This window comes from Aulonocara stuartgranti, assembly GCF_965226115.1.
Source record: "Aulonocara stuartgranti genome assembly, chromosome: 15".
NCBI classification, from domain to species: domain Eukaryota; kingdom Metazoa; phylum Chordata; class Actinopteri; order Cichliformes; family Cichlidae; genus Aulonocara; species Aulonocara stuartgranti.
The window spans coordinates 25,278,181-25,399,613 of NC_138951.1; the positions used below are offsets into that span (position 1 = coordinate 25,278,181).

General features: G+C 42.4%; 5 protein-coding genes and 1 long non-coding RNA gene across 18 annotated transcripts in view; 2 read left to right on the forward strand and 4 right to left on the reverse strand.

Moving 5' to 3' along the window:
• Positions 1-4,209, forward strand: part of nt5e (5'-nucleotidase, ecto (CD73)) — a 10,489-nt gene extending 6,280 nt beyond the window's left edge. For both annotated transcript variants that reach the window (XM_082505553.1, XM_082505554.1), the window contains 5 exons: positions 894-1,048; positions 1,342-1,450; positions 1,603-1,752; positions 3,176-3,376; positions 3,455-4,209. In XM_082505553.1, the coding sequence (XP_082361679.1) occupies positions 894-1,048; positions 1,342-1,450; positions 1,603-1,752; positions 3,176-3,376; positions 3,455-3,630 (791 nt within the window). In that variant the 3' untranslated portion in view covers positions 3,631-4,209. The remainder of the gene's footprint in view (positions 1-893; positions 1,049-1,341; positions 1,451-1,602; positions 1,753-3,175; positions 3,377-3,454) is intronic.
• A 6,828-nt stretch (positions 4,210-11,037) lies between these two features.
• On the reverse strand, positions 11,038-36,388 carry LOC309688919 (sorting nexin-14-like). Of its 4 annotated transcripts, none has more exons than XM_082505000.1 (29): positions 35,861-36,388; positions 34,068-34,188; positions 33,876-33,949; positions 31,602-31,680; positions 31,463-31,506; positions 31,279-31,366; positions 30,553-30,637; positions 30,256-30,412; positions 29,787-29,862; positions 29,444-29,488; positions 27,002-27,091; positions 26,399-26,513; positions 26,007-26,162; positions 24,364-24,488; positions 23,621-23,679; positions 23,280-23,303; positions 22,146-22,278; positions 21,868-22,054; positions 21,580-21,663; positions 21,189-21,289; positions 20,821-20,929; positions 19,501-19,541; positions 18,072-18,188; positions 17,282-17,396; positions 16,562-16,726; positions 15,568-15,663; positions 14,469-14,560; positions 13,245-13,301; positions 11,038-11,191 (listed from the first exon to the last, which is right to left on the reverse strand). In XM_082505000.1, exons 1-29 carry the CDS (start codon positions 35,995-35,997, stop codon positions 11,162-11,164), a joined length of 2,802 nt encoding a protein of 933 aa, XP_082361126.1. In that variant the 5' UTR covers positions 35,998-36,388; the 3' UTR covers positions 11,038-11,161. The 4 variants fall into 4 exon arrangements, with proteins under 4 accessions (XP_082361126.1, XP_082361125.1, XP_082361124.1 ...); XM_082504999.1 differs by having other exon boundaries at positions 11,038-11,188; positions 23,280-23,321; XM_082504998.1 differs by having other exon boundaries at positions 23,280-23,321.
• A 3,561-nt stretch (positions 36,389-39,949) lies between these two features.
• On the reverse strand, positions 39,950-51,392 carry LOC309690124 (heterogeneous nuclear ribonucleoprotein Q-like). Of its 7 annotated transcripts, none has more exons than XR_014271609.1 (12): positions 51,257-51,392; positions 50,495-50,654; positions 49,352-49,470; positions 49,018-49,239; positions 47,383-47,559; positions 46,860-46,995; positions 46,530-46,735; positions 45,206-45,355; positions 45,008-45,129; positions 44,377-44,915; positions 42,759-42,843; positions 39,950-42,620 (listed from the first exon to the last, which is right to left on the reverse strand). XR_014271609.1 is itself a non-coding variant. In XM_082507023.1 (12 exons), exons 1-11 carry the CDS (start codon positions 51,257-51,259, stop codon positions 42,802-42,804), a joined length of 1,719 nt encoding a protein of 572 aa, XP_082363149.1. In that variant the 5' UTR covers positions 51,260-51,392; the 3' UTR covers positions 39,950-42,620; positions 42,759-42,801. The 7 variants fall into 7 exon arrangements, 6 of the variants coding, with proteins under 6 accessions (XP_082363149.1, XP_082363150.1, XP_082363148.1 ...); XM_082507023.1 differs by having other exon boundaries at positions 44,534-44,915; XM_082507024.1 differs by having other exon boundaries at positions 39,950-42,840; positions 44,534-44,915.
• Positions 51,393-51,472: 80 nt separating this feature from the next.
• On the forward strand, positions 51,473-64,897 carry bub1 (BUB1 mitotic checkpoint serine/threonine kinase). 3 transcript variants are annotated; one of them, XM_082507002.1, is made up of 24 exons: positions 51,473-52,202; positions 52,356-52,415; positions 52,904-53,045; positions 53,156-53,352; positions 54,874-54,914; positions 55,027-55,103; positions 55,190-55,239; positions 55,803-55,987; positions 56,080-56,171; positions 56,398-56,762; positions 57,219-57,259; positions 57,336-57,455; positions 57,652-57,762; positions 57,937-58,021; positions 58,720-58,804; positions 58,908-59,085; positions 59,204-59,267; positions 59,351-60,138; positions 60,251-60,351; positions 60,516-60,677; positions 61,281-61,438; positions 61,588-61,765; positions 62,604-62,710; positions 62,806-64,897. In XM_082507002.1, the coding sequence occupies exons 1-24, from the start codon at positions 52,180-52,182 to the stop codon at positions 63,002-63,004; spliced, it is 3,609 nt and encodes a 1,202-aa protein (XP_082363128.1). In that variant the 5' UTR covers positions 51,473-52,179; the 3' UTR covers positions 63,005-64,897. The 3 variants fall into 3 exon arrangements, with proteins under 3 accessions (XP_082363128.1, XP_082363129.1, XP_082363130.1); XM_082507003.1 differs by having other exon boundaries at positions 57,940-58,021; XM_082507004.1 differs by lacking the exons at positions 51,473-52,202; positions 52,356-52,415; positions 52,904-53,045; positions 53,156-53,352 and adding an exon at positions 54,401-54,653.
• A 1,821-nt stretch (positions 64,898-66,718) lies between these two features.
• Positions 66,719-69,297, reverse strand: LOC309689639. Its single transcript, XR_014271477.1, has 3 exons — positions 68,478-69,297; positions 68,186-68,257; positions 66,719-67,647 (listed from the first exon to the last, which is right to left on the reverse strand). It is a non-coding gene; the product is annotated as an uncharacterized lncRNA (long non-coding RNA).
• A 505-nt stretch (positions 69,298-69,802) lies between these two features.
• hey2 (hes-related family bHLH transcription factor with YRPW motif 2) lies at positions 69,803-79,403 on the reverse strand. Its single transcript, XM_082507069.1, has 5 exons — positions 78,845-79,403; positions 76,432-76,510; positions 76,264-76,347; positions 74,777-74,858; positions 69,803-71,743 (listed from the first exon to the last, which is right to left on the reverse strand). The coding sequence occupies exons 1-5, from the start codon at positions 78,928-78,930 to the stop codon at positions 71,106-71,108; spliced, it is 969 nt and encodes a 322-aa protein (XP_082363195.1). The 5' UTR covers positions 78,931-79,403; the 3' UTR covers positions 69,803-71,105.
• Between the last annotated feature and the right edge of the window lie 42,030 nt (positions 79,404-121,433).

The following is a 121,433-nucleotide window of genomic DNA, read 5'->3' on the forward strand; positions in this document are numbered from 1 at the left end:
TGTAATGTTGGCCGTAATTTACATAGCAATCAAATATCAAACCTTCTTTAGTATTCAGTATAATTTGAAGCTACAATATGATACCATCAGTTCATCAGGAAAGTCTTTAAGGTCCCAGATAAGGGAGATATTTGTCTTTTGCAACCCCTGCTGATCATTAGCAAGAATCCAGGTTAAAGGCACTTCCATACTGACTTCATTGTTTAGATCCAGTCTCTATGTCCATCTTTTATACTTGCTATGCTGAAAATTGTGGATTATGGGGAGAGTAAGGACTTATTAAATGTGCTGGTTTCTATGTAGCATCTTTTTCTATGTCTTTCTATCCAACACTCACGGTCTAATGAATGCAGGCAGTATCTTGCCCAAAGATACTTTTTGGCCACCACCAACCTTCACATTAGTGGGTGGTCTGATCCGCCTCCTGAGCTACAACCACCTCTGAGGATCCACACTTAAAGTCCTCATCTTGTCATTAACCCGAGGATTCTGTCTGGAAGTATTTTTATCAGAATCAGAATCAGAATACTTTATTGATCCCTGGGGGAAATTATTTTTTGTTACAGTGCTCCATTTTAAACCAACATTAAGACATTATGACCTTGTGTATGCTTGCAAATAAAATTAGCTGCTGTCATGTGCATATACCAAAGCTCTGCTTTTTGCAAACAGACATCTTTTTTTTTATCAGATTGTTTATTTTTTTTTGATATCAGAAGATTGTAAAACAGAAGCAGGGAGCTTGGATGGAGTGGAGTGGATTTTAGTCGGTCAGACAGAGTGGGTTATGTAAATGATGTGTAGATTAGGAGCTTGGTGTCAAAGCAGTAACGCAGGCATTTAAAACTGTTAACTGCTTGACTGTTTTTAAAACTGAATAATGTCTTGCACAGATTCGGAGGTGCTGGCTGATGTGGAGGAATGGAAGAAGAATCTGGCCAACTACTCGGCTCAGGTGGTGGGAAAGACTCTGGTCTTCCTGAACGGCTCGACTCAGGATTGCCGCTTTAAGGAATGCAACCTGGGAAATCTCATCTGCGACGCCATGGTGAGCCTTTAGAGAAATACTATTACTATTATGTTCCTCCTCCTAGCTCTCAGAGGCTTGTAGCTGAGGGTTAGCAGTTAGCATCATCTCCATGAATCAAACTTCAGACTAACTCCAGTTTAGCAGTTTAGGCAGTGCTATCTGTTCCAAAGTTCCAGAACTATGAATTAAACAGTATAAAAGCACTATAACAACGGCTAGCATATACATCTGTCAGAGGTGGAGAAGTTGTAGCAACATGCCATAGATCCACGTGTGACCGAGGAAATCTGCTTCCTGTTTCTGTTCCTCAGCTCGACAACTACATCAGCTTCTCAAATGATGTCCAGTGGAACCACGTCAGCGCCTGCATCTTGAACGGAGGAGGCGTTCGGGCATCTATCGACGAGCACACGAGGAATGGTGAAGTCAAATAAACAGAGCTGTATTTCATGTGCAGAGTCAGAACATTGGGACAACCTGTTATTGACTACTTGGGATTTTTCTTCAAAGCAGTTTCTGATTTGTGTCAAGAGGATTTTATAAAACTGTTTTCTGTGATGGACTTCCTGTAGGTTCAATCACAATGGAGGACCTGATAGCCGTCTTACCCTTTAGCGGAACCTTTGACCTGGTGGAGCTAAAGGGCTCCACGCTGAGGAAAGCTTTCGAACACTCGGTGGAACGATACGGCCAGAGTACCGGAGAGTTCCTTCAAGTGTCCGGTATCTGCACGTTTACATCTACTCTGGTTATTTGGTTCATACAGAAATATCAGCGTTTTTTTTGGCACACAATTTTAATTGATGTCCAGTGGAACCATGTGATCTTCTGACTTTTACTCTGGTGCAGCTTTGAAGTGCACAATTGTGATTTTGTTGGTACAAAAACTTATGTCATTGCCCTCCAGCGCTTTCACTTCATAATTTCAGGTGGTCCAATATGAGGTTCAATAGGTTACTCAATGTCACTATAAAAGCCATACATTCTCTGATGTTCCCCTTCAACATCATCTTCCTGTGTATCTCTGTACAACTTCTGTACACCTCCACAAAGAGTAAATGAGCTAAACTTATATAAGCATTCTTTTTACTCTTTACATCCAGAACTGGGTCTGATCGATTGCATCTCATTTTGGACAAATTCAATTTTTAATATGACGATGGTACCGGATGGGAAGAGTTCAGTAAAGCATCTAAATCTGTTGAACCTGAACTTTTTTTGAGAAACCCTGAAGTAGGAAGAAATCTTTGTGGGAACATTGGGTTTGCTTTAGATAATAAAACCATTCGATAACATTTCCACAGCCCACCCATTCCTGCTGCTTTGGATTTGCTCTCCTTTTTAAAATACCTGCTTGTGTTCAGCTTATGAGAACAGTTTTTCGCTCATCCGGCCAAAGAAACAATGAGCTTAAGCCATTTCAAAGCGACTATCTCTCCAAATTTCACAGTGGCGCCCGCTGCTATATTATTGGTCAGAATCTAATCAACTTCTATACAGTGTTCACCAAATGGGTTTTCACCCAAACTGGCCACATTTTTTTGTTTTATAAAAAACTGTGAATTGTAAAGGATCCTGAGCCACATGAGCTACTGCATCATTGATATTCTGGTTTAAAGTTACAGTCTTCTTCATTCAGATGAAGAACTGTGAAAGTTTGACCTGGAAAGATGGACTCAGTGTACATGTAGATGGTGACATTACTTAGTTTTTAGATTGTGCCATCAACATTTGCCTCATTGAGAAAACTTAAAGAAAATTCTTGTCTTTTGCAAGGCAACAGAATCTGAAGCTATGAATAACGTGGATGTACAGAACATCAGCTACATTTGATAGATTGTACCCTACTTACTTAAATCCAGTGTTGAAAAGCACAGCGTGCCTCAAATGTTGTCCAAGTACTAGAAACCGGGCAAGAACTTAAAAATATCATCATCTGGTTGGTTTCAATCAGGATCTATCTGACCCAGGAATTAGTCAGCACCAGAGAGAACCTGAGTACTCTGTTGTGTCAAGACTCTTTCACCACATTATACATATTCCTCATGTATAAGGAGCTGGAGAGAACGTTCTCTGTTCTTACTCTCCGGCTTCCCGTACAGTACATCTGATTCAGACTGATAGTGTCTCTGTTTCCTCCAACAGGAATTCGTGTAGAATTTGACCTCTCCAAACCACCGCAGCATCGCGTCAAAAGCCTCAGCATCCTTTGCACCAAATGCCGCGTTCCTGTCTATGAACCCGTCGAGAATGAGATGGTTTACAAGGTGGTGCTGCCGTCATACATGGTGACAGGAGGCGATGGATTCTCGATGATCAAAGACGGGTTCCTCAAACATAACAGCGGTGAGGGTTTTGTTAGTCTTGCGCTTGGTTTAATGTTTTTCCAGCGCTTCTTTTCACACTTGTTTCTTTTGCTTCCAGGGGATTTGGACATTTCAGTCGTGTCCAGATACATCACACAAAGAAAACAAGTTTATCCCTCTGTCGAAGGACGCATCAAGCTGTACAACTCAGCTGCTGGACTTGAGGGCCAAACAGCTTCCCTGATTTTTATGGTTTCACTCGTGCTTCTCTGGAGTTTCCGTGGAAACATCTAACTTTTAAAAACTTTTTTCAAAGACAGTGAAACCACGACGGATTAAAATAACACCCTGATGTAATCATGTAGGACCGGGAAAACTTTCTTCATAAAACCCTGACATTAATGACTAATACTTTTTTTATAACGAAAAGGGAAGCCAGTGTGGTAATACCTTTCACTTCCCTCTAGGAACAAATGTGGACAAAAGTGCAAAAAACGCAGCCAAGAGTTGAAACAAGTGCTGCGGTTTCTCCAGTAATCACTGGCAGCCTCGAGGGGAAAAAAGTGCTGTGGTCAGAAGAAAAAGTGTAAAATATCTTTTGTGTGTAGCTATAACTCGTCTTCCGTATACTTTGGCCTCAAAATGAAATCAGCACCAACAAGGCTTTTTGTGTTTGATCTTTTTTAAGCTCTGCTAACTGTGAGATCCGGAGGAACCATCAGACTCCCCCACACCACACCATTAGCCAAATACCTGCCTACTGTGGCAGATGCACAGTGGTATTAATATTTTGCACATTTGGGTACTGACGGGTATTGCACTGCTAAGCTGGACAGTGCCGCCATTTCATAATAAACATATGGTAAAAACTGAGTGTGCGTGTTGAGTGTTTAGCTGTTAGCTGGTGGAAAGCTGGTCACTTGGTCTTTCTACCAAAATGGACCAGAGTGAAATACAGAGATTGTGTGTGTTTGTGTGGTGTGGTGGTGGGGACTTGCATATATTAGATGTTTCAGATCATCAAACTTTTTTTTAACATTAGACAAAGATAACCTGAGCAAACAGTTTTTAAATTGTGATTTCATTTATTCAGGAAAAACAGCTATCCAAACCTACCTGCCTCATGTAAAAAAAAGTCCCCCCATGATTCATGAATTGACTGTAATAAAGAAAATTTTTTGAAAAAGTTTAGTTTCACTGCTACACCCGGACCTGATTACTGCCAGACCTCTCAAGAAATCACTTCAACAGAACACATGGATGACTCACCTAGGTGGTCACAGGAGAACCAGAATAACATCTGAACAACTGCAGGCCTCACTTGGCTCAGTTAAAGTCAGAGGTCATGATTCAAGAATGAGAAAGAGATTGGCCAAAAATAGCCTCCGCGGGAGAACTCAAGGAGAAAACCACTGCTGACCAAAAAGATCACAATGACTCGTCTCATATCTGCCAACAAACATCTGGGAAAATATTCTGCGGACTGATAAAGTGTTTGTTTATCCACCTTGAGGAATCACCAGTGAAGCACTTCTTTCGATTATTTATCAAAGCATTGAATGATTAAGACAGTTCGCTGCAGCCAACTTTCCAGAAGAGCTTAGCCTCCCTAGCAGTTCACAGAGCTTTATATGAGAATGTGCATCTATCTAACCAGTTAAAACTGGTGGAATGAAGCTGCTTGTTTTTTGCAGGCCCTGAGCTAAGAAGTGGCTATGATGGATATCAGGCACCAGTCATCGTGTCTACAACTGCCTCAGCACATTCTTTTATACTGATATGTCTGCAAGTAATTATTCAATCAGTGAAAAACTAAACATTCTATTAATCCCGAATGATAATCAAACCCAAAGGGATTGATACGGTGGCCCTGAGAGGCCAAACGGACTGCAACTTCAGAAAACACTTGCAAAAAGAAAAACACCTGCAAAAAGAAAAACATGTCACTCCTGGTCCAGGAGTGACATGTTTAGCCGCTTGTTCTCCTTAAATTGCTGGCTGTCTGAGTGGTGTCCCAGAAACGATGTGGGCTTCATAGATAATTGGCAAACCTTCTGGAGGAAACCTGGTCTTGTTAGGAGAGACGGCATCCATCCCACTTTGGATGGAGCAGCTCTCATTTCTAGAAATATGGACAAATTCATTAAACCCCCCAAAATATGACTATCCAGAGTTGGGACCAGGAAGCAGACTTGCAGTCTTACACGCTTCTCTGCAGCTTCTCTCCTCCTGCTACCCCCCAAAAACCCATCTCCATAGAGACTGTGTCAGCTCCCAAACAGACAAACTAAAAACCAGCAACAAACAACTTAAACATAAACAATTACAAAGAAAGAACAATAAAGTATCCACATCTGAACCAAAGAGTAAAACAGTGAAATGTGGATTATTAAATATTAGGTCTCTCTCCTCCAAGTCTCTGTTAGTACATGACTTAATAATTGATCAACAAATTGATTTACTCTGCCTTACAGAAACCTGGTTGCAGCAGGATGATTATGTTAGTTTAAATGAATCAACATCGCCGAGTCATTCTAACTACCAGAAATCTCGAAGCACAGGCCGAGGGGGCGGTGTGGCAGCAATTTTTCACACCAGCCTATTAATTAACGAAAGACCAAGACAGACTTTTAATTCATTTGAAAGCCTGATGCTTAGCCTCGTCCACCCCAGCTGTAAAACTCAGAAACCAGTCTTACTTGTTATCATCTATCGTCCACCTGGGCCTTACACAGAGTTTCTGTCTGATTTCTCAGACTTTTTATCTGATTTAGTTCTGAGCTCAGATAAAATAATTATTGTGGGTGATTTTAACATTCATGTAGATGCTAAAAGTGACAGCCTCAACATGGCATTTAATCTGTTATTGGACTCAATTGGTTTCTCTCAAAATGTAAAAGAACCCACCCACCACTTTAATCACACTCTAGATCTTGTTTTAACATATGGCATAGAAACTGAACATTTAACAGTGTTTCCTGAAAACCCTCTGCTGTCTGATCATTTCCTGATAACATTTACTTTTACAATAATTGATTACACAGCGGTGGAGAGTAGACTTTATCAAAGTAGATGTCTTTCTGAAAGCACTGTAACTAAGTTTAAGAATATAATCCACCCACTGTTATCATCTTCAATGCCCTGTACCAACACAGAGCAGAGCAGCTATCTGAACGCTACCCCAACAGAGGTCGATTATCTTGTTAATAATTTCACCTCCTCACTACATACGACTCTGGATACTGTAGCTCCTGTGAAAACTAAGGTCTCTAACCAGAAGTACCTGACTCCGTGGTATAATTCTCAAACACGTACCCTAAAGCAGATGACTCGTAATCTGGAGAGGAAATGGCGTGTCACAAATTTAGAGGATCATCATTTAGCCTGGAGAAATAGTTTGCTGCTTTATAAGAAAGCCCTCCACAAAGCCAGAACATCTTACTATTCATCACTGACTGAAGAAAATAAGAACAACCCCAGGTTTCTCTTCAGCACTGTAGCCAGGCTGACAAACAGTCAGAGCTCTGTTGAGCCAACCATCCCTTTAACGTTAACTAGTAATGACTTCATGAAATTCTTCACAAATAAAATTTTTATCATTAGAGAAAAAATTACCAATAATCATCCCACAGATGTAATATTATCTACAGCTACTCTTAGTACCATTGATATTAAGTTAGACTCTTTTTCTCCAATTGATCTTTCTGAGTTAACTTCAATAATTACTTCCTCCAAACCATCAACGTGTCTTTTAGACCCCATTCCTACAAAACTGCTCAAAGAAGTCCTGCCATTAATTAATTCTTCGATCTTAAATATGATCAACCTATCTCTAATAATCAGCTGTGTACCACAGGCCTTCAAGCTAGCTGTAGTTACCCTTTACTCAAAAAGCCATCTCTAGACCCAGCAGTCTTAGCTAATTATAGGCCAATCTCCAACCTTCCTTTCATATCAAAAATACTTGAAAGAGTAGTTGTCAAACAGCTAACAGATCATCTGCAGAGGAATGGTTTATTTGAAGAGTTTCAGTCAGGTTTCAGAGCTCATCACAGCACAGAAACAGCTTTAGTGAAGGTTACAAATGATCTTCTTATGGCCTCTGACAGTGGACTCATCTCTGTGCTTGTCCTGCTAGACCTTAGTGCAGCGTTCGATACTGTCGACCATAATATCCTATTAGAGCGATTAGAACACGCTGTAGGTATTACAGGTACTGCACTGCAGTGGTTTGTATCATATCTATCTAATAGACTCCAATTTGTGCATGTAAATGGAGAGTCCTCTTCACACACTGAGGTTAATTATGGAGTTCCACAGGGTTCAGTGCTAGGACCAATTCTGTTTACATTATACATGCTTCCCTTAGGCAGTATCATTAGAAGACATAGCATACATTTTCACTGCTATGCAGATGACACCCAGCTCTATCTGTCCATGAAGCCAGATAACACACCAATTAGTTAAACTGCAGGAATGTCTTAAAGACATAAAGACCTGGATGGCCGCTAACTTTTTGCTTCTAAGTTCAGATAAAACTGAGGTTATTGTACTCGGCCCTGAAAAGCTTAGAAATATGGTATCTAAGCAGATTCTTACTCTGGATGGCATTACCTTGGCCTCCAGTAATGCTGTGAGGAACCTTGGAGTCATTTTTGACCAGGATATGTCCTTCAACACACATATTAAACAAATATGTAAGACTGCGTTCTTCCATTTGCGCAACATCTCTAAAATGAGAAATATCCTGTCTCAGAGTGACGCTGAAAACTAGTTCATGCATTTATTACTTCCAGGCTGGACTACTGCAATTCATTATTATCAGGATGTCCAAAAAACTCGCTGAAAAGCCTTCAGCTAATCCAAAATGCTGCAGCAAGAGTACTTCCTGTTACTTTACACATTAGTCATGCAGAAAACTGAAAGGTATTGTTGAAATTGCACTTCATTTTGTTATATTAAGATATGTCAGAGATTAAATATTCTATATCAAAGTCTTTGCACCAACAGAAAAAGGAGTTTCACTGGTTCAGCCTGCCTGAGATTAAAGTGAGCCACTTTTAAACGCACTAAAGAGTGTTTTCATCATGTGGGATTGAAGCTGTGAAAGGGTGTCCTATCCCTGCTGTCACAGGCAACAGCTGGGATAAACCGCTGACAGGTGTGTGACAGGTGTATGTCACAGGACTTGTGAAAAAGTGTGTTTTAGTTGCCAAAGAGAAAAATGAATTAACAAGCAGCTAAAATCTTCATAAGCTTTTAGGGGTTCAGAACTTTTAAACTCACGAAACAAGGGTTTAATAACAGCTGGTTTACAGTGTCATGTCTATAACCCCATCTCAGACTTTAAATTCAGTTTCATGTTGCCTTTCCTGTTTTTCTGTTTGGATACTTGGCACTGTGGGGTTTCCTTTCACGTCTCTGTATCTAAATGCTCCAACTTGCAGATAAATTTTCTTTCAAGGAAAGTCAAGCCAAGTTTCCACATCTTTGGGAATTTTAGGCCTTTGAAGTGTGGAAGCTGGCAGAAATGGTTGTTTAATTTCAAAATGAAATATGTAAAAACAGTAAACGGATAATTGTGACCTTCAAATCTATGTGTTGCACAGATGTTTCCACTCAACTTTAAGTAGTTTACAAACCCTTAAAGAGCTCAGCGACGTCTTTTCACTGCAGTGATTGAGTAGTTAACTTTCTTACTACATGCATGAAAGATGGTAAATTTAACATTAAGCTGTTGAAATAAACTCAGATTCCTCTGTGCAGATTAAAAAGAAATGATTTGAAAGGCGAATTGAATGTTTGCAAGGGTTAAAGATGAAAGTGTCAGCAGCAGTAAAGTGAATTTCATACAGTTCGGTTGGTTTACGCCGTCCTGACTCAGAGTTTATGCAAAGCTCTGGAGTGATTTAGCTTTGTTAATTGAATTTGTGACAGAGCACAAATGCTGCCTGCTTGCTCTTCCCTTTTAATAATAATAATAAAAAAATAAATAAAAAAAAATCGGTCCTGCAAAATGTTTAAATTGCTTTATCTGCAGTATTTGAACTCAACTATCACATGACGTCACAATTCTGCATAAAAACAAAAATGGTCAAAATCAGAAAAGCTGAAATAAGCAAAGCTAAAACCTCTACAGATCATGTCTCAATGGTAAATATGAAGCTAGAGCTAATAAAACCACACCTGTGATGATGGATGAATTGCATATACTACATATTTAAACAGGATTTTGGATTCAAGTTAAAAGTTTTAAAAGTGTTTACATTATACTGAGCCATTTAAAGTATTACTGAAAGCTACAACACATGTAAAAGTATTTTGTAAATTTGCCAGTTTTCTCATAATCTTTCCTTAGTTTTAATTTTTCTTTCAAAATCTACATTTGTCATAAATTTGTTTTTTTTCCCTAATGAAACTGCCTATTTTGTCACGGAAATGTTACATTTTCCACATTTTTTTTTCCTTTTGTCTCCGTTTAGCATGAGTATTTAAGGAAGATTTTACTGCCAGCCCTTTAATTTTGCCCCTAAAACAAAAAAATCAAAGATGTGCAAAGACTGTTTTTAGGGTAGAAAATAGGCTGTGCCATTTCCCTCATGTCTTTTTTTGTCCTGTAGCAGAGTTCAGGAAATTCCTGTGGCTGTCAGGACTTCTCTCATTTTCCTTTTTAACCAGAGCTTCCCAGCGATACCCTAAACAAGGCCTCCTCTGTGTCAGGGATCTCTCAAACAACGCTCGCTGCCTGCTAATGTTGGAAGCACCTTATTAGTCGCTGCACTGAACATCTACTTAGCTGGCTCCGGCCTGCACCAGGACAAGCTGCCAAAGGCTGGAAAACAAGCTCATTAAAACCGCAGAACTGCTCTCTGTCTGCGTTCTTTGAGAGTGCAGCCGACAATGAAACACACTCAGGACAGGTTTTATGTTTCTTTTTACTTTTGGAGAACCCCTGAAAGGAGCTTTCAGGGATTCTCCGAACTCATGTTGGTCTGTTTGTGGTCCTCTAACTGTAAACTCATACAGAGAGGATGATAATCACCACTCTTTGATTGCCAGCCAGAATGTTTCCAGTAACTGTTTCTTATCTAAGGAGTGTTATTTGAAGGTCCACCCACAGATGGAAAAAAAAACAAAAAAACGAACTCTGTTGCTTAATTCTTGTATTCGTTGACCTTGTTTTTATGGAAATTCTGACTCACTTTGGCACATTGTTGTGCATTAGAAGTCTTCACAGAGCTTGTTTTTCTCTCTGCAGGCAATAATGTAATAAATAACTTTATTACAGAATCCATCACTTTTATGTTGTTTGCACATATATTTGTTTGTCCAGATGGTTTTGTCTTCTTCTGTTTGCACACAGAAATCGGAAACAGGAAAAAGTCTGAACTATCCTAAAGTTATACCTTATGGCTTCCTGCAGCTTACAACAACTTGGCAGTTCATGGTCCGTAGAGACTGGAAACTAGCCAGTTTGTAGCTGAGGTTTGAACTCCTAACACAGATCAACTGAAACTAGCTGGGTTTGAAAGAGAGCAAGGTAGCTTGTTTCAGTGTGAAACAGACCAAGCAAGCCTTTCATTACAGTTCAGCTAAAGCAGAAGTGAAAATATGTGAAGCTGAGCTGGGATGAAGCAGCAAAAAGTTCTGATGAGCAGATGAGCTCCTTGGTGTTTGCAGAGAAGACGACTGGCAGTGTGATATCAATAAATATCTCTTTATTAGTGCATTAATGTACATCGGAATGCAGAGATGGTCTCAGAGCCTTTGGAAATATTCTGACAGTATTGCACATTCCAGCATGGAGTTCGGTTCCTCGTCCGGGTCACACGATGAACGCCTCCTTCGCCCCCTGCTGAGGAGGAAACAGAAAACACCTGTGAGGTCACATTCGAGTGTTTGAGAGAACGAGGCCCGCCCGATCTGTGACAATCTAAAATATCACCCTAAACTATCACAGCATTCAGGGTTAGGACCGAGGTCGGCATGACGAAGAAGTGTGTTATTGTGGAAAGCATGAAAGCATAGTTGTGTCATGTGCTCACGGAAAACTAGCTGGGGTGTGGATGTCCACATGGACCCTCACGCTAACTCTCTGATGATGAAATTTACTGGCTTGAGGAGATTTGGAGGAGGTAGCTGGGGAGAGGGAGGTGTGGGCGTGTGAGCTGCATGTGAGCTGTGGTTTCTCACAGAGAGAAAGTTCCAGGCTCTCGGCTGCATCTGAATCCAGCTGAACTAACTCTGCCTATGTTACTAGCTTTAAAGACGCTTTACAACAAAGAAGGAAGAAGAAGAAGAACAACAACAAAAATCAGGGCTGATGGAAGCATTTCGTTTTTCGTTTCACTTGCTTGGGACATGGAGGAAAGATGCTAACTAAACGTAGCATTAACTGAAGAGCTGCTTCAGGTGAAACCAGCCTGAATCCCTTATCACCTGGTTTCCCGTCACAGCTGCAGTGAAAGGAGATGCGTTTCTCTGCTCACAATGTGAAATTAGTCTGGCTTTAAAGTAAAATGAACAGTTATGAGAAGCTGATTTTAGAAGCAACAAAATCAATGTTTGGGGGATGAAAAACAAAATAAAGCCTGATCGTGACACAATAAATCATCCATTAATTTTCTTTGATTTATCCAGGTCTGGGCAGCCTAAGCAGAGAAGCCCAGATCTCCCTGTCCCCGGGCACCACCTCCAGTTTATTTGGGGAAACACTAAGGCATTCCCAGGACAGCCCAAGAGATATAATCTCTCCAGCATGTCCTGATGGGATGTGCCTGGAAAACCTCATCTAGGAAACCCCCAGAGGCATCCTTGTCAGATGCCCAAACCACTCTCAAATGACTGAACTCCTTACCCTCTCTCTAATGCCTGATCTGATCTCCTGCAGGAAATCTTTCTAAAGGTACGAGATCGCCTACTTAAGTAGAGAGATCCTTGGTGCTACTGATGCTCACGATGGTGCATTATGTGCTAGTTGCTATGTGTTTGTGTCCCAGTGTCAGCCGACTGAAACATAACATGTTGGGCATTTTTTCCCTCCTGCATCCTCGCTCTTTGTTGTGGTCAGGTTTCTATGGAAGCGGACAACAGTTTATACCAGTTTCCTCCACATGTATCTGCAACATCCTGGTTCCTTTGGTCACTACTCAATCCTTTTATCTCAATCATCATGTTTTAATAACGATAAGTCAAATTAAAATTCAGTTTAATGCACAGCTTTGCTATCTGTAGATTTTCTCTGCTTATTCACACTCAGCTGCAGAAATCTGCAGCCTCAGTTTGACTATCACGACATTGATTCATCAGAACAAATCCACTCAGTCGTTCATCATCGTTAATTAGATATTGATTCGAGCATCATAAACTGCTAAATGAGCACTAAGCACTTAGTGTAGATGCCAACAGGAGCCTCCACAGCTGTAGCCAGCAGCACTAATGGTTAGCAGACTCACTGAGAATCTGAGCTGCTTACAACAGTTTATTTCCTGTCTAAGCAACAAATCTGCTCACTAACACACAAAATAAGTCCAGCATTCCCTAAGTATCCATTAAATGCCTTCAAATGTATTTCCATCACTATGTGGATGACAGGATAAAAAAAATGCAGTTAAAGATTGCACAATGAGGATCTGCTGTTAAAACTGTATTTTCAAGATGCACAGATGTCTGTCGGTGAAGGTCAAACAGACCTTTTTGCTTTTGCAGACCACGTGCACTTAAATGTGCAGTAAAACATGTGTTTTTACCAGGAAAAAAAACCTCATGTTTGGAAATGCACACGTGCACATACAGTGAACTCCTGAACAGGTCTTTTCCTGCCTGATATATTCTGAGAATGGCGTCTTATCTTAACTTCCAGCTCATCCTGTTTTATTTCTTTACATTCCCCACTGTCAGCTGTTTACCTTGCTGAGTTCAGGAAAAAGCTCCAGCACGGCGATGTCCAGCAGGACGTACGTCATCTGAGGAAGAGAAATGATCAGGCCAGTTAGAGTCAGAGGGGAAACGTTAATCTCCTCTGACTGTTCATTGTGCCAGTAAGACAAAGTGAAAGTGTGTGTGTGTGTGTGCGCGCGCTTTATAAAAGAACACTTCCAGTGGGGGGGGAAAAAAGAAAAAAAAGGCACCTGACTTCAATAACCTCGTGTTTTCTGTTTTCACTGTGTGTGCATGTGTCTGCACTTATGTGCAAACAAACTACACAATGCAGCAGAGCTCGCAAGCAAACATGTAGAAGAACTCATCTGTTTAACAGATATAGAAAAATCCAACATGAATGCACAGAAATTTGCATTGCTGCGGTGGTCGTTTAACACATGTTTACAGCATTTACACTGGAAGAAAAGTGTGATTAACTGAAGCTCAGATTCAGGACCGCTCACAGGAACTTAAAAACTTTCGTGGACTGACAGGGAATTAAGGGAAACATTCACATGTAAGTGAAAAAGCTGGGACCAGTAAACATGTAAATCAGGACAGCTGTGAGCACAGCCTACACAGGCTGCAGGTCTGCAGTGATTCTGTCTTTTGCAGCTTTGTATAAAATCAAGTCAATCTGAATAAACTTCCCACCCCACTCATTTAGAACCAGCTGATTTACAGTAACAGTGACAAGTTGAATTAATCCATGTAAGATTTTACCTTTGTACTATGAATATTTTCAGTTACAGCCCCTCTAAGTTACTTGAGTGGGTCCAAACGTGGCGTTTGCCAACATTTCTGAGTATAAGAGCCAGCGACACAAAGTATATTTTCTAACACAGTGGTTTTAAACACTTCCTGTTAGTTAGTGTCTTTAAATTCTTCTCTGATAGGATGAAGGTCTGCTTGCATCAGAGTAATCAAGCTATCAAACAATTTCTGCACTTTTCTACAAAGTGAAAGCGCTTAGTGCAAGGCGTCATGCATAGGGAAGGGTATCGTTTAAGTTTTATCCGATACCGGTGCCAAATCAGTACTTTTGAAACTATGCTTAAAGAATGGAGAACACAAACTTTGGACCCACCCTGATGCTAATGGAAAAATGCACCCTAACATTACATTACACATCACCGTTGAACCTGCCTGAACATACAGGAAGCTCTCGTAAATGCTGAGCTGAACCGTGGATTAGGAGAACGACTGTTTACCTGCTTGTTGAGCAACGGCTGCTGAAAACTGTCAAACAGCAGCTGGATACCTTCATACTTCGACTCCTCGCCGATGCACTTCACCACAAAGTCTGAAATCGAAGCACATCGTCCAGCTTTATTAAGCCATGAGTATGTGAAGCATGCAGATTTATTGAGTTTGAACCGAAACCTGTTAAAAACACACAGCAAAGACCAGGACTGTTTGTCTATAAGATCAGAGTAGAAGAGTTGGAGGACAGTCGGCAGAGACACTCTTCAAACTTCCAAGCCCTTTGTGACTGTGTGTTTTATGAAGTGCTAGGCTAATACAAGTTATTCATATTATTACACTGGAAACTCTTGTCTGAGCAGAGCAACCTGGAACTGCAGTCCAGAACTTTAGATGTAAGAAACAAAATACTCAAATTGATAACAGGAAGGAGATAAAGTGGCGCTCTCGTTTCCAGGTTGTAGTTAAAGCAGCTACGTTCTGTGCAGGAATCCAGCTGTAAGAAAACCTCTGTGTCTTTAAAAGCAGATGAATCTCTTCCGTACCGTGAATGACAAAAGGAAAAGCATCACGGACAATGCCAGTGTTTAAACTGGGACTTTAGATCCAGTATGACTGGCAAACTGGGAGGTGAGAACACCTCAAAGGTCTTGTGGTTTCATTTCCACTTTTACTTTTAAAGTCACAGATCAAAAGAAACTGCCTGCACGCTCACAGCTAACTAAATGTTATTACCCCCTTTAAATCAGATTTGTGACGTGTTTAAAACAGGCTCTGAGATGTTCACTGGCACTTTAGAAGAGTCGGATTTTAACACGGATACAGTAACATACTTTATTATCTTTATTGATGTTCTGATATGATAGGGTATACTGCGATGTTGTGCTGATATGCACAGCCATTATTAATTATAATGTCTCCGAGTGAGCAGATAAACTTTGAGCACAGCTTCGGGTCAGAGTTTTGAAGCTGGAAGTTCAGGATGTGACGTCATAAACCGGCGTGGCCTGGTCTGCAGAGACAGCCTCACTGAATACTTCAACGTGAAACATACCAGGAGATGATTATTGATTATTAATGATTACTGTGACTGAACTAAAACCCGACCTGGCAGGTACTTCATCATCTCCTCGAACGTCTGCTTGGCTCTGGCTTGTTTGGCCTCTGCTGTTCGTTCCTCGCTGCTTTCACAGAAGACGGCGTCTGCAGAAATGAACAGGAACAAATCACAGAGTTAATGTTTCCTCCTTTGTTTTTGGAAACTGAAACATCTGCACAGAAGCAGAGATTTTCTGTAGGGTCACACAAGATGAATCATCTTCAAAAACAAGTTTTTTTGTCCAATTAAAAGGTGCTTCGTTCTCTGCATCAACACATCGCTGCTGATCACGTGTGCTGAGTGCTCCGATTTCACCTCAGCTGAAGATTTGTTAAGAAGTTCAGTGGCATCAACCGAACGCACTGCCTAGAGGCAGTGGGTTTGGTGAGGAATTGACAATTCCCAGAAATTCAATTTCCTGGCAGGAATGTAATGATGGCAGCATGCTGGAAGCTGTCTGGGCACACCTGAGGAGATGGGAGATCTGCCAAACCTAAATCAGATGCAGCTTCTGAGATTTATGTGCAGTTATAACCTTCTCTCTGATTAGCCTTTTGAGCCCTTTGCAGGATGAGGAAGGATAAAAGGAATCATTCTGGAATAAAAAAAAAAACAACCCTTTGATGTACTAACTGCAGGTTTATATTGCTGACAGGATTCAGATCTGCATTTTTATGATTTGAACGTTAATAAAATACTCAGACTCTCTTTTCTTTCCGGTTCACTCACTGTTGACTCAAATCCTGAGCTCGATAAGTTTAACTCCTACCAGCTCAGATCAAGGAACAGCTATCGTGGTGATGCAGGAGCTTAAAATGATGCTCAGGTTGAGTCGTGAGGCTTTTTTTTGTGTAACATTTAAAAAGCAAGAAAAGACCTTTCCACATACTGACGCTTCTTTTGGGGTCATAAACAATCCGAACACCTTGGAAATCATCTTAAAAGCAGCGATACTGAGGCCGGAAATAAGAAAAGACTTCATCGGTGCGGGTGGCGTCCTACCTCGGAGCTGGGTGATGAGGGAGACCACGCGGTGCTCCTGAAGGATCTGCTCCAGTTTCAACTGCATGTACTGATCCATGTAGGCTTCGAATGTGCTCTTCAACAAGATCCTCCCAGCAGACAGAATGTGATGCAGCCAGTCCGGCATGCGAAACACCACCCGGCCTGCGAGTTCAAACACCAAGACGGATACAGACAGTCAGGCCCGAATCAGTTCAAGAAACACAGATCGAAACATCTCAGAGGCTTTAGGTGACCAATCTAAAGTCTTCTAATCATAACAGGTCTGCGCGTTCAAAGCAAAATCTCTGCTTAAAGAAACAAAAGTAAAAAGAGCTTCGGTGGGACAAGTTAGCACGATGGCTGCTTTCTAAGCTAAACTGTGGGTCTGTGATTAATGCAAGTGTCTTCATCCCTGCTTTGATTATCAGTACAACGTGTATCATGTTACCATTAAAGGCCACAGTATCTGCTGCAGGAGGAGTGAAACGTAGAAAGGAAATCATTGGATGCTTTCCTGCAGTAATTTTTCCCTCAAATGTTCTGACTGCAAGAAATTCCAGCTTCCAGCATTTCCACATGTGTGCGATTTGGTCCCGTCATCGTCGTGTTTCTGACTTCGGTTACTTACACGGACACTGTGACAGAGGCTGTACAGACTTCCTGTAAAGCTGTGATCTTGCCTTTAGAGGCTGCTAACGGCTCCTCGGGCTCACTCACCGACATACATCATGTAGTCGTACATGCCGTCCACAGTGAACGTCTCTGCGAAGAAGTTGGGGTTGTGCTTCCTCTCCGACAGGTTGCCGTTGTTCTTGAACAGGTTGCTAACGAGCTGCAGGACAACGAGCACATACCGTTACCTCGTAACGATTAAAATGCTCGACGTAATTTAAAACACGAAGAAATATTGAAAAAACAAGGCTAAGCTACAGACGAGTACCTGCAGAGGATCTTTAGTTCATAACACACAGGAGACAAAGTCTTGAACAATCAGGCCCCATCTTATCCTAGTGACCCCACAATACCGTGTTACTTTCATAGAGCATATACTTCAAAATAGAATGGGACACAGAACCTTCAGTTTTCAGGCTCCCATCTTGGATTCAGGAGACACAATCTGTACTTTTGAGATTAGGATTAAACTTTCCTTTTCACCGGTTGCGGCAAGTGGCCGCCCCTCCCTGAGCCTGGGTCTCCTTGAGGTCTCTTCCTGTTAAAAGGGAGTTTTTCCTTCCCACTGTCGCCAAAGTCCTTGCTCATGGGGGGGTCCTATGATTGTTGGGATTTTCTCCATATGTACTATTGTAGGGTCTACCTTACAATAACAGCTTGAGGTGACTGTTGTTGTGATTTGGTGCTGTATAAAAAAAACTGAATTGACTGATTATATCTTCTTTTCTTTGAACCAGGCTTCTACAAGTATTCATGACTAAATGCCAGGATATGACTGAGGCTCAGACATGGCGTTAAAGCTTCCATATGCATTTATAGGACAGATGTTTATTACCTTCTTGTTCCCCGCTGTGGGGCTGATGATGGTCAGCTCGGGCCGGCTCGGTTTGGGTTTGGGAGACTCGCACGAGTTGACGAAGGACTGAAGGAACCGCTCCAGGTTCTGTCCTCTCTGCAAAACATGTCAGCGAGTTTCACAACATGTGCAACATATCTGCAGAAAGTCTATTATAGCTTATCACCTACTATCATTAAAGCTGCTGATATTGAGATTGTGGAGTGTTTACAAGTATTTAGGGATTTTTCTAGACCGTAAACTGTGTTTTGAACCTCATGCTGATGCCACTAAGTTCACCAAACACTGTTCTTTTTACGGAAAATGAGATCTTTTATCTGAAATGTTGTCCTTATTTTACAGGAGTTTTATTGAACCTGTTATTTCTTTCTGTATCACTGCCTGGTTCGGTAACATGACTCTGAAGAACAAGAATCAGTTGGGACTTTTGGTGAAAACTGCCAGCAAATTCTCAGGGAGTTGGCAAGACAGAGTTTTGGCCGTTTATAACAAGTATGTGAGGAAGGTTCATTCTATTGTTAATTGTTTTAAGCATCCACTTCACAATGACTTTGACTTGCTTCCCTCTGGCCGTCAGTGCAGGAGCACTGATGAATAGGATGTTTGTCGTATCGGTTCCTGAAATTCTTCTCACGATTTTCTCAACACAAATTTTTATTTTTATTTTATTTTTTTTAACTGAAACAGTTGTTTTACTTGAAGATATTTCCCACTCATTTGCTCGAGATTCATTACATATTCATTTATTATTCATGTATGGTGGGACACAGCAAAATTTGTGGGTCACAGAAAAAAGAAAAAGTTCAAGCACTGCCCCCAGGTCAGACTTTTTAAGCTTACAGCTATATACACTGCCAACCAAGACAACCATAACCAAAATACATCTCCGTCCTTGAATGTACAAGAAAGCTCTACTCTGTGGGTAAATTCCACCTTAAATGAAAAAACCAGGGCAACAACATCAGGAACAGGAAACGATTAGATGTATTTTTAGACATCGTTTTTCTTCGAGACCCTGTGAATTTGTCCTAGAGGTCGGGTCAGCTGCATGACACCAGATGTCATTGATTACAGACTCTGTTTGTGGGGTTTGGCATGTTTCCGGCTGTTTCTGTATATCTGTGTGTATATTCCCAATGCTTGTGACTCTAGAGGTTAGACAAAACGAATCGTGAGTAATTTTGCTTTCTGGTTTTGGCTCACAGTGAAATTCTGGGTCTGCAGAGGGAAATATCAGCTTACCAATAAGACGTGGCTTTTAAAGGTGGGACACAGAGAAGCTGCACTTTCACACGCTTCTAAAATCACTCCAGATAACGGGAGACGTTTGCTTCATTAACTGAGATAATGCCTTCGCAAAGTCAAAAGAAAAACAGAGAAGATCCCCGGCTCAGGAAGAGATACTCACCTCCTTTATCAGCTTTCCAGGAACAGACTTGAAGATTTTTCCTGTAGAAAAAAAAACAAAACACTTTAGTCACAAACCGAACACAGAAAGATGGCGGCAGCGAGCGCTGAATGAAAAATTATGATATTTGCTCCCATAGTAACATTAACTGCTTTATACAGATTACAATGCAGAAGCACTGATGTTAACAGTGCACAAATTCAATTAATACAAAAGCATGACACGGCCACTGACACCAATGCTATTTAGTTATTTCATCACTTTCTTAAGTCAGTCTGAGTTTTATACAAATGTTTCACAATAAAATTATTTTAAAAGAAAAAAGTAATAATGAGAGATTTTAATTTGCAAAAGAAAATGTTGAGTAAAGACAGACATGATGGCATCACCGTCTGATTATTAATCACACGAAGTAGAAAAAGGTCAGGCATGTTCACTGTGAGTAAAAGTCAGTGAGTACAAGCTGATTAAAGCCCATTTACCAGTAAACCAGCAGCTACCGCCAGCTTTCAAGGTAGAGTGCTTTGTTACTTCATGCAAGAGATGACTTCAGTCATGGCGTTGAGCCATCCATCCACAATGTCAGTTTGAATTTGAACCAGAGTAACCGACAGTGACTGTCTTATTTCTTTAGTGGGAGAAGATGAACTCTCTTAGACTGCACGTGTGCAAGACATGCAGCACAAAGTCTTCATTTTGACTTCATACTCATGCTGCTTTGCAACATTAAATAATGGAGCAGCTTCCTCCGAAGGGTGGCTGGCCTCTCCCTTAGAGATAGGGTGAGAAGTTCGGCCATCCGGGAGGGGCTCAGAGTAGAGCAGCTGCTGCTCCACATCGAAAGGAGCCAGCTGAGGTGGTTCGGGCATCTGACAAGGATGCCCCCTGGGCGCCTCCTGGGTGAGGTGTTCCAAGCATGTCCCACCGGGAGGAGGCCCCGGGGCAGACCCAGGACACGCTGGAGAGATTATATCTCTCGGCTGGCCTGGGAACGCCTTGGTATTCCCCAGGATAAGCTGGAGGAGGTGGCTGGGGAGAGGGAGGTCTGGGCCTCTTTGCTTAGGCTGCTGCCCCCGCGACCCGGCCCCGGACAAAGCGGATGAAGATGGATGTTAGCTACCATTCTCAGATTGCAGTTTCTGGCGGTGGTCGTTCTGCTCTGCAGCTGTGGCGAGATCAATGTAGTGACACATGGACCAGGTCTCCACCGGCTACAGGTGAGCTAAAAGCACCCTTTATTAGCGCAGCTACTCTGAAATAGTCACATAAAAAAAACCCCCAAAAAAAACAGAGGGCATGTGTGATGCGTTGGTTACGTACCCAGGTTGACATCGGGCAGCATCCTGTCCAGGAACTGATGCTCCACAAGAGGAGACAGGAAGTCGAACAGCAGCTGGCTGTTGCTGAGCTCCGGATGCTGTAGGAGAGCCTGCGCACAAACACAAAGAGCCAAGAGTCAGACTGATGCTCACCTCTCAAATAAAGACTTACAGAAAAATACAACAAGCCCTCAAAGTCATCAGGCCAAGCAGCGGTGGATAGACTAACTGATAACTTTACTGCTTCTCTTAGGTTTGTTTTTCTGGGGGCGAGATGCTTTATAGACTAAGAGAACCTGCATATGGAATAAAGAGTCTACAGCAGCCGTACTTCATTAGCTTCTTTAATGCTCCTCAAACTTCCAATACCTGCAAATATTTCTCAAATTCTTCCCTTTTAGATAGGAGGAACTCATAGTTCTTTGGTCCGATGATTCTTTTGGATGGAAGCTGTGCATCTTCAAATGGGCCTGAGAACAAAGTCAAGCGGGGGAAAAACGGGGTAAAATACCAACAGCTGAAATATAACACGGTCATTTGATAAAGTGAGGTAGGTACATAGACTGTATACGAAGAAAGGACATAGCCAGCCTGTGGTTTGTGGAATCCTTTAACATTAAAACCAGATGCAAGAGCCATCACAGAGTCTCCATCTGTTGGCCATTACAAAGAACTTCACTTTCCACTTTTACCTTTCAGCCCTTTTTCAGCAGAGTCCATCTCTTATATACAGTCTCTGGTTTTGTAAACACTGTATTACCGTGGAATTCGGTGAGTTTTGACTCCAGGACGTAGAACTCCATGTACTTCCTTTGCACCAACCACTTGTCTGCTTCGTGATCAGCTAAAGTAGACGAGAGCAAAAGCCATTACATCATCTGACTGATGAGTCACTGAGTCTGGGCTACCTCACAGGACTATTTCTGATTATATAACAAACAAATGTCTGCTCTGAGCAAATAAAACCTCATTAAAGGTTATTTTCCTACAAACATCTTCAGGTTCGTCTGTGCAGGAAGAACCTGAACCTTCCTCTCCGCTTGCTCACCGTTCTTTTTGTCGTTGCGCTCGACGTGGATGGAGAAGACTAGGATCCGCTCCTTCTTGATGTCGTCGTCGTAGAAGTCGATGTAGGGGATGGTGATACTCCAGGCCAGAAGGTTCCTCTGGGGTTCAGGTGGGATGGCCGGCTCGTCGGGGGAGTCGTCTTCCATCACAACTGTGGCCTCCTCCACCTTCAGGACGGACAGAGGAGACTCACAACTAAGACATCGAGCACCGATGTGGAAAAACCATCGATCTATATTTAAACGCCGCTGCACTCACCATATCGTCGTCGACGTCATTCATGGCGCTGGACGGCAGTAAGGCGCCCTCCATGGTCGTGCTCTTAAACACGCCTTTGATTTTACTGCCAATTCCTCTGATACCGAACGACTCCCCTCTTTTGGACGTGTTTCTAAAGATAACAGAATATTTCATCTCGTTTCTCTGGACTCCATTTACTGCAGGACAAATTCACACGGAGGATTTCTCTGTGCGCTAGGACGTGTAAGTAAAATGTAATCAGAATACAATGATCTGCAAATCATGTCAAACTCGTATGAAGTTAAGTACAAAAGAGCACTTTGCTGAATCACCGTTCCGTTAACAGCACTCGGTCTGCGCTTGGAAACTTGATAAACACTCTTTAGACTCAACAGCTCAGTTTGCTTTCATAGCACTCCAGATGTTTTCATATCTGGACTCAAACTTAAATCATCATAAACTTCCCGCGGTCTCGCTCTCCTTTACTTCTCTAAAGCGTCTTCATACACGATCATCTTAGTAATTAACTTCTTCTTTTAACCATTACACGATTTTTCCAGCCTGTGCCAGAATTTTTTTTAAAGATATGTCGTTAGATTTTGGGTTTGTATCTTTTTTATGTAACACAGGTTTGAAATGACTTGCAGAGGAGTGCATTCTTTTTTCATCATTATATTATCATTATTATTGACAGTTCTTTGCCCTCAATTCTTTGGAAACGTGTTGTGTGGTGCACAAGTCATGCAGCAGGCATGAACTAAGAAAGGAAGCCAGCATCAGCATGTCTGTACTTCTTCCTCAAGAATTTTGTATTTAGTAGGACATCTGGGGAAAATCTGTTTGCCTTTCTAGCACTAAACGCACGACTGCTGAGTCCTGAATCAAGAACAGTGACTAAAAACGAAAAATCAGTGTCAGGCAAAAATGCAAATGCGATGCAAAGACTCAGTGCTGCTCATCCGACCACAAGGAGAAATTCTAATGACTCTCCAGCATCTTTATTCCATCTTCTCAAGCAGGAAGTTAAAATCGCTGAGCGAGCATCACGCAAACAAATCTGCGGTCAGCAGTGCTCTATCCGCATGCATCGTACCGTGTGCTGTTTGCAGGCAGTTTCAGTGCAGACGAGCAACATGCTGCTCGAGTGCTTACCTGGTCTCGTCCCAGCTGAAGCTTCTGGAATAAGAAGCGCATCTAAAGACGGGCGTTTGGACAAAAGACAACCTCAAAGAAATAAACATGAGCACAGTGAGCTGCTCTGATTGTGTGCTGCCTCACAGTGAAAGGTTTACGGTGGTCACTGCGAACACAACGCTCAAAATGAGGAGGAACAAACCAAATTACTCGGACGTGTTTGTGTTTATGCACGTGTTGACAAATTTGTGTTTTCAGAATAAATGCTTCCCCCCCACCCCCTTTCATTGTTACTTTTTTTTTTTAAATTTTAAACACCTATCAAAATAAACACGTGAAGTTTAGTGCAAATCACAAACCTGCTGACTTTCGAGCTCCTCGCTGGAGACTCCACCCCCTTCAGCAGGTGTCTGAAGTACTGCACGGAGAAGAGAAAAAGGTACATAAGTAGTGACTAATATGAGATTCTGAAAGTCCTGAGAAATGTACGATGGAGTGTGATCAAAATATTTCAGAGAAAAGGAGAAGAGCAGTCAAATTTAAATCGGGTACGTTTTTGGACAAATTGGTGAAAAAGAATCTGTAAATAATCCTGTAAAAAAGTATTTTAAGTGTAACAAATAGAAGTCAGATCAACTTCCTCTTCATTTATATAACTTACAGCTTCGTGTATTACCTCAACACTGTTAATGAATAAGAAATTAAACTCACTAACGGCTCCAGAATTCTATTCTTGGACTCTAGAGTAACTTTGCATGATTCACAGTTCAGAATAATCTTTATGTGTCACACACTGGACCTTGGATGCAGAGCCTTAGTTAATATGATAAAAAACTTTTTAGGTCCCTGTGTTTGAGCTGATTCTTCTGATTTCTCCTGATTGGCTGCCCCTCACAAACGTAACGTCAACCATATTAGGGATATCGGCTCTTAAGCTGAGAGTATGGAGGAGGCTGGGCTTTTGGCTCAGGTTAACCCGTGCACCTATGACAAAGTGGAACAAACAAGGCAGCTAGCAGCTGAAGCACAAACTGGTGACCTTGTGATGTTGTGCTTTGATGTGCTGCGTTTGTGTGGGTCAGTCTGGTTGCAGAGGTCTTACCTCATCGCTGTGACAGAATATGGGCGTGAAGACTCTTTCCAGTAGAGACAGGACATGCTCGTACGCCTCAAACAGGCAGCACATCTGCTGCAGCTTCACCACCTCAGTGTACGGACCTTTGGCGACTGACAGAGAACACGAGCTGATGTCACTGCGTGCTTCCGCTTACTGAGTTACAGAGCTTAGAGAACATGCTATATACATAGGTAACACAGGCACGTCAAACACCATCGTAACAGTCATGTTTCACAGTTTCTATGAACTGAATTTTGGATCAGATTAAACCTGAGCGGCTGTTTTCCAACAGCGTCCACACGTACAAGGTTCCAAAATCTTTATGCGCACGAAGCACAAACAGATTTTTTTTTCTTTGTAAGAATAACCAGAACGTGTGCAAAACACAGAAGATAAACAGAAATATTTAAAGTGTCCAACTCAGTAAACACAGGATTTAACTAAATATATACCAACACTTCAGCCGTCATTGTGTACTCTTGCACAGACTTGTAAATACCAACTAGTCTTCAATTCTCTCATATTTAATACTTTCTCTTCTTTTTTCCTATTATTATTATTATTATTATTATTATTATTATTATTATGCTGCTAAATTCTGTTATTTTCTTCTTAATATAACTGCACACTCTCTACATGCTCATGTAAAGCTGAGGAGCACAAGCCAAAGAATTTCATTATGATAAATGTGGCTACACTGTTTATCTGTACGTGACAATAAAACTTGAAACTTGAGATATCCCCACAGGCTAACAGGGGAGAATGTGCATGAAAACACAGTCAGTGCACACAGCTGATGCAATGAGCTTACACTCCCAGAAACTGAGTGCCAGAAGAGTTTGCATGGCCAGCAGTGTATACGGTCAATAATCAGAGCTAATGATCGAAACAAAATATTAATATTAAAATATTTCAGTTTAAACTGATGCAAACACCAGCTGTGGATCCATAAGCTGTGAAATGAAACACCATCTTCACCAGCGCAGGTTCAGGGGGTCTCACGATGTTCGATATCAAACACCATTTGGATGAAAATGGAGCCACGATGCAAACAAAACTTTCCATCTTCGCCCTGCTGCTGTCGGGAAAATCTCACACAATCAGTCACCTGAGTTATAATAACAATGGTGATAAATGTGATGGCCCCACATATGGCACCGACTGGCTGGTGTTTAGACCTGTAATCGTGCTCATTGGACCACTTTTGGACCACGCTTATTTAACCAAGAAACAACAATGCTATGTAAACTGGCCAACGCAGTGAATTTGCAATAATTTAGTAGTTTTTGGTGACCTTTTCTTTTTCTTTTTTTTTTTTTAGGTCAAATCAGTGACAGTTTGTTACTGGATTTAAAAAAAAAAAAAAAAAACTTGTGTAGAATTGGACATTAATCGCTTCCAAAACACTCTGTATCAAGAAATTTGATGGAATTTGAAGAATATTTCATAAGAAAATTCACAATTAAATTTTCAGAAATGTGAATGAAATCGTTCACAATCTGCCGCTTGCAGTTACAGAGCATCATACAACACAGCTCATCTCTGAGCTTTCACATTTAGCTTCAGGTCAGGTGACAGGTGTTAAAGCCTAAAGGCGAGGTAACGATCATGCAAACAGCAACTCTCACCGTTCCTTATCTCTTCTACGATGAACGGGTCGAAGCTGATCTTGTCGATGCTCTCCTCGAGGCAGTACGTCTCGTACATGTGCACCACCTCGCCGTGCAAATGCAGCAGCTCAGAGTCGCTCAGTTCCGGACGAAGGATCTTATCGTTAAGCTCCTCTGGGGGAAAAAAAGTTTTATATAGTCAGTCCGACACATTTATATAACAGGCTCCAACAGGGACCTCACTGCATGTCTTAGAACTCATAATAATGATGATAAAAAAAAAAAAAAACGTTATTAATCAAGTTACAAACTGCTTGACAGAGAAACATTTTCATGCTTGCTGCATGTAAGTGGAGCAAAACTGTTTACAGGATGAGCTGTATGAGGAGATCAAATGTATGGACTCCTACCGACGGCGAGGCAGAACTGCAGCACATGCACGGCTCCTTCCTGCTTCAGGAAGTTCATGAAACGAAAGAGGAGATCCTGCTGCTCCCTGATCTCTTTCAGCTCCAGCTTCAGCACCTGTAGCACCACACAGGGAGGGTCAGACAAGCTTCAAAAATAAATCTGCGCCACATTCACACTGTGTGGAAACTGATAAGAAAATTTTTATTTTTTTTATAAATCACTACATGTTTATACAACTTATAAATAACACCTTACACCAGCCTCCAGACCTCAAATTAGACCCTCGATTATTATTCAGGCTAAGAACAAAAGGGGATCATGTTTTAGGGATCAACATTGTGGCTATTTACCATATAAGGTTTATTATTATTGTTATTAGAAACACCAGTTCAGTAAATGTATATACACTTGAATTTACTTATTACATTTATGAAGTTGGGAAAGCGCTGTTTAAGTTGACTTAAATTGCTTTAAATAGAAACAATTCCCAGCTCTATCAGGAGAAGTGTGATCAGACCTTCATTCTTAGTTTGAGCTGCTGAAGTCACAGCAGTCTGGAGGAAAAGCTTTTCTCCTGCCCTGTCGCACTCTGAGGTACTTACAGACGGCTTCTGGCTTCTGATTTGATGCGTTTCTTCGTATTTCTGTAAAAATGGAACCAGTGGAGACGGAGGCTCTGTGGCTGGCTCCGGCTGGACAGGACAGATTCAAAGAGGCCATTAATTCAGAACACTTGACTACAATTAAATTAATTGATTTGAGTATAAACGAGTGAAAAAAAAGAAAAAAAAAAAGACTCTTCATCTTTAATGTGTTTGTTTTCCATGCTGGACACATTGTATGTTATAGGTCCACTGTGCAGGATTTAGATCACCTACTGGCTGGACTCAGGTCTGATGTTTAGAGCTTTGTTCATAACGGTAAACCTCAACGCGGAGCTTATAAAGGAGCTGACAGGCTGAAGTGAAAGGTTTTGGTTTCAAATCCGGGGACCAGGAGGCATACAGTGCTGCCAGGGCCAACCTGAGAAGAGGCATCAAGACTGCCAAGCAGCAGCACAGGAGGCGTATCGAGGCCAGGTTTGAGAACAACACAAACCCAAGGCAGGTCTGGGAGGGCATCAGGGCTATCACGGACTACAAAAGGAGAACACCATCACCCTCAGCCGACAGTTCTACTCTGGCTGAGGATTTAAATCTCTTTTATGCCCGTTTTGACAGGGAGAACACCGACCCTGTCCTGTCCCCTCTCCCCTCAACCGACCCTGCTCCAGTCCTGAGCACTCATGAGCTGAGGCGTGTGTTCCGGAGCACTAACACCAGGAAGGCGGCCGGGCCAGATGGAGTGCTGGGACGGGTGCTAAAAGACTGTGCTGCGGAACTGGAGGATGTCTTCACCTCTATATATATATAACACCTCGTTGTCCTGTTCACTGGTACCATCCTGTTTCAAAGCAGCAACCATCGTTCCCATCCCAAAACAGTCAAATGTCACATGTCTGAACGATTTCAGACCTGTGGCACTCACCCCCATTCCCGCCAAATGCCTGGAGAGACTGGTCATTAAACACATCAGAGCTGCTTTTCCACCATCCCTGGACTCGTACCAGTTTGCATACAGGGAGAACCGGTCAACCGCACACATTACTGGAGCACCTGGAACACAGGAACACCTATGCACGGCTCCTCTTTGTAGACTACAGCTCGGCTTTTAATACCATCCGGCCATATAAACTCCGTCCCAAACTCCACCAACTGGGACTTAACTCCTCTCTGTGCAACTGGATTGTGGACTTCCTCACTAATCGCAGACAGAGTGTCAGAGTGGGTAAGAACACCTCTTCCACCCTTGTGGTCAACACCGGTGCCCCTCAGGGGTGTGTTCTGAGCCCTCTGCTATACACTCTCTTCACCCATGACTGTATTTCCTCCTGCGCGTCCAATCTCATTGTTAAGTTTGCCGATGACACCACAGTGCTCGGACTTATATCCAACAACGATGAGACAAACTACAGGACAGAGGTGCAACAACTAGAGTCATGGTGCCACGACAATAACTTGGTCTTAAACACCAAAAAGACCAAGGAGATCATTGTAGATTTCCGGAGGAAGGGTCATAACAACCATCTGCCTCTCTTCATCGGCAGTGAGGCGGTGGAGAGGGTGAGCAGTTTTAAATTCTTGGGGGTAACTGTGACCGAGGACCTGTCCTGGGGCAACCATATCACCTCAGTTGCACGGAAAGCCCAACAGCGCCTCTACTACCTGAGGAGACTGCGGAGCGCACACATTCCCAGATCTCTGATGTTGAACTTCTACAACTGTGCCATCAGCAGCGTTCTGACGTATGGATTTCTAGTGTGGTTCCCCAGCTGCACCAAGGCCGATCAGCAAGCACTCCAGCGGGTGGTGAAAGAAGCTGGCAGAATTATTGGAACAAGTCTGCCAGAGATCAGTAATATCTTCCCCACTCGCTGTCTGAGACGGGTGCACAGTATTCTGCGGGACCAACATCACCCTGCGCGCCACCTTTTCCACCTGCTGCCCTCAGGGAGAAGGTACAGGTCTATACAGGCCAGAACATCCAGACTGGCCAACAGCCCGTATCCACAGGCTGTGAGGCTCCTGAACTCTCTGCCCCCCTCTCACGGACAATAACCATATCCAACTTCTTAATAGCACTGAACTTACTTGTCAGGTTCTCATGTTTACTTGTCATGTTCTCATGTTGTTGCTAAGGATTGTCTTATTGCACTGGAGTCACACTGGGTTAAATATTTACACTTGGGTTTTAAGCGGTATTTATTATTTTCTTCATTATTTTATTTACGGGTTGTACGGAAGCCCCAAATGCAATTTCATTGTTCTCTGACAATGACAATAAATAAATAAATACTAAATACTAATTCAGCTGGAGATAACTGGATTAAAATGAGCCTCCTGAATCTACACTGTGACACGGTCTCTCATAGTAATGTCGGCTCTCCTCCACACTTGACCTTTAAATTTTGTGGGGCGCAGATAAAAGGAAGGCGGATCACTTACTGGAGTATCATCAACAAATAGAAGCACCATGAGGTTCACTGTATCCTGAAAAGGAGGAGAAACAGGACATGATGTAAAAAAAGTTTTATACTGTCACAGCGTTTCATCATCACATTAGGATTCATATTGTATAAAACATTTATAATTTCACCAATTTAACAGATAATCTTGATTAATTTTGTTTTAATTTAATATATTTTTATGTGATTGAGAAAATGCAGTTCAACAGTTCAAAACACTGAACTGATTTGGGGATTTTACGTACACATATTTGTTTTGTTTTTTTTAAATCAAACTCTGATGCACCAAAGATACAGACCAACGCGATCATGTGGCTACTTACAGGGTCGGCCATGAAGTCCATGGTTGGTAGGATGACGGATCCAGCCATCACCTCCCGCAGCAGCAGAGCCAGAGACCTGCACCACATGAAGCAAAAACCAAAGCTCAGAAATTTATCAGAAACTCTGCCTGAGACTCCCGCGATGCATTAAAGTCGTATAAGAACACCTAACGAGGCAAGAGAGAAGGTTTATGGTTTTTTAGATCCAACCGACTTGGAACTTGATGGACAGATTAGAACATTTGAAGGTATCTGAGAAGAAACCAGCTGCAAACCAACTTCAGATAAGTGGAAGAAATCGATGGATGGCTGGAAACTGGACTGAAAATCTCCTGTTCAGAGTTTGAGAGCTACAATGGAAATCTAAGAGAAAGAACAGAAATCGTCTCTGTACGGCGGAACGATGAAGGTGTGAAAATATCAAAAAGTCTCAGATGCAGAAAAACACTTCATTCGGTCGTCTCTGTACCTGCAGTCTGTGGCTTTGGGAGGCATGACATAGGGAAACAGCATCTCCGTGAGCTTCCTCAGGTACAGCAGCTCGTCTCTCCGGCTGTGCAGAGCGACGTGGAGGTCGGCGCCATATTCGTCCAGAGCCGCCTGCTGCAGGCCGTCTACAGTCTTCACTACAAACAGACATAAATATTAGGGTGCAACCCTGCACCGAGTGAACCCCACGCCACACAACCACAGCCAGCATGCTTCCCACAGACGACTGAATATAACACGCATATTAGAAATGAAGCACGAGCGGACACGTGCATACCTCTTTGGTGGGCTTTTGCAATAATTTCAATGTGCTTCATCGCAGCTTTCATCACTTTGTCTGCAAACACAGCAGGGATATCAATCTGCCAACAGTGAGAAACACACAAAAAGTAACGATTAACACAAAAATCATCAAAAATAGGCACCAGACACGGCGGGTGGCAATCATTAAAAACAGCACTGCATCCAATCCGTTTGAGATTTGGAACATGTTTCTGAACGGAAATCTGAGTAATCCAGTTGATTTAATTTCACTGCAGCAAACAGAAAACTGACAGTCGGCTCCAGGAGAGTTCACTGACACTTCCAACAAAACAGAGCCAAACAAGCTTTGTTACTAAATATATTATTAATTATTATCTTTATTGTCATTATTATTATGTAGCATTTTACTATATAGATTATTTTTTTCCTGTCTTTCAGCTCGGCTATAATCAAATAAACTTCACACGTTACCTGTAATTGGATAAGTAATTAAAACAAAGCTGATTAGTTTAAGGCCCGAGGAATTACAGCGAGGAATTATACTTCTGTTTATTTCTAAAAATCAACCACATAAACAATGTCATAAAAACTTGTGGCTTTGGAAACACATTGAAGGTTTTTTTTAATATTATTTCATACTATTTATAAACTGGATTTCACTCTAAACCAGCTGCTGATCTCATTTTCAGTGGAGCAAATCTGTAATCCTCACAGTTTGTTTTGTGAGAAAGAACATCACCTTCTGAGCTCGGCGGACAAGCACCGACGCGAAGAAGCGAAAAGTCATCCTCAGTTCATCCAAACACGCCTCGTCATCTGTGATGTCTCTGAAACCAGAGGCGGCAGTTTAAAAAAAAAAAAAAAGAAACACAAACGTCTTTACCAGTACATGGGTAAAAACATGCTTTGAGCTGTCCTCCTACCTGTACCAGGGGTACACAAAGTTCTCAAGGACTAACTCGAACACCTGCGAGGGGGGGGCAGTAGAGAGGTCAGAGAGGACCACATAATCACATCTGGATGTTTCACTTAAGCACATGTCCAGCTGTTGAGCTGAGGTACCTCTGCTACTGAGGCGTCCACCTTTGAATGAACCTTCAGGTCCAACCATGGCTGATAGTTTTCTAGGAGCAGTGTCGGCCTGCAGTTAATGAAAGAAAGTCAGTCAGGTTTATGATTGATTGTTTCGTCTGTTTGCAGGATTTTTACAAAAAGACTGATGGAGCTGCACGAATCTTTGCTCAGTTGTGGGGATTGTTCTGATCTTTGAAGTTGATCCGGTGGGGGAGGTGTGGGATGCCAGATCAGGCGCCTCCTTCCAGCCCTCCTCTCTGCTCTCTCCTATCTTGTCTCTTTTGTCTAAATTCTCTCTATCACCTTTTCTATTCCTTTGAAGAAGTCAGGCTCCATAAATATTAAGGAGGTAAATATTACTTCTCAGTTGCAGTGAATTGATAGAAGAAAATAAATTGTAGAAAACTAAACAGAAGAAAGTAGAAGAGAAATAACAATTTAACATAAACCAGTGACACACCCCGGGGCCTGATCAACCCTGGCAGGGCCTTCTTAGATGAGGGTGTCTAGTGATAATGGCAAAAACACCCGATGAATCCAAGGTCCACTACTGATCGAGATGATTTTAATATGATCATCTCGATCGGATCTCTTAATCCCTAAACCTAAACAAGGAAGGAAAAAAATGGTAGAATAGCTTGGGATAAAAGAGCGAAACACCCTGTGAAGTTGAGGCACACAACGATGTGTCCCGCTGGTTAACTTTCTGGGATGCCTTTCCTCATAACAGCCGTCCCTCAAGACTTTCTTACGGAAATAGGAAAAAAGAAAACATAAATAGGAAAAAAAAACTGATTTCCAAAAGCACAAGGGATATGTTTCTGGGGAGACAATAACCTGACGGACCAGTTGCAGGAACCAAAATATGCTAAGAATTGCGCTGGGAGACACTTAAAAGAAGTGGAGGATCTATCGATTTTGTGAGGAGAGAAAAGATGAGAGGTAAGTGTGTTAGCCTGACTATTAGCCTAAAAATCCATCATCATTATTATACGAATCATGATAAAACACACCTATCATATTTTGGGTTCCTGCAACTGGTCCGTCGGGTTATTGTCTCCCCAGAAACACTTCCCTTGTGTTTTTTCCTATTTCTGTTTTTTCTATTTCTGTTGTGTTTTGTGTGCTTTTGCAGCATTTTTCTTATTGCTGGTGTTTTCTTAAGTGGCATTCCGTTTGGCCTCTCAGGGTCACCGTACTTTCTCCATTTGAAGCAATGCACTATCAGGGATTGTAACATCTAGTCCTTTTACTGAATCTGTCAGGACAAGCAAGGCATGCAGTGGCTGCCTTGTCAGATCTAAAAATAGGCATAAATTAAAATGTACCAAAGTAAAGCGACCTCTCTCCTTTCATCTCAGACAGCGCTGTCATAAAACTCCTCACCTGTTGATTAACAAATGCATCCAGGCTTTAAATCGCTGCCATCTTGTGGCAGCAGTCAGCAATTGTTGTTGAAAGCTTCTTAAAAATCGCATAGAATTTGTTTAAAGGGCATGTCCATCTCCCATCAACAATCACTGGAGCTGGGCAAGCGGAGAGGCCAGAAGCCTGTTTCTGGCGGTTTGCACATGCATTGTGGAAAAATCTGACAGCAGTAAACTGATAAGAGACCAGCGTGCGTGACAAGGTATCAGTGGCTGTACTTTCACTGCTCTGAGTGTAGTCACGGCCAGCAATCCATAACAGTAGTTATAACTTACAATTCTTCAGCCAGGAAGGAGTGCAGAAAGGTGAACATATCCATGTAGAGCCCAGACAGGCGGCACAAACTGTATGTTAATATCTAATCAAATGTATTTAGTTAAATTGGTACATAAATAAATTGCAGAGGAATTGAGGTACAGTTATCATCTGGCTTATTCTGAGGTTTGAAAAATGATGGTTATCTTCTCAGTTTAACCAGTCAGTGTCAAGCCCCACACAGGAATTTACAAGTGGAGGTTTTCATGTTGTGAATGCATTTAAAGATGTTGCCAGATTTTTAAAAATAACAATAACAATAGTTGAGAACTATTACCTCTTCTCTGCAGTTTGATTTACTTTGAAACATCTCAGAGCTCAGCCATCTCTGCGAAGCTCTCGAAAAAATCCACAAATAAAGTTTGATTATTTGATCGTGAAGTGCGTTTCCTTGATTAAGACCAAATCTTTTCTGCTGTTAACCAATCAGCCGACAGTACTGTTAATCTTTCAGACTAACACCGTCTGTTAAACATTTTCTAGTCTGAACATGTGGGGTCAGAGGTCAGGTGAACGTACCGGTGACGCTTGCATTTGACCTTCCCGCACACGGCACAGCTGTGACCCAGAGGAAACAGTTCCTGCTCCCGTTGCTGTGCAAAGGAAGAGAAACATCAGTCAGTAAAGATGTACACTTCATCACAGAAAACCTGTCTGTGTGCAGAAATCATCATTCAGTCAGAGCCTCTCAGGTAAAGGTGTGTGCCTCACTCTGCTCCTGGGCTTCGCGGTGAACAGGACGCTGGGAAGGAGAGTCTCTGGTCTGAGGGAGCAGTAGAAAGTGGCAAAACCAGCCAGGAGCGACCAGAACACCATCAGGATGTGAATATACCTGCAGGGAGAGCATTACACAGACTCTCCATGTGAATGAGGAGATGAACTAGGGCACCACCTAGCCACCTGAGCTACAGCCACCCCTGTAGCTCAGGTGGCAGAGCAGGTCAGCCACTAACCTGAAGGTCAGCGGTTCGATCCCAGGCTGCCTCCTGCCTCCAGGCTGCCAAATGTCCTTAGGCAAGATACTAACCCCGTGTTTGCCTACTGGTGGTGGTCAGAGGGCCCGGTGGCGCCAGTGTCCGGCAGCCTCGCCTCTGTCAGTGCGCCCCAGGGCAGCTGTGGCTACAATGTAGCTTGCCATCGCCAGTGTGTGAATGTGTGTGTGAATGGGTGAATGACTGAATGTAGTGTAAAGCGCTTTGGGGTCCTTAGGGACTAGAAAAGCGCTATACAAATGCAGGCCATTTACCACCTAGTGTTCACTCCCTGTGAACTGCAGCAATGGACGTGATTTCCACAGACAAAGGGTCATATATTCTATTTCAGTCAAGTAAAGAAAAAGTGAGGTTTTTGATAGTTTCAGCTTAAAAATCTGAAAAACAAAAACATGGCAAAGGAACAAAAGTAGAAACTGGTTCTAGCTTTTATTTTGCATAATTTATGTGTGACAGAGCAAACTCATGCTTCCCATTGTAAATATCCATGTAATTTAGAACAAACATCTGAGGCAGAGTAGCTCCACCCATCTGCTGTTCAAACCTTCTGTTTATGAGGGGACAGCCAATCAGAACAAAGCTGGCTTAAAAGTGGAGCTTAAACAGCTTGTTTTAGATACACCTTGAACCAAGGGGCTGCATTAAGGCCCAGTATAAGACAGACTCATACAAAACTATTTCATTAGAGTCCAAGAATAAAAAGACAGCTGAGTTCAAGCTGAAAGTGGGAGAGTTGAAGATGTTAACATTTTCTATGGGAGTGACCAGGATGGAAATGGAAAGAATATAAATGAGTCGATCAGAGGTACAGCTCAGAGCTGCCAGGCAGGTGGAAAAGAACAAGACCTCAGAGGAGATTCATGGATGTAATGAAGGAGTACAGGCAGAGGGTTGACAGAGGAGGATGCTGGGATAGGGTGAGATGGAGGCAGATGGTCCACTGTGACGACCTCTAAAGAAGATTTGTACCCAACAGGGGTTTTACTAGTTTACAGTGGACCTTTGAGAGGGACGCTGTACACCTAAGCATGACTGGACTGCATTTAGTTTAGGCAAAGAGTGTATGTTACCTGGCTTTGCCGATGCCTGTGCACTTCCCATTTTACTTTTTGGTCATTTCTAAGAAAAACTTAAGCAAATTAAATCTGATTTTTCTTTGGAGGAAACCCATAACCAAAAAAGGCAGATACACAGGAAAGACCTGCCTAATAAACTGCCACCTGTGGTGTTTGAGGAAATTTCAAGTGTCAAGATTTTGTGAAATAAAGTATGCCGAATTTGCCTTTGGCACCTCTTTGTTTGTTCTGTGACTTCTGTTGTACAGATATATGTCGGGGAGGTGCTCTGACAGAGAACAAAGCTTAAAAACTAAATATTCTCAGGCAGGTTCTGCCCTGCGCCTGCTCCTTGGTCTACTGACTGACCAGGTGCAGGTCACAGTGCTACACACGAACCGCCTGACACTTTGCACGTCGGTGAATCTTCCAGGTGAATGGGGTCATGTGAGCTCACCTGTTGAGCAGCACCGTTAGCGCGAGCATAGACACCAGGACGAAGCAGGTGAGCGGATACTGACGGCCGGCTTCCCGCAGGACGTGCACTTTAAGCCGCCGCTTCACGTCCTCCACACACGTTAGTATTCCCGCCATCCGGTCAGAGCAGCGGCAGCTCGGACATGACCAGAAACAGCCGGGCACGGCTCGGGCCTGATCCGGACTTTCTCCCGCACAGCTTGACAGTACACGGCTGACCCTCCGGGTGTCGCGGGCATTAGCCTGAACGTAGCGCTTAGCGTCAGAGCCGTGACTCTAACAGCCACAAAACAGGCTCCGCGGCACGAGCCGAGGCTGCTGCGCACTCTGCTCCCGAACAAAATCCACTCTCTTCACTTTATAAAGTTTTCACTTCGTGGTTTCAGAATAATTTCCGACGTCTGACACACTTCCTCAACAGATGGAAAGAGTTGTAATCGCACCGCGAGTTGCCAGGTCTATGGAAAAACGTAAAAATTATCGGCACCCGCCTCTTTAAAGGCTCTCTGATGGGCGCATGACCAGCAGATAAACACGTTTCAAGCACAGTCAGCTGAAGCTGAGGGTGGGATTTTTCCACTTGATACGTCAGTAAACAGGGATTACTATTTATTTTATTTACGTGTGTACAAAGAAGTGTCCTTTAAAGTGTAAACAATAAAGAAATATCAGATTCATCTAGTTACTTTGATTTTAGGACAGTCGGAATTTTATTTTTTGATATTAGCATTACTTATCTTTTTTTTTTAAGTTTAAATGTCAAAATTAGATAATAATACTAATAGAATATACTGATTAAGTCAGTTATATGCCAAGAAACAAAATTATTGTATATTTATTTTCTATTGAAACACTGGACTCCCAGTATTGCTTATAAATCAGTTAAACATCGAGCTGTGAATTACTTTGGGTCACGTGATTTAATCTGTATATTAGCTGAATAAAAAAAATGATTTGATTATCTTTCTTGAGTAAAGCATTTTACTGTAACTGTATGAAACCGTAACTTCTTCAGCAGACATGGCAACCCTTGACCCAAGCAACGCCACTTCCGGTAAGGCGGTTTGTTTTGATAAGTTGGGGGTTGATCATTAGAAAGCGAGTTTCTGTTCTTTAACTAGTAAATAATCTGAGATCAGGCTTTTCATAACAAGTTTATTGTGCGATAATTTAATGCTCAGGGGGACAGGACATTCTCATTTCTGATGTGATTTAAATTGGATATTCAAAACTGTTTGGGTATCTACAGCAGGGGCGGATCTAGAAGGGTGGCATGGGGTGGCAAGTGCCACCCTAAAATGATCCCTTGCCACCCCAAGTGCCACCCCAGTTTTGCATATGACAGTGCTGTTTATTAAAATAAGATAGCATTAACAGTTTGAGCGTAGTTACAGTCAACAGTGAATATAAATGCTAAAATTGAAAATATTGCATAGTGTTACCCCCCCTCCACCATTAACAAATGGTTCAGCCCATAGCAGGATCGGGTGTTGTGCCAAAAAGTGATTGTCTGCCAAAAACTGATTTCCAATGTTTCTGTGTATTTTTTATGTGTGATATCTTTACGTATATTCGTAAATAGACTTCGGTGAACAGGGTTTACAAAGGGGTTATATAGAGAATTAAAAAATTATCCATTTTTCAAGTATCTTTACAACTCTGTGTTATTGTACTTACATTATAACCACTTAAAATATTTTTACAGAACTATTGTAATATTTGCTGCCATTTCTGCTGTGCTCTTGGCCAACTTACTCTTACAAAAGACATTTTAATGTTAATGAGATTTTTTTAACTGCATAAATAAAGGTTATATAAAAGTCACTGCCAAAAACTGATTGCGCCTTCTACCTTGTTACACGAATGTTGTTTGTGGCTCAAGATGACTTTATGTCATCCATAAGGGATGCAATTGACATATGTTTCACATAGTATAGCCCAACAAGTTACTTATAGCAGTTTAAATACGAGCAATCAGTTTTTGGCAAATACCGAAAATCAGTTTTTGGCACAACACCGGCTTTTTTCTTGTTTTCAGTAGCAAGCGATGCTTATGATTGTGCCAGAGCACATTCTGAACCACACCATGGGAATTTCGCTTTTTACACAGGTGGGTGGATGTTACACTCTGGAAATGGAAGGAAGGTGAGTGTTATTAACCCTCTGTGGTCCACGGACACGCTGCACCTCCAAATCACATGACTGATGTAAGCTGACATAGCAACAAGCTGCAGCCACGCTGAGTTTCTATTTCAGCCCACATTGAAAATTCGGACTTCAAAGTTTTTAAATTTTAACTACAGGCCAGTAAATCCAGAGTTATGATAATATATATAAGCCATGCTTTGTTCTAAATACTGTCATCACGTTTGTGTGTGTTTTAAGCGTTTTGTAAGGACAGCCAACCGTCCAGTAAAATACAGAATCGTCCCACATTCAGAGAAAATATACTTAAACTAGAATGGAAAAAGACACAAAGCTGGGGTTTTTCTGCGTCTTTATGCTGCACAGCTGCCTCTTCTCTCATTCTCTCCCCCTCCCTCTCCTGTTACTACTTCAATCATGAAACTGATCAATGATCAGCTGATCGGCTTTTCTCTCTTGTTTATTTATCGCCCACTTTGCACCAGAAGGAGGAAACCAGTGGATGTTGCGCTAAACAACAGCAGCACGTTTAAGCTTGATCAGCTGTTGTTAGAATTTATTTAATATTCATTTCTAGTATCAGCTGATGTTTGCTGGAGCCACAGCTGTAAAAGCTGCTGGTCATGATATCGGTTTGTATATGTGGTGAGAAAGAAACATGAGGATGAAACCAGGAGATGTCCTTACTGGATCATCGGAGCTGAACAGGTGATGGAGAAACAGGTTTACCTTAGGTGACATGAATGAGTTGAAGGGAAGTTATGAACTGTTTCTGAGAGACAAATAACCCCAGGATCCTTTTTTATGTAGCCGACAGCTGGTAACTGTGCAGGGGCGGGTCTAGCAAAGTGTTGCCAGGGGGCCAGTTAGGGTGTTAACAGGGAAAGGGGGGCACAAAGAAGTACATTTCTTTCTTATTCGCATTTAAAATGTCTAGCTTTTATTAGATGAATCTTACAACCAAAGTTTTTATCTGACATAAAATGTATAGAAATCATACATATACCAACAAGACTGTACATCACTGTCACAACAGTGTTTGTTTTCATTCAAAGGCTTTATGGCTTTAATACCTGGTGGGTCTGTCTCGTCAAAATGCTCAGGCCGATTTTTTGTCCCAGTCCAACTCTGGGCACGACACGCAGTGAAATAATCTGAGAAGGTGCATTAAAAAAAATAAATGGTCGGGCCAGCGGTGCACATCGCAAATTAGCTCGCATAGAAACAGTTGTGCTGCTTCTTAATGACGGTATCTTAGCTAACAACCCCAACTATCAGATTCAGGTTGTAATTGGCTAAAAATAAGTTTAACTGTCTTCAGAACATTGCAAATGCCTTATTGACAGTATTTGGCTCTACATATCTGTGTGAGCAGATTTTTTCTCACACGAGTCCTCAGGTAGCCGTCTGAACGCTGGACACTCGGGGACCTGTGTCTCTGAGTGGGAGACCAGAGATCACATTAACATGTGTATCTCTGTATTAACAAACATGCCATATTGGCCCAGTTTTTTCTTATCATTGTTGTGAGGAGACCATAAATAGCATTTGCATTTTCTGTTGTACAGTTCATTTGCTGTTATGGATAAAAAGTCTTTTTTGTTTCAAAATAGCTGAAAACTAGTCGCTGATAGCTGCCAACATCTGCGCACAAATATAATTGTATAAAGTTGTTCTATATAGTGTGTAACTATTGATATAGAGCATAAGTAAATTTATTGCTAATGCAATCATATGGCACACTGACTTCTGAGGAAATTTTAGATGGCACTCATCAGAAAGGTTGCCTACCCCTGCTCTTTCTTTTGAGCTTGGGTTGAGCTAAGGCATTTAATAAATGTTAAACATCACCAATATATTTCTAGGCTCTCTGAAATGTGATTATGCACTGGCAAAATTCAAAATAGAAGAAGACAGAGCCGAGTTCAAAGTCCATGGCTTTATTAGAAAAATAGGTTTACGTCACCTCGCTGTACAGTATAAAACAATTCATCTGCAAACTGCAAACACACTCGTTAGCAAAAACAAACAAAAACACATTGTTGACCCATAAAATCAAGTCTGGTCTAACATGGAAACAAACACTAATGTGGCTCTATTTTTCCCCATAGAGGAGGTGGCGGCGGCGGCAGCAGCAGCAGCACGGCCCTCAGAGATGGGACAAAGCTCAACATGAGACCAAGCCTCTGGGCTCATGTCAAAGGTCAAAGGTCACAACACAAGGCAGAGACACAAAAATGCACTGAAAGGAGCTTAAAGGAGAAATCCAACCTCACATTGTCCTTCCAAAGGCTACAATGCAGTGACTCTGGAGCCGCCGATCTCCCAGAATTCCTCTACTTTAAAGGGACGTGTAACAGATCATTCTTTTCTTTCTACTAATCGATCAGAGTGATTGATCTCTCTGCGAGGTAGAACAAAGATGAAAGCGTCATGGTGGGGGTAACACCACCAAAACCTAGCGACCAAACCATTTACCTCCAAACAAGTTTCTAAACAAAATAATTTAATTATTCATTCATTATATTGTCATTATTAAAAGTTCTGAAATTATTCAAAATGGTCAAACTGGCGTTTATCGATGTCATAGCGGCATACATTTCAACTTTCATGCTCAGAGATCATTTCTCTCACGAGAGCAGATGCAACATAATTAAAATTTGGTGTTTCTACAAAAAGATGAAGGGGGGGAGGCATCACCCCTTTTACTAAATATTTTCCAAATATAGTATTTTAACAGAAACATCAAGCGGAAAACAAGTTACGAGTATTCCTGCAGAACCCATTTTAAAATGTTTTTAAACGATGGCCGACCCTGTAAGTAGCCTTGTTCGAGTGGCTTGACGACAAAACTGCAGTGGCCTTTTACGGCTGTTCGATATAACGATATATATCATAAGATGATATAAAAACGTCTATTGTTTCCTATTACGCTATCGTTTGTTTCGTAGTGTCCTAAAATAAAGTGTTTACAGCAATATTTTTTCATCGTTTTGATGGTCACTGTAGTGGCTATATTAATTTCTTAAAGTTCTCTCTTTCTCATATTTAATATAACCACACTACTGACGGACAAGCGTCTGTTTTTACGTGTTGTCGTTAGCAACAACGACGGTAACACCATGGCGTGGCTCCGCTGTCCGCTTGTTTGTTTTCCACGTAAACCTTTCACAATAAAGCTCAAGATCCTGTTGAGACTTTTCAAAATAAACTGAATCATGTCAAAGAGTATGCAGAGAGTTTACGGATGAGAAGAAAAAAAAAAAAAAAGCCGTCAGGTGCTAAAAATAAACCTTAGACTCAAACTTCGAAAGAAAATGGTGGCCGTTACAACTTATGTCTAAAAATGTATAGTTTCATGCATCGGTTAAAACACTCGAATCAGGGTAAAGGACGCCTAGCTGGAAAAACTTCATGCAAGTCGAGTTGGACGAGAGTCAGAATTTACAGAAAATATGACATGTTTGTGATTTATATCGTTGTCAGGACGATAAATGTCTTCTATCGGGATATGAGATTTGTCATATCGCACAGCCCTATCTGTCAGGGTTAAAAAAATAAATAAACAAAGAAAAAGCTTTTATCTGACACTGAGCATAAAAACTTGTTTTAAATTTTGTTTTCTGAAGAAATTAATTATCTCCTTTTGATTCAAATAAAACCACAGATCAAGGTCTGCATTTCCCTTCAACGTTTAACGCTGAAAGAACAGACAGATGTTAAAATGTTTTACTCTCATTCTAACATGTCTGACTATATTTTTACTCTTTTTAACCAGTTTTAAATCGCAGGAGTATAAAACTAAGTGTTAAAACTACTTTTAGGCTCTTTGGTTGGTCATCTTCTCAATCAAAACAAGCCTTAAACTCCCACCCTTCCAAATACTGAGCAGCCAGCAGTAAATTTCTCCTTTACACTCGCACCAGTGAGAAGTCATGAGTCAACACCACAGGTAAATTTCTCATAAGCACATACATACATGGCATGATAGTCTACAGAGGCATACATACAATGCAAAACATGTAACCCATTTTCTTCCAGACCCTCTTAGACATGGCAGGATGTCACATGACATCCTAAATCTGTAGTTAAGACAGCTGTTGGGTCAGGCTGTGGAAGACATGAAGAAGAGGAGGGCTGTGGTTTTCAAGCCTTACAAATAAAAGACAAAACAATCTGTCCGTTAACTTCATTGTCACTCAGTTCATGTACAAAGACAGCAAAAAAAGGCATGTTCAGGCTCGCTCCCACAGGACCGGCCGGTGCCAGGTCTCAGCGAGAGCCTCAATTAAATCAAGTGCTCTGCTGCAAGGCCGGAGAGGCTCGAGCCCTGTCTCAGTTTCCTTAAGTAGATGATCTGAGGCGTTTCCGTGAAACCGAGGTAGCTCGTGAACCAGTTTTCCTGCGAGACCCAGGTGTCGGCACCTCACACGTCTCAGTCCAAAAACTCAGAAACAACAAGTCCCACTGCACCACTCCAAGCCTCAATTTAAAAAAGTGCAAAGCCTTTTCCAGAAGGATGTCCACCGTGACCTCAGTACATCTCACATGGCTGCCTTAGGGTTGGAGGAGGTGGGGTTTACTCTTCTGATCATCTTCAAACATGGCAGTTCGAAGATGATCAAAAACAAAATGAAAAAAAACCTTCCTTTACATTGAAAATCAAAAAAATCAAAAAATAAATAAAATAAAAGGCTGGACAACCATTGGACCATTGAGTCAGCTGACCTTACCATTTCATCCACCGAAGCCCGCAGCGCGCGTCGCCGTCAGTCCTCATAGCAACACATCAGGACCAGCCTCGCCCCCTTTTTCCTGCTAGTCAGGTAACAAAAGGAAGCAATTAGAGAACTGAAAACAGGATCGCATCACATCTACACACATTTACAGTTTCTGGAGCTCACACGCACAAGCTCAGACGTTAACATGCACATGGCAATGCCTTAAAGAGAAGACGGCGAGCAGAGTCAGCCGGGCCGGTTATTAAACGTAAAACCGAGGTGCAGTAGGTGAGACGCGGCTCAAGACAGACAGAGGGAGGGAGGAGGGGGAGCAAGGTAAGGGGGTAGGTGGGGGGGGGGGGGGGGGTAAGAGCAGCCATCATTATCAGTAAAAGCAAAAGGGGAGTAAAATAAAAACAAAACACCTAGAAGCAGGTCATGCACAAGAGCACAATTATCAGACCTCCAGAGTAAAACATGCAAGATTAGTATCCAGGCCTTCAACAGCTAAGTAGATCCTTCTGGGACAAGGAAAAGCTTCACTTTGAAACAAATCAAATTGTGCTTTTATGCCCCCCCTCCCAAAAAAACCCCCAACCAAAGCTGATAACAAGGACTAAGAGACTTGTAGGGGGCGGGGCTTAACCCTGACGCTGCTGAGAGTGAATTTCGGACACCAATTTGTGAAACAATGTTCTTTGGACATGAGAGAAACTCATAAGGATGGAGTATGTCACTACACATACAGAGCACTTGAGAGATGCCGACTATCAGAAGGTGATTTGAATTTGATGGCATGCAAGGTGACACTGTAGCACGTGGCCAAACATTTGGCAAACCTTTGGTCCATTTTCTTCCACAAGGAGCCTTAAATTTGAAGGTAATTTGAAGAGAGAATTTGCCGAAACATGAATTTGCAACACAATTTGAAGTTTTGTACACGAGTGCGTGTATGTTTATTAAAGCAGACAAACAGCAAAGAATACAAGCCAAAATGTAAAGCCAAAAAAAGAAAAACCATAGGACTACGATGGTCCTTTTTTTCTTCTTTTCAATAACAAGACACGCATTACTTTTTGACAATACAAATCGTATTCATTGGATTTAAATACATGTTTAGGAGACATATGCTTTGTTGCCGTTAGCTACTTAAAACATGGTAACCAGAATTTCTAAAAACAGACATAAAGCTATAGCCAAATAGACAGCTCGAGCACATTTGCATCTAAAAATTTTTTCAAATTCCGTTATGGAAAATCTTTTAAACGCCCATTGTATTTTTTCTCTTTTCGTCGTTTTAAAAAAATAAAAAATAAAAACCCCAAAAGGAAGAGAGAAAACCAGTTCGCCAGAAACAGGTGGGAGTGTGACTAAGACGAGTCCAAGCGGATTATTAAAATATGTACAAAAAGGAGATCTTGCCAGATGTCACCAATTTTGAGGAAAACAAAAAGAAAAAAAATGCAGGCAACCGTATGGGATTGAGGGCCAATCAGATCAAGTCTCTAAATAAAAAGACAAAAACAAACACGGGTTTTGTTATCAAAGCACTACGGGGTTTACTTCCACTGCTGCCCAAAAGAATCCTGATAAAATTCCTGGTTGTCAGATTTGTAACCGGAATAGTTACCAGAATGATCACCACCTTGGAGCGGTTGCTGAGCAATGGGTTGAGAGCCCCAGTTCTGATTATTGGTCTGGCGACGCTTGGAATCTGGCTGGTTGTACCCATCAGCTTTGCGCTTTCCTCCTACATTTCCACCGCGGCCACCCCGTGCACCACGTACCCCTCCTCGCCCTCTCAGCTGCACGCCTCCTCTTGCACCGCGCCCGCCACGACCTGGTCCTGGCCCGCCACGCTGCGAGAAGTTTGCTCTCCCTCTGGGTGCCCCCGAGCCGCCACGTCCTCTGGCCGGGGAGGATCCGCCCCGTGCGCCCCTGCTCCCGCCCCGCCCCCGGCTTGGGGCCTGGAAGTCATCGTACCCATAGTAGGGGTCATCGTAGCCACCGCGGTAGTTGTGATAGTCATAGCCGTAGTAATCGTAGTAGTCCTCGTAACCGTAGTAGTCAGGAGGGTAGGCGTAGCCGCCTCTGTTCCCTCCTCGACCCCGATTTCTGCTGGGAGGGGGCATGTGGGGAGGGGGAGGGTAGTAGTAATAGTCATCGTACCTGATGAGAGTAAGACGGCACGGGTTAGAAAGACAGGTCTGACAAAAACAAAGGTTTGATTGCTCAGAATGCTTCGAGAAGACATTTCTTACATTTGCGTTTTAGCCGCTTGCCTCTGGGCTTTGCGCTCCTTCCTTTTCTGATCGGGCGGCTTGGCGAACACTATCTCAATTGGCTCTCCCTCCAACTCCTTCCCGTTCATTTCCTCCAGTGCCTGGACACAGAATACAAGACTTAACGTCTCTGCACCTCGTTTCTAATCCAGCGCCAACCATCAGGGTAACACATACCTTCACCGCACCGTCCCGCTCCTCAAAGTGAATGAAGGCGTAGTCTTTGAGCTTCTTCACTCGCTCCAGCTTTCCAAACTCACTGAAGGACGTCTCCAGGAGTTCCTCCGTGACGCCATTAGCGAGATTTCTCACAAATAAAACCTTCACCTGCAACAAAGTAAAGCTCAGATTTAATCAGCTCATCTCCTCCTGCACATTTATCAGCAGGCAGTAAAATCACATATTTTGGAAAATTTGATTGATTTAAAGAAGACAAAGGGTCACAATATGAACAAACAGATTTATGTTCAACAACACGAATGTAGTTAAATGTTAATATTTTATTATTATTTATATAACCTGCCTTAAAATTATACAGAGAAATGGCAAAGATTTGTGATTTCAGTGGTATTGCTTGTTTAACGGCACTTTCTGCATCACTGAATTAAGAGGGGAAAAAAGGGCAAGATTCAGTTTTTATGAACCCACCGTCACATTTAAAAATACAACAGTTCATTATAATGCTGATGTGTGTCATCTAGCTTGTTATCTCGTGTTTAAAAACAAAAAACAAAGACAGCACAAAGGGCATAAGCACTGATGTTTTGCTGCCAGTGCAGGGCCTCCTACTGGAATCAGCAACACAGACATGGTTTGCTTTGGAGAGTCAGCTACAAATGCAAGAATTTGACATCCGATCATCAAAAGGAGCCAAAGATTGAGATCTGATCTTAACATTTTCCTTCTTCATTAACAGCTTTAACTCTGGCTCTGCTGTCGTTTCAATAGAAACGAGTTCAGCATTTAAAAAAAAAAAAAAAAAAAAAAGGGGGGGGGGGGGGGGGAATAACTTTTAATCTTTAAATCCCACAGCTTTAGGTTATTTTTAGTTACTGGTTATTTAATGGAGCTTTTAAATCACTAATTGGACAAAAGCCTTTCAGACCTTAAAGTGAGAGGTGGGATTAAGTTCATGGGTGGTTGGCTTAAAGCAGGGGTGTCAAACTCAAATACACAGTGGGCCAAAATTAAAATCTGGAACAAAGTCGTGGGCTAACATTAATATTTATTGAAATATATTTATTGCTCCAGATATAAGAATGAATCTTTTCTTATGGACTCAAACAAGTTTTGCTGAAAAACTGAATATGGAACAAGCAAAGCTTAATACTAAACTATATTTATGTTAGCTGTATAATACCAGTAGGCCAGCTCTAATGGTCATTTGGTATGGCTTCGCGGGCCAAATGTAATTATGCTGCGGGCCAAATTTGGCCCGCGGGCCAGAGTTTGACACCTATGGCTTAAAGATTGAAGAACACTTCAGATTCCCAATGCTCACCTTGGCCATGACTTCTGGGTCGGGGTCTTCGATGGGGTCTGCCCACTCCACGGTCACGAGGTTGCCCCAAACTTTCACCTTGCCGCTCATTAGCCGGCGACGGGCCTGAGCGGCCGTTTTGTGGTCTTCATACTCTAAGAAGCAGAAGCCTCGGTTCTTCTTTTTGTCGTCGGGCTGATGGTAGAGTATGACATCACTCAGGCCCTCTGGGTGAAGAAAGAAAACAAAAACATTGCCTGTGGTTCAATATTAAGAGTCTGGGTGTTTCTGAGCAGAATAACGAGGACAGCAGGGCATTCTTAGAAAAACAAAACTGTCAGAAAGCATTACCTGTGACTTTGGAAAACTCTTCAACAATCTGCTCCTTTGTTTTACTCTTGGGAATTGAACCAACAAATAGCCGGTTGTTGGCAACAGATATGCACACCCCGATGTGCTTGCCAGGGCGAATCTCATGATTATTGCACTGCAAAAAATAAAGCCGATGGACTCTCATTAGACTCAAAACCTTTCCAGCACACAGGTTTTTGAGGTAACCTATTCTCATAGAGCAGAACAACACGCCTCATTCACGCATTCATGCAGCACTTTTCTCTATGGTTTTCATGCGAAAGTGCTTTATATCTAATATTCACAGATTCATGAGCAACCTGGGGTTAGCATCTTGCCCAAGAATATTTGGCATGCAGACTGGAGCAGGGATCGAACCACCAGCAAAACCCATTCCAATCAGAATATAACCCCCTTCACCTCCTGAGCTACAGCTTCCTCCGTTACAAAGTGACAGGTCTCCTGAACGCCGTCACTTTCTAGAAAAGCGACATGCTCAGCCGCGTGCTCCTGACAAACTCACCAGCTTTACAGCCTCCTGGGCACCCTCTTTACTGCAGAACGTGATGAAGGCATAGCCCCTGTTCAGGCTACTCAGCGGATCCATCATTAGCCGAAGGTCCCAGATCGGACCGGCCTTCTCAAACAGAGGAACCAGCTCGTCTTCGTACAGATCACGGGGAATCTTCCCAACAAAGATCTACAAGAGGACAAAAAAGAAAGAAGGATATTCTAAATATAAACACCCACAAGCAACTGGTTTTATTGAATATTTATTAGTTAATCAGCTGAAAATGGTTTCATTTCAAAAGTGCAGTTTATGTTAATTAGGAGTTACTCTTAAAGTTGCTTCAGTGAAGTGGACTGAAAACACTTCATGTCTGTACAGCTTTTTCCTATAAACGCTGCCCAACAGGAAAATCACATTTTACGCCTTTTTAAACACGTGCATGTTAAAAAGCTCAGTAAAGTTATATTGATATAAAATATGCACAGAAATATTTGCAGTCTTATGCATCCTTGCATTTTGACATTGGTAAACACTGAGACAGTGTCGGGTTAGCTTGTGCTGCACACTTTAAGAAGTTTAAAACTGGCTACGCTCAGTCTTGTGATAATGCCGAAACAAATATTACTGCACCATAACTCATGAAAAGCGAAGAAAAACCTCGTGTGAGATACTGATATTGAGGAGGAGAACATGTGAGGAGGTAAAGGTGACCACACTGTGTGGAGAACCCCACGTAAAAACAGCTGAAGGGAAAAACTAGGCAGGAATAACTGAGCTGGACCGTCAGGGGCCTTCTGCACAAACGCCTCATCTGTTAAGATGAGTTAACCGGTGCTAGTATCGGACCACAGGAACTACAGAGAATGCTGAAACTGTTCATGCTATAGAAGAACTGACAGCCCAAACTTTACTAATCTCCACTTAATCCAGCAAAGAAATGCTCCTTGTTCTGCACCGTTAGGTGACTGTATGACAGGATAAACTGAGCAGTGCATTCGTTCCCCCCGTCCACGTGAGGCCAATGACACGCAAACAATTCACATAAACATCTACGGATCCAAAGCCCACATCACATTGCGAGACCTGTCACAGCGAAGTCAGCATATCTGAATACACCAAATATATACCCCAGTGCAGCTAAAACTCAAAGTACATCTCGTTAGGTCCTCAGAGTTTAATTTATACATCTTTTTTTCTCAGCAGTAAGAAACTGAAGCCTCGCATAATTTTCACCTCGTTAAAAGAAACTCTTCTTCTTCTGCTTCATGTTCTTCCCAACACTTTTTATAAATCAAACTCAGTGTTGATGTATCAGTTTTAAAACCTTTGTGAATAAAATTTCAGACCAAATATTGTCAAAATCATTGGTGGTGGTTTATAAAATCTTAAATACAAGTAAGTTTACTTTAGCTACGTTTATGCCTGTTCAGCAGAGCAGTGATTCCTGCTTCACAGAAGCTAATGAAGTGAATCTTGACGCCACTCTGATCGTGGGTTTAACCATTTAAAGCACCTCTGTCTGTGCCTGCCTTTTGTTTACAGCTTCCTAATTTCAAAACAACCAAATTCTCCAATGACATGATGTGAAAATGTAACATCTCAGGAAATAACACAAGACCCTATTTTCTATGAATTGACGAGGAGTACCTCTGTGCCGACAGGGGGCTGAGAACCCGAGTACACGGACTCTGGCGGGGGTCCGCCGTATTTCCTCTGGCCGGTTGTAACATCGAGTGTGTAGCTGGTTCTCTCGAGGAGTTCTTTGATTTTAGCCTCATCTGGTCCTTTGATGGAGTCTGAAACTTTAGTCCCTTGTTTCTCTCTCTGTCTGTAAGTCTTCATCACCCCACAGAGAAAGGCACTTTTATTCTGGGGAATAAGAAACAACAGAAAATTAGAAACCTGGACATTTAGCTGCCGTTAGGGGGTAAAAATAAACAGCCGAGCGTTCCCTTCATGTCTCGCATGATTTAAAACTCACCTGCACGTGTGACAGGTCACTCTCTTTGAACTGCACCAACACCTGCAGGGCTCCATCTTCGTTGAATTCTTTCAAAGCCTCAATAGCTCTTTCATCGAGGTCACCGTGTGCTACCAGGCCTGACGGACACAAAACACACTTCAAAATAACTAGCAAACGCACATGACCCCACCAGAAACACCCCCATACAACTTTAGAAACCCGATCAACTTCATCAATACTCAGCACAGGTGAGAAGGTTCACAGAGGCAGTGGGACTCGTGCAGTTGTGCAACAGAGGATTGAGGATGGATCATCAATGTGATCCAAAAGGAAGCAAAGTAAAACAGCTGAAGGTATGAAGCAGTTTCATTATTATGGACATAAAAGTTTTCCTGTCATACTGCCAGGTTTCAGGAGGCTGAAGAAGCCCTGAGGTCTCCTTTCAGTGTTTGTCACCATCTGCTGGAGGTTCAGACAGTCCTGTTGACCTGCCGTGGACACACAGCTGCTCTTTTGTTCCTGCCAGCTGGCCTCCATCTACCTTCACCCAGGCCTTTGTAGTAACAGGAGTTATTTCATTTGCTCTGATTTCTATACTTCAGTGTGACAATGATCAATCTGATGCTCCCTCAGCCATCTGTCAGCAGCTGATACGACTGGTTTAACTACTTTGAATCAGCTCCCTGTTCACTGTTGTTCATTTAGGGTGTTGCTTAATTCACTGTCATCGTTTTATTTTATTACTGGTTAACAAAATAACCAGTAAAGACACGAAAAAGAGTTAATATTGCTCTGAATTACAAATTTCATTAACTTGTGCTGACATTCCTTCAGGAGCAGGAAGGTTTTAGTGGTAATTAAACACTAATAAACATACCTGAACAACAAAGGAGAAAGTGGCAGAGGATTTCAAAGAGTTCATGACAAATATTTTAACTCAGTCAAACTCAACTTTGGTTCATGGGCTACCCCATGTCATCTCAAGCAGGCTAGACCAGCACACCACTCCTGTGTTTGTAATGTTTGCATCACCTCTCCAGGTACTGTACTACATTTCATTCACAAATTTCAGATACTACTGACTTTCACACTGTGTGCTGGAGGGTGGATTTATCTGTGCACACACTGTGAGCTGAAAACGGAGGCAGGGCGTTCTCTTACCTGCTACATAAAGTTCATCCAGCTTCTCAGCGACATTCTGAGGTAAACCTGCCTCCAGTAAAGCCTGGAAGTGTTCCGAGTGGGTCACCTCGGCTGTAGTGTCCATCGGCTCCTCCGTCCCGTTCCCGTTAACGTGATCTGTGGCCATGTCTTCAGACATCTGCGCAGAGAAGTGAGCAAACATTTACCACCAGCAGCAACGCACTCGCCGGACTAAAGTGGGACAACAACATCAAGCGTGCAGTTTGGCGCCATCGTCCACTTGGTTTACAGGCAAGTCCTGCAGACGCTGCGAAACTAACACCACGTGTTAGACGCCAGCGGAAAAACAAACTTGCCCAAACAGCACACAAACAAGCAGCTAAGCAGTGAGCAGAAAAGGCGGCATCCATGTAGTCACCACGCGTCTGTGAGCTAACATCTGTGGCTCGTACAGATCACAGGCCTCACCGAGCGCGGTACGCATGGAAGTGCACAATGCACGAGATTAGCATTAGTTAAACAAGATCCAAAGGTCAAGCACGTGCAATTTGTGGTGATTCCGTGTGTTTGGCCCATTACTCATAACGTAGAGCACATTTATTTTCCCATTAGTATATGCAAACAGGCCCGTTATTTTTCCAAAATGCCGGCTAGCCATGAAAACGAGCTGCTATGCTAACAGCACCCGGTCGTGCAATGCATCGAACATTAGAGTGCAGAAAGCTGCAGGTTAATAGCCGAATTTAACATCCCCTCTCGTTGCCTCGAGAGCGTACGTACCATGCGAATCTGAATTTGGGTGCACGATGCAGCTCCGCCGTAATTTAGGTAGTCCGAATGAGGGGAAATTTTCACGCCGGGGCTCTCAGGCTGGCTTCTTTACTCCCGGTGAAACAAAATGGCGGCTACGTAACGTCGCAAACTCCGCTTCTCCACCCCACCCCCTGCGTGTACGGGGCTTCTGAAACTGCTTTTCATGGGCTACTTTGGGGCTTCGAACGGTGGCGTTGAACCAGTGATTCTTTATTTTATTTTATTTTATTTTATTTTATTTTATTTTATTTTATTTTATTTTATTTTACAACAAAGAGATGTCTGTATTTTAGTTTAAATATACTGCTTGTTTAAATGTATATTCTATACAATGTACGTGTAAATGTAACACTGCTTTTAGAGTAAATTAATTAATTTCAGATGATTATTTTTTCTCTTGCAATTTTATTATGAAGATGTTTAAGCACATAGACACCAGGTGCTTCCGGATTATTTCGAAGTAAAGTCTTATTTACTTTGATCCTTCAACTGGAGAACCTGTAAATTAAAATCATGGCGTTCGTCCATTTCAAATTTTCAATAGTAAAACTTAGCATTGTTTTCTCAGTAAAATAAACTGAATCTCACAGAAAGGGCAATATAGACGGCACTTTGTGTGATCTTTTTTAGTTTTTAATACCTTTTGTTTAATTTTTTTTACGCCTGTGCGTCACGTGTTATGGGCGTGGATTTCCCACGCCCTCTGAAACGCTATTGGCTTAGCGCGAAATTTGAAATGTAAGGGGAACGTTAGCGGCTCGGAGGACAACAACAAGTCTAAATATGCGAATTTTTTAGATAGCAAACAATCAAACCAGAGGAATTAAGTGCTACAAAAAAGTTTACTATCGGTTTTCTTGGGAGAACTTTTTTTTTTAACTTAAAGCGAAATGGATATCGCCTCGTATTTACAGTAAGTCACGATGGAACATGGACGTTAGCCGCTGTTAGCTCAATTGAAGGGGTTAGCTTCAGTGCTAACATGAATGTATGGATCTTTTATAACTAATTCATAAACAACGTAGCTGTCAGACATGTTTTAATTACTCATACTTCTACCCTTCAGGCGTTTTGAAAACAGTTTGACCTCATACACAGGTGACGACCCACTGGACGCCTGGATCAAGTGAGAATTTCGACTGTTTTCATTGATGTGTAATGTTTTATAGTAATTTAGGAAAAGTTATTAGTCCTGCAGCCATTGAAATCATATTGAAACCTGTTAGAGTGTAAGAGACAGCCTTAACACAGGAGGTACATAACAAATGATCGTCCGCTTATTTCATTTTTGAGTGTTGACGTCGGAAGTAGACCTGGATTTACTTTTCAAAGTCACACTTCCTGTTCTTTACCGTCTATTTCCAGCTTTAGGTTATTTAATAACACTTTTGGATATTAAGGCTGAATATATGTATCACAAATGTTTGCTTGTCTCAGAGCACACAAAACAGCAAACCAACCAGCCTCAAAGATAAATAACTGCGTAATATCTTAATAAAATACAATAATAGTCTGTCTTAAAAATATTGTGAATCATTTTTTGATGATTTAATACAAAAAGATGCACACAAAATGAGAAGTACTGAAGGCAAGTTTCTCTGGGTGCTTCTTTAGGTTTGTGGAGTACCTGGAGCAGAGGCTACCTACAGATGGTGGCAGAGGGATGTTGCTGGTGTTTGAGCGTCTCATCCAGAGATTTTTGAATGTCGAGCAATACGCGAATGACATCAGATATGTGAACTACTGCATCAAATGTGTAAGTCTGATTAAAACATTGTATTTTTACAGTTGTCTCCATAGTTTGTATCTTTTTAAGTTGGATAAAGTCTTACTCGAGCTCTTTTCTTGCCTCACTGTGTCTTACAGGCAAGTTATTACGTGGACCCTGTTTCCCTGTACAGTCAGGTCTTCAGTAGGGGCGTCGGCACCAGGACAGCTGGCCTGTATGTGGCCTGGGCTCAGCACTTTGAACAGAGAGGACTGCATGAACAGGCTGATGCAGTATACCAGAAAGCGCTGGAGAACCAAGCTCATCCAGCCAGCACTGTTCTCCATGAATACAAGTAAGCATTTGAAGAGTGAGACGAAGTTTCTCATGGTAACCTCAGACGGTTAAATACAAAGCTGTCTGTGCCAGTGTCGGTGGGAGTCTGGCCTATGTAGATACCTTTCAGAGTGTTTTGTAGAGAAAGTATGCCAGTTGAAATGTGTGGAAGTGGTTTAACCTCTGTGTTGTGGTGTAGCTGTTGTTAAACCAACCTCCAGCCTGTTACTGTATTAAAAGTATTAAAACGACACACACATATGTGGTCTCACTAGTGGGCAGCTATCATCATGGTGGCCGGTGGTTTGTTTTCAGTGTAACTACTAAAAAAGTTGAGGAACCTGCAGACATCAGATACTGTAGTATTTGTTTGAGTTTACAGTGCTCTTGAAAGCGCTGAATTCTAGAACGCTGAACATCTGCCATCAGCTCTGCAGGACATGAGATTTGCCGATGTTCATCTGTCAGGCATCACCACTGGTGTGGTCTTGGTATTTGGATATAGTTTCTTCAGTTTGTATGACTAAGATCAGAATTACACTTGTACGCAGACATAGGCAGCTGTCAAACACAAGTTTGGTCCCAAGTCCCAAGTTTGAGACCCCTGGTCTAAAAGAAGCATGAAAGCAGCGTGAAAGTCCTGGCAGTAATAAAGTGTGAACATCCGCTCTGAGCCTCGTGTTCACTCTCTGATGACGTCATTTACATCACTCTGGTCTGAGCAAGACGTTCCGGGGCCCTAATTTCTCAGTGGTGCAACTAAAAAAAATTCTTGTGTCACACACGGTGCGACTAGCCGGTTGAAAAGTTTGGGTGTACCTAAGTTTTGTGCTGGTGCACCTAAGAAAAAAAGTTAGGCACACCAGTGCAACCACGGCAAAAAGTTAGTCTAGAGCAGGGGTGGGCAACTCCAGGCCTCGAGGTCCAGTGTCCTGCAGGTTTTAGATCTCACCTTGGGTCAACACACCTGAATCACATGATTAGTTCGTTACCAGGCCTCTGGAGAACTTAAAGACATGTTGAGGAGCTAATTTAGCCATTTAAATCAGCTGTGTTGGTTCAAGGACACATCTAAAACCTGCAGGGACACTGACTCTCGAGACCTGGAGTTGCCCACCCCTGGTCTAGAGCCCTGCATGAGGTGACCGTGCCAGCAGTGGCCCACAGCTCATTTAAGTTTGAGACTCCTGGTCTAAAGGAAGCGTGATGGAAAGCCCCAGCAGTAATAAAGTGTGAGCATCTGCTCTGAGCCTCGCGTTCACCCTCTGATGATGGCATTTACGTCACTCTCGTCTGGGCAGGACGTTCACATAATCTGGGGTATGGAAACTCTAATATTGCTGTAATCTTTTAGGGATGGTGCAATTAAGAAGTGAAAGAATTTAAAGTCTGTGTTAACAACTGAAGCCTGGATATTAATCTGGCCTTCTAATGTGAATGATATCTGGCTGTGTGTAGTCACTCTACACATGCAGTGACAGCGGTATGTTACTGTGCTGCATGTTATATACTGTGGGCTAACAGAAACTCTGATCTGCAGGCAGTTTCAGACCAGAACCAGAAGTGAGACGGCAGTGTCCGGTAAGATGGTTTATTTAAAAGTTCCTTTATTATATAATGTTGGATTTCTTTCTTTAGAAATTTTTATTGTTGCTCTACTGTCTGACTATTTTTATATGTCTATTTTATGAAGGAGGAAGTCGAAACCCTTTGCAGAACTCCAATTTAACCAATCAGGTGCCCCACAGAGAGCCTGTCACTCAGAACAAGGTGTGTTTATCTCTGGTTTTTCATCCTAATTGTGCATGAATGCCATTTTCTGCTTTTCCATTCACACTGTGCGTCCTCTGTCACAGATGTCTGTGGACTGTCCCTCCAAACCACCTGCGAGTAAATTCATCGACATGTGAGTGAAACACTGAACTCAGTTTTTGGGGTTCCTGTTTCTGATGTCAGCAGAGTGCGCTCGTACCAACACAACATGTTACAGCCATGAGATGAAAAAGGAAGAGGCTCAAAGACAGAAATAGGGGGGGGGAAAGAGTTTAAGTCACCCTTTAACTGTGTTTCTGGAAGCAAATTAGATTTACATTAACCACAGGAACAGTAAATAAAAGTGTCTTAGGAGGGTTTGTTTGTTTTATTTGGAATTTTTTGGAAAAAGATCTTCTGTTTTTTAAATCTGTCTTCCTTTATCTCATCAAAGGTGGAATAAGCATCTTAGAAATTCATAATGTGGCAAATGTCAGCTGTTGCTCCTAGAGTAGCTTTGCCTGATGATGGCTTTGGGCTCACAGGGATTGATTCATGTGGAATTTCTTCCAGTTAATGTAAAAATTCGTGTACTGGGATGGGCTTTCTGTGACAGAGAATAGAAGCAGAAGAGCTTCACTTTACATTCATCTACACTCGCACAGTTTCGAGGATCTTAACAGCATGATGTCACCTGATTTCTTCTGTCGCTCACAGAGTCTCTCGCTCTGAGACTTCCGGGACAATTCCCACCAGTCAGGGCTCTGGCATTCAGACCGTGTCCGAGTACACGGTAGAAGATCTCGTCTGCGACGAATCTGAGCTATGCTTCGAAGAGGCCCGAGCTCAGAATTACTTCCGCAAGCTCCGTGAGCAGGAGGAGAAAGACAAGACAGACTTCAGTGAGTTTTTAATTCTGCAGCTAAAATAAATCCGTGCTGCGAACACTTGTCTGGATTTCTAGTAAATGTCCTTTTTATTGTTTTCATGTCAGCGCTGACACCGAGCGAGTTTGAGGAGAGGAATAAATGGTTGATGGAGAAAGTTTTCTGCGATCTTGAAATCAGACAGACTTCATCTCAAAAGGTAAGACAAAAGCATCCTGATGCAATAGGCTGTGCTGAATGTGCATCAGAGCCCTAAGCTTCAGGCTCAAAGCCAAAGTGCCAGCAAAAATAGACAAATAAGGATTAGTCTGAGCTGCGAATCATGCAAAGTTGCTCTAGCAGCATCCAAGAATGAAAACAGTGAGTGATAAGCACATCGGGTTCACTGCGTCAGTCTGAGAGGCTTTTCTTCTTCTTTATTTCAGCCGCCTGCAGCAGAAACTGCTGCCGATGTAAACCCGAGTCTTACCCAACCCTCCTTCAAGCAACCTCCGCCCTCAAACCGTCTGAGCAGCCGGCGCTCTCTTGGCTTGAGATTAAACACCGAGCCGACCTTCATCCAAGAGGCCGCCGCCAGCATTCCCGAACCTCCTCACCAGCAGAACATTGACACGCTAAGTTCGGTGGCATCCCATCATCCCTCTGTCCCAGCTGAGCGGGACATGGGTTTGCAGAAGTCTGCAGATCGGGAGCCGCTCCCCTGGGCCTCAGCGGTCCCACATACGCCACTTCATCAGCCTGTGAGCTTTGAGAGCACAGACAGGCTCCCACCCCCAGAGAACAATGCAACGTGGGTACCTTCTAACTCCCTCGACACTGCTTCTGATACTCTGTGGAGCATAGGTTTCTGGTTGTGCAAGGAAAACATTGAACCTAATATTTAATATCATGAAAATGCGAGATGTAAGAACAGCTACAGAGACGTTTTTTAGGAAACACCCCCCCCCCCCACCCCCGTGTTTCCCACACAAGTTTATTTTTATTTTTCTGTCCCTCATCGTTTTATTATTGGACAGTCTGATTTCTGTTAAAGTTCAAGCCCTGCTGATGGGCTCATCACTACATGATGCCTGTGCCATAAAGTTTGTGACAATAAGTAATGGAGTAATAAGCAGCTTTCTCTTTAGTCAGTTAGTGTATGAATTGTATTCCGATTTTATTAGAAATTCTCCTGCACACATGATGATGATTTCGATGGCTGATTGAAATGATTTTAGATGCGTTACTGATCTTGTCTTTCTCTCAGGGATGTGGGTCTGCCTGCAGAGCCTGAGGACAAGCTTGATGGTAAGTGTGCTTTTATTTTGTCGAGCTGTTGCGTGTCTCTGGTAGATGTAGTCACAGCCCTCTCTGTCCCTCTCAGTGTCGCAGGGAGCCACAGCTAACCTGTCTCACGTCACTCCTAATAACTCGCTCGGCTTCGTTCAGGCCACGCCGTCGCGGGTGCTGCCATCACCTACTGTCAACACACGAGAGGCGCTGGGTGAGCACGACAGTTTGTCTCTTTGCTGTCACGTCAGAGGTGTTTTTATATCAAATTTAATGTTTTTGGATTCAAAGAGTTACTTTCATGTTATGTCTCTGTCCTTTAATCAAACTGCTCTTCACTGCTGCTCAGGCTTTGGCGGCTGTGGTAAAAACTCCTTCACTGAGTTCTTTTCTTCTTTGTGTCGACTCAGGCGTGATCATGGACATGTTCCAGGCTCCGACCTTACTCGAGGAACCGTTCAGCAGCACATCAGTCCTCCACGCTGCCGAGAAGGAGTCTGAAGCCGGATTCTGGATAGGCGGTAAATAGGCTCTGAACACAGTCGGGATAATAACAGAATCTAACTGGATCCGGTCACCAGTGCTTAAAATTAATGTTCCTCCTGTTTGAGTCAAAGCAAACTCAGGCCTGAACCTCTGAGACTGATTCTTGGTCTCGCTCCAGATAACCTAATTATTCTGTCTCTGATGATTAGCAGGAGGAGCCTCCTCATTATCTAAGCCTCCCACCACGACTCCATTCACCATCTTTCAGGATGACGACAACAAAGAAAACGGCAGGTAAATATGGCCCCCACACTGTGGACACCCTAAACCCCAGCTGTGATGTTACACTCCCATGTAACCTGTGTGATATTCTGTCTGTGCTGGATGTCCTGTATCCATCCATCTTCTTCTGCTTATCCAGGATAAGAGAATTTTGTGCTTCAGCCTGAGAAGACTCGGGGACACTTTAGTGCTTTTAATTTTGAATATGAATAATAAAGGTGGTAATTTATAGACTTTTTTTTTAACAGTTGTTTACTCTGTTAGCTCGTGTAGTGAATGCAATAAAAGAGCTTTCAGGAGGATTTAACTTTTGATTTCCACTCAGATGTTGATGTGATCTCCAGCTTCAGGTCTCACTGAACTCACACTGAGATTTAAATGTCATTACTAGGAAAGACCTAGTTCACAAACACTCAAGGCTTCTGGGAAATGGTGTTTGCTAAAGGCTGCTAAAACAAACACAGACATATTTTTCATTTATTTTATGAGAAAAACCCATAAACCCCCGTTTTTAAATAATTCCTGTTTGTCGTGGACTCTTTCAGCTGCTGGGGTCAAGGTGCAGAACGGCACACATTTCATTCTGTCGTATGTTTTTTGTAGATCAGTTCATCTTAATGTTTGTGCTGCTGTGAAACCTTGAGGATAAAATGAAGTGCATCTTCATGACAGCCAAGTGTTCCTGTTATTTTTGTCTCTGTGCTGTTTAGTGCCGCTGCTCCTGCTGATGCCGAGAAGCCTAAAGGAGTCAGAGCTCTGGCTGAAATCCCGGTGTCAAAGGCAGACAAACCCAACGTGAGTGAATTTACTCATGTTAAGCTAAATTCCAGATTTCTGGACGAGTGTTTGGTGTGTTTGTTTCAGGTTCACATCCTCGTGTTTTTCTTATCCTCATCAGGAGACTCCTTCAGATCTGATCCCAGATGAGAGCACCATGTGGGGAGCTCGCTACAACTCGCTCAACTCGCTCGCCGCCTGTCCCAACAGCACCACAGACTTCGCCATGCTGGCTCAGTTCGTCTCCACGCCATTCACTTGCAAAACCTTTATCAGCAGCGACTTCCTCGAGGACCGAGGTAAGAGGAGCCAAACCTGCGGCTTATTCCTCCCGCAGCCTCCGCACCTGTCTCATTTTAACAACAAGCTGAAAGTAATTTAAAGTTTCCCTAAATAATAAATGTTTCTGCCCCACAGAGAATAAATGTGAGGGGGAAGCTGATGAAGAAGCTTACCTGAGGCGTCAGACCAAAAAGCTGAGGTAATCAGTCTTCAGGTATCCACTGCCCATTCGTGTCACTGTTATCAGTGCAGATGTCACAGATGTGTCCTCTCCTCTGTTAGCCCCATCCTGGAGCAGAGTCCGACCGACGAAAGCACCGTCGGCCAGACGGTGCCCTCCTCTGCCAGGCAGGGCACCATCGTGGGAGAGGAGTTTGCAGCGGCCCAGCACTGCCTTACTGCGTCCTCACTCACCATGGTGCAGCCTCCTCCTCCTGGCGTGCTCTCCTTCAGGGACCAGACGCTCTGTCCTGCCGACTCCTCTAGGACAGCGGGGCCCGGCTGGGAGGTGTATGCAAGCCCCGAGCAGCCACCCAAACAGGCCTCCTTCATCTCAGGCAGACCCATGAGCGAACCTTTTCAGATCATGGAGGACCTAGAGACCCCCAGCAGCCCCCAGCAAGCCCAGAATCAGGTCTGTGACGTTCCCATGAGCCCCGAGGGTGCTCTCAAACCAGACTGGCTAGCCATCAGGAGCCCAGAGGCCATGGCCGAGCCAGACCTGGATGCCTTCCTGAGTCCCCATCAGCCCAAGAATGTGGACTTCCCCATGAGTCCAGGGCACCCACAGCTCTGTGCTGACGTGCCCATGAGCCCGACATCAATCAGCAGGGAGGATGAACCCATGAGTCCAGAGAGGGGGCTGAGGCTGAGCGCTGACATCTCAATGAACAGTGACACGCCGCAGAAAGCCCAGACGGGGGCAGTCCAGCTGATGTCGGATCCCTGGGACACCGAACTGATCTCCAGCCTGCTGTCTGGACTCAGCCCGCCTCTCGCCACACATCCGCGCTGCACCACCTGGCAGTGCAACATACCGAACATCACTCCAAAAATGACCATCAGCATGGGTAAGATCTGCAGCGCCTGCTCCGTTAGGTGTGGAAGTCTGGCTTTGATCCAGCTGCAGAGAAAAACTGTACGCTGTGTTGATTGAAACGATGAATGTTTGTGTCGTGACAGGAAAGGAGTCCCTCAGAGTGGACTGCGTTCTTGGAGAGGGAGCCTTTGCGACAGTTTACCAGGCCACGAACCCCGTGACCTTAGAGAAGACCGTTTTAAAGGTGAGGCTGCGGATGAAGAGTGCCGCGTCCCTGTCTCTGTGTTACTCAGCTCCTTTTTTTTAATGTAGTGGTGAAACAAATCTTATTGAATCATCTCAGAAATGAACCGTGTTCTCAGAGACATTTGGACATGACCGCAGGATTCACATGTGTCCTCGCTGCAGGTTCAGAAGCCGGCCAACCCCTGGGAGTTTTACATCAACACCCAGCTCGACGCTCGGCTGAGGCCCGACGTCCGTCACCTCTACAGCAGTATGCACTCAGCTCACCTCTTCCATAACGGGAGCGTGCTGCTCGGTGAGCTTCACAGCTACGGCACCCTACTGGTCAGTTACCGTCAGTGTGGATTTATGGATATGAATTTACTTTTGTATATATGTTTTTAAAATCCAGTAATTTGTTGGTTTCTTAGTTTTTGCGCCATAATTTCGGATTTGATCTGTGTTTACGTAACTTGACTTTTGTTACAGAATTTTCTAGTGGTCACTTTTCAGTGAATTAAACAATAAGTTGAGCACATAATGAATCCATAACATGGATGACAAAGACTGTTAATCAGTATGAAGGAAGAGAAACTTTAAATACTAGAGTTTTGCTTGCCACAGCTGAGCTTGGACATGTGGGTCGGTCTGTTGGCACGGTAACCTCACAGCAGCCTTGTTATTCGTCAGATGATGTCATTAAAAATGCTCCAAAAAGGCTAAAACAGTACACAGTCCAGACGTCCAGTTCAGGGGCTCTAATTAGTGGAATTGAAGCCAAGCAGCCTATTTGGTATCAAATTTTACAAATACAAGCCTTAATAATAAAAACAGTTTCCCCCCATAAGTTGTTATGAGGGTTTAAACCATTGTTGTGGAGTCTGCAGAGACTATTCGGTCGGTTTAAAGCTTCTCTGTTTCACTGTAATGCTGTTGCTCCACCTGCAGAACGCTGTGAACATGTACAGAACCCTCAGTGACAAAGTGATGCCTCAGCCCCTCGTCATGTACTTCACCGTCTGCATCCTCCACATGGTGGAGCTGCTGCACAGGATCCACATCATCCACGCCGACATCAAACCTGACAACTTCCTGCTGGGAGAGAGGTACCAATCACACGCTGTTTTTATCTCTGTGCTGCTCGTATTTGCAGCTTAAAAGTGTCAGAGGTGAGGCGGGCAGGCCCGGTCCTCCCCTCGCGACACTTCAGTTTCAGGCTCTGTTGAAACGCCTCGTCATCACTCGTGTCCTTCAGGTTCTTGGAGAACAAGCGTTTTGATTCAGAGAGCACGGACCACGGCCTGGTCCTTGTCGACCTCGGGCAGAGCATCGACATGGAGCTCTTCCCAGCAGGCACTGCATTCACTGCCAAGTGCCTGACGTCGGGCTTCCAGTGCACAGAGATGCTGAGTGGAAAACCGTGGAACTACCAGGTGAGCACAGCAAGGACAAGAAGAGGCATTAACATACACAGGGAGGGTCGAACACTGCCACGTTTCAGCAGCATTGGACAGTAGTGCGGTTTTTCCTGAGCTGCAGCTTCTCTCATACTCTGTATGTGTTTGAGAGCTAAGAGTAATGTCTCTGTGGGTTAGCGCCCAGTGTTTGTTGTTTCTGTCCCTGGAGTTGTGTACGGGAACCTTTGTAGTGTTGTTAATCTAATGGAAAGTCCAAAACTCAGCTTATCAAGTTTCCAGGTTCATTAAAAAGGTCTTGCTGGTCTCATTTTCCTCGCGATAATTCATATTTAGATTTGCACAGCTGATAGTTTGTGATGGTAGCCTGTGTCTTTGTATGATGAGTTTCATCTCTGCAGGTCACTCAGTCAGCTGGCTGAATGAAAAGAGCATGATGTTATGGGAAATGATCTTGTAGCTCTTGTAGATCTTGTATGAGCCGAGTTCTCTCGATTTAAAGGGGATTATAGGGTTCAGCTGATCATCACTCTCAGGCGTCCTTCAGACACTCAGAGGAACACCGGGAAGTGTCATGAACACATTTCATGACCTGATGACTGTTTTTGATGGTTAATAGGAGGCTATTTTCAGCTGTGCCTTCATATAGCCGATCATTTCCTGACACAAAGCCAAAAGGCTTGTCACCTTCTGTTCTCAAACAGAGAGCTTTTGCATGTCACCCGATGTGTGAACCACGACATCTGGAGCCCCACATGTTTTATAGAAAGAAACATCTGGAGATTTTGTTGAAGACTCCTTTTAAAGATAGAAAACGAGTTTTATTCTGAAGGTCTGACTGTTGTTTGGGTTTCAGACCGACTACTTTGGCATTGCGGGGACCGTGTACTGCATGCTGTTTGGGACGTACATGCAGGTGACCAACGAAGGAGGCGTGTGGAAGACGAACGGCGTGTTTAGAAGGTGAGTGCTCAAAGGAAGCTCCCATTTGTCTTTATTTGACCTCGTTTTTTGTGCATATGTGTGCTGATGGTAAACCCCCCCCCCCCCCCCCCCAGAAACCCTCACAGCGACCTGTGGCTGGACTTGTTTCACACGCTGCTGAACATTCCAGACTCCGGCTCGCTGCCGAGCCTGCGGAGCCTCCGCTGCCGGATGAACACGGTTCTGCAGGAGAACTATGGCAACAAACTACCCACGCTTAAGAGCCGGCTGGTGGTGCTGCTGCTGGAGAACCGCAAGACGGTGCGGAGATAACGGATATGCCTCGCTCTGAAAAAAGGCTGCTGTTTATCCTCCGTTTGCACTCGTTTAAGCGCACACTCTTTGACACATCGGACTGTGAACGCATCGCGGGAGGAGTGAAGCATTTCAGCTCGTACAAATGCATAAATGTATATTTCTCTTAGGTCACTTTTTAAATTGAATTTGTTCCCATTTTGTGAAACAATTTTATTTTGTTTTTTTTTTCCCTTGAAAAACAAACGATAGTCTGTTTGAAGCTTCACTGTAACACGTTTTTCAGTGTTTTGTTTTTGACCTTTTTCTTCTCTCATTAAAACAACCGGACAAATCAAAACATATAAAAATTTGATGTTGTCTCACTGACAATCTCAGGAAGTAAGTGAGGCAGGGACTTTGGTAAATGTCCCAGCCTGAAAACAGGGATTAAGATGGCAGGAGACAAACATAAACTGATAAAGCATAAATGTTGACCTGCTTTTATTCTAAATTTTAAAAACAGCATTGAATTCAGCTTCTTTCATTCATCTTATGATGAGAAACATTAAACATCAAAATGTTTTTGTGTGATTTTAGTGGAAAGATGGTCGTAGTTCATGGGTTTATTTCTGGATTATCAGTCACATGTAAAGATATTTGTACCTGTGAGTGTTTTATGTTCACTGTACACAAGTTGTAATGTTTCATGTTCTGTTAAACGGCGTTTATTTTTATCTTTCTGTCATTGACGCAGGTGTAATAATAATTTTAATAATAATAACAAGCATGCCTCACTGAGAAGGAGAATTGTGTCAAAGTTATGTTGAATGAAAATGGATTTCATATATAAAGCTTCATTTTTTGTCTATATTTTTACATTTAAATGAAAGATAAGGGGGCTTTTCTGATCAGATGATCCCCTATCAGCAACAGTGGGAAGGAAAAAACTCCCTTTTAGCAGAACGAGACAGAACCAGGATCACAGACAAGCAGCAATCTTCTGATAGGAGCAGAGATGAGAACGAAACAAACCTGAGAAGAGAGAAATCAAGTTAATGAAAGGGAGTGGTGACGTATAAAATTCCCAGTGCATCATGGGAAGTCTTGCAGCAGCCTGAGTCTGGCAGCATAACTAAAGGATGGTGATGATGATATTGATGATTCAGTAATAACTGAATTGAGAACCTTTGGGGAAGTTTACAAAAATGGACAACAGTTCCAGACAGTAGATGCCCCTCGTGTGGCCATCTTCACCACTTGGAAAAATATTCCCACTCACCTCATGCATCAAGCATGCCGCAATGAATTTTTAAAGTGATCAACAATAACGGTGGAGCTACTCATTACTCTTTTTTTGGAGGTGTGTTCCTAAATTTTTTATCAGCTGTAAAACAGCCTGTTTCCGTTTAAGCTTTGTTTTCAGTAAATTGCATGCTCATTAAATGTTTTGTCTCACTCCCATTTCTTCTTGCTGCATGTTGAAGCTGTACTTGGAACTTGTTAAGATCCAACCATGCAAAATATGATTTTTTTTGCCATTTTTCAAGTGGTCTTAGACTTTTGATCAGGAGTGTGTTTACTGTAGATGATTCCATATTTAAAGTCTTTTTTTTGTTTTTCTGTCCAGTCATGTTACTTTTGCTGCCCCGTTGAGACGTGTCGCTGCCTTTTTATGATGAATAGTTACAAATCTTTACATTCTGTTTTTATGGATATTTTTCACAGCGTCCCAGCTTTTTAGAATCTGGTGATTTCAGCTCGGATTATCATCAGATAATGAAGACTTTAAAGAGACTAATGTGTACTGTATAATCTCAAACTATGCATTTTACTTTAAATGGCTTTTTAATCACACCCCCAGTTCACCACCTGCATGTTTATTTATAGAGACATCATGATTTCATCTTTTAAAATAAATTTTAAAACAACTTTTTTCTCTTTTTTAAAGTCTCAACTTCAACAAAAAAAACCCAAAACTTACCCAGCGTGTGTGTTTCATGTTTAGAAATGACTGAAAGATTTGTTGAAGTGAAGTGTTTTGAGTTTTGTTCAAAAAAGAATGACTTCATATAGGAAAAAATATATATCACATATGCAGGACACCTTAAACTAGTTTTTTAATTAAGCAGCAAGGCAGAACAAAATCAGGGCTGCATCACGACACGAGGACTAAACCCCAAATCAACCAGACCCAGAACTGATCCGGAATTAAAACAGGACACAACAGTTCAAAATCAGAACTACTTAGGATTTAACCAAGACAGAACCAGAATCAGAACTAGATGATAGTAGCACTAAAAATCATCATAGACCTGCACTACACTTATTTTTTAATTCTACCAAAGTCCACTATTTAGATTCAGAAAAGTTTATATAATTATTTAGCCTTGTTGTGTAAACAAGCCTGCATAACTTAATAAATGTAGAATTTGAAAAGTAACAAATGGTATTTAAAAAGTTACACTAGGTACGAGATACATGTTCTGATGAGTTTTGGCAAACAACCGTTTGACTAACATGTGTGTCTCGCCTGCTCTCTCTCCCTCTCTGTTCCTCTCTCTCCCTCTTTGTGCTGACAATCAAGCCAAACATCAACATCATCAAACATACAGTGGAAACCAGATATTTACACACTCTTCAGATAAAAACACAAACACTTTTTTAATTGTAACATCAAATCAGACTAAATGTTTATTTTTTTTAGATTGATAAATATAAAAACATATTTGTTAACTTTAAGAGTAAAGAGAGAAACTATCTGTATTTCTTAATTGCAAATGGCACCAAATTGTATTCAAAACTGAGCCACACTTATGGAGCTCCACAGTTCTGTTCCTGGTGTTTTGGTTGACATCTCTTGATTTTCCCATGTCACAGAAACAGGCTCTGTGTTTTGCCTTATATGCATCCACAGCTGTGCCACCAATTTACTCACATGGACTCTACGAACCTATCAGAAGCTTCTTCAGCTCAGAATGGAATCGTCTGCAGTTTTCTTATTAATTAACAATAAACTTAGTGTATATGTACTCCTAAATTTGATGAAAGTGATAAAAAATAGACAGCTCTGTCTCTCTTTATTCTGACATTTAACTAATTCAAAAGATCTTTCAATATTTATTTATCCAAAACAAGTTTACTCTAAATTGGTGTTTACCAAAAAAAAAGGTTTTTATGTTTTTCCCTAAAGTGTATGTAAATATCTGGTTTCAACTGTGAATATACTGCTGTGTATTGAAGTTCCTCTTGTTTTGCATAGAAATATACTGAACAACATACAAAGCATAATATATAAATTTTATATATTATGCTTTGTATGTTTTGTATGCTTTGTAACACGTATGCTTTTTTTTGTATGCTTTGTATGCTTTGTATGTTGTTCAGTAATCATTTTCCTCGTGTTATCCTGAATCTCACTGCATTCATGTTAAAGTTCATTTTCCGTGTCCTCCTATGTGTTACACTGAAACACACAAAAGTGATACAAAGTGACATAAAACGACGTCTGGATGACACGAAATGACAAATTTCATGTGGATTCTGGTTTGTGTTTCCTGCTCTTATTTTGAAGTGCACAGGCACAGAGGAGTCCAGTGTTTACCCTTCTTTCAGCTCTGCTTTGGTCTCCCCCACCTGCTCTCTGCAGGACTACATGCTGCAGCAGACGATGCTGAGGGTCAAAGATCCGGCTCGCTCACTGGACTTCTACACTCGAATCCTGGGAATGATGTAATTCCTCAGTCTGATCCCAAACTTCTCCCGTGCTGCTCTGCCTTCACCTTCTACTCCCTGGGTTACGAGGACAAGGCGGACACCCCGGCAGATGTCAAGGAGAGGACAGTGTGGACATTTTCCCGCAGAGCCACCCTGGAGCTCACGCAGTACGTATGGAAACAACCAGTTCAACAGTTAAACTCGATATGAGTATTATTTATAATAAATAATATTCCTCCACCTGTCAGTAACTGGGGCACGGAGTCTGATGCAGATCTGTCGTACCACAACGGGAACAATGAGCCGTGAGGATTTGGTGAGAACTTGTTTGTTCAACGTTCAGACCGTTTCGTTTGCTTCTCAATGCTTGACTTGTTGTGGTTGTCACTGCTGTCCCGCTTCCACGCAGGTCACATCGGCATTGCTGTTCCTGATGTTTACGCTGCCTGCAAGTTATTTGAAGAGCAAGGAGTGAGGTTTGTCAAGAAACCAGAGACAGGTGAGTTTTTCAGTCAGCGGTCCAGCCTCAAAACACCACCATAGTGAAGCCAAACTCCACTGTTCATCAATCAGCCCCTACCTGTCCTGCAGGTGGCCTTTCATTAACTGATTTTTTTAAAACTGAAAAAGCTTTTGAGCCTCTGTGACTGGTGATTAGATTAAACATTGTGAAGTTTGAAAAAGTAAAAAAATCTTCCTCAGTCTTGAAGAACCTCGTCTGCGCTCTGCTGCTGACACATCTGTACCAGCAGGGGGCGCACAGACACAGCTGGTCAGGTCGCCTGTTTGAGTTGAGGCCTGTACTTTGCAAGGAGTGGATGGAAGTCAGCTTCTATCCTTGAACTTCACTGATGACAGTCTGTTTCTGCTGTCGCAGGTAGAAGGAAGGGTCTGGCCTTTGTTCAGGATCGAGATCTTAAGTCCAAACAACACGTTCTCCCTCATGTCGTCTTAGAGTCGCATCACTGAAACAGAGGAGGACTGTACGTTATGAACGTTATGTCATGTTAACAGTAAAGGATATAATAAAGTAATGTGGCACATTTACGCTTTAAATGGATAAAAGCACAGATGGTCAAACCTGCTCACTGTTTGTGCTGTTTTTTTCATTATTCCAGATGTGCAGCACTTCGCTGAACAGCTGTTTTTAAATGTGCCATAGAAATAAACTCACTTGACTTTGAGTGTTTCTATGTCATGCTGCTTTCTACTTGAATTCCACTATATGTTGGGTGTAACTGTCATACTTTTTACTTCATGACATTTATTTGAAATGGTATGTAGTAAGAGTGATATACATATATTAAGCTGTGTTTTTTCATGTCAGACATCTGTATGAGTGCACAGAGCTGCACGCACATAGACATCCTGCTTACTGTATTTATTTCTGATCAAATTACTTGTTTTTGCACAAATTCAGTTTTCAGAATTATGTTTGCAGCACACACTGTCTGTATATAAAAGATGGAAGATTTCCTGCTCTGAAAAATAAGGCTGAAGCACCTTAAACCTGTGTTCTTTGTCTTGGCCAGCAGAGGGCGACTCCTGCGTCAGCAAACAGGTCTCAGCTCTGATCTGAGGGAGGGTTTAAAGATGGTAGACGGAGACCATGTTCAGCTTGAGACTTCCGAAACTGTCACTGTGTATTTTATACAGTTATCAGTACTTTTACTTGTAATGGAGTATTTTTATTGTGAGGTATTTGCACTTTTAACTGAAGTCAAACAGCCGAGCAGTAAATGGAATCTGATGAATTTAAGAGATGAAAATGTGTCATCAGTTTGTAAGTACTCACTACAGTGCCCAGCTCACGTCCTCCTCGCTGTAATCCGTCCTCTCCCTCTGTGAGGATATAAAGCATGAATCATGTCACCTAATTTACTGCCGCTTGATTCAAAGCCGCGTCGCAGCGTGAGAACCATGTCGGCTGACCGGAGCAGATTTACGGCCCGCAGCGTCGTTCCCAGGGCTGTCGGCCTTTAATCCTCCACTGAGCTGGAAGTGACACTGTTTTGTGCTCTGGGAGGATTTACCGGCTGTAACGGCGATTGAGCCACAAGACGAAGGCAAAGACAAGTGTGTGTGTGTGTGTGCGTGCATGTGTGTACAGTGTGGTTGGTCACACATGCCATCATACTGAGGTAAAAACGTTTGCCTTGTGGTGGACGACCTGCTGTTTTGTCCAGCCCTGAGGAAGATCACGTGACCTGACTGAATAGGTGAAGTCAGCTCACCTGGTCTCACACATGTAAAAGCTCCTCCCCCCTCACTGTAGTGTTGTCTCTGCAAGATAGTCTGTCTCATTTTTGTGCGTCTTTGTATTCATGTCACTTTGTCTCAGGATTGTTTTGTTACGGTCCTTTCCTCGTGTCTTTCTGGTTTCTCTGAACTTTTTCATCTCATGTTGTGAAAGGAGTAATTTTCTCTTTGTTTTTGGTTACCATCATTTTGTGACTCCTGGTAGAAGTGTTGTTTTTGTCGTTGCATTTTTCTGTCATTTTGCTGTTTTTCTGGTGTATATTTGCAGCTCTGTCTCTTTGTACTTTGCCCTTTATGGCCAATTTTTTTGATTTGTTTCTGGAATTTTTAAAGCGTCTTTTTGTATTGTTTTTGCTACTTTCTGGTCATTTTATAGTCATTGTGTCTTTTTGTGGTCATTTTCTTTTGTCTTTGTGCCTTTTTCTGTCAAATAACTAAGGATATTATTTCTCTCATGGTAGCTTACGTGTTTGTCATTGTGTCTATTTAAGGACATTTTTCTGTTACTTTTTTACATTTTGTGATCGTTTTTAATTTTGTCTGGTCTTTTTATTGTCAGTAAGTCTCTTTATGGTTCAGTGAAACACAATGATGAAACATGCATGTAATTGCCACCTCATTACTGTGGTAATTATGACGTTATGAGGTGGCATTTACATTGTGAGAGATCTCATGCCTTACCTGAGATCTCTCTCTGAACACTAACCCTCAGTAACTGCTGAGAGTTGTTTCTTATTTTTTTGTTAAAAAATAGTCATAAACTCTTTACTGCAAACACATTTCTGAATATTCTGTCCACCATATTAACACACATGATGGTGGAAAAATATCGGAGACGCTTGTCAGTACACAAAAAAACACCTTTTATGAAGCAGAAAAATCATTTTACAGACTTCAACGCTGCCTGACACGTCAGAGTCAAAAACAGCGGCAGAGCTGCTGTTTCGGGTTGCAGTAGAGCAACAGGTAAAGAGCCCGGTTCACAATTTAATTATAGATATAAAAAAAATAAATAAGTAAAATAAGAAAAAGACGTCACGACTCGAGCTTTCACTACAGCAGCAATCTGTTTAGTCGTCTTTATTTGTACAAGGCACACAAGGTTCAGTGACAGTTCACCTTTAACCTTTAAAGAAGATTTCATATAATCAAATAGCAATATTATTTATTTAATATTGAGCTTTCTGAAGTCTGCTGGGGAACACTTTTCTGTCACTTCATAGATTCTCCATCAAAACGATCAAATACGACAGAAGTCTGTTTGTGTTAGTCAGGTTAAACGTGAACGTGAGTTTGTGTCAGGTTTGCTTTAAAAGACGCTGGTGTGCTGGAGTCTGTGGTTAATCACCTGTAGATGGAGCTTCATACCTGTGTGGACAGATTTCTTTAACACCATCAAACTGCAGCTGAGAGAGTCAAAGAGTCAAACTCAAGCGTCCCGGCTGGGTGCACAGTAAGCTGGTGGTGCGGCTTGGTTATGTGTCCCTCACGCTGACAGCCGTTTTTCAGCGTACAGGGTTTCTGCTGTGAAGGGCTGTATTTTAAATACAGGAAGCAGAAGTAGAAACACCAACCACAGCCTGCTGGCTGTTAAACCTGACACATGAGACCAGTGCCTACCCCGGCCCTGCTGCCCCCTGATGTGGACCGCACAGCAGGTGCATCAAAGTGAAAAAACACCTGGTGTGTGGCGGTGCAATGGGATGTGATAAGCAGCATTACCTGGCGTCTTGTCGGTAGCTTCTCAGTTTTAAAAACTGGAACAATAAGCTAGTTTTTAACAAACAGGAGGAAACTGGGCATCTGTTGGGACCTATTTTCAGTGGCAGACTCATTCACATCTCACCTTTTAGTGAGCATTTGGGCAAGTAGCATTGTATATGTGGGGTTGAGGTAAATTAGTAATAAACAATATTTAACCTGACTTATCTCGGTTAAACAACAAAGTTTTTGTGAGTTTGAAGCAGCTGAAACATGAAAACTATGCTCAGAGGAGACAAACCACACGTTCCTGTTCTGAATCGAGCCAGTGTGTGAAAGCAGCAGGTGGAAGTCAGTCACAAACATCCCCAAGAAGTTAATAACGAGATGCTAACACCAGCCGTGGAGCTCAAACATTTCCAGGCTGTTAAACTGTCAGCAGAGGTTAGTGAGCAGCACACAGTCAGAAAGCTCCGACCTCGGTTCCCCACGGCCTGTAGGGTTTACCGCTGCTGCTGTGTGGAGTCTGCGAGGAAGAGGAGACGGGGGGACTGGCAGCAGAGGAGGTGAAGGAGGAGTGAGGGAGGATGGGAATGCCTCCGTGGAGGGCGATGGGAAACGACGCTGAGAGGGAAAGCAGGGAGGCGGAGAGAGGGGTGGGGGTGCAGGGGAGCAAGAGGGATGAGGAAGAGGAGGAAGAAGGCGAGGAGGAGGTGGAGTCTGCATGGGAAGAAAAGGAGGAGGAGACAACACCGCGCTGGGAGCCTCCGCCCCCTCCAACGTCTGGAGAAACCAGCCCGCTAAGTCTGTAGGGCAAAGGACGAAAGGCGGCCAAAGCAGCCGCCCAATGGTGCGGGTGGTGGAACGGGTGAGGCAGGGGGTGGGGCTGCTGGGGGTGGTGTGACGAATGGGAGGCAGTTGTAAGGGCGGCGGCGTCACGCTGGGAGGCACAGGAGGCAAGGTGGGAGAGAAGACGGGAGCGCAGTGGGTCGCCGGAGTCGAGCCCCTCCACAGCGCTCAGGTAGCGGGAAACCTCAGTCACGCACTCCCTGAAGCCCAGAGACAGGAAGTCCAGGGCGAGAGCGTGGGCGTCGAAATAACCTGCAGGCAGAAAAGGGTGGGGTTAACATCATGGAGGGAGGCGGGGCTTAAAATCAGATTCTAAATCAAATTGAAAAATTATGAGGGCAGCCAGTCATTACAAACTCCACCAGAAACACAAACGTCACCAGAAACACTAAACAGGTTTCCCTCAGTCACTTTGGGGTGACGGGGTGTTGGTTTAAGCTCAGCTGTGGGAGGACAGGTGAGCACAGGTGAAGCTGAAGGTTCAGGGTTCAGTGTCTGATCAGTCTCCTATTTATGCACCATGCTGGGATCTATGCAATGTAGCAGTAGTGCACCTGTAAACTGGTTTGTTAATTGGCCAGTAAAATTAGAATAATAATTTTTTTTAAAAGAGTAGAAGACAACAAAGAAGAGTCGATCACCTGAGCAGGTGATGCAAACACTGTGCCTGTGTGTCATGTTGGGACACACAGAGCAGTGCTGACATCAGTTACACATTAAAATGTCTATGAAATAAAAGTCTGCTCATGTCTTCATCGAGCATGTATGTGACCGCACAGAATAACCCCCCCGCACAATCACAACCTCCAACCACAACAGACATATTTTGTTTTCAAAATCCCGTGCGGTTCATTTCATACCTCAAACATTTAGTAAACAATTAAACAAATAAAAGTAAACTGCAAGAAATTACAGGTAGCAATAAAATAAACTACTGACTCTTTTACGCCTCGTCCACACCTACACAGGTATTTTTGAAAACGCAGCCGTTTCTATGCGTTTGGCCCTTTCGTCCACACGCAAACAGCGTTTCGAATCACCGAAAACTGAGACTTTTTTAAAACTCCTGTCAGGTTGGAGATTTTTGCGTTTAACTGTGGACCAGGAATACGGAGTTCGTCACGCAACGTCAAAGGTATGTGCCCGTTTTCACGTCACGCTGTGCGCCACGTTATTGTTTACATGAGACGAATTTCTACAATGGCGGATAGAGATAAAATACTGTTACTGTTACTCTGACTATCTGCAATTTTTACACGCTTACATATACACACGCAGTTACTGTCCCTCTATTTAGAGAGGCAGAGGCGTCATGGTGTAATTATTTTATGTGTAGTTGTTTTTTTTCCTGTGTAATAATATTAAACATCGCTATCAATACATTTTTTTTAAAATGCCTCTCTGTGCAAAAACATAAACAGCTGTGGGATACTGTTTGTCTGTGATTTGAACCGGGGGAACAAATTGTGGCAGGATCACCCTAATATTATTTGTATCCCACTGTAACTTTACTGTTTAAAGAGCTGACATCTCCAAAATGACAGGAGTAGTTAGTCATTATAAGAAGTGTTTGTGAACTAAAATTCCACAATGTGGGATACTGTTTGTCCCTCTTTGGGAACCTCTGGATCTGGGGTGTCAAACTCCAGGCCTCGAGGGCTGGTGTCCTGCAGGTTTTAGATCTCACCCTGGGTCAACACACCTGAATCAAATGATTAGTTCATTACCAGGCCTTTGGAGAACTTCAAGACATGTTGAGGAGGTAATTTAGCCATTTAAATCAGCTGGACGTGTCTAAAACCTGCAGGACACCAGCCCTCGAGGCCTGGAGTTCAACACCTGTGCTCTGGATTAACCAATAATCTGAGCTTTCGTGTTCTTCTCTGTCTCGGTCCTCTGTTTCCATTCTCTTTGGAGTCTAATGATGATGTTAAGGTTGTCAGTCCTGTTTTTCTGTCACTGTCTCTGTGTTCACTGCGGGTCTTCTTGTGTCTGTTTCAGTTTCCTTTGGTTATTTCTTGTTCATGTCTTGTGTTACCTTTGCTCCCGTGTGTGTGTGTGACTGCTTTTACTTTTGTCTTGTTGCACTGCTGCTGGATGTTCAGGCTAGTGTGTATAAATAGTCCTTCCCCTGTATTCCCTGCCATGCTCCCTCTTTTTGTTTGACTTTTCCACCTCATTCTTTCTTATTTATTGATTTATTTGTAGACGTCTTTATGCCTGAGCTGTATTTTGTTTCTTTGTTTTTGCAGTAATTCAGGAAAATAAGTCTCATCTTCTATTTACCTTGGCTTTTCTTCAGGAGCGGACTGGAAGGTAACTGGCTGCAGGCACTTTCCAAAATCAGCGCTGCACACTTTTAAGCATGCAGTACAGCAGAGATGCCTAAATTTCTTTAAAAAAATGTTGACCATGGAGGAAGGCATGATCCCTTCAGATGTAACATAAAAAGTACTGTGCATAAGTTTTGCGTTTACTGTGGCTTGGTTCATTTATGTTTGTCTGAAGCTCTGAGGAGCATTAAAACAAAAGTGGCCTGAGTCTGAATCCCAGAAACCCGACACGTTCTTTTTGTGACGCATCTCATTACTGAAAAGGTCTGCAGTGGAGTGAAGATCGGAAGTGATGTAAGCCTGTGGAGTGACAATATTCAACACTTTCAAGTGACGCTCAGCTTCACTGTGCGTGACAAACGGCCGTCATTGCTTCCCAAACACTTCCAGAGAAACGTTTGCACTAAGATTTCAGTTTGTGAGAGCCAGACGTACTCTCAGCTCCGTCTCTGCTGCTGTAAACCCAAACAAATGCTGCACAGACCGCCTGTGAACGCAGCCAACACTGCCCGCCCCCCACCTCCACCAATCCGCTTTATGAAAGCAAACAGCGCTGCTCAGGGTCAAGTACTACTTTTATCCCTGCAGCGTTTTCCCATGGACTCACCACCGCCCTCTCTCTCTCTCTCTCTCTCAATAACACACACACACACACACACACACACACACACACACACACACACACACACACAGTCCTGTTTGTATCACTTCAGAGGACATCACACTGACGTACATTCAGTCACTTTCTGCCTACTTAACTTAGAATATTCCAAAACCTGACTGTGCATCACTTCCACACTGACGACCTCCCAGTACATACCCAAACTCTGTTTTTATGCGAGGTCAGCAGAACAAAATCCAAACCCTGATCAGTCATGGCCTAGCTACCAATCAGCTGTTGTTACCATAGCGTAGAAAATCATATTGTGGTAGTATGGAGTAATGTGGGTACCTTTTCCTCCTGTGGCCTGCAGCATCTTCAGGTGATCCACAGTCATCTGGAGGATTTCTGCCTTCTCCAGTTTAGCTGAACTCTGACAGAGAGGGACGACAGATAACAGTTCACACCGATTCCAGTAAAACATCCTCTTTTGAGGGTGACTCCAAACCAGGCCTGCGGGTTGATCCACTTTCACCAAGTACTGAAGTTTTACATGAAATAAAAACCATGTTTGCAGCACACTTGGAGTGAGTTTATTGCAGCTGTCCATGCACAAAAGCTTCTGATCAAAAGTCCGATTAAAATGTAACTGCTAAGCAAAGAAAACTCATGTAATGCATCATCTGTAAAATCTTCCACTTGGAGCGTAACATCCAAGTGATTAATGCTTAGTAATCTAAAAATACAAACTGCTGTAGATTATATCTGTGTTTTTGTAAAATCCATTCTGCTATTCCTGCGATAGTTTAATGCACTGAGCAACAATTTGTAAACAAGCCCACATGCACGCTGCGATAAATGTTTTCAAGACAACTACGCTGATTATTTCAGGTTTCTTCTCGCATGTACGTGAAACTCCTCACTGCCTACTTCACCTGTCTAGTGTTTAGTTTTAGACCTCATGATTTATTAATCCATCTGTCTGCTACTTCTAAGGTCAAATCTTGAAATTTCCCATATAAGAAAACATTTCTTTGCAGATGACACTCAAATGTATTTTGGAGTGGAGTGGAAGCGCTGCACAGACACGTGGCTGTGTCTCAATTCAGGGACTGCATCCTTTGGAGGCCGCATTTGAAGGCTGATTTCGTCAAAGCGACGTGACAAAGGATGTCCCTATTAGAAGGCTGCTCCAAATTAGGCTGACAAATGCGTCCTTCATTTCCCCGAATTTGAAAGATGGGTCGATGTATCCTTAGTGGCCCAACCTATCCCAGGATTCATAGTGTGGCCCAGCCATTTCCAGTTTCCAACAATGGCGGCAGCTACTTAGTTGTAATATTACTCTTATTACTCTTTTCAATACCAGTATTTTCATAATGATATAAAATTCTTGTCAAATGCGGCAATGGTGGAGGAGCGCAGCTAAAGAGTTTGAAATATTGCTCTTTCTGGGTCACAATATAAAGTTTTAACATATTTTCAGGCGAGAAAGTAGGTGTGTAAACTTCAAATATCTGCTCGGTTTATCAAGACATCACATATCGCCAAAAGTGCTCTGTCGTTTTCGGAGAAGTCTGTTACCCGCCAACTTGATAGCTGACTGGGTGATGAAGGCTCACTAGAGCCCGGCAAGAACAGCAAACTCCCGGCACATCGTTTTCAGACCCCGCGTGGTCTTTCACTACTCAGGTTAAACATGATATATAAGTCACTTAGATAACTTAAAAATGTTATTGTTTGGATTTTTTTTGGTTTTTATTTGGTTTATACAGCCCCTGAATTGAGACACACCCACTGAGCACGCAGCAGGTAAACAGGAGACTGTCGGTCGGTACCTGTTTCTCAAATGCTGTTGGGACAAGTCTCCGTAACTCCGACAGGCTGTTATTGATTCTGTCTCTGCGTCTCTTCTCGATAATCTTAAGAAAAAATATTAAAATCAGTTGAAATCATCACCGTTGGATACTCCTGTACACATCCGCTGACAGAAACAGTGACCTTACCCCTCTGCGTTTCTTCCTCGCCATCACTTGCGTCGTCGTGGTTGGAGAGCCACATCTTACCAAAGATTCTTTCATGTGTCTGTGGAAAATAAACGAACTGTGGAATTTGGTTTTCTCAGACCTTTTCAGGCATGCTCAGAAGAAGAAAAGAAGCCCATGATGCACACAAGAAATTTTTTATGAATAACTAAAAATAAAAAGTTCGATTTTATTAAAATAATGTCAGGAAATCATCAGTGACCCCCCCCCCCCCTCTCTCACACACACACACACACACACACACATAAATTATCACCTCAGTCTCTCTGCATAATTTTCCTGGTGGTGCACAAAGATCCCTGCATTGTCTCTGTGCCCCGCCAGGGGGACCCGCCCCAGAGTTTGAGCACCGCTGTGTCGACATAAACATGTGAACACCGGGACTGCAAAGTTTATTCCTCTGCTTATTTATGAGAGATGAAGGTTAGAGAGAGAAGAGTAAACGCTGCAAAAATCCGTGTGACAGATTTTTTATATTTATTTATATTTCATCATGTGTTTGTCTTCATTTCTTATCTCTAACCCATCATCCACTCACTCCTCTGCAGATCACCCCACTTAGTGTAGAATATTAATAACACTGCATGCTTGGATAAAATATAGTAGATTTTATTAGACTAAACTTCCCAATTTTATATTAACATATAATAAACGAGCACCGCATACTTCTTACAGAAGACATTTACTACACAGCAAAATCTCCAGTGTTAAATTAACACTGGAGAGTGTCTATATGGGTCCACTCCTCTGAGTGTTAAATACAACACTGTTGAGTGTTAAATTATGTTTATTAAATGTTTAAAAGTAACCTAGTGAGTTTTGAAGATTAACAAAGACTAACACTGAGCAGTGCTGGTTTTCTAACACTGGAATATTTCTAACATTTTGAGTTATTTTCCAGTGTTAGAAAACCAGCACTGCTCAGTGTTAGTCTTTGTTAATCTTCAAAACTCACTAGGTTACTTTAAACATATAACACTGTCAAAAGTGTTAATTTAACACTCAACAGTGTTGTATTTAACACTCAGAGGTGTGGACCCATATAGACACTCTCTAGTGTTAATTTAACACTGGAGATTTTGCTGTGTAGAGTGTAAGTCTGAGGTATTTAACTTCACTGTTTCCATTTCATGCTTTGTTCGTTTCACCACCTTTAAGATATTAATACTGCGACAATTAAATTTAAATAACGACAAAGATTGTTCAGTTTTACAGAAATAGTCTTGTAACAATTTTGTAACACATTTAATAAAATGTATGCCGTGATTTCTTTATACAGTGGTCTTTGAACTGTTCCGGTGAAAAAGCAGCTCCTTTAAACTCTGCAAATTACTACACAAGATTTCGGAGAGACGAAGCTGGTTTTGATTTCCTTTCCTCTCATCTTCTTCTGACACCGAAGGTTTATCAGGCGATCCTTCGAATGGGGAGTAACCCTTAACTTGGGAACCGCTCAACTAAACTGATCGTATTAAAAGCAGATAAAAGCAGCTGATTACACGCTGATGGATTTCTATTAAATGCATGCATTTGACTGCACCAGTTCACTTTAAAGGTATTTATAAGGGTGTATTTAGAATCTGCAGTACCTTTATTTTACTGAAGTATTTGAGCATTTCACCAACAGTGAACATAGAATAGAATAGAATAGAATAGAATAGAATAGAATAGCCCGTTATTTCCATTATACATGTACAACGAAATTGTGGGTGCTCCACTCCAGCTGTGCAGGAATAAAGTAAAATATAAATAGTAGAACATGTGGAATAAACCGAGCCCTTTAAATTCACTTTTAAATTCAGAAATACAAAACTGAACAAAACCAAAACAAACAAACCATGAAAAGTAATTTGGAGGGAAAATTAGCTGAAAGTAAAATTTTATTGTTTTGAACTTTTTCCAGCTTTGAGCGGATTTTAAGGTTCAGTGACGTCACCCGGTAAAAACGAGCGCAGTTTTCATCATGTTTATTCTCCTTTGCCTTTTCTTTCAGGAATAATTAAAAGCTTGTGCTCATCTCGGTTTTTAGGAGATCTGCTGAATTAGCAAACGTTTTTGTTTGACTCATTTTTGAAGCACAAAGTCCCTGTATTTACATGTCTTATTTATGTTCCTTTTTTGTCTCATTCACTGGAAAATCTGATTAGAAATGAAAGGTTTGCCAATAATCTTTTGTGACATTTTATGAACCGCTAAAATTCCTCACATTTATTTTTAGGGCGATTAATGTTTGTTTAGACACATCAGTAATAAAGAGCTCCGTGAGCGTCAACATTTAGGTTGAAACGATGTGAAATATAAAGACATAAGCTAAACGAACTGCGATGTTTTCATTTCTGTCATAAGAAAAAGAGAAACGTGTGTGAAATCTCACCCCGGATAAATGTTCTCGCTGCCCACGTCGATGGTCTCCTCTACCTCGCTCTCCGCGGAGCTGCTGTCCTCGCACGGCCGCTTCATAGCGCGTTGTTGGCGCGGAAATGTGGCCGTCTGTCCCGGGAGGAGACGCGAAGGTTTCAAAGACTTCTTTTATTCCTGCGAATTTGCTGACCGGAGATCAGACCGGAGTGAATGAATGATCGAAACCCGGTGGGTCCTGATGATCTGGTGTTAATGTGCCCTAAGAGCGTGTGCGGTTAATCCACGGGGTCAGGTTCCTGAGACAAAAAACGTTTTCTCCAAATAAAAGTCACGTTAGTTTCACAGGGTTCCGGTTTCTCTCAGCGGTGCGTGTCCGGCCAGAAGTCCGGGACAGGTGGCCTGGATGTCGGCTGCAGACTGGACTGTTGACCGGTGAGTCCTTCTCCTCCTTCTCCTGCTTCTCCTCCTCCTCCTCTGCCGCTGGAGCTTTCCCACGAAGCCTGGGAATCACACACACACACACACACACACACACACACACACACACACACACACACTGTGAGGTGCGTCTGGTTCGGAGGCAGTACGCACGTACACGAGCGTGCGCATGCGTGCATGTATGGGAACGAGGCCATCAGAAAACAACGATTATATCAGGCAGCAGGTCTGAGAGTGACTGCTGCACCGCAAACCTGAGGTCCTCTGAAGCTCTGAGGTCCTTTTATTTCCAGCAGCTCACCCCACTGATGCTTTATTCCATAGTATAAAATACTTTTAAAAAAGTTTATAAAGTACTTTTCTCGTCTTACTGACTGCTCAGAGCACTTTAGCAAGAGGCTGATAGAGCAGAAGGCTGAAATGGCATCATGAAGGTTTTGGGTACATTCAGCTTCAGCCCACTGGAGGCAGGAGGTCAGTGAAGGTGGTGACCAAGCGTCCTCAGGCACGTCTTAACAGTGAAAACCTGCAGCTTGAGCGTTGGTCTCTGTGGTGTGATGGAATTAGAGATACATCAAATATTTTGGTCCAAATATCTTTTTTTTCCCTCAAAACAATAATAACATTTTCTTTAACACTCCATTTAACTCTAACACTCCATCCTAGAAGGACATTGGAGAGATGGTCAGGAAGCTGAATGTGGTCAGTAGGAAAAACGACATGAACTTGGAAGCGTTGGCCGGATTTGTGCAGGATGAAAGAGACTGATGCACAGACATCAGCGGTTACCATCGTGCAGTAAAGAGGGGTGAGTTGTATCTCAAGACACAGTAAGATGTTGGACCTCAGCTTGACATAAATGCTAGGAGAGATGAGCACGAAACACCCACAGTCAGCTGACGGACATGAAGCAGAGAGGGCCAAACGTCCTGACCGAGAGAAGTCACTCACCAAATCGTTACTTCAAGTTCTTGTCTGTGAGTCTGAACTGTGTTTTGTGTATGTGATGTTACTTTGCTTTTGCGCCCCAGGGCAGCTGTGGCTACAATGTAGCTTGCCATCACCAGTGTGTGAATGTGTGTGTGAATGGGTGAATGACTGAATGTAGTGTGAAGCGCTTTGGGGTCCTTAGGGACTAGAAAAGCGCTATACAAATGCAGGCCATTTACCATTTATTGATTTTTACACCAGATTCAATCTTCACTTTAAAATGAGGCTCTGACCCACTGGACCTGCATCCACCAATCCTTTGCTGCCATGCCGGAAAGATGCTTTAGCCAGAAACATTACGTATGACATGTCAGAAAAAGGCTAGTGTGTGTGTGTGTGTGTGTGTGTCTGGTCTCTCTCACACGATGATTGGGTTTCAGTGAACACAGCCAGGAGCTGTGGGAATATCACACACACACACACACACACACACACACACACACACACACACACACACACACACACACACACACAGAAGCATCTGTCTTTTCACACCTGCTAATCTGTTAGCGGTGCAACAAGGATTTAATGCAGGAATTATACTGTACCAACACACACACTGATACACACACTGATACACAGACTGGTCTCACTGCGAGGACTAACTAAAACCAAACTGGTCCTCACATTGATGCAGATACGAGCACACAGACTCACACAGGACCCCCCCCCCCTCCACCGTTTCTCCGTTCGTTCTGATAACTTCAAGTGGGCTTGTCAGCACCCTCTCATTGGCTGAGCTCCTCCTCTTTCTGTCCGGGTAATTACTGTAACAGTGAGTCTGTCTACACATCTACACACCAAGGCCTTCATTAAAGCTCAAATCTGAAATGCAATGAAATCTCAGATTTTTCCTGCGGGATGGAAACCTCTGCTGCGGGTCAGTTAATGAAGACAGCAAGAACTCCAGGTGTTATCCAAGACATGAGTGATGAATCCTGACTCAGTTTAAAAATCAGTAATTACATTTTTGAATCTTAAAAGGTCTGCTTACTTTATGCGTGCCTGCACGAAGTCATGAAATGACAGTACTGCACTTCTAACAAATTACCAGTCGAGTAACAACTTTAATTTAGCTGGAGTCAAATAGTCCGTACACATTCCGAGAACATCAGAATTTTTATTTCATCACTTCAAAAATGAAGCAGTCAGCTGTCCTCAGGTTTCGCTCTCCCGGAAGGTCAAGTCTAAGGGACAAAAGACTTACAGGAGAGGAGGTGAACTAAACCCATCAACTTTCAAAATAAAATACTTTAGGATTGTGATGGTCCTTCATATATCCATCCTGCAGGTCTCTCTCATTGCACCGCTGATGAGGCCGCCCGGTGAAACCGTAGTTATGATTTTTGCTGTTGTTGTGCTTCATTTCTGTTGTTTTGAATTTGGTAAAGCTAAAGTTTGGAACAACTCTGACTCATTTTATGAGGCTCGTATTCGCCCTCTAACTTGGGAGTTGTGACTTAAAGTAATACGCATTACTCTGTACTTTTAAGAAAGAAAAAGAAAAAGTAATGCATTATTTCACTTGTTGCTGCATGTTTTCAAGAATGAGGCTGATGTGCAGAGCTGCAGTAAGCACAGAGGGATGATGAACTTCTCCAAGAAGACCTCTGTGAAGCTCTAAGAAGAGCTACACTCATTACATCACTTAAGCATTATTCATATGAAGTCCACAGTGTATCTACACAAACCCGTACCATAATAGGAAAATCTTTCTTTATTACCACAAAGCTGAGAGCCAAGCTCACAGAGGAGCTCAGATAAAGTGCCAGCTTTGGGGTTGTGCTGAGTTTGCGCTTCATCGTCACATTCTTGTCACTTTGTGGCACTGAGCATGGTCCAGAAGTTTTAGCTCAAGCTGCTGTTTTAGTTCCATCTCCCACATGAATGACGTGTGAGACAGCACACAGGAAATGGAATATTTGACTGTCCATCCACCCATCATGGAGATAAACAAAGTACAATAACTGTTATATTAGTTAGAGTGGCACCAAACACTGACAGAAACAGAAGCTTGGGTTTCTGCTGGACTGAAAAGTCTCACTCCAAGGTGTTGCCTTGCAGCTGTGGAGCTCAGGTGAAACTATCCCAGAGTTCAGCTGTGGACTGCATCTGGGACAAACTAACACAGCTCAGTTCATGCAGCCTCACACGGCGTCAGTCAGAAAACCTCTGCTTCTGAGCTGAGACGGAAAACAAAGGAACAAAGGAACAAACGAAAATAAATGAGCAGAAACTCAGATGTCAATTAAACACAGTTAGTTTCAGTTAAAGTTGTTTTACAAGAGAAGCTGCTGCCAACGCACTCCCGGTTCTGTGTGTGTTGATGATATCAGAGGTTTATTGGTGTCGGGGGTCATAGAGGACAAGCAGGGCCATCCTATAGCAGGAAACGCAGCGTGTCAAGGGAGGAATATCTCTGTGTGTAGAGGGTAATATCTCAGGGAGCGCTGAGCCAGAGTGCTGGGCCGTGAGTCGGAAATCCTTTTGGAACAAGGGAACATGACTGGGAGGTGTGTGTGTGTGTCTGTTTATACACTGTGTGTGTGTGAGAGAGAGAGAGAATGGGAGGAAATGGTGTATTATTCTCAGTTAAATGGTGCTCGCCGCCCGTCCGTCGTTACGACGCCTCGGACCTCACACCACTCGACCCCTCGTTCCCACAGGACGTCCATTACACACACACACACACGCACACACACACACACACACACCATAATTGTCATCTTTTTTCCAGAAAATAAGAAGAAACTCAATTTTTATTGCAATAACTTGTTAAAGTGATTAAAAGATGTTTTTTTCTTTTCTGTCTTCCTTTTTTATGTTTATCAGGCTTATCATGTTACAGTGTCCTTACAGACTGTTCAATGAACCCTCACACAGTTAGTTAAACATCTTTTCCTTGGGCTGAATCACAGACGTTATATGGTTTCAGACTCCTTCAGGCTTTAAGCACTGCTTCGGGCACATCACTTTTTATAGTAAGGCAGTGTGCTCAGAAACAACATGGAGCACGGCTCGTGTCTGAGCAGATAACTGCTCCCACAGAGGCTTCAGAGTCCTCTGTGCAGTTTCAGCTCATGCTGTTTCACCTCACAACTCCTTTGAATTTTGGGAGGACCTGTGAGACTCCAAGCAGCACCATGGACATGCAAATCATGCAGCAGAAACCCTTTCAGCCTCTCTGCCTGTTTTCAGGGTGTTGCATCTGCAGCTGTCTGGAGTTTGATCCTTTTTCTTTCAGTTTTGTGTCGCTCTCCTTTGTCTCCTCCACAGCAGGACCGTTTTGTTTGCAGAGCTGAGTTTTCCACAGTTACATGGCATTTCCTCTGCTGCTGGGGTCCATTAGTGCAAATCTTATAATGGATACGGAGCAGTATGGGGACGATGTTCATCAGCTCCAGATGAAGATGGTGGCGTTGGAGCACTCCCACGACTGGTACAGAAATCCTTGAGTTTTGCTGCCTGACCCTTTACGTAGAATGTGGGTCGTTGAATTTGCAGAGATTGTGGGACTTTTGTTCATCCATCCATCCATCCATCCACACCACAAAGCTAACAGCATGTAGCCGTGTACATCGAATGCTAACTGCTCGAAAAGTTCATCAAGACAAAGAAGCTAAAAACAAATCAAACACACGTTAAAAGCTCAGACGATGACTGATGCAGTGGGCAGTGTTCACCGATTTCCTTAGTTTCACTTTCAGCACAGAGACACTCTTGGTATCCTCACACGTCTGTCTCATCCGCAGGAGACAAAGTACCAAAAACAGCTCATCACTGCTGTTAGCCTGCCTCCTGGTGACCTTACAAACCTGCAGCATGTACACATATATAAAATCTACAGACCAATGATACACAACCACACCTAGACACTGAGTCTGCATCAGTTCACAGACAGAATTTGAACGTGGAACCAGTTGGAACGCTGATGCGCTGTTCTGTAGGAACATGATGCTCCAGATGTTCTCAGCTGGTCAAAGGTCTGGACTGCAAGCAGATCAGTTCAGCACCCGGACTCTTCTGTTACAAAGCCGTGCTGCTGGAGTAGATGCAGTCTGTGGTTTAGCATCCTCCTGCTGAAATATGCAGGCCTTCCATGAAATGCACGTCTGGATGTGGACGTGTTTCTGTGTTCTATTGTCTATGAAATTTGGATTCATGAGATTAGCATTGCATTGTATTTATATTTAGATCTTAAACAGCATCATGACAGTGGTGGAACGTGCACAGTAAATAACTTGCCTGCTGTCTGAGGATGCTCTCTGAAACAGCAGATCTGTGGATTCTTCTGGTAAAAGGAAATCAGCTTCTCTGTGAATACACACATTGAGTGATTGATGCCTGACATGTTTTTATTAGCAGCTTCCTGTGATTTGGTGTTTGGACAAAGCCAAGCCAGACACATCCTGCCCAGATACCATCTCTTGAAACACCTCCGAGTCCTGAATTCTCCAAGTCCTGAATACTCTCTATAAATACATATACATATGGCCGATGTGTAAAAGAACACGATACAGCACCAACCACATTCTGTTTGGTGTGGAATGAATATGCTGACACTTTAGAGGGCGTATTCATGTTTTTATTCTTTGCGGTGGTTGGATTATTTCACATTCCTGCTGTGAATTAGCCCGGGGACAGACTGGTGACCCGTTCTGAGCGCACCCAACCTCCAGCCAGCCTCCTTGACCCTGAGTAGAATAAGCATTCAGAAAAATGGATAGATGTGAATTCTGTACTTGCATTAAAACAGTCTGACACATTTGTTCTGCTTTCCCCCAAAACAACAATAAAATTACAATTTATTTAATTATTTAAACCTCTACATGTGTCTTGTATTGCTGATGATCGTGTGCTGTGTTGCCGACACTCAGATAGGAAGTAGATTTAATTGAAAATGCTCACCAGCAGTACCAGATATTAAAACATCAGCACATCGATGGCGAAACTTTAAACCAAAGAGTAGATGCAGAAACGACATCTGACCACTTTATATGTGAGAGCTCTTTATTTTCAAAGCGAAAAACTGAAGCGCGTTCTTAACACCTTTACAGGACGTCTGCATGCCGGTGGAGGTGGGGCTGAGGGGTGTTTATCAGCAGCTTTAATGCACTCCCACAGACTGTATGAATGTCTGCTGTCTGAGGACAGAATGCTCCATTGTTGTGATTAAGGAAGCTCACAGACGCGTCCTCTGGGAGCCGTGCGGTACGAATAACCTGCAGGTGCAGCACTACCCCGCTTCCTTCCTGTCACCTGACCTGTGTTTCTCATCGGGACACGATGCAGATGTGTGTGTGTGCGTGTGTGTATGTGTGTGAATCAGCTGTGTTTAAATGTCTCGCAGAGATTGTGGTATTAAAACATGACAGAGAGTGTTTGAAGAGCGACTGAGATGTAAACGCTGACCGTTATTGACTCTTAGGGTCATTTTAACACTCACTTGACCACTGACCTTTCCTCCACCTCCCCTCTAAGAAAAGAAAAGCTAAGTTAAGCAGAAGCTGTCTCATCAAGAACAGAAACAGAAGGAGAGAAGCACAGCGCCAAATCACAACAGCAGTCGCCTTAAGACGCTCAAAAACCCCCCAACAACAATCATTAGCACTATGCACTATGAGCAGGAATTGTAGCAGAACTGGACTTCCTCTCAGAAACACGAGTGTAGTAACAGTCCAGTTTAGTCCTGTGGATTTTTTTTGTAGTTCATTTTGGAACTTTTATACCTTGTCAGATATGCGCATGCACTTGGAATAAGTCAGTAAATATAACCTCCCAGCTCAGCGAAGAACCCTTGAAGACCCTTCACTTTATCAGCAGAGGAGGAGAACTGAGAGGAGAAGATGAGAAGTTCCCAGCAGAGATGAAGGTGGAAGAGTGTTGAAGGAGTTTAAGCCTCTAATCTCCAAACACCTCATCACACACTCAGGAACTCTCCGGAAAATCTGCAGTAAATATGTGAGAGGTGAGGTTGTTACAGTCCAGGCTGGAGAAAATACCTGTCAGCAGCTCCATCACACACACACACACACACACACGCACACACACACACACACACACACACACACACACACACACACACACACACACACACACACACCTTCCTATATTACCAACACGTACCTGGACTTTCATGTCTCATCATTTTAAAAAGTGAGAATGATAGAAAGCAGTAATTAATCCAAGTGCATCAAATTTAATGGGGTTTTTTTAGTCATCATCATCAGTGTGTGTTTTCCCTTGAATAAACTGCATATTTGCATGTTTGCATACAATTTTAAGCAATAAATTGTACAAAAACATATTTAAATTCAAAGGTATTTTATAAATATAAACCGACATTTAAATGTAATTTTTTTTATTTGCCAGACAAAATTATAGTTTTCTGGCAGTTATTTGACGGCTCAGGCTTCGCGGGGTTAAAATCTTTTTACTAGGATTTAAGCTCTGAAACAAAGAAAAGACGTTTACAACAATGCAAACAAACTCAATGCTCTGATAAAACTTCTAAAACTGGATAATTATGATTTTGTTTTATTTAAATGTCTGTTTCAGTAAATTGCAATGAGAATAAATAAATGTTTCTTTCCTTCAACAGTTACTATGCAATATTTCCATATTTCAGTGTTTTCAGAATTTGAACACATATTTTCTAACTCTCACACTGCCTAGCCGTCACTGTTGATATGCAATACAAAATATTATAAAATATTTTTATAGGTATATAATTTGAGACTTTCATTTTTTTATTTAGCTAAATTGTGCTTTTCATTGTGTTACTCTGCTACATGCAGCAAAATGACACACTTATCAAGCACTTTAAAACCAGATCTATTGATATAAATACTATATGCTTATATTATTGCATGTTTATACCCCCCCCCCCCCCCCCCCCCCCCCCCCACACACACACACACACATATGTATATAAAAAAAACCCACCCAGCACGCCCCTGCGGGCGGTTTATCCTTCAAGCTCGGGTCCTCTACCAGAGGCCTGGGAGCTTGAGGGTCCTGCGCAGTATCTTAGCTGTTCCCAGGACTGCGCTCTTCTGGACAGAGATCTCCTATGTTGTTCCCGGGATCTGCTGGAGCCACTCGCCTAGCTTGGGAGTCACCTAGTGCTCCGATTACCACTGGGACCACCGTTACCTTCACCCTCCACATCCTCTCGAGCTCTTCTCTGAGCCCTTGGTATTTCTCCAGCTTCTCGTGTTCCTTCTTCCTGATATTGCTGTCATTCGGAACCGCTACATCGGTCACTACGGCCGTCTTCTCATGTTTGTCTACCACCATTTTGTCCGTCTGTATCTGGAAGTCCCACAGGATCTTAGCTCGGTCATTCTCCACCACCCTTGGGGGCATCTCCCATTTTGACCTCGGGACTTCCAGGTTATACTCGGCACAGATGTTCCTGTACACTATGCCGGCCACTTGGTTATGGCGTTCCATGTATGCCTTGCCTGCTAGCATCTTGCACCCTGCTGTTATGTGATGGATTGTCTCTGGGGCATCTTTACACAGCCTGCACCTGGGGTCTTGCCTGGTGTGATAGACCCCAGCCTCTATGGATCTTGTACTCAGAGCTTGTTCTTGTGCTGCCATGATTAGTGCCTCCGTGCTGTCTTTCAGTCCAGCTTTGTCCAGCCACTGGTAGGATTTCTGGATATCAGCCACCTCCTCTATCTGCCGGTGGTACATACTGTGCAGGGGCCTGTCCTTCCATGATGGTTCCTCGTCTCCCTCCTCTTTCTTGGGTTTCTGGGTGCTGGACTTGGGGTGGAACCCTCCATGCATGGTAAGGAGCTTTCTTGTCTTTATGTCAGTGGCTTCTATCTCCTCCTTTGGCCAACTTATTATACCAGCAGGGTACCTGATCACGGGCAGGGCGTGGGTGTTGATAGCCCGGATCTTGTTCTTACAGTTCAGCTGACTCCTCAGGACTTGCCTGACCCTCTGCAGGTACTTGGTGGTTGCAGCCTTTCTAGCGGCCTTTCTAGCCTTTCTAGCCTTTCAAATGGTTCCCATTTGCCTGCGGGATCCCCAGGTACTTGTAACTGTCCTCTATGTCTGCAATGTTGCCTTCTGGTAGTTCAATCCCCTCAGTTCTGACTACCTTCCCTCTCTTTGTTACCATCCGACTACACTTCTCCAGTCCGAACGACATTCCAATGTCATTGCTGTATAGCCTGGTAGTGTGGATCAGTGAATCGATGTCTCGTTCACTCTTGGCATACAGCTTGATGTCATCCATGTACAGGAGGTGGCTGACAACTGCTCCGTTCCATAGTCGGTATCCGTAGCCAGTATCCGTAGCCAGTCTTGTTAATGATCTCACTGAGGGGGTTCAGGCCTATGCAGAACAGCAGTGGGGACAGAGCATCTCCTTGGTAGATCCCGCACTTGAAGGTGAAGTTACTTTAAAATAGTAACTTAGTTACATTACTAGTTACTTCTACCAACACGAAAACTGCAGTCGTGGTGCTTTCGATTGTACTCAGAGCTCGGAAATTCTTCCTTCTGAATAGGAAGATGTAGGTAACACCAGACTGCAGATGAGCTGCATACAGGGCTGGACTGGGACAAAAAAATCGGCCCGGGCGTTTTGACTGACCGGTCCTCCATTATAGGAAAAATCATAAAGCCTTTGAATGAAAACAAACACTGTTGTGACAGTGATGTACACTGTTCTGATGGTATATATGTATCAATCGTTTGTTGTAAGATTCAGATAATTACTTTTTAAAAGCTAGACATTTTAAATGAGAATAAGAAAAAAGTATTTCTTTGTGCCCCCCTTTCCCTGTTAACGCCCTAACTGGCCTCCTGGCAACACTTTGCTAGACCTGCCCCTGCACAGTTACCAGCTGTCAGCTACATAGAAAAGGATCCTGGGGTTATTTGTCTCTCAGAAACAGTTCATAACTTCCCTTCACCTCATTCATGTCACCTAAAAGGTAAACCTGTTTCTCCATCACCTGTTCAGCTCTGATGATTCAGTAAGGACATCTCCTGGTTTCATCTTCATGTTTCCCTCTCACCACATAACCAAACCATATCATGACCAGCAGCTTTTACAGCTGTGGCTCCAGCAAACATCAGCTGATACTAGAAATTAATATTAAATAATCAAACAAATAATGGAATGATATTTTGTAATGATTGTGAAGGCACATGTTTGAAATGTTTGAAATAAAAATGAACTGAACTGAACTGAACTGAAATAAATTCTAACAACAGCTTAAACGTGCTGCTGTTGTTTAGCGCGACATTGGTTTCTTCTTTCTGGCGCGAAGTGGGCAATAAACAAACAAGAGAGAAAAGCTGATCAGCTGATCATTGATCAGTTTCATGATTGAAGTAGAAACGGGAGAGAGAGAGAATAAGAGGAGAGGAGGCAGCTGTGCAGCAAAGACACAGAATAAATACAGCTTTGTGTCTTTTTCATTCTAGCTGAAGTCCGGGACAAACTGTGTTCCTTTTCACCTCAATACGAAACGAAAATATTACAAAACGCGTAATATTTTCTCTGAATACAGAACGATTCCATTTTTTACGGGACGGTTGGCAACTCTAATAATTAACCTTATGAATAAAACAAAGTTCAGTATCAGTAACATCATAGCACCCACCCAGCTGTATAGAAACTCTGTCATGCTAGCTAGCACGCAGTACGAGTTAATGTAACTGACTATAAAAAGTCAGCACAACGAAAATAAACTCCACCTAAACTTGGTTTATATCTGACCCAGATAGACTGCAGGTCATAACTTCTTACCTGAAGTTCAGCCGCTTCGGGTCTCTCCTCCTCCTGCCTCCCCTTTCCCTCATCCACCTGCTGGCCTCCACCACTTGCTAATGTTACTGAATCTATGGAAGCTCCGCCATAGCCACCACACGAAGTAACGAATAAGGAGCCTATCTAAATCCCAGTAATGATTAACGCGTTCCTGATTTTGGCATAATAACTAGTTACCGTGCTCGTTACCACAATAATAACGTAGTTACTGTAACGCGTTACCCCCAACACTGTGTGTATATATATATATATATATATATATATATATATATATATATATATATATATATATATATATATATATATATATATATATAAAATTTAGTTATCTAATTGTGTTTAGAACATTGGAAATAATAACCAATCTAAATAAAAAAGGACTCAAGTCAGTTTTGCTTTGAACAGATTTACAACATAAATCACCTGAAGGAGTGCTGCTGTATGATTTAAACTAAACTGGTTTAAACTGAACATAGTCTATTAATATAACCAGGTGATTTATACTGTACACACCTGGAGGTGAGTATTGCTGTGTGGATAAACGTGTCTGCAGAGCCTTCAGCGGACGTGTTCTTTCTCTAATGACGGTAATTCTGTGTGAAGTTTAATTAAACCATCATCACATGTTGGGAAAAGAAAGAGAGAGCTGGTGTAGATTTCTCCCATTCTTTCCTTATCTCTCTCGCCCACAGTCGTCCCTTCTGCACTGATACAACTCGTCTGGTTTTGAACTTATCAGAGGCAACACCCAGTCTGGAAATTCACACACACTGAAGTGCTTTTATAAACTCTTTATTAGTCCAGCGCAGGCCTGCTGAGACTTTAGCGTGCTTCACACCATCATCATCCTCCATCCTCGTGAGAATATTTGAACTTCTGTGGCTGGTGTTTGGGTCATTTCTTCCTTCGATCTTTAGGGACAGAGCTGCATCCAAATCCATTTTTTTTCTTATTTTAAGTACAAAAGAAATAAAATATAGACATGAAGATGAAACATAAGTATGTTTCCACTTACATGAAGTACAATTTAATCGTTTTACTGATTAATTAATTAATTTGATTTACATTTAAATGTATTTACAAAAGAAAGAAACGTGACAAGCCTGCTGAAAGCTCAAAGTTTCGGCACCTTTTCTTCTTCTGGTAACTATTTTATTTTCCCTCAGTCAACATTTAAAGAGTAAAATGCTGTCCATCAACCTCGCCCCCCATCACTGAAACAAAACCCTCCTGTCTTCATGTCGGGAGGTGTGAGAGCTGATGTTTGTAGCAAGAGCTGCTCTGTTCTCTCCGACGTCCTGTTCAGCATTAGTCTCACCTCGGGAGGCTCGGGCACTTCCATCAGACTGACACGACACACACCACACACATGCATGCGTATAAGAACACATTCACACACAGTGTTCACAACTGGAATGTGTGGGAAATGAAGTTCAGCAGCACCTTTGTCCGATAAATCAGACAGGCCGTGGAGCTCCAGGTGATCGGGATTCTCCTCTTCTGTTTCTCTGCTGTGGTGTGCATGTGTGCGTTGTATGTGTCGTGTGCATTTATTTTTTGTGCTGATGTGCGATGGGCAGTGACAGCGTAGGCTCTGTTACAATAAGAGCCTGTGTAGCAGTAGCAGGGGGCAGGAAGCACCAAAAGGGGCAGAAAGAGGGCATAGAGGGGCACGAAGTCAGGTCAAACACCCTGGGAGAGCAGGCCTGGGAAAACCATGGGAACAGGGAAGGGAAGGGGCAACGGAGGAGAGAGAGGGGGATTTAATAGAACTTGAAGAAGGCTGGGGAGTCACGTCTCAAAGTATGATTCAGTGCTGATATTTCCAAATATCAGCGCCAAGTCGCTCGCCTATTTTTTGAAAAAAACCTTGAAGTCACCACAGGCTGACCATCCCTGCTTGCACTGCCAATGTAATAAAATCCAGCATCATGTTTGATGTTTCAGTAACATTAGATTATGTGCTGCGCATTATTTATATTAACCATCCGTTCCAATCGCATCCTTCAAGGGCTGATTTAGATTCTAAGGTGAACTTGTTGAAAGCCGTGTAGAGTCAGACATGTCCATCACTGACTCGTAAGCCAAGCTGTAATAAAATTAACTACAACTAAGGACATTTCCTCTGTTCATTTTATTTCAGTTTTTCAAGTTCACAGAATCGTTTCAATTGGTTGAAATTTTTTGATTTTAGTAAATTAAAAAATATTTTCATGTTTTTTTGTAATGTATCCTGAGATGTCCGACAACAATTCAATTCAATTAAATTTTATATATACAGGACCAAATCACAACAACAGTCACCTCAAGGTGCTTTATATTGTATGGTAAACCCTGCAATAAGTATCATTACTGCTAAAGGAGGCTGAGGAGTAACTAAACATCTCACACAATGAGAAGGAAAGTGCAGGGGGTACAGGTGAAGAGGCCATGCTGCTAGCGAGTCGGCTATGAGCTAAGCTAAGCTAGCAAAACAATAAAGACACGGTGAGTGAATACTTTGGCTGTAAATTAGCGAGTGAGTACATGAAAAGTGTGCTTCTGATGAAGCACGTGAGGATTACACTATGAAATAAGAATTTATCTAAAGGGTTTTAATTTAATTGCTAGAAAAACAGCACTGTGTGTTGGAACAGGAAGAGGAAGTGATACTCTACTACAGAGAGAGCAAAAACCAAGTGACAGTGCCACATTTGTGAGTCCTTATACTGAAGTTATGATTATTTTAATATAGTGACACATGTATTGTTATTTCCTGAATGAAAACGTAGCCAGAAATGAACAGGAGGAATCAATGGTAGGGAACAGGCCAGCTAGAGGCAGCGTTGACCTGGCGTGTAGGTACTTATCTGAAGCATAAATCCCCAGTTAGGCCCCAGCCTCATGGGACCACATACCTAACTCCACAGTAACCAGCTATGCAGAAAAATGTATTTTTGTCAGCTGGCACCACGCATGAAACACTGGGATACGATCACACAGTAAATATCACATAATGCACCAGCTCGAGCATTAACACCAGCATCATATCAGCCACTTATGTATGTTACATACACATGTATGCAACATGTTTTAAATCAAGTCAATAACACCAGCAACCACACAAAATGAGGCGCTGTAAGCGGAGATTAAGCCAACCACTCCTTCCTTTCAGCCACTTCGTAAACACTGTAATGGCCGTGGACCAAACTGGACTTGGAAGCAGGGATCAAAACAACAAACTGAAGTCCAGCATTTTTAGTTCAATAAGCAAACAGTGAGTCGACACGCACGCAGGCAACCGGGGAAGCAAAGGACAGAATCCAAAAATACACAATGCATTAGAAGTCAAGCTGCAGACAACATCACGGGTCAAGAATGGGCAGTAGCCATACACAAATAACCCCTGGAAGCACGAGCGAAGGCTGGAACATTTGGAGCAATCTGGTGACTGAACTGGAGTTACGTCTGGATTGTTTGGTTTAAAATGGTTTAAATTTGGTTATACAAATACGTTTGGAGCTGACTGCAAGTTTCCTTCATGTTCTGTTTAGTCTCAATCAGATTTCTGAGACCAAGTGTACAAATAAAACATCAACAAACCTTGAGGCAGATTTTAGGAAAAAGCTTTTTAATTCTCTAGATTCCTTTTACTGGACCAGGCCAAACAACAAAAAGCACAAACCTGGAATTTTATATAATGGTTCGGATGTTTTGGGCTATTACAGATGATAAATGAACAGATAAAGACACAGCGACCAGATGGGCTTCATCTCTCTGCAGTTTCCTGTCGAATCCGGGAGATAATCTTGGGTAAGCCTCCTCCGGCAGCTCGTGGATGTCAGGTCTGAGGGCGACTATCGGGATGTGTGATCTCTCATGACCGGTCCCACTTGTAAACTCCACTAAACAATGACCGCCTCTCAGCAGCACCAAAGAATAACAGTCTTTCACTGCAGGGACACACAATTATCCTTTTCTCTCTTCATCCACCGCACTAGCTCCCTCAAACTCTCTCAGTCTTTCTTTCATCGGTCAAGATGTTAATTCACTTAAAGAACAACTTTTCGCACAAAGAAACCTCCTCTGTCCTCTATGTGAGTGTTAGTCACCATCAAAGCTGTTCTCATGTTCAGTATTTATAGAAATGGATGGGAAAAAGGAAGAAATGGGACGTTTTCTAATGTAAAAGTTCTTTTTTGTTGTTCTTTCTTTCTCAGAAGACCTTTTTCCCTCGCCGAGTTCCAAACTAGAAGCTAACCACATGTTGCTCAACCCAAAGCTGCCAATTTTACATATTTATACTGTAATTAATAATTCAAACTGACAAAACAGAATTTACTGAAGCATTACAATACTTCCCACAAAGGTTTCTGAAGTTCTACTATTTATTTATTTGTTAACCACCAAAATAGTACTGTAAGCAGAAAGGACCCAGAGCTGTATGGTATCATATATTCAGGACGTCCGTATTGCCGGCGCCAGCCTGTTACAACAGTAAGGTTTTCTTTGAGAATGGAACACGAGCAGCATGGAGTGGCTGCCACTAACAACACACACCCACTAGGAGACTCCCAAAGCTATTACAATAGTAGGGCAACCCCCCCCCCCCCCCCCCCCCCAGTGGTGCTATAACCCAAAAGGGTTGTTACAATTGCTGATGACATCATCAATAATAACCCATCATCACAGCACAAGCAAGTTGAACCTTGGTTAGCTGTTAGCATTAGCCTGTTAGTAACGTGAATTTTACAGTGTTTATTTATCAGATAAAATAAGCTTAATGTCGCCGTTATTACTGTCCAGCCGGAAACAGCGGGGATGTCCAAATTCAGGCTGCATCCTCCTGAGGACCTGGCCTTTGTGGTCTACGTGGGCCAGGTCCTCCGAAAGCCGGGTAGGCCGGAAGTGAGCGACTGTGAAATTTGACCGTCTACCCTTCAGAATTACGTCACAAGCTCTCTCGGTGGAGTGAAACTCTGCCGTCTGCTCCTTGCTATCTAAAATATGACCGTATGCTGCCGTAAATTCTCGACCATCTCACACTTCTGTTTAATCAGTTTTCTGTTTGATGTTTATTCATCCCTCCATCCATCCATGTTTATTCAGCTGTGTGAAAACCCCAGAGTAATCCTCCCGAGGGATTAAAACAGTTATATTTAATCTAATCTAATCTACTAACTTTAATCTTAGCCAAACCGATTTACTCACGAACAAATAAAACACTGAAAAAAGCCAAACAATAACATTTTTAAGTTATCTTAAGTGACTTATATATCATGTTTAATCTGACTAGTTAAAGACCGCGGGCGGTCTGCAAACGATGTGCCGGGAGTAGGGATGGGTATGGAAACCCGGTTCTTGTTGAGAACCGGTTCCCACTGTTTCAGTTCCTTGGAATTGTTTGCCATTTTTGCAAACGATTCCTTTATCGATTCCAGTCGCCCCGAATGACGTCACCACGTTGCGGAGCGTCATTTACCTGGCAGGAAACACGGCGTGTAAGCGGCTCAAACGCTAAAAAGTTTGGCTATACTTTACGAGAATGGATGACAACAGGGCAACTTGCAATACTTGCAAAGTAGCTATTTCATTTAAGGGAGGAAACACTATGAATATGCAAAAGCATTTGCTCACAAAACACGCGATGACCTTAAATGAATGTCGTGTTTTTAATTCCGCTCCGGACTCGTGAATCTCACCCAGCAGCAACGGTAACGTTTGAAGGTCCTCTCCCGTTAACGCGGCAGGTAAATAATCAACTAACAGTGCATATTATGTTAGTGCGATCTGCCTTATTACAAAACCTGCCATTACTGTGCATTTAGGTGACCATGATGAGACAGACAGAGTCTGGCTCAGATGCTGGCAGTTGTTGCTGCAGTCTACCGGTAGCGTCTATATATAAGTCACTTAAGATAACTCCTAAATTTCTATCTTGTTCAGCGAGAAGATATAAAACAAAGTTCTAAGCTAATCGACCTTAGTGTTCTCCTTTTTTAAAAAGAATCGATAAGAGAATCGATAAAGAATCGAATCGTTAAACAGAATCGAAAAGGGAATCGGAATCGTGAAAATCTTATCAATACCCATCCCTAGCTGGGAGTTCGCTGTTCTTGCTGGCTCAGATATTTGAAGGTTACACAGCTACATTCTTGACTGAAAATCTGTTAAAAGTTTGTTTTACGACCCAGAAAGAGTAATAAGAGTAATATTGAAACTAAGTAGCTGCCACCATTGTTTGAAATTGGCTGGGCTGCGATATGAAATCTGGGATATGGTTTTTAAATTTTGTTGTCCGGGTGGAAAATCGGGAGAAATTTGGGAGAATGGTGGCTCAGGGAGATTTTCGGGAGGGGCACTGAAATTCGGGATTCTCCTGGAAAAATCGGGAGGGTTGGCATGTATGCCTTATGCGCGCTCATCCATGTCGCAAGTAAAGTACACCTCTCTTTCAAATATCCTCCATGACTGATGGAGGTTTCAGTCTGAGTAAAATAGCCTGTCATTTTGCAGGTGTTATTCAGCTCACTGTGAAAAGCACTCGTGGCTACTGATCAGTGATCATCCATCCATCCATCCATTCGCTTCCGCTTATCCTTTTCAGGGTTGCGGGGGGCGCTGGAGCCTATCCCAGCTGTCATAGGGCGAGAGGCGGGGTACACCCTGGACAGGTCGCCAGTCTGTCGCAGGGCCAACACACAGAGACAGACAACCATTTGCACTCACATTCACTTGCACATTCACACCTATGGGCAATTTGGATTAACCAATTAACCTATCCCCACTAAGTGCATGTCTTTGGACAGTGGGAGGAAGCCAGAGTACCCGGAGAGAACCCACGCAAACACAGGGAGAACATGCAATATCCACACAGAAAGACCCAGGTCTTTCTGAACACAGAAAGACCTGAACTCAAAGACCTGAACTTTCTGAACTCAGGTCCTGAGTTCAATTCCACCATCAGGTGGTCCTGTTGCCGCACAGGACCTTCTTGCTGTGCGGCAACAGTGCTAACCACCGTGCCACCGTGCTGCCTCTGATCAGTCATCATGACACGTTGAATTCAGTCTTTTAAGTGTGACGTGCAGCATCACAGAGTTACAGACTGTCTAAATGCTTTCATCGTTAATAAAATGATCAGTGTGGCTGCTCTACCAGGTGTAACGATTAAGTTTAACATCCAGGCATCCATGAAAAGAGAATTTATGATATTTAACAGAGTTAGAAGTTAGCAGAGAGTTAGCTCGCTAGTTTTCATCTAAAGATGATATACCATGTTTTGATGGAGGGATTTCTGAAAAATTAAAATGTACAGCTCTGCTATCACTTCTGACATAAATGAAGACAAAACTAAACAGTAATGACATTTGTAGGGTTACTGAAGTTGGGCTGGCTGGTATATAATTATGTGCTACGTGGAGGCTAGCTACACAGCTATAGTTAGCATAATATAAACACATTGAAGCTGGAGGATGAACGCTAACCTTTTTCCACTCAATAAAAGTTAATGTGAGGTTTCCCGATGGTTAGGGACAAATGCAATCGGATGGTAGGATGCTAAATGGACCAAACTTTAGTCAGGAGAACAACTAAGATAATCCATCCACAATATGAGGTTCGTCATTAATATACTGCTGCATGGGCTGGGCTGTAGCTACATCGTAAGGTTTTAAAAACAGAGCTTTAAAATGAATAGTGGTAATAAAAACCGAGAGAGGCCAACAGTGATCACTGACTTTTTTTAGGGGCTTGTTCAGATTAAATGGAACTGGATACGAAGCATTAAAACATGTTTTAAACACAACAACTTTAATAAACGCAGAGTACACAGCAAATCCAGCATGTCCAAATTAACACTGTCGGATTTGATTTCAACACTATTAAAGTGTCTATATGGGTCCACACCAGAGAGTGTTAATTTAACTCTTTTTGGAGAGTTGGTACGTTAACTCTGATTTAGTGTTAAACACCAAATCTGTCTGGAGTTGATAATTTAACACTTGGTGTTAAGAGTTTATATATTAACTCTCAAAGAGTATTTTAGTTTAACTACGTAAGAGTTATCTTCTAATTCACTCTAAAAAGCGGGAATTTTACTGTTCTGAACTTCTAGAAATTTCTTTTGGAAATAAACATTTACTAAAAAGACGCAATGGTTTTTGAAAAACATTTATTCTGAACTGTGCACCACAATTTCAAAACATTTTCTGAAAGATGTAACAGTGTACATGTTCTCACTTTCATTAGAATTTTGTTTATCAAAAGGTCTGAGCTGGTAAATGCAAATAACAGCATCTCATCACTTATTTCTTCAATACAATATGCATGTCCTTCATTCATCCCTTTGTGGAACTTCAACGCACTTCTGCTCTCCCCCATATTCCATCTTCACAAGCATATCCTGTGTGGAGATTGAATAAAAATTAGTTGACACTAATTAATGGCACAAATAATCCAGTAAACAATTGCAGCACAGTAAAAAAAAAAAAGGAATCCTCTTTGAGCCATTACTTGTGTAAAGTATTTTCCCAAAAGACAAGGACACAGGCAACAGGTAATACTGAACTAAATGTAAAACCTCAACCTTTTTCATTTTTACCTAAACCGTGTGCACAAAACTCTGGAGGGATCTATGCTAACGTAGAACCCAGTCAGGACGTCTGCTACTGCTGTTTGCTCGGTTTTTTTTTATGGGCGATCGTTTTCAGGCTTCAAGTAGCACCATTATACCAACATTTCACATTCTACACATTGTTTTAGGTGTATTTGACCAAAAGTTTGACTGAAAATTCACATGCAAGCTTTTTTTCAAGGCTGTGGTATTTGCCCGCAAACAATACCTTTCAGCTAGCTAAAACAGAATGTTATGCTATCAGCGAGCAACATGGCTAATGCCTTTCACACAGCTTTGTCTCAACTCCAAAGAGCCACAGAAGTAAAAGCTCATAATAATAATTGAAACAATCTTTGAAAAAATGACTTACCAAGCATGGCAAACAACTCAAATATGTAGAACAAAATGTTCTGAAACGGCTTCACTTCAGCTTCGATTGGAGCCGTGCTGGGGGCGGAGTCTGTGAATTTACTCTGTTGGTGTCATAGCCCCTCTAGGAGTTCAGAGTTAAGAGGTCAAGGGTTAATGTTTCCATTGTAACACCTCCAGATTTGACAGAGAAACACTCATTTTTAACACTCAATTTTAACTACTATCATTTTACACCTCAGAGTTACATTAAAAGAATGTGACTCTGCTTAGAGTAAAATTAACTCTACTTTTGCAAGAAGACTATTAACACCAAAACATTTAACACTTTTGAATTTGCTGTGTAGGAAGCAGGGTTCATACGTCATCACTTAACAACCGGATACTGATGATTGTGCAAGCTCTGATTAAAGCCTGATTCCAAACCCTGATGATTTTTCACTCAAATGATCCATTTCTAAGTATTGCAGAGTGATTTGATTGGATGAACACTGATGATGTTGAATATTTCTCAACTTTCAAAGCAAAGCAGCAGATTTATAGTCCAGAGTGAGTGATTCTTCCTGGGGTCACAAAACTTTACATGTCGACCCTGCAGTAAAACAACACATGAACATATAAAATAATAATAAACTGCTCCAGACACCACAAATTAGCTCCATACCGAGACAAGCATTAATAACATAATTACTACAGCTCACACACAGTGATCCAAGTTCATATTAATAATTTATACCCGTGAATGGAAGTTATAAAACACAGAAAATAAAATCACCAGAAAGACTTTCAGAATAAAATACTTCTACAGTTAGAATTTTTACCAATCTAGAAAGAATTTCAAACATGAATGCATGTGATGTTTCTGAGAATCTGCTCACATTAAAATATTATTGTAGACGAGGGGACTTTCCCAGCAGCTCTGCTACAAGGCAACACACACACACACACTCTCTCACACACACACTCTCTCACACACACACACACACACACGCACACACACACACACACACACACACACACACACACACACACACACACACACACACACACACAGATAAAGTGCTGGGAGAGTTGGGGGAGTCAGGGATCAGCTGACCATGTGTGAGAGTGTGTGCGTCCTGGACAGTCTGAGATGGGCGAGCAGGTCTTTCCCACACCCACTTTCTCTCTTTAGAAAGTGCCACAAATGTCAAAACACGCACACACACACACACACACACACACACACACACACACACACAGAGCGCGGCCAATTTCAGTGGAACGTGTGGGGTCGGGAGGTCATGCTGAGCTGGGTCACGTTCCTGAAGAGGAGAATGTTTGCCAGCAGCTGAACCAGAACACCAACAAACTGATCTGAGGTGTGCAGCTGAAAACACAACAAATTGAAATAATCACGAATATTCATATTCACGGAACATGAAAGCATGCTACATGAAACAAACATGCAATAAAATAAAGAGTACTCGAAATGAACCCAGGCAGCAGCTGTGCTTTAGAGTTTTGAGGCACTGAGAAAATTCAGCCTGTTTAATGCAAACTCCACATTTCAACTGTGACAAACACTGGGGGGCAGGGACGTGCAGAGGGGGGGGGGGGGGGGGGGGGGGGGGGGCTAGAGGGGCTTGAGCACCCGCCCCTTTCCTGATGAGTGCCCAAAGTGCCCTTTTGTTGAGGCAACTTTTAAATTTTTTTTATTTATTTATTTATTCTTTTTATGTGTGTGTGCGTGCGGAGTCCTGTCTGTGCCCCTCAACAATAATATTTAACTATTAATCATAGTTTTGCTAAATAAAAGGATCTGGCTTGCATCAGTCACATGATCACATTTAACCAATGATCGCCCTCGACGGCAGAACGCGCTGGTTACGAGCCGGGAACGAGCTCACAAAGAGCACGCGCATTTTTTGCGGTCCGGAGCTGTAGGAGAAACACAAGTTAACTCAGAGACACAGACTGATGCGACAAAACCAGTAAGTAGGTGTACAGCGTACACTGTAGTGTGTAGCACCCAGGAGTATTAGCTTATTACGTACACGTTGGTAAGTTGTCTTGTTGCAACTGACGAACTGAAACAAACGAGCGTGCTGTGTGTGCAACAGCGCGACAAACATTACCTGTCCTTTTATTAACTGCACAGGTAGTGCTGGTCATAGCTGCTGGCTACCTGTGTAAGGCTGTCATGGGTCTGTAGCTCTGTCACCGTTTTAGGGAACATATTTAGTTTTAAAGTATTAAGAAACATATTTAGTTTTAAAGTAAGTTTCTGGGCATTTCCTGCCTTTCTGGAGGGATTATATTTCACTAAAAAACGATCTAATATGCATGTCCACATAATAATAATTATAATTATAATATATTAAAAAACACACGCTGTATTTTAAAGAACATACATTAAGAAGCAGATTATATTAGATTTATATTTTAAATAAGACAAAAGTTGGATTTTACAGCAGTAAAATGATTGTATCTCTACAGTTTAAAAATGTAATAAGCTTTGCCCTGCACAGAGTGGATAGTGAAACAAATGGAATCATCATAAATACATTATTTCATATTTATTACTTCCCCCTCCTCATTGCTTTATTATTGTAGCTCTAGTAATAAATAATAATGTAAGGATGCCCATAGTATATACAGTATTCTGAAGAAGGTCTAAAATGTCACTGTGTGTGCGTGCATGTGTGTTTTATTTAGCTGGATTTAAAAAAATATTACTCATGATATAACATTGTGCAGACATGGCTTGTAAGGACATGAGGAGGAAACAGTAGGAGCTGTGTGAGGCTACTAAAGGCAGTGCTATAACATTTTTCTGTCATCATTTTATTATAGATTAAGTGCAAGAGTTGTTAGGTGTGGATAATTAGATTATAGTTTATTGCAATAGCAAGTTGTGCCTTGTTCTCAGATAGACAGCAAGTGGAGAGTGATATATGAAATGATGGGATGGAAGAAGAGAAGCAAAGAGTGATTCACAGGCAGAGCCTAAATTATTTCTCACAGTTTTTTGTTGCCTTATGGTTCCAAGCGCTGTCACCAATCTTTGCATTTTGTTATTATCTCATGACACTTGTTTAATCAGCTACCATCTCTCCTATGGACTTTTTAATGTTTACAGTCTCAGATCAACACAGCCCTGCCCTTCCCATATTAGATTCTTGATGAATGTGTGTTGTTGTTATTCAGCATGGTTCAATGTGCCCCTTTTTAACTTTGAGCACCCGCCCCTTTAAACCTCTCTGCACGTCCCTGCTGGGGGGAGACCAAACGTGGTGCTGGGATGGAGAGAGCAAAGCTTCAGTCGACCAGCTCTGAAAGACTCCACAGGTAAAGTGAATGCAGGAGGGCCGTCACACCTCATCCTAAACATCTGCAGACACAAAAGTTTCTAATGTTGTTATAAATTTGATCACAGTCAAGCAAACGGAGCTGAACTGGCATAAAAGTGTTGGTCATTTTTAAAACAGTCTTTCTTACTATACTAGTCTGCGCACGTGGCGTGGACGCTGCATGACCATGTGACCACACCCGTGTACCAGTGTGTGCTCGTAGGTTGCATGCTGCGTTCTTCTTCTGTTCTCCTCAAGTTTGCTGCATTTCAAGTATAAAGGACACACACAGCACTGCAGCTACAATGGCCTTTGCTCTGAACCACTTCCCACTGTTGTTGTAGGCGATGGGCACAACGATAGGCCTGCCACACACACACACACACACACACACACACACACACACACACACACACACTCACATACAGCAGCGATACGCTTTAACCCCTCCACCCTTGTTAAACACTATCAAGATAAGAAAGCACTCCCGTGTTTCCCACCATCACACACACACTCACACACATCCTCGACAGTCTGCAGACACTGCTACACCCCGCCGCACACGCACGCACGCACGCACACACACACACACACACACACACACACACACACACACACACACCTTCCTCTCAGGCCTCTGTGGTGACTGAAGGGGAAAACCAGCAGAACAGAGTCACACACTGCCGTGAACACACACTCGTCCTCACCTGGATCACCGCACACACGGTGTAATGAGGTGTTGTGTTAAACTTTACTCTGACTTCATGAATGTAAAGATGGGCATGAGAGGAAAGCCCACAAGGCTGTCATGACTAATGGTTTACAGCCTTTGTGCAATACTTTAGATACTCTGATATTAAAATGTTTGTGCCGTTATTCAAGAATGATTTACACTTTTATTGATCATCCTCTGTCACCATGCTTGGCTTATTGAAAGCTAGTTTGAAAAGTCAAAGAAGAAGAAAAAACTGAAGTTGCCCCTGTTTTGTCACTCATGTAAACATTTTGGTTGAAAATAAAATCACCAGCTTCAGATAGAAACCTCCAAAAGTTTCTTGGTTGTTTGCATAAGACAAAACAAATACCAGCAACTTTCCAGCAGCGACATTATCGTATAAAAGACCGACGTTTCCGTCTGCAGCCGTTTTTATTTGGCACGATGGCAGTTTGCTCTGCCACCTCCCTGTTAGTCCATGTGCGCACATAGAAATTAGTGGTGGGTAAAACAGAAGTAAGACCCCCTGAGAGGCCCCAGCGACTGAGTCAGAGCCTGCATGAAAAGGAGGAGCTGGAGTGGAGTGGGTTGCAAAGCAGCTTGCACACATGTAGTAGCTGTATGAAGCTAAAATTTTGCACTTGAAATTAGAGTTGCAGTTTGGAACTGTACAGAAGGGGGTCAGCTGTAACATCACATGTTTCGCTGTGACTGTGACTGAGACTGAGCTTGACTTTGTGACCCACTGAAAGTAACAGCATCCATTTCATAACTGACACCCCAAACTAAAGGAGTAGGAAGAGGACAGTCACTAGAGTTCAGGGTGGAATTCTTTAGCAGAGGTCACACGGACAAACAGATGATAAGGCATTTTTCTCCAGGAAAACTGCTCATTTAAAAACATTTATGGGCTCACAGGTTTTCATTGTTTCTCGGAATAACTGCCCAATCCCACCCAGGGGGACGGTTCCCATTATTTACCTTTACTGCACCTTTATTTATTTGTGCTGGTATTTTCCTGTGTTGTAGCTCAGAGCTAAACCCTGAGCCGTGTCAGGCAGCATGACTGCAAAGACAAGAAGGCCGTCGGTGCCCTGGATTAATAAAATTTGGAGAAAAACAAGTTGAGCGCCAGTGAGTGAGCAATCCTCCACTTTAGTCCAGAACAATGAGAGCAGGAGGAGGAGGAGGAGGGTCATCTGAAATGGCACAGAAGAAGGAGGGAAGTCGGAGAAAAGGAGGAAGAGAGTGAAGGACTCGTAGAAAGAAAGACTGCCCGTCGTGTCGTGACTGTTGGTGATTTATTGGTAATTAATCAGAGAGCGAGAGGCCGAGAAGCCGGGACCGAGGGCGCTGCGAGGATCCTGGAGAGGCAGAAAGCGAGGAAGTGGTGCACGGCGTCTGGAGTGTGTTTGTGTTCATGTGCTGCCGTTGGCGTGTTTGTTGACTCAGGCAGCGAGCGGCTCGACATTAATTGTTTTTTTTCAGTCCCTGAAGTCAGATTCTCAGGCTCAGAGTTCCAAAGTGCTTTAAATACACGCAGAGAGGCTCGACTTCTGATTGGTTTACCGACCAAGGACTCACACGCTGCATCCATCTTTGATATACAGTCTGTGGGTGTTTCAGGATGTTTCTGTTCAATGTTTGTCACACACACACACACGTGCGCACATAGGCTGACGTATCCACTGTAGACTGTCACCTGCCACATTCCCGGCGTTCCTCACGTTCCCTGCTTTTAATCTCTGTGGGACAGTCATGTGGACACCTGACTGCGTGCGTGAGTGTGTGTCTAGTCAGCACTGCGAGTGTGTGAGTGTGTCTACTTGTCTTTCATCGCCACTTTAATCTCTTTAATTAACTTTAAAGTACATTTTAACACTTTCCTTTCTCACCTCTTCAGTCTCCTCTGGAACTTCTGGGTCAGGAACCATATTTAGTAACTTAAATAGGCCCCAGATTTGGCCTCCCTGTGACTCACTGTGAGCGTGAAGAACCAGCCAATCAGCAAAGATCAGCTTACGTGACATTATTGCATCTGAAGACTCAATAATAGTCCGCATCATTCTAAGAATTCCAGAATTTGTAGGAGGTTTTTAGATTTTTTGCCGTTACCCACTGTCACACCTGTGCTCATAACATCAACACTCAAGTTCAATCAGCAGTCATAAGCTGATGAAACTTGTACATTATATACATCAGTGTTTAAGCTAACAACAGTATAGAGCATATTGGATGTATCACTACGTAGTAACACTTTTACAGGATATTAATAGTGAAATATTTGAATCTTTGAAACGTTATCGATCAAGTTGTTAAAACTCAGAGTTCAGAGTCCATCAGATGTTTCAGGTGTCTCTGTGTCATCCTGTTTTCGTTCAACTGTCTTCACTTTCAATTCTCTTCAGTTTCACCTTCAGCCTGTTATTATAATCATGTGATTTAATTAGTAACATGCAAACAGTTAAGCCACTGGGGACGACTATGGGACACGAACCGGCTCCAGCATCCGCTTCGACTCTCTGCTCCAACCTGATGCAATGGCTGGAATAAACAGGTCACCGGTCTCCTTTACCTTTACCCCTGTAACTCTGTCACTCTTTCCTCATAGCTGCATCCACGTTCTCTGTAAACCACACAGCTGATTCATGCACGATAACAGCATGCATGTGAGTCACAGGGCGTGTTACTGCAGAGTGTGGACTTTTCCTCAAATGTTGTAAATATGCAGTATTTTGTCTTCTAAAGGAAGTAACCCCTTTAAAAGAATACTACACATACTGTGTGTGTGTGTCAGTGTGTGTGTGGGTGTAATCACATCTCTTCTGGCAAAAGGTGACCCATTTCTCAGCCTTGTCTGGGGCTGCGTTACATACAGGTGTGTGCGTCTGCTCCCCCTCATCACCTTACTCCCAGGACACTGCCAACATCCTGGGTTGCTCACATCGCACAGACATGTCGGGCACACACACATACATCACACACACACACATACATCACACACACACACACACACACACACACACACACACACACACACACACACACACACGTCCACCAGGAAGCTTAATTGTTAGCAGTTAAAATATTTTTTTCCTTTTCCCTTTAACACTATGGCGATAAAATAAAATTCACTGGGGGGCTATAAAAAGAGTTCAGCGTGAGTTTTTAAAGGTTCTGGTTCTATTTTTATTTACACTTCTTTATTTAATTCTAAATAACTTCTCACTGACGAATCATATTTCTCATAATGGCTTAAAATGAATCTTGGCCTCTCACGCCTGCTCTGCTGCCTGCTCGCTGCACCTCTGCTCACCGATCTCAGCTCAGCTTGTACATAGCTGACTCTACATCCCTGTGTTTGTCCATGTTTTCGGGATTTCCTGCTGCTACCCAGTTTGCCTGTGTGACCTCTGGGTCTATTTTTAGTCCTTGGTGACCTTTGACCCCTGCTGCTTTATTTAATAGTCTGAGAAACTGATAGGGATTTCCCCAGCTCACTGTGTGTGCTACGCTGTCTGTAACCCGAGCATAACTTCAGTAGGTTATTTTATGTTTTTCTGTGGGTGCAGCGTGCAAGCTTCTCATAGGAAACAAAACACACATGCAGAACACTGAAGCTATCGTCCACTGTGAGGGAACACGCTGCTGACCTTTAAATATAAAAATTCGATTTTGGCCTGATCATGTTCATACGGTCGCTCACATAAAAGCAGCTTAAAAGTCGATTACCAGCTGGGAAAATCACTGACTTCTGGGGTCACAGGTGGTCTGCAGCCTGCTTTGTCCTGTTTCTGTGATTTACCATAATTAACACAGAATTTAACCATCTGTGAACTTACTGTTCATGAGATCACAATAGTCTCCAGATCGCAGAAAAATCTAACAGAAAAATCTGGGTCTAACTGGGCTGCTTTTGGTATTTACAGCTCATTTATGGCCCCTGTAAAATGTTCTGAGGGCCACATGTGTTTGGCCCTATTATGACCCACATCTGACTGAGTTTCGCTGCACATGGCAGGTGTGTTGTTCACTTTATGGAGCGCTGGAGGACATCCTAGCGGATAAGGAGCTAACAGTGTCGATGTAATAGTGTAGCATCTTATCCAATGTTGTATGCAGGTCTTCTCTAAATCAAGGCACACAGACCAAATCTGGCCCATTGCAAAATCATAACACAGCTCACATAGAACTTTATCAGAATTTCATTTGCTTATAAATATTAACTAATGAATCTAATCCTAGTAAATTTTGGCCTCCTGGCTTTGCTCTGTCCAAACTAAACAGAACAACATGAGAGAAAAAAAAAAGTTCATCCTGAAGATGGACAGTATAAAGGGACGTGGGTCTATTTTTCATGAGGACGCTTCAAAAGAAAACACTCTGTATCATCACTGTGATGTTTGAATCCACAAACCAGCAGAGCTATGAGATCAGCCAGTGCTCAGAGACGTTAGCCGGCGGTGTGGAGAGCTGAACGTAACTGCAGCACAGCGCGAGACTCTGAGCTCTCAGGTTTAACGTTCAGCCGGTTTCTCACCAGAAAACCAGCCTGCACACTCATAAAGTACTTTCCTCTTTGTAATAAAACCTTTGAGTTGTTGTGTTCATGTGGACATTCTGCAAAGCATAAGAACAAAACACAATATTCTTTATTTTAAATGAAACTTTCTACAATGATCCATCGGACCAATAGCTGTGAGTCGCCTCTGTTGCAGTGTTAGAATAAGAAAACATTATTCTGCTGGACTGTTTAAGAGGCCAAACATGTTTTATGTTAACTTTGCGTCACATGGAACATGTGATGCTTCATTAAACTCTGATGTTTGGGTCTCGAAGAGTACAGGGCTTCAATTTGGGAGGGATGCTGCCTCCTGGAGGTACATGTCGGTCTAACTGCAGTGATGATCAGAGATGGGCAGTTACTGTAATCTGATTACTTTTTTCAAGTAACGAGTAAAGTAAGGGATTACTATTGCAAAAACGGTAATTAGATTACCGTTACTTTCCCGTAGGAACGCTGCGTTACTGCGTTACTAAAACCGTGATTTTTTTTGCGAGAATGTCTCATGACAGTGACGTAAGCGAGTGCGCCGTTAGTGACAACAGCTGTGTGCAGGTCAACAATGGATCATATATCGAGTGCAGGAGAGAGTATGAGCGTGCAGCGTTTAAAGCGTGGAAGTACTGACCTTACTTTGAGTTTGATTCCATAAAAAGTGACAAAAACATTAGTGTCCGTTGTGCGTAGGAAGAAAACTTTTTACAGTGAAAAAACCCCCCCTAAACTTCCAAGCAAGCACCGAGTGCACAACGACGTAATGGGAAACTCACAGAGAAACTCGCGGATTCATCAACTGACCGCGGCACACCTGCACCAGGGTAAACCTCCGCCTACCGCAGTCCTGCTTTACAGGTGAAAATAGAGCAACAGGACCGCTGAGTCTTTGACTTTATTTATTTCCTGCTGTGTTTTACTTGCATCTATTTGAAAGAGTGAGTGTAAACACAAAAAATATTTTATTTTATGTGCTGGAATGTGCAGAAAATAGGTTTAAATGTTAAACTAATTTATTCAAGTCAGAGAATGTTGCAGATAATTACATTTTTGCTTGATGCATAAAGTTAAAAGATTAAAACTGATAAAACAAGTTAAAAAAAGAGACTTTTCCATTTGATTACATTTTGTATGATGGAGTATGCAGAAAAAGTAGAATTGGGCTGAAAGATCTATCGCTTTATCACCTCTTCAGGTTGTAAATCGTGTTTTTAAAAAGTAACTAAGTAACTAAGTAATTAATTACTTTTGAAAATAAGTAATCAGTAAAGTAATGTAATTACTTTTTGGGGAAGTAATCAGTAATTAGTTACTGATTACTTTTTTCAAGTAACTTGACCAACACTGGTGATGATGACCCTTTCTGTGGTGGTCAAAGAAACACAATCATCTAACAGGAAACAGACGGCAGATCTCCTGCTTGGGGTTGAGCCGCAGGAGGACTCAGAGCTCACCTTTGCGTCCTGCTGCTTCTTGCAGCTCTGCGGCCGACTGTGCGAGCGGGAGACTCGTTTAAACATACGCCACGACTCACGCAAACAACAAAAGAACAAAAGCTGTCAGGTTGTCAGTCAAAGCCTTACATGTAACTACAGAGATATAGACACACCCTGCCTCTCTGTATCTGCTGCGTCTTCAAAGGACTCTTTCATGTTTTATTTCCTGAGCAGCAGTACTCACATGCAAGTGCAGTCACACAGCTTTATTGTACAAATGACATTTACTTTCCAGTTCACATGATGCTTCAGGGTTATCTTTGAAAGTAGTAAAATTCAAGTTTAACATGACTTATCTTCAACAGCTCACCGAAGAAACCAAAGGAGACCACGTCAAGCTAGAAAGACTCTGGAAGGCGAAACCGTGATGTTGACTCCGTGTACTGTAGCTCAAAGACTGAAGGCTTTGTTTCTCATTATTAACACCGACTTGACGTCACAGTGGAACTGTTCCTGATCAGCAGACAAACATGTGACTCTCTCTTCCTTTAAGTCCAGAAAAATCACGACTGTAAGTTAAAATTATGAAGATACATAGACAGAAGACAGACTGTCATGTCATGTATATGATTATGTATGTGCAGATGAAATATATGTTTTCTTTCTCACACAGAGAACTGCTCTATGGTGTGTAGACCTGACTAAAGATGGCACTTTTGTGGCGACTGCCTGAAAATCACCTGTTAACTAATCATCTCAGGTTATATACCTGATTATCTGTTGCTGTCTACATACACAGATATTCACATTAACCACTTTCATTCAGCCAGAAACTCATAGGCCTGAAACTGAAATTCCTCCACAAACAACACTGATGCTCGGCAGCCTCCTTTGATACAGGACTCTAACTATAACTATAACCAGTTGAGTGGAGTCCCCTACTTTAGAGAGATAAGTTGCAGATGAGCTGCACTTGTCTGATGTGCTGCACTGCGTACTGCTTTCGTCCATTCTGTCTGCGTTTGTAAGTGGTAATGATTATTTGCAAACCTTTGCCAATCAACCTGCAACTGCGTGGAGACAGGTTGCCTCCCATCCAGCAACGTAATGAGCTGGTCGCTGCAACTAATTCCAATTGGTCCCCAAATGAGAAAAAACTCACCGTGCCGTCACTGGGCAACCACACTTTTTTTAGGTCGTTGTCCCATTTGTGAGCCAAATGGCTCCTAAGGAGGACGCTGTAGGTTTTCTTTTCTTTCAGTGATTTCACATCAGGCGCCATGCTGGCTGTAAACAGGTGTGTGACACATACTCGAGGGCAGGCTGGCCAAAGAAGTATGTCAGTAAACAAACAAACAAATACAAATTATTTATCCTGTTTATTGTGATTTTCTTTGATGGAGTGAACAATAGTGGTGGGCAGATCGATCCAAATATCGATTGTATCGATACCAAGTTGGCATCGGTATCGAATCAATACTAGGCTGCTGAGATGGATTCTTTACTTTAAGTTCCGCTCTTGTTTGTAATGCTGTGCTTTTGGCAAAGACGAAAGTTTGTGTAAACTTCTGAAATGTTCAACAGTTTCCATTTTGATTAACCTGACCAACATATAACATAGAACACCTTTGAAGTGGACCTCGCACCCTGTCGATAACTTCAAACACGTCGAGGTCTTCAGAGGCTGAACTTTGACCCAGCATCACACTTGTTACGGTTATTAGAAGGAAGCCAGCCTTTAGACATCCCCACAATGACATCGTGACCAAGGGTCTGTTGCATGATTTTTAACATGGCTACAATGTGTCGTCTGCTGAGTCATCGTTTAATACAACAACGTACTGAAAGAGAGCATTCAGCATCTGACTGAGCAGGACTAACCTTCCCTTTCAAAAGTGAAAACTGCAACATAAAACTGGAATACAACCAACTTCTAATGAAATGTAACATTTTATAACATGAACACAGATTCCAGGTGAGCTGTGTCTTCCAGGACTGGATTTACCAGAACAGGTATGAGGATGGTGCCTGACGGGCATGTACGAGCTGGAGTCGATCCCAGCTAACACAGGGTGAGGAGACAGATGACCGTTCACACTCACACTTATTCACCAGTTAACCTAACCCCACTACCTGAATGTCTGTGAACTGTGGGAGGAAGCCAGAGTCCCCTGAGAGGACCCACACAAACACGGGGAGAACATCCAACCTCCACAGAGACTCTCTCTGCACTAAAAGCACAAAATAAAAATCACACCGTCATGCAATTTAAGAAACTGGTCTTAAAAAACAGTTAATCTAATATGTCCAAATGGAGCCCGTGTTAAGGTCCGTACTGGGCTTCAGAACATCAAGTGAACAACGTCAAATGGGTCAACGTCAAAAGTGCGTTGTCTCCTGATAGAAAGTGCTGAGGATCAGAAGGACTCAGGGACAACACGATATCTGTCCAGCAGAGGGCGGCATTATTCCAAACGGCTCCATCCTAGAAACATGATGTGGAACAGCTGACCTGTAGATCTGCTCAAGAACAATCGTCAGTCTGATGACAGTCAGTCCCACATCTGCCATGTTCTCAGCTTCCTTTAGTACAGGTAGCTTTAATGATCCTTTCAAGTGTGGTTGTTTCATGGAAACAGAGAGCAGACTGCAACATCCGTGACAGCCACCTCTAACAATCTGATGGACGTGTGGACAGCAATGCTGCCTTGAACAGTACCGATGTTTCAGGGCTGGATGACGTTTTTGGGTGGGACATCTACATCCTGAGATATCAAGGTTACTTTACTTTTAGGTAAATTTGCTTCACAGAAAAATAATAGCATTTGTCATCCCTTCACAAACACACACATCGATTTAAACCTGACAGACACATATTTGGAAATTAGACGAGATGAATCAAATCAGAAAAACAGTTATTAGTTATTAAGTTTAGTGACGGCAGCAGGGACAAAGCTGCTTTTATAAGACTTTGTCCTGCATCATTCTCATGATAAAACAGACTCAATGGCCGCAAGATATTTATATGACTGCACTTGCTCAGGTTTGTCCGGATTTCAAACTGTTCTAAAAGTCTTTTGATTGAAATATGGGGCTGTGTTATTGAAAGCAGAAGAGAAATTGATGAACTGAAGTCCTTTACTCTCTACATGTTTGACAGTCAGGTGAAGTAGAATCACTCCTCTATTGGGCTTATGTGCAATCTGCATTGAATCAAGCTGAAGTTCGGTGTCTTCCATAATCACATTTCTGATGATTTTTTTCAAAGACTGAGGTGAGGGCAGCAGGCCTGAAGTCGTTTAGAACTTTTGGATGACTAGATTTAGGACCAGGAACCACGACAGCTTCTTTCCAAAGAGAGGGCATGAACGATTTATTCAGAATAACCTAAAATATAGGACTGAGTTCTTTAGCACAAGTGTAGGAGCCATATGAGTTGTTCCTTTTTGCTTTGGATTAAGAGGGTTGGTTTAAATGCACACCTTGTATTGGTGCACGGGTGTGGGGCGTGACTCGTGGGCGTGTTGAGCAGAAAGGTAGAGTGAGCATGAGGGGAAACCTGTTGACCCCAGCTTGAGTCATTTTGATGCATTTTTGACTGTAACTTGATGTATGTTTTATGCACTAATTGATGCCATAGGCCAATGTTGTAGTTTGGTGTAGTAATTGGTGTAATTTTTTGTGAGTTGCAGTCATTTTGTTTGTGCAGTCTGTGCATTTGTTTAATAGTTCGATGTGCTGATTTGTATAGTGGACAGTAACATGTGGAATTAAAGGAGCAAATAGTGCAGAAGTCCATCTCATGTGTTTATTGTTGTCATCATCAGCGTCCTCATGTTTAGCCTGCTGCGGCCATTTGCTGGAGGAGCCACAACAACTTGTCAACAGAAGAGTTTGTAGGTTTTATTGGATTATTTATATATAGTTTTATTGGTGAGAGTTTTATGGTTCGCTGTTGCCTTTTAGAGTAAGCCTGTGGCTTCACACAGCTGGTTTCAATCAGGAGTCTTATTCCCCTGTTAGGTTTCAGCAGTTTCACCTGCATTAGGCTTTGTACTGATTTGCTTTCTAGTTATTGTGCATCAGGCGGCTGAAGCCATTGGCTTGGGAGTACCGCTGCAGTTTGTGTTTAAGACAGTTTGTCTTCCTCACACCTAACGGTATGGAGGTACATTGATAGGTTTGTAGCTTGTACCTATCCGCTGGAACGTTGAAGACAATATAGTTACACTGCAAAGCAAGACACAAGCAGGCTGGTTTTACTCATGTATGAGGGAAAGCTGGCTGGAACCGAGTGTCGTTCCACCACTTGACCTCCGTCAGACTCTCAGCCAGGCTCCCCATAGCACTCCTTTTATTGTGGTTACATGAATATGCATAGGGTCATTAACATATGACATCTTACATAGGTATACATGTGAACAAAAAATACTGTGTGTGTGTGTGTGTGTGTGTGTGTGTGTGTGTGTGTGTGGTGTCCAGATGTGACCCTGTGAAGACTCCCCAAAGCTGGTGCCAGGAGTCTAGCGGTCCATCTGAACAAAAGGCTCTTATACTTAAACAGATATACGTGTGCTTGCTATACCATAAATCAATAAGAAAAGATACGACCTCTCCTAGGAGGTGTGATCTACGCCGGAACACTCTGTAGAGGGAGTGAACGCACTCCCCCTTCATGCTACACAGAGCTGTTACAGACCTCCTAGGATGAGACATTCTTTCAATCTACAAATGGTTATACACTTCTAAGCATATGTGGGTAAATGTTTCTAAGCATAAATGACAATCAACAATACAAATCTAACATACATAAATACCCATCGCCAGTATGTACGGAAGACTAGGCTGAGTTATTTAGGTTTAACAGGCAGATTAGTGGGGGATGTTACTCCTGTTAATTGTGTGTGTCCGAGGTTTATTGAAAGGAACGTCATTAATTTGATGTGTTGGAATGAAGCTCTGTGGCATAGGTGCAGTTCAGCGTTTGGATTTTGTGATGTTTGAGTTATGAGATATGTGAGTTATGCAAACAACAAAGTTTTTTGCAGCTGTTTACCTAAAAATGCAGTCAAGGCGTTTTTAAAATAAACATTTCAAACTATTTACAGAACAATCGGCTGTTCTGCATCAAATCTGATGCCACACAAATTATTTGTGCCACTGCAAAAAATAATTTCTGTCCACTATGAGATAAAGGAGAACAACAGCCTGATACCTGCAGGCCTGACAACAGGAGATGTATCACTCCACATCAGCCACGCCGCTTTGCTAGCTAAAACACCGGTGTCGGCACCTAAGGACGCTGTCATAGCCTGTCAACCACGTTGATTAGCTGCGTATATACGAATGGGAATCGCATCATGGACTATGGGATAAGGTGGCATCGTTCTAATCCCATACCGGAACAGCCAGTCACTTACTATTAACTACTCGATTTCAATCAAGACGCAACCTCTCGCGCTTTCTCTCTCTCTCTCTCTCACACACACACACACACACACACACACACACACACACACACACACACACACACACACACACTCTTTATAACAGTCATCTTCAAGATAAAAAAAATCAAGTTCCAATAACTAGTGAAAAATGTAAAAACTCTTCAAGACAGCTTCATTAACATTAAATCCTAATAACTATAAACTCTTTTCCATAAATGATAAACTAGAAAAAGATTTCTGTAACATTCCTGTTAAATCAGAAATAAGATATTTGGAAATTCATCTCACAAAGGACCAAAAAGTAAATCGGTCATTGAACGTGGAGAAGAAACTAAAAGAATTCAAGACCAAACTGAACTCTGGGCTTTTGTCACGGTTCTGGGTCATTTTGACCCAGCATTTTCAGTTCTTATATTACTTTGCATTATGGTTTGTATCCCGATGCTTTTGTTATGCTTTGTTTATTGGTATTCTATGTTTCTGTTATTCTTAGTGAGGGATTAGTTCTTAGGTTGTGTCTCGTGTTTAGTATAGGTTCAGTGTCAAGTCTGCGTCTGTTTCTTGTTTCCTGTTTTATTGTGAAGGGTTGTCTCATGTCAGTGTGTCTAGCTTTGCTCCCCCGTGTCTCGTTAGCCCAAACCCTCCCAGTAGGGCTGTTCGATATAACGATATATATCAGATGACGATATAAAAACATCTATCGTTTCATTTTACGCTATCATTTGTTTCATGGTGTCGCAAAATAAACTGTTTACGGCAATATTTTTTCAGCGTTTTTTTTATGGTCACTGTAGTGGCTATATTCATTTCTTAAAGTTCTCTCTTTCTCTTATATTTAATATAACCACACTACGGACGGACAAGCGCCTGTTTTTATGGTTTGTCGTTAGCAACAACGACGGTAAAACCATTGCATGTCCGCTTGTTTATTTTCCACATAAACCTTTCACAATAAAGCTCAAGATCCTGTTGAGACTTTTCAACAGTCTTAAACTGAATCACGTGAAAAAGTATGCAGAGTATTGACGGATGAGAAGCAAAAAAAAAGAGTCGTCAGGTGCTAAAAAATAAACCTTAGACTCAAACGTTAGAACAGGCTTTTCCCCGCAGCACGCCGTGTAATAAATACTCACAAAGAAAACAGCGGCTGTTACAACCTATGTCTAAAAATGTGTAGTTTCATGCATCGGTTAAAACACTCGACTCCAGGTACACGACGCCCAGCTGGAAACACTTCACCTACCCGAGATTCACAGAATTTACAGAAAATATAACATTTTTTGTGATTTATATCGTTATCGGACGATAGATGTTTTATATCGGGATATGAGATTTTGGTCATATCACACATCCCTACCTCCCAGCTGTGTCTCCCTCCCGTTTCTCTTTCCCTGATTACTTCCCTGTGTATATAGGCCCTGTGTTTTCCTGTGCTCTCGAATTTATCTAACAAAAATGGAAAGTTTACCAAGATGTATCAATCCAACGCACACTAATGTCATTCCAGATAAATGAACAAAAGCTATTAATCAAATAAACTTTCATTTTATCTGGAGAAATAAACCTCACTACATGAAAAAGAAACATTTGATCCAATATACTAAAAAATGGACTGAAAGCTGTTTACTTTGACCTCCTTAAAAATAAACTGTTATGCATTTAGTAAAATCAGTTTATAATTTTGTGGTACTACTTTCTGTGTAAAGTAGAGAACACCAAGTGTGGTGTATGTGCGCATTGATATGCCTGTGCCTTTCCACAACATTGTTAATAAAGTAAGTTACTAACAACCAAACAGGTGTTGTTACTTTACCAGTTAAGTTATAAGAGAGAACATAACAAACTGGTTGAGATCCTGGATTAAAGAGGGAATGGGAAGAGAAGAGGAGTACAGAGGACTGATTGGTCGGTTCGTGAGGTGGTGTGAGGAGAATCATCTGAAGCTGACTGTGGCCAAAACAAAGGTGCTGGTGGTGGACTTTGGCAGAAACAGATCCCTCCCCTGTCTGCACTGGTGGGAATGATGTTGAAATAGTCACATCCTTTTAAGTATCTGGGAGTTCATCTGGATCACAAGTTGGAGTGGTCTGCCAACATGGACGCTGCCTACAAAAAAGGGTCTGAGCCAGCTTTACTTTCAATGAAGGCTCAGATGGTAAATGGGCTGGTTCTTATATAGTGCTTTTCTACTCTCATTGAGCACTCAAAGCACTTTATACAACTTGTGCATTCACCCAATCATACCCATTCACACAAGCACTTTATCTAAGGTTTTTAGTGCTTCACACTTGCATTCACTTGCATTCACACTCCGATGGATGCATCGGAGGGCAACATGGGGTTAGTATCTTTCCCAAGGATATTTGGCATGTAGACTGAAGGATCCTGGGATGAAACCACTAACCTTCCGGTGAGTAGGTGACCTGCTCTACAACCTGAGCTACAGCCACCCCCAGGGAGGTCCTTCAACATATGCAGCAGCTGCTCTATATGTTTTATCAGTCTGTTGTTGGCATGAAGCTCTCCACCCTGGAGGAGGTGATCTGTGACAGACTGCTGTCAATCATGGACAATGACTCTCACCCCCTCCATGATACACTGGACACTCTGCACAGCAGTTTCAGCAACAGGTTCCTTCAACCCCGCTGTCTGAGGGAACGTTACAGGAGATCGTTCCTTCTGCTGCCTTCAGACTCTTCAATTCATCCACTTGGTCAGATCCACACATGTGGAACAGAAATAATCACACCTCAGTGCAGCCTGTCACTTTGTACACCACAATATATTTGCACACATACTTGTCCTTTTATACTGGTATGTATATTTATACCTATATTTCCCTATTTATCTGAATATTTATCTATCATAACTTTGTTTCTACACTCACTTTATATGAGTGCTTGTTGTTTCTTGTATATTTGGTGCTATGACAACTCAGTTTCCCTCCTGGATTAATAAAGTTTTTCTGATTCTGAAATACAGTGAGCCATTATATTTGTAGTCTAACAAACAATATAAAGGCTCAGCAACCGATAGTGCCACAGCACGTCCCACTGGCAGCTGAAGGAACTTTTAAACAAAGGACTTTGTAATTTAATCTTTATTTATACAGGTAGGCTCATTGAGACTCAATGTCTCATTTACAAGAGAGACCTGTTCCAGACAAACATATTAAAATTACAACAATAAAAGAAAAGTTTGTGTAATGTACTCAGTCATATTAATAACGAGAACAAGTTCCCAGAGATGGTTTCACAAAAACATGTGTACGTCTTTTGAAGTCTGCAAGTGAAATCAACTGAGAGAGCCTTAAATCCTTCGGTTATGTTTTCCATGAAGACGGAGCAGAAAAGGAGAACGCCTTCTTCCCAAGCTCTGCACGAACTGATGGAACAGTGAATGTAATGATGTCCTGAGACTGCAGGCTATGACTAAACTGTTTGCCTAACATGTACTCTGATAAATAGATAAACAGATTTATAGATAAAACGATACTAATGGACCATCGTGTGTAAGACCAATGAGGACCAGTTAACCAGAGAACACAGAATACAGTGGTGTGTTAAAGGTTTACAGACAGTTATAAATCTTAATGCCCCATGATGGACAAAATCCAACAGATGAAGAGAGCGAGCAGAGTCATTCATATAAATCATGTCACTGTAATCCAGGGCAGGTAAAAAAAAAGGTGGCAGCAACAAGCTTTTTCCTGTGAAACATGATCTGTTCCTGGAAGAGAAGCCCAACTTCAGCCTCAGTGTCTTTATTAGATGTTCAATGTGTGGCTTATAGGAAAGACTGTCATCAATCACAGTACTGAGGTATGTGTACGAGGCCACAGTTTCAATAGAAATACTTTGAGCAGATACAGGAGAAGGAAATAAAGCCGGACCCTCTTTCTGTTTGTGAACAACATGACTTTGGTATTTTTAAAGCCAGTCTGAGCCAGCTGAGACTGAATACTACCAACAGCTGCTGTAATGGTTTGAAAACTATGTTGATGGTATAAAATGAACAGATGAATCTAGATTTTGTGCCACACCGTTGACATAAGTAGCCCAGGACAGAACCCTGTGCACTCGTTTAGTGACATTTAAAAAGCTGGAAGAGAGACCATTGAGCTGAACGCACTGCTAATATCCAAAAGAACATTAAAGAACCAGCCAGCTGCTCGGTCTGAAAGGCCTATTTCCAGTAATCTATGACATAAAATGCTGTGGTCAGCAGCTCAGCTCATAAACCAAGGGACTGGGAGCAGCTGCTACTGAGTGTTGCTGGAGTTCCTGTGCTGTTAGATCCTCATCCTCTCCACGCACCTTGGAAGTAGGTGAAGTTGTGCCAGAAGATTTTTTTTGTGGTCAACAGTGTCAAAGGCTTTTGATAGATCAATAAAAAGAGCTGCATAGTCGTTCTTTGCATCCAGCGCTTCATAGATGTCTTTGAAAACTTTTATCGAAGCAGTTCCAGTACTGTGCAGTTTCCTAAAACCAGACTGGAAGTGAGATAAAATCATATTTTCATCCAGATAACTTTGAAGTTGATTATTTACCAGCCTCTGAAGAACCTTAGATAAGACAGAGTTTGGAAATTGGCCTGTAATTAATAACTGTTGAAGAATCACCAGCTGTCAGTGGGGGAGTACAGAGGCACACTTCCACATCTGTGGTAAAGCCTTCTGTTGTAGAGAAAGATTAAAAATATAAGACACTGGCTCAGCTATGATATTTGCAGCCAAGTGCAAGAAGGAAGGAGAACGATTGTGAGGACAGGCCGTTGTTAAGGTTCACATAATTGAGGAAGGAGAGTACAAACAACCAGGTCCAGAAGATCTTGGTCAAACAATTGATTTTAATAAATACACGCGTGGGAAGACCAGTCTGTACGCAGACAGGAATTAATCTTCGACTTAATCAAAGCATACACAGATTTTTATAGCATCAGGGTTTGAATTAACGACGCCCCTTCATACGTCACAGACAGAATATATACATACGTCAAATCAAAACCACAATGACTTTTAACACAGTTTAAAAGAACGTTGTCTTCTATCTTCATGGCTGGTACATCCTGTCACTGCCGGATGCTCTCTTGTCATCTTGACACATCAGCAGCAGTTCTGCGACAAACTGCTCTTTTGCAACCCCAAGCAAAACATGATTAAACTTCCACCTATAAATGATTCTCTCTAACTGAGTGTGTGTGTGTGTGTGTGTGTGTGTGTGTGTGTGTCTATGTCGTCCTCAAATGCTCTCTCAATTCACCCGTTGCACTTCTGACCTCTTACCAGACCAGAGGCTCATCCTTATGTGTAATAACCTAACTGAAACTATGTGTACTATGTTGAATAAATGTTTTAATCAAGAACTTCTACTAAAAGCTTAATAAAAGAATATAAAAGTATAACAGACAATTTGAATAACCTAGTAATTCAAATAGCCTCGTCTAACCTGCTCCTCAGAATAACTTAGACTCTGCTTTCACTTCTGCAAACTCTCTGCAACTTCCTGTCAACTCCTGCAACTTAGTCTTTCTGAAAGACACACACTGTTTAAACCTCTGAATACAATATCAATGCTGCAGATTATATTATTAATGCAATAGTAATGATGATGATTATGTACCAATAGCAGTAAAATAATTTCCCTGCTCCACACCGTGTTTCTGGTGTTGGGGCTATTCAAAGCCTTACAAACCTCTTCTACTGTGACAGGTGTGAAGGAAAAGGTATCAGTAACGAGGAACTACGAGCAGAGTTGTGTGCAAGAGGTTTACCATCAGATACTGTGCTGAACAAAGAACAAGAAGCAACAAAGTGTTTGTTAAAGCAACATTTCAGTTTTGTCTGACACAGGAGTGGAGTCGATATTTAAGTGTGGAGGTAGCTCTGAGGAGTCACAGCTGGCAGAGACACTTTATAGTTTGCCAAAACCTCCTACGGTCGTTTGTACTGTCACTCGTTAAAGTAAAAAATAGTCACATTGGATCTTGATGATGGAGGCAGTAATCCGATTACACAGCTAATGAAAACGTAGCCAATCAGCATCAGAGCCAGACTTCCTGCCCAGGCCTGGTTTCTCTCATGTAGGAGGTCAGCCGGTACTGAACCAAACCGGGCCTGTCCCGACCTTTCACCCTGACCTGGCAAAAAGGGGCGTGTCTGTCCACAAAGTAGATACAACTCTCCTGTAAATATTCCCAAACTGACATTGTCAGCCTGTTTAATACGACCCCAGTTAAAACTGATGCGGGGCTCGGAGCGTGAGATTTTAGTGTTTCTCACAGCACCAACTATGCAGTGATCATTCAGGTCGTTGGCAAAAACTGCAGATGTGGAAAACTTACGCAGCATATTAGTTAAAAAAAGGTCAATAAGAGAAGATTTATCTGGGTGTTTAGGATCAAGGCGTGTGAGGCTTTAAATCAGGGCTGCCCAATCCCAGTCCTCGAGAGCTACCGTCCTGCAGCTTTTAGATGCATCCCTACTCCAACACAGCTGAATCAAATGAATGGCTTGTTATCAGGCCTTTGCCAAACACGATGGCATGCTGAAGAGGTAATCAAACCATTTGATTCAGCTGTGTTGGAGTAGGGATGCATCTAAAAGCTGCAGGACGGTAGCTCTCGAGGACCAGGATTGGGCACCCCTGCTTTAAATAATTTGAGTTAGTTTTAAAAACAAGCAGCGTGCCTTAAAATCATCAGATACAGAAGAAAGCCAGTCCCAATGAAAATCATCCATCTGAAAGATGGATTTTCTGGGACAGTCTGAGCGCTAAATGTTAAATCCATCAGTTGCTACGTTTTTATCCAGTAAAGATTCGGAAAGTCTCAGAAACAACAATGATACCAGCACCGGTTGAACAGGCCCAGATTCCAATCATATCCATGTTAGGAAGCACACGACGTGATGCATGTG

Excerpts from the sequence above, each read along its gene's own strand:
- LOC309688919 (XM_082504998.1), bottom strand. The coding sequence starts at position 35,997 with ATGGCGGGAATACTAACGTGTGTGGAGGACGTGAAGCGGCGGCTTAAA. Across the intron at positions 31,367-31,462 it reads TTTGTGTACCCCTGGTACAG|AGACATCACAGATGACGAGG; the intron begins GTAGGAGGACAG and ends CTCTGGTTTCAG. Across the intron at positions 21,290-21,579 it reads AAAACTCACCGAATTCCACG|GCCCATTTGAAGATGCACAG; the intron begins GTAATACAGTGT and ends CTTTGTTCTCAG.
- LOC309690124 (XM_082507019.1), bottom strand. Across the intron at positions 46,996-47,382 it reads CCCAGGAGGCTGTAAAGCTG|TGCAATAATCATGAGATTCG; the intron begins GTGAGTTTGTCA and ends TATTTTTTGCAG. Across the intron at positions 45,130-45,205 it reads AGCGGGACGGTGCGGTGAAG|GCACTGGAGGAAATGAACGG; the intron begins GTATGTGTTACC and ends TTCTGTGTCCAG.
- bub1 (XM_082507002.1), top strand. The coding sequence starts at position 52,180 with ATGGATATCGCCTCGTATTTACA. Across the intron at positions 56,763-57,218 it reads CCCCCAGAGAACAATGCAAC|GGATGTGGGTCTGCCTGCAG; the intron begins GTGGGTACCTTC and ends TCTTTCTCTCAG. Across the intron at positions 60,678-61,280 it reads ACAGCTACGGCACCCTACTG|AACGCTGTGAACATGTACAG; the intron begins GTCAGTTACCGT and ends CTCCACCTGCAG.
- hey2 (XM_082507069.1), bottom strand. The coding sequence starts at position 78,930 with ATGAAGCGGCCGTGCGAGGACAGCAGCTCCGCGGAGAGCGAGGTAGAG. Across the intron at positions 74,859-76,263 it reads CAACAGCATTTGAGAAACAG|AGTTCAGCTAAACTGGAGAA; the intron begins GTACCGACCGAC and ends CCTCTCTGTCAG. Across the intron at positions 71,744-74,776 it reads GCAGGCCACAGGAGGAAAAG|GTTATTTCGACGCCCACGCT; the intron begins GTACCCACATTA and ends TTCTGCCTGCAG.